General features: G+C 37.2%; 2 protein-coding genes, 2 long non-coding RNA genes and 3 pseudogenes across 16 annotated transcripts; 5 read left to right on the top strand and 2 right to left on the bottom strand.

Moving 5' to 3' along the window:
- The first annotated feature begins 3,274 nt into the window (after positions 1-3,274).
- LOC145089533 (IN2-2 protein pseudogene) lies at positions 3,275-3,805 on the top strand (annotated as a pseudogene).
- A 24,911-nt stretch (positions 3,806-28,716) lies between these two features.
- Positions 28,717-30,399, top strand: LOC145086710 (putative aldo-keto reductase 4). The gene is made up of 5 exons (XM_079024538.1): positions 28,717-28,995; positions 29,128-29,328; positions 29,409-29,581; positions 29,705-29,807; positions 29,914-30,399. Exons 1-5 carry the CDS (start codon positions 28,783-28,785, stop codon positions 30,247-30,249), a joined length of 1,026 nt encoding a protein of 341 aa, XP_078880664.1. The 5' UTR covers positions 28,717-28,782; the 3' UTR covers positions 30,250-30,399.
- A 15,709-nt stretch (positions 30,400-46,108) lies between these two features.
- Positions 46,109-50,335, top strand: LOC145089532 (IN2-2 protein-like; annotated as a pseudogene).
- Positions 50,336-56,413: 6,078 nt separating this feature from the next.
- LOC145086709 (uncharacterized) lies at positions 56,414-57,019 on the bottom strand. The gene is made up of 3 exons (XR_013700577.1): positions 56,955-57,019; positions 56,703-56,796; positions 56,414-56,609 (listed from the first exon to the last, which is right to left on the bottom strand). It is a non-coding gene; the product is annotated as an uncharacterized LOC145086709 (long non-coding RNA).
- A 3,114-nt stretch (positions 57,020-60,133) lies between these two features.
- Positions 60,134-74,116, top strand: LOC145089531 (putative aldo-keto reductase 4; annotated as a pseudogene).
- Positions 74,117-82,112: 7,996 nt separating this feature from the next.
- On the bottom strand, positions 82,113-89,282 carry LOC145086708 (uncharacterized). 13 transcript variants are annotated; one of them, XR_013700572.1, is made up of 14 exons: positions 88,386-89,282; positions 88,038-88,200; positions 87,578-87,900; positions 87,274-87,504; positions 86,996-87,155; positions 86,847-86,923; positions 86,636-86,720; positions 83,782-83,935; positions 83,643-83,709; positions 83,375-83,523; positions 83,245-83,306; positions 82,926-82,967; positions 82,582-82,831; positions 82,113-82,413 (listed from the first exon to the last, which is right to left on the bottom strand). It is a non-coding gene; the product is annotated as an uncharacterized LOC145086708 (long non-coding RNA). The 13 variants fall into 13 exon arrangements; XR_013700573.1 differs by lacking the exon at positions 86,636-86,720 and adding an exon at positions 84,569-85,139; XR_013700569.1 differs by lacking the exon at positions 86,636-86,720 and adding an exon at positions 84,082-84,258.
- A 42,085-nt stretch (positions 89,283-131,367) lies between these two features.
- LOC145086707 (putative aldo-keto reductase 4) lies at positions 131,368-132,912 on the top strand. Its single transcript, XM_079024537.1, has 4 exons — positions 131,368-131,688; positions 131,782-131,982; positions 132,078-132,353; positions 132,456-132,912. The coding sequence occupies exons 1-4, from the start codon at positions 131,416-131,418 to the stop codon at positions 132,789-132,791; spliced, it is 1,086 nt and encodes a 361-aa protein (XP_078880663.1). The 5' UTR covers positions 131,368-131,415; the 3' UTR covers positions 132,792-132,912.
- Positions 132,913-144,179: the final 11,267 nt, after the last annotated feature.

The following is a 144,179-nucleotide window of genomic DNA, read 5'->3' as shown; positions in this document are numbered from 1 at the left end:
AACGAATTCCAGTGTCACCCTGACCTCCTCTGTTGTGAGCTAGAAAGCATGACCTCAAGCCCTCATGGGCTCCGCCCTACCCTAACGTCCATCCATGATCATCAAAGTAGCTGGGGCTAGAGCCTGCATCGGCCTGGAAACAAGCAAAGGACACTAGGCCTTCACATGGCCCACCTAATCATAATGGTAACAAATCTTGGTGCTCGGTATCCGGTCCTACTGTCGACAATCCCTTGCATAGTGAAACTCATTGCCACATTTGTGGCATCCATAAGAAGATCGACAAACACCATCATGAGCCTTGTCGAACATGCCATAAGTGCAGACCGTCTGACCTCATGATCATGAATCAATAGGCTTGAACCGCTTTGTTGCAGGTTTGGATTGAACCAGAGCCTGACGCTGCTCCTTCGTATGGGGCTCTATCTTAATCTCTCGCTGCCATGCGGCATCCTAAAGCTTGACAAAGGTACTATTGTTGGATTAGTGTCTAAGTCCATAACTATAATTGGTATGTACTTGACCCGACTCAGCATGGTCCATTTGGGTTGAATGGCATCGGAACATTTGTATAGATCGTTTGTGAGAAAAGGGCATTTGTGACATATTAATATATTATCAGTTCTAATATATTAATATGAAATCATGTTACTTAATTAGTAGTGATCAATAATTAATTTGGACTTAATTTAGTGATCAAAAGAGACTAATTAAATATATATGGATTGATTGCGTAAATCATTCATTCTTATATATGTAGACTTATGATCCAAGATTCCTTATGTTGGGTTTAACCCATGTAGCGACCCATGGATACTCCATGGAAGTTAAAACCCATGGAGCATAAGGAATGGGTAAAGTCAAGGGTTACATGGTGTAACCCTAATATGCACACTATATAAGGACCCCTTTAGCTTAAGAAATTGGCACTAGTGATACATATGTGAGGGCTAGCCGATTTGAGCATGAAGTGTCTTCTTCTCATGGTTATTCCATGTGTTGATGATATTTTGTAAACCATTTGAAGTGTCACTCTTGGGGCACTAGGCTCTCGAGCATCATGGAGTCAAGCTACATCAAGATGTATGTATTCTAACTTGTTATATTACCCAAGTATCAAAAGATTGTATGCTAGATAGGGTAATACCTTAGAATATTCATATTTGCATGTATAATAGAGCAAACATAGATCCAAGGTATTTAGGGTTGTATGTACACTTAGTAGTGTTAGAATGCTCAAAATCTAACAGTGGTATCAGAGCCTAGGCTTGTTTTCTCTTATACGTGATGCAGACTTGTTTTTTCAAAGCTGAAATTGTACAGACCATAAAACTCGACGAGTTTATGCAAAAAACTCGACGAGTTCATCATTTTGGGCATGAAATCGATGAGTTACTCAAGGAACTCGACGAGTTTTGGGTGCTGACAACTTGCTGTTTGAAGCTTTTGGCTGGAATTGGACTAGGAACATTACCCTAAGTTGTTTTTGAACTTGTAAACCTTTTTTTGATGTGGAAATGTTCATGCTAATCCAATTTCAAAGATAATTGTCAATATATTCATGTTTTGTATTAGTTTAAGGATTAGGCTAATTACATGAAAAAAGTTTGATTGAATTATCTTGTTCTTATGAGTTGCTTAGATTAATAGAAAAGTTATGTGAAATTGTTGTTTTCAATCCAAATTAATCTATGAGTTGATTCTAGAATGTGTTTTTGTAACTTGTCCTCGAGTTATATGAAAAGTCACATTTAAGATTCATAAAACTCATAAATATTTCCGTCGGTTATAAATAAAGAAAAGTCACGTTCTTTTAATAGTTTAAAGTCTTCCATAACTTGTCTTCAAGTTATGGAACTTGAAGAGTTTTTGGATTAAAACTACTTTAAACACATAAGTTATGGAATTGAATAATTTTGAATAGTTTCAAAACTTGCCCTCAAGTTTTGGATTTTCAAAAGGTTTCCCTTATGAATACTTTAATTCCAAGTTAAGCCCTTAGAATTTTAAAAGTTAAAATTTAACCCTTATACTTTATAATATTACAAGTTAATAATATTTATATATATGTATAAGAGCAAGTCGTCTTACCATTAATAGGCCTCATTCATGAAGCCAGTCTATAAAGGGGTATAAGGTTACTGCCTATAAAATGGCAGTTTAATGGGTGTCCACTCTCACCCACCGCTTCCTTGACTAGTGGAGGGTCGTTAGCTGAACAGGTAGGACAAGGACTATAATTCTCCCTTCATTAAAAATATTAATGATAAATATATCTTTTATAATTCCCAATCTTAGTTACTTTAGGAAAATGTGAAGAAGGTGCTAATCCATGAAATTACACTTTGCAATTTGTTTAATTCGGTTAGTGGAGCGTGTGTGGTTAACCGGCACACTAGATCGATTAAACAAGGTAGGCAAAGGGTAACTTAATATTTATCATAGTATCGGTGGAGCGCGTGTGGTTAACCGGCACATCGATTAAGGGGTAAATATTAAGGATACCAAGTGATTTGCATGATTACTTCACACCTTGTTTTGTGATCCTCGACATCCCAGTCACAAAACCTGAAGGGCACACTTGAGATTGAAACATGCCATTGACAGTTCAATGAATCTCAAAAGATCTAGGAGTTTCAAATCCAAGTAAAACCTAATTAAATTATTTCGTTTTCATGGTGGAAATTGGTGAATCGTCATTTGCATACCTTCAAATATTTTATAGCTTGGATTACGACATCCCTCTTCCAAGTTATAAAAGTATTGTGTTGGGTCCTAGCCTTAATATTTCATATTGTGTGTTATATTAAGGACTTTAAATCAACTATCTTGAATATCTCCCAAAAGATGTCTAGTTCAGACATCTATGATCTTCCCAAATCTCTTGGAACTTAACTTCTTCCACCTCCTCCAATTATTCTTCCTAACCCACAAGTTTAAGGTCACTCAAGCCCTAATGGAAAGCAAGGTCTATGTGTGCTCACATCTTGGAGATGAAGTCACATATTGACAAGCCGGGAGAGTTGGGTGTCAATGTCTTAAGAAAGTTGGATGTTCAATCACTTTCTAAGCCACATAGTGAGTTCCTTTAGGACTACTATGAAATAGACTATGACACGACCCTTAATGATCTTATCTATTTGCTTGGTGTTGTTGAATCAGAAATGATTTGAGAACTAGAAAAGCAAATTTGATTAGAAGATCAACTTTCCAAACCTTCAATGGACATTGACAGGGTCTTGAAGTATCAGCATAGGGTTTGGGTTGCATGGGCATGTCTGCTTTCTATAGAGCCTCCAAACCTAAACCGTACATGATCAAGCTCATCCACCACACCATTATCGCCGTGATTACCCTCCTCGACACCTCCGACATCTACGAACCGCAAACCAACGAGATCCTTATCGGCAAGGTGACATTCTTCTACTACTTCGAGCTTAACAATTACATTTTACCTTGATCAATCGTCGCTGCCACATGGTTCATTTCATGGTTTGATTCAGTCAACTTGCTGTTCAAGTATTTTGTTTCTTGTTAACTACAGACTTTGATGGGAGGAGTGAGAGAGAAAGTGGATTTGGCGACTAAATTCGGTGTCAAATACGATAGTGAAGCTATGGAAGTCTCCGGAGATCCGGCCTATGTAAAGTATGCTTGTGAAGCTAGCTTGAAGAGACTCGGTGTTGACTGCATTGATCTGTATTATGTACACAAAATCGACAATCGTGTGCCTATTGAAATTACGGTTAGTATCATATTCTTTACACAATGCATATCTGTAACACCTGTCAAAATAGGTCAATAACAATCACATGAGATTATGCCAATCATGTAATGTGATTTTGTTAAACTAGTAATTTGATAAACCTACTATGTAATTCATGTTAAAGTATGAACTTTCGTACATATTTTATGATACAACTCAAAGTATACATCCATATGATTCTAAAGTTATAGAGAATGTCTAAATCTGACTTCGCGTGAAGAAGTTATGATAAACCCTAACACTATAAATCTCTATAATAAGAGGAATTTAAAATAGACTTATAATTAGCTATTGGAATCTAAAAGAAATTCGTAGTACTCAGAATTACCTACGCATGGATATAAAGAATGTTAAAAACGGAGTTCGTATGCAAACATTAGGACCTTCCGAAGTTATAGCTATCTTAGAGCACGACACGTGTCAGAAACCCTAATCTGACTGGACTCACCACGTGAGCCTAAAAACTCACGACGTGAGGAGCCAAAATGCCACATTTCGAAGCTAGAAGTCTACGGAACGATAACCCAAAAGATCACGACTTGAGCAAGGTTTTCTCACGTCGTGAGGACGCTGCAGGACACTATCCGAGGCTAGAAAACACGCGTTAAAGCTACGGGATGACTCTTGCCATAGCTCACGACGTGAATCTATCATTCTCACGTTGTGAGAGGCCAAAAATCAGCCTATAAATAGCCATTTTGACCCCAAGGCTCATTACACCATTTCTACTTTCTTTCTCTCTTGTTTGCTGAAGCTGTTTCGCTTCCCGAGCCCCGACGACCTCATACCGCTGACCGTTTCTGCTTAGATTACATAAAATCACGATACTAAGGTGAGTTTTACGGCCCCACTTTCTAATATTTTTCGGGGGAAAACGCATGCTAAATATTGTATATACGTTAATATTATGTCTATATGGTAGTATATTAGTATCAGCGTAGATAGTTATATTAACTGGGATATAGTTGTTTAAATATAATATTTTAAATATATAAAACTACTAGTTTATAACCCGTGGTAACCACGGTTACAAAATTAATTAAACTTTCTAAGTAAAAGCTCAAAACTATTAATTAATAATTTTAAATAACTTATTAAATAAAATATATTTTTTTAGTTATATATAAAATTATAATCGTTGATTCATATAAATACGTAAAATATATCATATTATAATTTGTATAAGTTTTATTTTATTATAATTGGTATAAATTTTATTTTATTTTAATTCTAATATTATTAATTTAATGTAATTAAAATGTGATTTAGATTTTGAAATTTGAAATTTAAAATGAAGAATTAATAGATTGACAAGTGTTATGATATTAATTACAAGTGTCAATAGATTGACAAGTGTCATGATATTAATTACAATGTCTAACATGGTGACACATGGCAAAAGAGCTACTCTTTTATTAGAATAAAGATTATCAACTTTTTAACATGTTATTATACTAATGTAGACCTTGAGTTATACTCGGAAGTTCTATATATACTATGTGTGATATAGCTTCGATGCTATACTCGAGAGTTATATATATTGATTTCTAAGTATGTTATTATTGTTGGTTTTATGTCAAGATAAAACTAGGAATGTTATATGTTGTGATTGGTTTTATGTCAAGATAAAACCTGGTTTTACCTTAAGTTATAGCTGTTATACTGCCTAAATGTTATGAAGTTAGGAGTAATGTTTAAAAGCATAGAGTAGTAACTTACGGTTCTAGACACGAAAATGCTTTTGTTGTTAGAACTATAGAACACCGTCAAAGTTTACATGAGCTATTGTATTCATTATCTAAGATTGGGGATCTTAGTGGAAGTCCTCTGACTTGTATTCATTAATCCCGTGTGAGCGTGACAACCCCACCAGTGGTTGTTAGCTACAACCAATAGTTTGCGGGTGATGAAATTGCCTAATTTACTACCTTCCGACGTTGATAAAGCATATGGAAACTACCGCAAGGTGTGATCCTTGTACTACCACAGGGTGTGATCCTTGTACTACCGCAAGGTGTGATCCTTGTACTACCGCATGGTGTGATCCTTGTACTACCGCAAGGTGTGATCCTTGTACTACCGCAATTTGTGATCCTTGTAACTACCACAATGTGTGATCCTTGTCACTACCACAAGGTGTTAACCTTCTAATAATAACCAGAGGTATAAAACTAAGTCGTACAGTCGTAGCTACAGACTCATGGTAACATAACTTTAGAAGCATTATACTTTGTCGATATACAAGTATGAATATTAAGTATAAGCTTCCCAAAGACTTATACTCTATGTATAAGAATCTAGTAGGTATATTACTTGTGTAGTAAGTAGACCACTATACCTATCCTACTTACTCGTATAGAATTGAAATAGATTTATACGTAGCGGTTTTACTCGTATAAAATTGAAATAAGATTTATGCGTAGTAACTTAGTTTGTATGGAATTACAAACATTTATACTTATACTTTAGGTTCAAAGAACGTTTAGGTATAACACTTATTTGTTAAGTAAACCATTATACCTAGGATATATACCAAAAGTTTGAGAGTCAAAATGATACTTTCAAAACTATACTTTTGAACTTGGAAAATGTGTTATTTTTAGATGGAGTCAAAACCTGTGGACTCACCAACTTTATGTTGACGTATTTTAAATTACATGTGTTTTCAGGAAGTTGATAACTATGATACGAGAAATGATGTTACACTGCCCGGTGTTTCCGCCGACAGCCGGGGTGTGACAGCTTGGTATCAGAGCTATTAACTATAGTGAATTAGTACTTTCTTAGGAAAGCACGACTATAGTTTAGGGCTTACTCTGTTAGGTTTAGGTATATCCCTTAACCTACAAATAAAAGTATTATTAAATTATACTACTGAAGGACTACTTACGGGACCGGTGACAGGATAGACACGTTGCTTGGGTTGCTGGATTTCAGAACGGCTATATGCTAAAATGATCCTGCCCACCGACTGTCCTGACTGGCCGGTGCCTTATCAGCTAGATCTGAAGTAACAAACAATAATTAATAATACCCGTGAATACAACAAAAACAAAGATATAGAGTTATGTATGAACTCAGTCCCATGATGAGAACACATGTATAAACAAAAAATACAGAAAACCCAAACCCTCGATACCAATACAACTCAAGATTTTAGGTCAAACTACTTAGTCAAGTTTTGTTGTACATGGTACGAACCACAACTAAACGTAGACTGATCACCTATGTTTAATTATGGTCAGGCCGATGCACAACTAAACTTGGATACGGTGGTTGATTGACTAAAACACCTGAAGATTCTAGAAGATTGAAGATAGATCTCAGATCAGGATACCATCAACTCGGAGTACAAGAAGACTATGTTCTGAAGACAACATTTAGGACTCGGTATGGTCAATCTAAGTTCCTAGTTAAGTCTTTGGATTGACCAGCGCTTCAACAATGTTCTAGGACCTCATGAATAGTGTTTGTAAACCATACTTGGATAAATTTATGATAGTAGTTATCGATGATATATTGATATATTCACGAACAAAGGAAGAACACGGTCAACACTTGTAAATAATCTTGGATTAGAGAAGTACAAAATTTTAGAACATGTAGTTAGTAACAAAGGGATTCATGTCGAACCCTCCATGATTGAAGCAATTAAGAATTGGGAAGCACCAAAGACACCAACAAAAGTGCGTTAATTCTTAGGACTTGCTGGCTAATATCGTAGATTCATAGAGAATTTGTCCAAGGTAGCCAAGCCGCTTGCAACGCTAATCCAGAAGGATATGAAGATCAACTGGGAAGTTAAACAAGAAACTGCTTTTTAGAAAATAAAGCAAATGTTGTGTAGTGCACCAATCCTATCCCTCCCAGATGGGACAGAATATTTAGTCATATACTGCGACACATCAAATCAAGGATTGGGATGTGTGTTGATGCAAAGAGGAAAAGTTATCGCCTACACATCACGACAACTTAAGGTGCATGAGAATAATTACACTATCCATGCCCTAGAATTAGGAGATGTAGTTTTTGCACTAAGAAGTCGGAGACACACAATTGGCCAGAGAACATATAGGTGATACCTTATGTGCCGAGTGATAAATAACCCACGAGACAACTCAAAAGATCGTGCATATAAAGGATTGATTAAAGGCAGTACGTGATTGTCAAAAGTGTTATGCTAACGTAAGACGTAAGCCTTTGGAATTCCAAGTTCGAGATGGAGTAATGTTAAAGGTCTCTCCTTGGAAAGGCATGATTCGATTCAAGAAACAAGGCAAGCTAAACCCGCAATATATAGAAACTTTTAAAATTCTAGCAAGAATTGGTTATGTCGCATATCAACTTAAGTTACATCAAGAGCTAAGCAATATCGACAATGTTTTCCCCAATTATTTAACAAAACCCTATCTATAAAATAAAATTCGGGACAAAATTTCTTTAACGGGGGGAGAATGTAACACCCGTCAAAATAGGTCAATAACAATCACATGTGATTATGCCAATCATGTAATGTGATTTTGTTAAACTAGTATTTTGATAAAATTACTATCTAATTAATGTTAAAGTATGAAATTTCATACATATTTTATGATACAACTCAAAGTATACATCCATACGATTCCAAAGTTATAGAGAACGTCTAAATCTGACTTCGCGTGAAGAAGTTATGATAAACCCTAACACTATAAATCTCTATAATAAGAGGAATTTAAAATAGACTTATAATTAGCTATTGGAATTTAAAAGAAAGTTGTATTACTCAGAATTACCTACGCGTGGATATAAAGAACGTTAAAAACAGAGTTCGTATGCAAACGTTACGACCTTCCCAAGTTAAGGCTATCTTAGAGCACGACACGTGTCAGAAACACTAATCTGACTGGACTCACGACGTGAGCCTAAAAACACACGACGTGAGGAGTCAAAACGCCACATTTCGAAGCTAGAAGTCTATGGAACGATAACCCAAAAAATCACGACGTGAGCAAGGTTTTCTCACGACGTGAGGACGCTGCAGGACACTATTCGAGGCTAGAAAACACGCGTTAAAGCTACGGGATGACTCTTGCCATAGCTCACGACGTGAATCTATCATTCTCACGTCGTGAGAGGCTAAAAATCAGCCTATAAATATCCATTTTGACCCCAAGGCTCATTACACCATTTCTACTTTCTTTCTCTCTCGTTTGCTGAAGCCGTTTCGCTTCCCGAGCCCCGACGACCTCATACCGCTGACCGTTTCTGCTTAGATTACATAAAATCACGATACTAAGGTGAGTTTCATGGCCCCACTTTCTAATATTTTCGGGGGAAAACACATGATAAATATTGTATATACGTTAATATTATGTCTATATGATAGTATGTTAATATCAACGTGGACAGTTATATTAACCGGGATACAGTTGTTTAAATATGATATTTTAAATATATACAACTATTATCAACTTGTTAACATGTTATTATACTAATGTAGACCTTGAGTTATACTCCGGAGTTCTATATATACTATGTGTGATATAGCTTCGATGCTATACTCGAGAGTTATATATATTGATTTCTAAGTATGTTATTATTGTTGGTTTTATGTCAAGATAAAACTAGGAACGTTATATGTTGTTACTGGTTTTATGTCAAGATAAAACCTGGTTTTACCTCAAGTTATAGCTTTTATACTGCCTAAATTTTATGAAGTTAGGAGTAATGTTTAAAAGCATAGTCTAGTAACTTAGGGTTCTAGACACGAAAATGCTTTTGTTGTTAGAACTATAGAACACCGTCAAAGTTTACATGAGCTACTGTATTCATCATCTAAGATTGGGGATCTTAGTGGAAATCCTCTGACTTGTATTCGTTAATCCCGTGTGAGCGTGACAACCCCACCCGTGGTTGTTAGTTACAACCAATAATTTGCGAGTGATGAACTTACCTAATTTACTACCTTCCGACGTCGATAAAGCATATGGAAACTACCGCAAGGTGTGATCCTTGTACTACCACAGGGTGTGATCCTTGTACTACCGCTAGGTGTGATTCTTGTACTACCACAAGGTGTGATCCTTGTACTACCACAATGTGTGATCCTTGTAACTACCACAAGGTGTAATCCTTCTAATAATAACCAGAGGTATAAAACTAAGTCGTACAGTTGTAGCTACAGACTCATGGTAACATAACTTTAGAAGCATTATACTTTGTTGATATACAAGTATGAATGTTATGTATAAGTTTCCCAAAGACTTATACTCTATATATAAGAATCTAGTAGGTATATTACTTGTGTATTAAGTAGACCACTATACCTATCCTACTTACTCGTATAGAATTGAAATAGATTTATACGTAGCGGTTTTACTCGTATAAAATTGAAATAAGATTTATGCGTAGTAACTTAGTTTGTATGGAATTACAAACATTTATACTTATACTTTAGGTTCAAAGAACGTTTAGGTATAACACTTATTTGTTAAGTAAACCATTATACCTAGGATATATATACTAAATGTTTGAGAGTCAAAATGATACTTTCAAAACTATACTTTTGAACTTGGAAAATGTATTATTTTTATATGGAGTCAAAACCTGTGGACCTACCAACTTTATGTTGACGTATTTTAAATTGCATGTGTTTTCAGGAAGTTGATAACTATGATACGAGAAATGACGTTACACTGCCCAGTGTTTCCGTCGACGGCTGGGGTGTAACAATATCCTTTCATCATCCATTGAAATCTCTCTTAAATCTTTTATATTTCTTGATTGTTAGATCGGAGCAATGAAGGAACTAAGGCCAATTGTGTGAAGTGTTTGTCTTGATAAAGAATCTGCACTATCTCTTGAATATTTGGCAAGATAGTCTTATATGTCAAGAGGACAGTGGGAGTCTTAACGGTCCTGAAAGAATTTCAAGATCTAATCAAGAATAAAAACCTGTAGTTTAACTCTAGCACATGACGTGAGGTTTATAACCTATCGTGTTAACATACTTCTATTTCTATGCCCATTCCAGTTAAATTTGGCTTTGCATATGAGTTCTGAGAGTTCTCAATTGGTTGCATAAAAACTTGGAAGCAATGGCAGGCCCTTGAGCTGCCAGGTGGAAAGAAATTCAGATTGAGTTCAATCCATATGAGCTTGGATTTGTCATTATCCTTCTCTTGTGATTATGGTTTTGACAAATCCACATGGATAAGAACACATAAACCATTAAATCTAAATGTCATATGGTTTCTCTCCGATTCATGAAAATGATGGTGAGGAAACACTTTCACTAAGTAGATTTTAACTAGATAGCAATTGTGATATTTGCATTCTCAAAGTCGTTAGTAGAACATGTGTGGTTAACCGACACACTAACAAGGACTTGTGAGAAATGACAAAGGTCTAAACAATTAAGACTATGATTACCACATCCCTTTTCGTAGTTCTGAAATTGTTTAGACACACATGTGTGCAATTTAAGGAAAGGTGTATGATTTTGATAAAGTTTGTCAAAGCATTTCGTATCAGAATTCTGAACTTTGGTAAGAAAGTCAATAAATATTGATTTATAGAAGTCCAGCTGATTTCTGAGTACATGTCAAATATAGTAGGAGCATAAGTGTTATGCTAATAATCATCATGTTAGTGGAAGCATGATAATTATTATTAGACAATAATGTTAATTATAGAAAACAAAAGTCTCAATTCGTGTAGTTGCAGGGGTTGGAAAGTTGTCTTGCTATAATTAAGGGAGAGGAAATTATACTTAATTTCAATTCTAAAATCTTAGATTGAGGTTTTAATCATCTTTAGTCAAGGATATATATGAATTTTGAGTTGGAATGGCTCAACATAAGGAAATTCTATATATGGGTCTATTATTTGCGTTCTAAAATTCGATTATGATTACGGCATCCCTTTTCATAATCTGAATTATGAGAACATGGAAAATAGAAATATTATAGCAAAAAACTAGTCTAGAATCATGTCTTTATGTGAGACATCATGAATCGTGTCCCATATGCTTCGGATATAGGATCGATTACATATGCTATAATATTCATCCTTTCTAAAAATTTTCCAAATGTATGGGGCATTAAAGAAGGGAAAATGTCTAGAATTGGATATGACTAAAATGATTAAGCAATTGTCGAGGACAATCTAAGGTTTAGCAAAGATTGGATGCTCAGGGATAGTTGGAAGTATGGTGTTAATTTTTGGAAGGACCATATTGACATGTTCTGAAAAGAGGCAACTCTTATTCAGAAGTCATAGTCAAAATGGGAATATGGGAAGGTGGAAGTTGTTTAATAAATCTGTGTAAGATGAGGAAACTTAATGCAAGAATGATGTTTCCAAGGATTTCAACTTCTTTGGAATGCTCTGCAATGTTTGTTGTCAAGTCTTTGTGACTTTGTGCATAATCATTACAAGAGGATCAATGCATATAAGTTTAGAATCTAACAGATTTCGGTAAATAACATGAATTTGGAATTCCTGCATTTGCGGTAAGGATTTGGGACTGTGATATGAGAATCATTGGAGCTATGTGCAATCGATCTATTTCACAAGGTAAAGATCATAGAAAAACTTAATATGCATACTTGGTGTATGGCATGACTAGTGTTTAGAAAAACATAGTGTACATGCTTGTAACATGGGACAACTATTGTTTTAATTCAAATATAAAGTTGATAGTTTGAAACAGTATGAAATGAATGATGGGTAATCAATATGGTGACAAATAAAAAGATGTTTTATTTATATTCATAAGTTCTGAGACCATATTGGATTCGATTATTCTTGTGTTTCACTTTTCATGTTTTGACTTCCAGAATAACTAGGTCGTTCTTCCTAAATGACTAAGTTATTCAAACCATCCACATTCGGTCATATGTTGGAAGTAGATATGAATCAAGACTGTCATGGGTTGGCATGTTTTTGACATATGTTTGGATACCCTCAGGATACATAGCAGAATGTCAAAGCTTCGTCTGCAACATAACTCTCTACTATTGAACCTTCTGGTTTGGCTTTGTTTCTGACATAATTTTTAAGTTTTTTCATATATATTCCAAAAGGATACATCCATCTCATATGTACAGGCCCTCTAAGAACGGCTTCATCAGGTAAATGAAGAATAAGGTGAATCATTATGTCGAAAAATGTTGGAGGATATAACAACTCAAGATTCCATAAGATCTGCACCACTTCTGTTCTGACATTTCTCATGTCGTTAACATCCAATGACCGTGCACAAATATTTTTAAAAGAATGCACCCATGTCAATGATTGTTCTTGAAACATTTGGTGGGAGACATGCTCGAACCCTATAGGTAGCAATCGTTGCATGAGGACGTGATGATCGTGAGACTTCAACCCAACCAAATTTGATTCAGTATCATTAACCTTCTTCTTAAAGTTCGATCCAAAACTATCAGGTAGTCTCACTCCTTTAATGAATTGACATAAATGTTATCGATCAATTGGTTTGAAAGAGTAAGAAGCATGTGTGGGTATTTCTTTCTTCTTGTTTTCTTCCATGTTGTGTTTCTTCATTTTCTTGACTTTCTCTTTTGGCCATTGATCTGGTCTAATGCTTATATTTTTCAAGTCAATTCTTGCTTCTTTTTTGTCTTTGCTTTTATCGTTCATCAATGCAATATTCTATACACCGTCATTCACATCCTTTGAAACGTGCGTAACATCAAAATTGTGTTTTAGGTCGACGGAAGACCAATACTCAAGCTCAAAGAAGATACTTTGTTTCGTCCAATTTAACTCTCGTTTTTCTTTCAGCGTCGCACTTTCTTTTCTTGCCCCCGTAATCAGGATGTTTCCCTAGAATTCGATCGGAGAGCCAATTTACTTGCTTTAATATAGTTGCATTACTGAATCTTCTAAGACGCTGGCTTGTCTTAGGTTGACCATCAAACAATACACTCTCCCTCAAACTATGGTTTATATTCAAGAATCGTCTGTGACTAGCATAACACATCTTGTTGGTCACATAAACGGAAGATGCATCTTCATTACAAGTAAGGCATGCTAAATAACCTTAACCACTCCAATCCGATAGTCTGCTACGTGATGGGAAATCATTGATAGTCCATAACAACATCGCACGCATATTCAATATAGTGTTGGTTGATGCATCTCTCTTTTGGACACCTTCGGCCCACAACATTTTCAACTCATCCAACAAAGGCCTCAAGTAAACATCAATATCCTTTGCGGGTGATCTAGGGCTAGGAATCAACAAAGTTAGCATGAAAGAAGACTCTTTCATACATATCCATGGTGGTGTATGGTAGGTAGTCAATATAACCGGCCAAATACTATAATTGTGGTACTCGCTTCCCCTTTGTGGTTGTGTCCACCCATCTACTCTCGTTACAAATCGAGCAATTTTGCATGGAATCATTCTCCTTCCGAAACAAAGCACAATTATATTTGCAAGCATGGATCGACTCATATCCTAACCGTATCTTTCTCAACTTTTTCTTAGCTTCATAGTGTGAAGTTAGAATCTTGCTCTTAGGGAAAGCAAATCTTAGCAACTCAACAAGTTTGTCAAATGAACTATTTGTCCATTTATTGATCACTTTAATATGCAACAACTTCGCCAAAAGTTTAAAGAAGACATCTCACAATCAGGGTATAACTCAGTATTGAGCTCCTCAAACAAAGCATCAAATTATGGGTCCATGCCTCGTCCTTCATCATCTGTATTCTGGGTCTAAATACTATAATTGTTAAAGTTGCCGAATGGATTAAAGCTATCAGCAACTAAACCTAGACGAACTTATCTAGGTTCTTTAGCAAACTCTAGATATCTCTTATCAAATTCTTGCCATGACTTCCCATATACCGGATGATACATCATACCATCCGTTGATGTTCCAGTATTATGCCAAACCATATCTTTAGCTGTGAATTTGGAACTATACATCCGTCGAAGTCTTGAAGTCAAAGGAAAGTACCGCAACACTTTTTGTGGTACTTGCTTCCCCTTTGTGGTTCTGTCCACCCGTCTACTCTCGTTACAAATCGAACAATTTTGTAAGGAATCATTCTCCTTCCGAAACAAAGCACTATCATATTTGCAAGCATGGATGGACTCATATCCTAACCCTATCTTTCTCAACCTTTTCTTAGCTTCATAGTGTGAAGTTAGAATCTTGCTCTTCGGGAAAGCAACTCTTAGCAACTCTACAAGTTGGTCAAATGAACTATTTGTCCATTTATTGATCACTTTAATATGCAACAACTTCACCAAAAGTTTAAAGAAGACATCTCACAATCATGGTATAACTCGGTATTGAGCTCCTCAAACAAAGCATCAAATTTTGGGTCCATGCTGATGGGTTTTGAGCATTCTAACACTTCCTAAGTGTACATGCAACCCTAATAAACCTTGGATCTATGTTTGTCTAAGATACATGCAAATAATTATTTTTCCAAGGTTCATATCCTATCTAGCATGGCATGGGGAACTTGAATCAAATAAAGCTAGTAGAATTACTTACCTTGTAGTTGTAGTTGATGGCTTGGAGTTTTAGAGCCTAGCACCAATAGTGTGGATGCGTCAAATGGAAATCACAAATCAGCACAAACTTGGAACTTTGAGAGAATAGTCACAACTATCTTGAAATCGGCCCTCTTACTTTACTCACCTCAACTAGTGTGATTTCAAGAACCAAAGCCTCCTTTATATAGTGTGGTGGATTAGGGTTACATCCATGTAAACCCTAATACCCATGTCTCTTCATTTCCATGAGATCCATGGGTTAAAGCTCCATGGAGTATCCATGGACTTTCCATGCAAGCCTAGCCCATTCCAAATAAGCATTAGCCCACACTATATAAATATAAGAACCCATATTTAATTAGTAATACTTTTGATCTCTAAATTAATCCTAGATTAATTATAGATCAATACTAATTAAATAACATGATCTTATATTAATATATTAGAACTTATAATATATTAATAAATCATAACTTATACTATTCTCAAAAGATTATCCATAAATTGTTCGGGTGAAGTGCAACCCAAATGGACCATGCCGGGTCGGGTCAAGTACATACCAAATATAGTTATGGACTTAGACACTATACCCAACAGTCTCCCACTTGGATAAGTCAAATAACTATAGTTGAAAGTATGAATTCAGGAACCGATCAGCAATCGTAGCTCTTTAAACTCTGTTGAACTAGAACGCGCCATTTTAGATAGGTGATCATATAATCCTCTGTTCTAGATATCATCCAGACAAATACATGGAACATGGTCTTACTTATTGTCCAACATTTGTTTCCCGATTTCCGATTTGTTTGACATAGAACTTATCTAAACACATCAATTTAGTTCTGACCGGGCCCGGTACATAGGTCAAAACAAAATCATCAAGGTGCCCAGATATCAGCTTCTAATCCAAGAAGGAACAAATAAACTTCGACTCATATGTTTGTTCTACCACTCATTGAATTATTCACAAAAGCACGTTTTATAACATCGAGTTACCAATGCGTTTTCGTACAATCAATGCATAACCAACTCGTAAGTAACAAATCATATCTCTAGGTTTGAAGACTTATATGATATTACCGTCTCACGATCACTCGAGATAAATTCCATGAAGTGATTCCAGTGAGCGTGGGTTGAGTCCAATGCTAAGAACTTATGAGCACTCATCATTGTTGTAGCCATGTCCAACACCTTAGACCTCTGCAACCAATCATGATAGTCTTGATTCATACCCACTTCCGATGTATGACCAACTGTGGAGATTCGAACAATATGATATACCAAACATAATTATTCTAGAAGTCAAAACATGCAAAAGAAATATAGTAAACGATTGACAAGTGATAGAAACACTTTACTAATAAATAACAGCTTTTATTTATCATCAAATGTCAATTACATTTTACAAATTTCGAGATTATCTAACTATTAAAACTAATATCATCCTTCAGCCCTATGCTCCGAGCATGCTGGAGATGCTTAGCCCGAGTCAGTCCCTTCGTGAGGGGATCTGTTGGGTTCTCATTTGATGATACCCTCTTTGCCACGAGGATTCCTTATTCTATTCGATGTCTAATGAAGTGATATTTTTTTGTCAATGTGTCTGGATCTCCCATGATCTCTTGGTTCCTTGGCTAAGGCAATCGCACTATTGTTGTCACAGAAAATCTCCATTGGCTCTTTTATAGCTGGTACAACTCCAAGGTTTCTGATGAAGTTCGTTAGCGATATAGCCTCCTTTGCAGCCTCGCTTGCTGCTATATACTCTGATTCACAAGTGGAATCAGCCACTGTCTCCTGCTTGGAACTTTTCCAAGTAATTGCCCCTCCGTTTAGGGTAAAGACGCAGCCCGACTGAGAGCGGAAATTATCCCTGTCAGTCTGAAATCTTGCATCACTGTACCCTACAACTCTCAAGTCATCACTCCCACCAAGGGTAAGGACCCAGTCCTTAGTCCTTCGCAGGTACTTGAGGATATTCTTTACCGCAGTCCAGTGTGCCTTGCCAGGGTTCCCCTGATACCTGCTAACCATGCTCAAAGCAAAGGCTACATCAGGTCGAGTACACGTCATAGCATACATGATCGATCCTATAGCTGAAGCATAAGGTAGTCGACTCATTTCTGCTATCTCAGCCTCTGTACTAGGGCTTTGTGTCTTACTCAATCTGGCGTTACTCTGAATGGGTAACTCACCTTTCTTTGAGTTATGCATGTTGAATCTTTTCAACACATTGTCCACATAGGTGCTTTGACTAAGTCCAATTAGTCTTTTACTCTTATTTCTCAAAATCCTTATCCCTAGGATATAGGCAGATTCACCAAGGTCCTTCATAGCGAAACACTTCCCAAGCCAGGACTTTACTTTCTGCAGGGTTGGGATGTCATTTCCTATGAGTAGTATGTCATCCACGTACAGTACCAAAAAGCTAACTATGGTCCCACTAGCCTTGATATATCTTCACTCCTTGAAAAGCCAAATTCTTTGACTTTCTCATCAAAGAAAAGATTCCATCTGCGAGGTGCCTTTTTCAATCCATAAATGGATTTCTCGAGTTTACACACTCTATTGGAGTACTTTGTACTGACAAAACCCTCTGGCTAAACCATGTAAACATCTTCAGCCAACTTTCCATTAAGGAAAGCGGTTTTGACATCTATTTGCCATATTTCATAGTCATGAAATGCAACAATGGCTAACATAATCCTAATATACTTTATCTTGGCCACTGGTGAAAAGGTCTCATCATAATCAACTCCCGGAATTTGAGAATAACCCTTTGCAACCAGTCGTGCTTTATAAGTGTGCACATTACCATCCATGTCGGTCTTCTTCTTGAAGATCCATTTGCACCCGACTATCTTACGATCAGGTACATTGTCAACCAAGTTCCAAACTTGATTGTCATACATGGACTGTATCTCGCTATCCATAGCCTCTTTCCATTTAGCAGCCTCAAGGCCTGCCATGGCTTCCACGTAGCTGTTAGGCTCATCTAGATTTACCAGTGTGTTATCACTGATAAGTGTCTCACCTTCTGCACTAATATGGAAACCATAATAATGCTCAGGTGCCTTCCTAACTCAGGTGGAACGCCTCGGAGGTATAGATTCTTCAGTCGGCTCAACAAGAGTTTCCTCCTCAGGTTGAGGGCTAGGGTTTGAGGTTTCTTCATCACTTGACTCTTGAAGTTCCTCAAGGTCAATTTGCCTCCCACTGTCTCCTTGACTCATGAATTCTCTCTCTCGAAAGAATCCTCTTCTTGCTACAAAGACAAAATTATCACTGGGTCTATAGAAGATGTAGCCAAAGGATTTTTGTGGATATCCGATGAAAATACACCTTTCGCTTTGGGGTTCGAGCTTATTGTGAGTCTCGCGTCTCACGAAAGCCTCACAACCCCAAATCTTGATGTGGTCTAGATTGGGAACTTTTCCAGTCCACATCTCGTGAGGTGTTTTGGCAACCTTCTTTCTAGGCTCTAGATTAAGGATATGGGCGGCAGTCTCTAAGGCATACCCCCAAAATGAGATTGGTAGCGAAGCTTGACTCATCATGGAACGAACGATGTCCAACAAGGTCCGATTGCGCCTCTCAGCTACACCATTCAACTGTGATGTCCTAGGAGGTGTCAATTGTGAGATAATCCCGCATTCCTTAAGATAGTCAAGGAACTCAGTACTAAGATACTCACCACCACGATCAGATTGAAGCATCTTAATGTTCCTGCCCAACTGATTCTCCACTTCTTGCTTGAACTCTTTGAATTTCTCAAAGGTTTTTGACTTATGCTTGATTAAGTAGACATATCCATATCTACTAAAATCATCAGTAAAAGTCACATAAAACCGATTAGCATCTCTTGTGGCGGTTCTGAAGGGTCCACACACATCCGTGCATATGAGGTCCAACAAACCTTCACCCGTAGCACAAGTGCCTGTAAAAGGTGACTTTGTCATTTTACCACGAAACAAGATTCACAACTATCATTTGACTTTAGGTCAAATGACTCCAAGACTCTATCCTTTTGGAGTTGGCCTATGCGTTTCTTGCTTACATGTCCAAGACGACAATGCCATAAAGATGCTTTATCTAAGCTAGTGGAAGAGTCAATATACAATACATTATTTCCTAGATTATCTACAACAGATACACACCATCACAAGGTAATGCTTTAAAATAATGAACATTATTAAAGAAAGCGTCAATACTACCATTATTATTATTAAAATAAAAGGTAAAACCTTGTTTGCCATTTTTGGCGAATAATAAAATTTATTCAAATCTTATGTAAACCCACTATTTAGCACTAAGGAATAAACTCCTATCTTGGTGACAGGTGGAGCTTTCCTGTTTCCCATGATCAAGTTTATCTTTCCCTGCTCCACATTCTCACTTCTTCTTAGTCCCTGCAAGTCACAACATATGTGGATACCACAACCTGTGTCAAGGACCCAAGACTTAGAATGAGGTGAGTTATTAGACAATATAGTGTATATACCTCCATGGTTGGGTTTTACTTTCCCATCCTTCACATCTTGCTGGTACTTTGGGCAGTTTCGCTTCCAGTGCGACTTTTCATGACAATAGAAGCATTCAGCCTCATTAAAGTTAGCAGAAGGAGTGACAAAACCTTTCTTGGTTTTGCTTGAAGAGGAGCCTTCAAGGGTCTTACCCTTGGTACCCTTAGAAGGGTTCTTTCTCTTCTTCCCTTTGCCATGCCCGATTGCCAAGACATTGGCCGCAGTAGGAGTAGGAATAGGAGTAGTAACAACCAACTTACCCTTTAGACCACTCTCTGTGGTCTTCAAGAGTCCCTGAAGTTTACTGAGGGTGACTTCTTCCTTGTTCATGTGATATGTCATGCAGAATTGATCATAACATGATGGTAAGGAGTGCAAAATGATGCCTATTGCTAACTCCTCGGGGAATTTCACATTCAGCTTCAGTAAACGGTCCACATACCTTTGCGTTTTCTGCATGTGGCCCGTGATGTGTTCACCATCCTTCATTCGGGTTGTTATCATGGAGGAGATTATTTCATATCGCTCTTGACGAGCACTTTGATGGTAACGGTCCATCAAATCCTGGTGCATCTCAAAAGGATAATAGTCCTCATAGGAATTTTGGAGCTCGGCTGTCATGGTGGCCATCATGATGCATGCTACTTTTGTAGCATCCCTTTCATGTACCTCATATTCAGCAAGCTCTTCAGGAGTAGCAGTTGGCTCGGGTACCTTTAGCTCCTTGTCGAGAACATATTCTTTGTTCTCATACCGAGTGACCATCCTGATGTTCCTGATCTAATCAGTAATGTTGGATCCATCGAAGATGACTCTCCCACAAAGATTCATGAGAGAGAAAGAGCTAGTAGGGTTAGAGCCAAAAGCATTGTTATTGGAAGGCATCTGAAAGGAAGAGGGAATAGATTAGATTAGATTTAGAGATAGTCCTTAATAAAACACCCAAATGTAGTATTAAGGCTAGGACCCAACAAAATATTTTATAACTTAGAAGAGGGATGTCGTAATTTAAGCTATAAGATATTTGAAGGTAGGTGAATGACGATTCACCAATTTCCACCATGAAAAACGAAATTTTAATTTGGTTTTAATTGGTTTAGAAACTCCTAGATTCTTTGAGATTCATTGAACTTTCTTCAATGGCATGTTTCAATCTCGAGTGTGCCCTTCAAGTTTTGTGACTGGGATGTCGAGGATCACAAAACAAGGTGTGAAGTAACCATGCAAATTACTTGGTACCCTTAATGTATTACCCCTCAATCGATGTGCCGGTTAACCACACACGCTCCATCGATACTATGATAAACATTAAGTCACCCTTTACCTACCTTGTTAAGTTCAAGTTAGTGTGCCGGTTAACCACACACGCTCCACTAACGACTTAAAGAAAGTGTAAAGTGTAATTTCATGGATTAGCACCTTATTCACATTTTCCTAAAATAACTAAGATTGGGAATTCAATAAAGTTTAGTTACTTTAGTATTATCATTATACTTTTAATGAGAATTTATAAGTCCTTGTCCTACCCGTTCGGCTAACGACCCTCAACCAGTCAAGCAAGTGGTGGGTGAGAGTGGACACCCATTAAGTTGCCATTTTATAGGCAACAACCTTATACCCACCTTATAGACTAGCTTCGTGAATGAGGCGTACTAGCGGTAAGACGACTTTGATCTTATACATATATATATTATTATTAACTTATAATATTATAAGTATAAGAGTTGAATTTTAACTTTTAAAATTCTAAGGGTTGGAACTAAAGTTTTTAATATGACTTTACTTGTTCCAAAACTTGAGGGCAAGTTTTGTAAACTTTCAAAACTTTTCATTTCTTATAACTTATGAAGTTAATTGAGTATTAAAATGAAGACTTTTCATTTTTCTAACTCTTGTGTTCTTTTAATGGTTTTAATTCAAGTGTGACTCTTGGTTTTCCATAACTTGAGGACAAGTTATGGACTCCATTAAAACACATTATGATCAAGAATTAAACTACCAAGTAGGTTACAAACAATTCTTATGATCATCTAATCTTTATAAGTTCAAGAACATTAATATGAACATTTCAAGAATCATAAATTACTCATAAATCTTGTAATTTTTAATTATAGCCATTGTAAATGGATTAGCATAAACATTACACCAACTAAAACAAGTTTTATGCCACCAAAACAGTTTACGGTAATGTTTCTAGTCCATTTCCAGCAGCAAAAGTCGAAAATCTGCATTTTGAGGCTCCTACTCGTCGAGTGCACGAACCTACTCGGCGAGTAGGATGAAGATACACATGAACTCGGCGAGTCCCCCCATGGACTCGGCGAGTTCATCAGGCAGACAGCAAGATTTTGACTTTTTTCCAATATTTTGCATTAAGTATCAAACAAACAAGCCTAGTCTCTGATACCACTGATGGGTTTTGAGCATTCTAACACTTGCTAAGTGTACATGCAACCCTAATAAACCTTGGATCTATGTTTGTCTAAGATACATGCAAATAATTATTTTTCCAAGGTTCATATCCTATCTAGCATGGCATGGGGAACTTGAATCAAATAAAGCTAGTAGAATTACTTACCTTTGTAGTTGTAGTTGATTGCTTGGAGTTTTAGAGCCTAGCACCAATAGTGTGGATGCCTAAAATGGAAATCACAAATCACCACAAACTTGGAACTTTGAGAGAATAGTCACAACTATCTTGAAATCGGCCCTCTTACTTTACTCACCTCAACTAGTGTGATTTCAAGAACTAAAGCCTCCTTTATATAGTGTGGTGGATTAGGGTTACATCCATGTAAACCCTAATACCCATGTCTCTTCATTTCCATGAGATCCATGGGTTAAAGCTCCATGGATTATCCATGGACTTTCCATGCAAGCCTAGCCCATTCCAAATAAGCATTAGCCCACACTATATAAGTATAAGAGCCCATATTTAATTAGTAATACTTTTGATCTCTAAATTAATCCTAGATTAATTATAGATCAATACTAATTAAATAACATGATCTTATATTAGTATATTAGAAGTTATAATATATTAATAAATCATAACTTATACTATTCTCAAAAGATTATCCATAAATTGTTCGGGTGAAGTGCAACCCAAATGGACCATGCCGGGTCAGGTCAAATACATACCAAATATAATTATGGACTTAGACACTATATCCAACACATGCCTCGTCCTTCATCATCTGTATTTTCTTCATTTAGATTTTGTTCCGACGTAACATCATTAATTACATCAAACATCTCATTAGTTGTTCGAATGTTTATGTGAGTGGAGTTGTAGCCCAAATCCAAAACAGGACACTTGTCACCATGATAAATATAATATACGATTTTAGAAACCCACAATCATGCATGTGGGCATAAACCGTACTCAACAACTGTCGATACATATTCACACACTTTACGCACGGACATCGCACTTTGTCTTCAAAATCAACATGTTTCCTAGCAATCTCCATAAAGTTTTTAAGATCTTACAAGAATTTTGGGGACGTTCGGTTTTCACGAATCCAACTCTTATCGATCGTCATTACTATTTCATTATTAAAAATTACATTGTTTACATAGTAAAATTCTATTTTAGCTATATGTGAATGTGTATTGCATAACTTTTTGTTTAAGAAAAAAACGGACGGAATGGATAGAGTATTCACAAGTATGTAAAGAAATATATAACCTAGAAGTAGAAATCGGACAGAATTGATAGAGCATCCATTTCGGTAGGCTTCAAAACCCACAATGAGTCAATGTAATTTTATAGCAATGTACTTTTATTAGCTTGTTTAATGTGTGTATATATATATATATATATATATATATATATATATCCTTTGCGGGTGATCTAGGGCCAGGAATCAACCAAGTTAGCATGAAAGAAGACTCTTTCATACATATCCATGGTGGTGTATTGTAGGTAGTCAATATAACCGGCCAAATACTATAATTGTGGTACTCGCTTCCCCTTTGTGGTTGTGTCCTCCCGTCTACTCTCGTTACAAATCGGGCAATTTTGCATGGAATCATTCTCCTTCCGAAACAAAACACAATCATATTTGCAAGCATGGATGGACTCATATCCTAACCCTATCTTTCTCAACTTTTTCTTAGCTTCATAGTGTGAAGTTAGAATCTTGCTCTTCGAGAAAGCAACTCTTGGCAACTCTACAAGTTGGTCAAATGAACTATTTGTCCATTTATTGATCACTTTAATATGCAACAAGTTCGCCAAAAGTTTAAAGATGACATCTCACAATCCGGGTATAACTCGGTATTGAGCTCCTCAAACAAAGCATCAAATTATGGGTCCATGCCTCGTCCTTCATCATCTGTATTCTGGGTCCAAATACTATAATTGTTATTAAAGTTGCCGAATGGATTAAAGCTATCAGCAGCTAAACCTAGACAAACTTTTCTAGGTTTTTTTTAGCAAACTCTGGATATCTCTTATCAAATTCTTGCCATGACTTCCCATATACCGGATGATACATCATACCATCCGTTGATGTTCCAGTATTATGCCAAACCATATCTTTAGCTGTGAATTTCGAACTATACATCCGTCGAAGTCTTGAAGTTAAAGGAAAGTACTGTAACACTTTTTGTGGTACTCGCTTCCCCTTTATGGTTGTGTCCACTCGTCTACTCTCGTTACAAATCGGGCAATTTTGTATGGAATCATTCTCCTTCCGAAACAAAGCATAATCATATTTGCAAGCATGGATGGAATCATATCCTAACCCTATCTTTCTCAACTTTTTCTTAGCTTCATAGTGTGAAGTTAGAATCTTGCTCTTCGGGAAAGCAACTCTTAGCAACTCTACAAGCAGGTCAAATGAACTATTTGTCCATTTATTGATCACTTTAATATGCAACAACTTCGCCAAAAGTTTAAAGAAGACATCTCACAATCAGGTTATAACTCGGTATTGAGCTCCTCAAACAAATCATCAAATTCTGGGTCCATGCCTCGTCCTTCATCATCTGTATTTTCATCATTTAGATTTTGTTCCGATGTAACATCATTAATTACATCAAACATCTCATTAGTTGTTCAAATGTTTATGGGAGGGGAATTGTAGCCCAAATCCGAAACAGGACGCTTGTCACCGTGATAAATCCATATAATATACGATTTTAGAAACCCACAATCATCCATGTGGGCATAAACCGTACTCAACAACTGTCTATACATATTCACACACTTTACGCACGAACATCTCACTTTGTCTTCAGAGTCAACATGTTTCCTAGAAATCTCCATAAAGTTTTTAAGATCTTACAAGAATTTTGGGGACGTTCGGTTTTCATGAATCCAACTCTTATCGATCGTCATTACTATTTCATTATTAAAAATCACATTGTATACACAGTAAAATTGTATTTAGCTATATGTGAATGTGTATTGCATAACTTTTTGTTTAAGAAAAAAAACCGACGGAATGGATAGAGTATTCACAAGTATATAAAGAAATATATAACCTAGAAGTAGAAATCGGACAGAATTGATAGAGCATTCATTTCGGTAGGCTTCAAAACCCACAATGAGTCAATGTAATTTTATAGCAATGTACTTTTATTAGTTTGTTTAATGTGTGTGTGTGTGTATATATATATATATATATATATATATATATATATAACTTTTGTTTTTTTCAATTACAACATTGTAGTTTTAATATTATTTTGTTTTTTTCTTTTTGTTTTATGATAGCATCGTACTTTTAATAGCAATGCAGTTTTATTATTTTGTTTTAGGTTATAACTATCAAATAGAAATGAAAATAAAATACTTCAATAAAAAAGCCAAAAAAAAAGTATGTTGCTATTAATAACCTTTGCAGTTTAAATATTTTTTACTTAGTAAACTTTATTCTCAATAAACATACTTTTATTTGTTTAAATATATTTATATTTTGTTTTATGTTGCTATTAGTAACGTTTGTTCTTAATGACAAACATTTTAACTTAAAAATTAAACACTTTATCAATTCATTCACCCAAGCTAATAAACTAAACAAGTAGCACAACCATACATATTTTACATTTTATACATAAAATTTCATATCAACTAAAACAAAGAGCACAATCATAAATATTTCACAATCATACAAAATTTCGATTTCATATAAACCTAAACAAGTAAAATAACATTGTATACATACAATTTCAATTTCATATGTACCTAAACAAATTTGAATTTCAGATAATATTTTAACCACTATTTCAATTTGATACAACATTAACCAACTAAATTAACATTTTATACATACAACTTCAATTTCATATAAACCTAAACAAACAAACAACATACATATACCAAACAAACAACACAATCATACACATACAAAACAAACAACACAATTCTATAATCATAGGAGGATTCATTTCAATTTCAATTTCATATAAACTTATACATATATACAATTTCATTTCCAATAAAAATTATAAAAAAAATACTAACATTTTTCGTTTTTCTTGTTGTGATAGCAGGAATTTGATTGTCAAAATTGATAATGATCCTCCAATGGTGGCTGGTGGTCACCCGAAGAACACAAAATCAGAAAAAAACACACACACACACACAAAAACCCACCATATTACTTACTTTCCTATTGTGGTAGTGAAGGAGAAGCTAGAAAGAGGTTGGATTCCTCGGTGGGAGGTTGAGGGTGGTGGAAGACGGTGGTGAAGCAAAACCTCTTCACCACCAGTGGACAGCTATAACACCCAAAAAAAACCCTAAATTGAGGGTAAAAATCTTTACAACACAACAATAAACAACAAATTATGAGTAGAAAACATGTTACCTGGAGCAAATCGTCGATTGTGGAAGGCAAAATATGATTTTCGTCGGAAAGAAGAGACTGAATGCGTATGTGTGCGAATGAATGGACTGAGTGCGTATCTCTTAGGGTAAACTCCTACGCCGACGACTTGTCGTCAGGATAGGGTCCACACAAAGGATGTCGTTTCGTTTATGCTAAAACAAAAAAAATAATAAAAAATTAAAACCCTGTGCAGACGACTTGTCGTTGGAATAAGGTTTCACGCGGATCGCCACGTGGCTTGCCGACGACATGTCTTCGACATAGCTTACTTAAAACGACGGTGTACTGTATTTCTGGAACATGTATTTGAAATAAACAGTAAATCTATTTTTCGCTACCTATCCCGATGACAAGTCGTCGGTATAGAATTTCAAAGTACCGCGAAAAATTTATGTCGTTCCTGCAAAACCTGTAGCGACAACTTGTCGTCGGCACATATGTCTTGGTCAAAGAAATTTAGTCAAAGTTTGCAAAGGGTGTGCCGACGACAAGTCGTCTGCATTGGAGTTCTTTTAGCAACGACAACCGTCATCGACATAGGTGTCGTCGGCGTAGATTTGTATTCTTGTACTGTAAAAAAAGAAAAACATCTTAGTTTAAATTTGAGTTTCTTTAATGTTGTTGAAACTAATTTTTTAGTAAAATCATTTTTTGATTTGAGTTTGTCAGAGTTTGACAAGTTTCATGGGTTATTCATATATTGTGGACATAAACTCGACCCAAAACGAATCCGTTTTCCACATCTATGTTCTTATATTTGATTTGAATTTTTTTTTTTGGTGCCACTATTGCTAGATATTCATACGTCCACTTCTAATTAACACAAAAATTATATATTTATAAAATTTGGCAACCGGTCTTTTTCTTTAGACAACTATTAATTAGACCGATCTTGTGTGGGTTCCGAGGGTCTCTAAAGGATCCGGTCATTTTCGGATCGGTCCCGGACGATCTCGGGCCGTTTTTTTTCTGTCCGGTGTCGTTTTAGATTGATTTGGTCTTGTTCTTTTATTGGGCCTCGATCTTTTTTTGGGTTTGGTCCAATACCTGGCGGGTCATATAATTCTAAAAAACATTCCCTAATTTTCTGAAGAATTGGGTTTTATATGGTATGCTTTTTGTGGTAATGAAATATAATCAGGGAAATTCTAAACATACCCTCAATTGTTTTGTGTATCATTTATATGAGTGTAATAAGGCTTGTAGCTCCTAGTGTAACGATTTATGTAAGTTACATATAGTAACACTTTATAATATATATTGAAAAATTTGTTCGGAAAAGTTGATGAATGGATGTTTGAACTTTGATGTATGACATCCTTCCTAATAATTAAATAATTTTTTTTGTCACATCTCATTTTTTCTTCATTTATATTCATCATGACATTTTTAGACTTTTGAATTTTCTATTTTCAACTTGTCATTTTATTGTGTTTTTTATTTTATTAAATTAAAATTTCATATTTAATATGTATGTTAATATATATGTAAGTTATTTATTAAAAATTGTTTATATATATAATGTATTCAATACATTAAACTATCATTAATTTTAATAATTCATAATTTTTCTCATTTTTATTTTAAATCCAATTTTTTTAAATCGCTAAAATTTAATATTTAATTTTTTTTAAAGAAATCCATATAATATATTATATATGAGCAGGAAACAAATGGATTACATTATATTTAAGATATTTAAGGTGTAACCGTGGCAATCCACAGGGTGTGAATGGGGATTTTATAAGGTGGGAACAGCATATCACATATCATGGGCAGGTAAAGTTCGACTATATTTATGGTGAAACACTTTTATATTTGTTTTATTTGATCTTTTTTGGAATAAAATCACCGTATAGGTGAAAGCTTTTATATATTATTCTTTTTTTAATTTCTCATTTTCAAGGTCAAACGTTGAATGCTCGGTACTTACGTCAGCTACCTTTCGTCAATGGCCATCCAGATTGACCATCAAGAAGCTGTACGTCATGAAATTACAACCAATTCCCCACTTCTCAACCCCTATATAAAGTAATCCACCAGGCTATCTTTCTTCAATCAATTAGTAGAAGAAGAAGTAATCTGCTAGATATTGCTTTCAAAAATCAATCCGTAACCGAAGATCGAAGTACGAAAATGGCAGGAGTTAGAAGAGTCAAACTGGGTTCACAGGGTCTTGAAGTATCAGCACAGGGTTTGGGTTGCATGGGCATGTCCGCTTTCTATGGAGCCCCCAAACCTGAACCTGACATGATCAAGCTCATCCACCACGCCATTAACGCCGGCATTACCCTCCTCGACACCTCCGACATCTACGGACCACAAACCAACGAGATCCTTATCGGCAAGGTGACATTCTTCTACTACTTTGATCTTAACAATTACATTTTACTTTGATCAATCGTCGCTGCCACATGGTTCGTTTCATGGTTTGATTCAGTCAACTTACTGTTCAAGTATTTTGTTTCTTGTTAACTACAGGCTTTGAAGGGAGGAGTGAGAGAGAAAGTAGATTTGGCGACTAAATTCGGTGTCAAATACGACAGCGAAGCTATGGAAGTCTCCGGAGATCCGGCCTATGTAAAATATGCTTGCGAAGCTAGCTTGAATAGACTCGGTGTCGACTGCATTGATCTGTATTATGTGCACAGAATCGACAATCGTGTGCCTATTGAAATTACGGTTAGTATCATTTTCTTTACAAAATCCATATCCTTTCATCATCCATTGAAATCTCTCTTAAATCTTTTCTTGATTGTTAGATGGGAGCAATGAAGGAACTGGTAGAAGAAGGAAAGATTAAATACGTTGGATTATCTGAAGCATCGGCATCAACTATCAGAAGAGCTCATGCTGTGCACCCAATTACAGCCGTACAGCTAGAATGGTCCTTGTGGTCAAGAGACGTTGAAGAAGAAATCGTCCCTACTTGCAGGTTGGTTACCATCTATTCTTCTTGTTTTCTTTCTTTCTTTCTTTTTTCTTCAATATTTAGCAAGTGACGAAGTATTAAAAAATTCAAAGCTCTTACTTCTTTATATCATCCTTTGTATTTCAGAGAACTTGGGATTGGGATTGTTACATACAGTCCTCTAGGACGGGGGTTCTTCTCGTCTGGTCCAAAGGTGCTCGAGAATTTGGAAGATGGGGACTTCCGTAAGGTCTGTTGATTGTTACACTTTTTCGTTATATTTTCAATTCATGTACATATCTAGCAACAAATAGGCAATTGATATCAATCTGGTTTTCAAATTTATTATTTTGTAGTATCTACCGAGGTTCCAAGCTGAAAATATTGAGCATAACACGATCATGTTCAAGAAGGTTAGTGACATGGCCGCAAAGAAAGGGTGCACGCCATCGCAGCTATCGTTGGCTTGGGTTCACCACCAAGGAAATGACGTGGTTCCCATTCCTGGAACGACGAAGATTGAGAATCTTGAACAGAACATTGGAGCTTTATCTGTGAAGCTAACACCAGAAGACATGGCTGAACTAGAAGCCATTGCTTCTGCTGATTCAGTTAAGGGTGGTAGATATGGTGATGGTATTTCAACATTTAAGGACACCGAGACTCCTCCATTGTCATCCTGGAAAGCTTGATTCATGCTGCGAGCATATTGTTTGTTGCGTAGTGCTATACATTATTTGTTTAATTTGTGCTATGCTATATATCTTTGGTTGATATGTAATTTGTTTTCTTGTACCATGCTTTTCGCTGTCAAATAAAAGTGATACACAATTTTAGGGTTATGTCTTTAAGGACATAAATGAGTAATTTCATATATATCCGATAACGACTTGATAAGATCGACCCGACATGCCCCCAAAATCTTTGGGTTTTGGTGTTTTTTGTCATCCCTATTTTGGAGTTAATAATCAGTTCGAATCTTTCGTCAAGTTTCTCTAACAACAAATTCATAGAAGATCATTCTTCCCGATCATCATGCATGCATTTGTTGGATTTAGTCTAACATATCAGAACATGCAAGATCATGTGCTTCTGGAAGAATGTAAAGGAGAGTATCTTTACACCACTGAACGGTTATCAGCGGATCAGTTTATACCTCTGTGGATCAGCGTATAAATTGTCATATTGGTTATATATATTGTATCAACTCACCTCGGTATTGAAAAATTTAGAAATGGCCGTGAATGCACCAACTTCTACGAATGCAACATCGTCGTCCGATACTCCACGTCCATGGACGACAAGAGAGGTGATGGTTGAACATTTTTGAAGGTATAACAACAATGGTTACCCCTGATTACCCTGGAGGTGATGAATGACACTTCATTTTGTCTTTTCCTTGAACAGTTTCCATCACATTGGCTTTCTCTACGACCTCTATTAGTTTTTCCTAGATTAAACTGGTTGTTAACCATTGTTTGTTCTTCAGCTTCTTCACCTACCACCGTTAAATACAAATGCACTATTTTCTTTGATTCAAACATTACATGTCTCAATTGAAATACATCAGTTTCATCTCCGCAGAGGTGTACACTGATCCACAGAAAACAGTTCTATAACTTATCTTCAGAGGTGTACACTGATCCGTAGAGGTGTACACTAATCCTTAGATGTGTATACATATCCACAAAGGTGTACACTGATCCGTAGAGGTGTACACTGTTGTTGCGGTGTACATTGATCCTTATCTAGCTAAGTGATGTTTAAAAAACCCCTTACCTAGACTTCCAACGTTGCACCTGACGTGTTATCTTCCCAATTATGCTATTAATTAAAACCCCGATTTGGACCTCATTCATTTGTTTCTTACCCCTTCGTGAAAAGTCGAAGCAAGCACCTTCCTTTATATAATCAACTTGTTCGATTCTTCAACACAATTTCTGTAAGCTCGTCCAATGTAAGAAATCGCCTCCATGTTGCTCGTGTGTTTATTAAAGACGATGTTAACAAATGTGACTGCGATGTCATTCCAGGTAAGGAACAGACATGTTGGAAGCTCACTAACCCCGGCGGACATTTTTGGTATTGCAACAACAGCTTGCTAAGCTTCGATCTAGTTTGATTTGTTAATGCAAGATTTTTTAGGGCTTCACTATTAAAAACCCATTACATTACAAAAAAAACCCTAAAAGTAATTTTCATTTTCTTGGGTTGTTGTCGTGATTTCGTTTCTAAAAATATATGTACGATCGCGATTGTTTAAATGGTGTTGTAGTGTTAATCATTTTTTATTTCGTGGTTTCCTAAATTGCATTTGGTGATTAGTGATTATGTTTTGATGTTTTATTCATGTGGGTTTGATAGAGACAAGATTGAGGAAATGTGATTACTCTGAATGAAAAGATGTTGCACTGGAAGATGGTTACTACAAAAAACTCATCTATTCCATGAAGCAGCAGTTGGATTCCAAAGAGGATCTTGGTGTCATAGAAAACTTGAGGACTAAGAATGCCGAGTTGGAGTTTCTCCTGAGTAAGGAGAAGAGTCTAGTGGCAAGCATGGAGAAGGGGATGTGTGATTCCAAGGAGAAGAGTCTAGCGGTAGCATTTAGGGATTAGTGAGTAATTATGTTTGGATGTTTTATCCATGTGGATTTGATACAGACAAGACTGAGGAAATGTGATTACTTTGAATGGGAAGATGTTGCACTGGAAGATAGTTACTACAAAAACCTCATCTATTCCATGAAGCAGCAGTTGGATTCCAAATAGGATCTTGGTGTCATAAAAAACTTAAGGACTAAGAATGTTGAGTTGGAATTTCTCCTCAGTAAGGAGAAGAGTCTAGCGGCAAGCATGGAGAAGGGGATGTGTGATTCCAAGAAAGAGCATACGTATGTACAAGTTGTTGGTAGTTGTTCTAGTTGTTGGGTATGTTTGTTTTGTTTTCTAGTTAGCTAATTAGTGTTAGCATGTAAAGCTTTTGGTCTAGCTGTTAGTGTAAAGTGTGTGTATTGGGATGTGAAGGTTTTTTGTATCTTTTGTATGCATTTCGTATCTTTTGTAAAATCTCAATGACAATTGGTAATTAGCCTTAATGTAAAGTCCCAACGACATATAACTCGATTGGAAAGTTTATGTGGATAGTGGAATGGAATTGTTTATGCTAATGGAAATGTTCTTAAAACAATAATCATAAAACAATCAGTCTACTATTCCAAATAATTTTTGGCATCATATTACGGTAACTAAATCCCGTATCTCTACCAATGGAACACCCAATGCAAGGATTTCCATGAACATGCACACATAAACTCCACAATCTCCTCTTTCTCCTTCTTCTACTTTTTCTTGTTGCGACGCATCTTTAGCTTTAATGAATTCCACCTTAGTAGGTTTCTGTCCATTGGGAAAATGGGCCCAATATGATATGTGGTCTAGTTCACTTAATATACTATCTCTCAATAATTTGAAACTACCGTCACACGCATATCTTCTAAAGAAACCACATCATTCGGCCGAATCATATATGCTCACTTTCCATGTAAGTAGATCCAAATCAGCCAAATACCAATGCAGGTGGGGTATGATGGGAATTAAAACCTTCAAAAAAATGAAAAGTTATTAGATAAATACATATTATATATATATATATATATATATATATATATATATATATATATATATAATATTATATGATATCTATATCATTCCAATGTGGTCCATCAACCATCCCGGCTGCTACACGCCTCAAATAATGTTGTTTCCCAGGTTCCAAAGTCGTGCCTTCAAGATTAATAATCGTCCACCTACCAATCGACGGATTTATTTCCTTGAGCAGTGACGTCCAAATAACCAAATGTTGCTTGTTGGAAAAAAAAATTCATTTTGTAGAATTAATTATCCACCACTTTTTGTAATATAAAACAAAGGATGTGTGTTACCTCAAAGAGCAACCATCCACAGCCAATACCAATTAAACTTGACCAAAATTCATAATCCATCTAAATACCTCTTAAAAGTCTATGCTCCAAAAATACCGCTCCCATGTTCTTTCCCCACAATTTCCAAAATTCATCATCACTATCTGCATAAACGTCCAGTAGTAAAAGTCTTTTTTCTACATTATTGGAATTCTGCGACTTTTTCCATTTTCTGTTCTTCAATGGTTTCGTCGATGGAACCTACAAAATCAATATGTTAATTAATTTGGAATGATTATTTACTATATAAATAGAAATTACTTAATTTTATACCTTTGTGTAAGGCTCCCTACAAAATTTCGATTTCATTTTTACCCCCCTTTTAACTGTGTAACTGTGTTATCCTTAACTACAACAATAGGCGGTGGTGTCTACACATACGTATGGTTTGACTCGGGATCCAAACCATGAAAAAATTCTTCCCCCGCATCCACATTTTCCATATTGTTCACACCAAATTGTTTATCTTTTTCCCAATTATCCATTCTCTTCCCAAAGTGCTCGATTGTGGTTTTCAATTAAGTAACAATGCCTAATAACTTGTCTATTTTACTGTCTTCTGTGTGGTATGTTTCCTGAAAATGAGAGGCTGAGGTGTAATTTGCTCCCCAAAAATGAGAGCCTGAGGTGTAGTGTGCTTCCTGAATCTGAGATGGGTGAGGTGATGGAGACCACTACTTAGGATGACTTTGGCGTTGCAGTGAAACACATAACACAACAACTGTAAGCATAAATGCTTAGTGAGTTCCCCAAAATACAACATACAACACATACGCCACTCGAGGCTACTATACGACCCTCTGGCCGATGTGTCTCAGCAGGACCCTTCGGTCCCGTAGCTCGTTGGACTCTCTGGTCCGATCATAGCTCATTGGGCCCTCCGACCCGGTCTGAATCGTTGGACCCTCCGGTCCGGTCTATACAATTATATATCATACATACATCACATAGCACATAATCTCATACATGGCACACAATCTCATACATAGCACATAAGACCTTCCGATCAACTCATAATACCATTCTTGGTAATCTAGAGTGAGAAGACTCACCCCGTGTAACTCGGTAACTCGGAAATCTCGGTCTCCGTGAAATAGGATCTAGCCTCCGCCTAATCATACGAAAATAAACACTCGACATCAACACAATTCCCAAGGCTAGACCATTCCCTCTCTTAGCACTCTTAGGAGGGTAAAAGACCATTTTACCCCTCTCCAGGCTCAAATACTCTAAAGTTGACCAACCCTAAAAGTCAACAAAAGTCAACGGTCAACCCTTTGACCAAACTCGCCGAGTGCACAATTGTCACTTGGCGAGTTCAGTCATGAACTCACGTCCTTAAAACCTCAAATGACTCACTGAGTCACTTCCCCAACTCAGCAAGTTACCATCTATGTGATTTATGGGGGAAACTCATCCAACTCGCCGAGTTTGTTCTTGGACTCGGCGAGTTCAAGCCATGCTCAACTCAAATGACCATCTGAGGTCAGATCTGCTCCTCTAATCCATAGATCAAACCTCCCCAAGCTCAATGACACTACTTGATGATTTGGTCCCAAATACAACACTCTAAGTTCATCTCTACCATAACCCAACATATAGCAAGATGGATAACCTTCTCTGGACTACTATGGGTCCAGATCTGAAGTCTAAACATGATAAGGGACCTTATTCTCAACAAATCAACCCAATAAAGGGCATAGGAAACCCTAGATCCATGGATGCCTTAACAAAACAGAAAGAGGGTCGATATGCTACCGCAAAGATGATGCCCTCTGCTTGAAATTCACGAATATGCAACTTCCTTTGCCTCCTCTAAGCTGGAATCAACTTCTTCTAGCAAAACAAACCAACAAAGGTCCAATAATGTAACATGCAAAATTTCAAAACAATTAAAACTTTTCAAAATCACCCATTTTATTAACATTGTTGCAAAAAGGTTTTCAATACATTATTAAACAGAGTAATTTCCCAGGTTCATATCATAAAACACCAACGCGTGGAACGGTACGATCACACCTTTGCCTTGCCACGGACTCTTGAGAACCTGAAACATAAAACCACAACTGTAAGCCCGAAAGCTTAGTGAGATACCCCCAGAATACCAACCACATATACGCCTTTCCATGCCCTAACCTTCCGGTCCATGTGTCTCAGGGGACTTCCGTCCCTGCTGGGTAAACCTTCCGGTCCTACCCATGCCGACCTTCCGGTCCATCACACAACATAATCGCCTTCCGGCCCATAACATATCGCCTTCCGGCCCATAACATATTGCCTTCCGGCCCATAAGCATAAAATGCATATATATCATAACAATCAATCATATAACAGTTCATAAACAACAATCGATCACAGATCACATATCATAGCATTACTCTAACAAGATACCGGTCTAGCCGATTACTATTATAACATTACTCTATGAATCAGTCAACGTACTAAATGCATAAATACGCCCTTCCAGGTCATGACCTTCCGGTCCACATAGTAATGCCTTCCGGCCTGTAACATATAATGACAACTACCCGGATTTCTATCCGGTAAAAAGGGTCGGCCTTGGTGCCATAAACCCTAACGATATAGTGAGGATAACTCACCTCGAAACTGCCGACTGAACAGATAGCTCAAGCTGCTCCGATCACTGATACGATCTCCACTCCTGGATAGCCGCCAATGCACTGAATAACGCACTCTCTGTGCCCCCAACCCGCAGAACTCGAATCCCTTGCTGTTCCTTTAGCCAAAACTCTTCTCCTCCTTGCACAACAATTCCTTCAAGGCCCTAATATCCTTCAATCTTGCTCCAGATGCCCACAGCCGTTTAGGGTTCTTCTCAGTCGACTAAAGACGGACAATGACGGCCTATAAGTGCCTCTTATACGTCCCAAACCTGAACGGTTAGGGTTTTCGCCAAACAGCGCAGACTCGCCGAGTCCATATCTGGACTCGTCGAGTCCAGTCGCGAACCCGTGACCCGGTCTGCGATCCTACTCGGCGAGTCTAGGCTCCAACTCGCCGAGTCCCCTCTTAAAACACCCCCAAAATCATAATTATATCAATATTTGAAATTCCGGGCTGTTACAACTCTCCCCCACTAGAACTAGACTTCGCCCTCGAAGTCTCACTCTGAAAATAGCCCCGAATGCTGCTCCCACATATCACGTTCCAGATCACAGTCCATTTCCGATCCCCTCCGGTGCTGCCACTGAACTAACACCCGAGGTATCTCCTTATTCCTCAGAACCTCGATCTTCCGTTCTCTGATGACCACTGGCTTCTCGGCATAATTCAGGCTTGCATCCACCTGAATGTCTTCTAATGGAACCACTGCCGAGTCATCGGCTATATACTTCCTCAATTGCGACATATGAAATATCGTGGATTTGTCTCAAATCCGTGGACAACTTCAACCGGTAGACCCTCAGGCCTACCCCCGCAATCACATGAAAAGGCCCAATATACCGGGGCCCCAACTTGCCCCTCTTCTTGAATCGAATCACTCCTCTCCAAGGGGAGGCCTTCAGAAGTACGAAGTCACCGACCTGAAACTCAAGCTCAGACCGGCGTCTGTCCGCATAACTTTCCTGTTGGCTTTGTCGAATCTGCTCTGTTGACCGAAGCACGATCTATGTACTGCACATCACTCTCTGTAACCCAAGATGCAACTCTGCTCCAAACCTCAACAATCACTCGACCCATAAGGGTTAGGAAACCATGAACCACCGGATCCCCGATCCAAAGCCCACTTTGTCCATTCCGGACCGACTGAGATATCCATTCTCACTCTCAGAGCAACTCTCATAAGTTCTCCTCTTACCATCACATACACATGCTGAACTAACCCCAACACCCGCAGGGTGGAAGACCCGATACACTGATGATATCCTCGAACATCTCCCAAAATGAACCACTACATCCACCCTACACTCTAATCAGAATCACACTGAGAATTTAAGATTCTCTCTCCCCCTGCATCCCTTCTGAGCCTCAACAAACATCCCCAAACCGGATGGGTTCCTACTTCGCTGCCGCGAACACGATGCTCGAAGCCATACTCGAAATACTTTAACCATAACTCTGCTCTGTAGCTTTCATTCTTGTGAACTTGCACTCCCCTTCGGAGTTACACACCTTTCTCTTTTCCTTCCAAGGGACCCTCTTGGCCATAATGCCACTCCCACCAGTGCCACGGTGCTTGCCCCAAGCGACACCACCCTTTTTCGTAACCGTTATTCACATACTCTGGTTATCATTGCAGGGGCTCTCAATCCCATGCACTCTCTCCACTCATCAAAATCACTGCCTCAGCTGAACAAGATTACTAACCCGGGGCCAGACCTTCCAATGCAATCACATTGCAACATACACAATCCACAACCTCAAACTGATCCAGCAATACCAACAGAGTCTCCAGCATGACTGGACCGACTCTCATAACACATACTAGCCACTCGAGGCTATATCTCTGTGGGTCTGTACACCCAAACTCTACGAACCCTCAGGTTCTAACTCTGGGAACCTTCCGGTTCCAGCTCTAGAAACATGCACAACATAATCCCGTGGGATTAATACAGTACAACCCATCACGTTCCTCAAACGTACCAATACTCTGATCGCATAATCCCAATTACTTACTCAAGCTTGATCCCGGCCTCCTCTCAGGCCTCCACAATCAAATGCCCTAGGTCTGTATCCCGCCCCGCATACCCGACACCCGCTCTCGTCGGCCTATACTCTGAGCTGACAAACACTGCTGAATCCCAACAGCTAAGCACCCTCACATACTCATCGATCTCCTGGAGAATTCTCCAATTCTCCCCCACTAAAGCACTGACTAACTGCCACCGATCGTCATTAATGACCTTTCAAAACAATCCTGCATAGAGAGAACATTTACACACTGACTGTTTCCCACCAGCATAAGCAACCCTCAACAAAACACATCTCCTCCCTGATCAGTCCACTCAAAAGAATCCGATCTTTCAATTATCCACTCTACGATTGCAGATGCTACCCGACATTCAACCCAGTGCCGCATCTCCACTAACAACCCTCTCGAACGATAACCAACGGAATTCCCAACAATAACCCGTAACCAAACCCACAACCTGCCAAAGGATGAATACCACATCGAAAACCGCACGAGGCTACCGGCACCAAAACACCAAACTATAACCATACCAACCCATCAGGGAACAACGAATGCCAAAGCGAAAACCTGAAGCACCAATCCATAACCATGCCCAACCCGCGAAATAATGAATACCGCATCGAAATCCACACAAGATACCAGCACGAACAATACACCACAATCAACGCAAGGCAATCCAGACATCAAGAAAGCCTCATACCCGCAGCTGCCTCCGGCACTGCTCCGTCTCCCTCTGCCGCAAGCCGATAAGTACGACCCTAAGCCCTTAGGGCTCCGCTCCGTCCTGTCCTCCTCCTGAACTCCTCGAGGTGGCCGGTGCTAGAGCCTGCACCGGTCCTGCAGAAAGCTGTGGACAGTTGACCCTCAAATGTTCAACCTGCCGACACTGATAACAAATCCTCAAATCCTGAATTGGCACTGACTGCCGACAATCCCCTGCACCGTGCCCCTCCTTTCCGTACTTGCGGTATGCACCACCGGACCAACAAGCTCCGGTGCCATCCCTCCCACACTTCCCACAAGTGTGACCGCTCCGATCCCCCATTCTAACGTCTACGGTCCTGGACCGTTTCGGCGCCGACTGCGACTGCATCGGGGCCTGCCTCAGCTCACGCAACTGCAACTCAACCTCTAACTCACGCCACATGGCGGCCTCCTGCAACTCCAACAAGGTCTCACACTTCTGCGCAGACACGAACTGTCTGATATCCCTCTTGAGCATACTCAGATCTGAGCCCGCTCCGAAGCGAACGCAGGGCAAAACATCGCCCTCTCAATAAACATCCTGGTGATCTCAGTCACCGACTCCGAATCCTGCTTCAGCTCAAGGAACTCCCGAGCAAATCTCTCCCTCTCATCTCACGGAACATAGCGAGTACTGAACATCTCTCTAACTGATCTCCCTGAAACCGCAGCCCTCTGCGCGTCGGAATATGACCCCATGGTCAATCTCAACCAATAGGTCCAGAGCACACCTCGCCCTCTGATCAGCAGGGCATAAACTCATGGAGAAACACCCCTCCACGTCTGATAACCATCTCATAGCAGCAATCGGGTCCTGAACTCCATCGAATGTGGGAGGCTTCGCATAATAGAAGTCCCGATACTGAAAACCCCGACTAGCTCCTCTCTTTGCCGTTGCTACAGCCGTTGTAACTGCCGCGGCAGCCGTCTCTGCGAGAGCCGCATATCGCTCATCAAACTACTCAATCATAGCGGTCCTGATCGACCCAAACAATTCTGGTGACTCAGCCCGCAACAATGCAGCAACCTCATCACGCAGGATCTCGCGAATCCTCGCATCCCGCTCGCTCGTGCTCGTCCGATCGATAACCTCCGACGGCACCGATCCACCCGGAACTCGCTCTCCAGCTCCCGATCCTGATCCGGATCCACTATCGTCATGCCTCGAGATCTCCATAATGAAGACACCCTACCAATCTCAGACACTTCCCAAAATCCTGGGATCCAACTCTCGCAACCCTACCCTAGAGACCATGGTTTCCCTGATACGCGTATGGGTCCTGTGCTTTCAGTAGTACGGGCCCATACTACCTTCCACACCTACCCATATTTGTATGAAGTACTACCACAATACCCTAGGGAACATGCATAACAACTATCAACCCTCACCACTAGAGGAACACTGAGAACATCCCATAAGGGACCCTAGGCTACAGGCATCACATATCAGGCAACATTATCATGAATTCCTGAAGATCCCTAGCCTAACTCTAGCATGCTGTTCTATCAAGCTCAATAAAACAAATATCACGTATGGTATCTTGGGGTTACTTACTGGCTCCGGCTGATCGTACCTCCGCGTCCTCCTTTTACAAAATTTGAAAACCATTTTAATTTCTCTTTTTAAAATCCTCCTCGATTTGAGACTGGAGTCACACGAATGTTTCCCCAATTCACTCAAACCAAGGCTCTGATACCAACTTGTAACATCCAAAATTTCAAAACAATTAAAACTTTTCAAAATCACCCATTTTATTAACATTGTTGCAAAAAGGTTTTCAATACATTATTAAACAGAGTAATTTCCCAGGTTCATATCATAAAACACCAACGCGTGGAACGGTACGATCACGCCTTTGCCTTGCCACAGACTCTTGAGAACTTGAAACATAAAACCACAACTGTAAGCCCGAAAGCTTAGTGAGATACCCCCAGAATACCAACCACATATACGCCTTTCCAGGCCCTAACCTTCCGGTCCATGTGTCTCAGGGGACTTCCGTCCCTGCTGGGTAAACCTTCCGGTCCTACCCACGCCGACCTTCCGCTCCATCACACAACATAATCGCCTTCCGGCCCATAACATATCGCCTTCCGGCCCATAACATATTGCCTTCCGGCCCATAAGCATAAAATGCATATATATCATAACAATCAATCATATAACAGTTCATAAACAACAATCGATCACAGATCACATATCATAGCATTACTCTAACAAGATACAGGTCTAGCCGATTACTATTATAACATTACTCTATGAATCAGTCAACGTACTAAATGCATACATACGCCCTTCCAGGCCATGACCTTCCGGTCCACATAGTAATGCCTTCCGGCCTGTAACATATAATGACAACTACCCGGATTTCTATCCGGTAAAAAGGGTCGGCCTTGGTGCCATAAACCCTAACGATATAGTGAGGATAACTCACCTCGAAACTGCCGACTGAACAGATAGCTCAAGCTGCTCCGATCACTGATACGATCTCCACTCCTGGATAGCCGCCAATGCACTGAATAACGCACTCTCTGTGCCCCCAACCCGCAGAACTCGAATCCCTTGCTGTTCCTTTAGCCAAAACTCTTCTCCTCCTTGCACAACAATTCCTTCAAGGCCCTAATATCCTTCAATCTTGCTCCAGATGCCCACAGCCGTTTAGGGTTCTTCTCAGTCGACTAAAGACGGACAATGACGGCCTATAAGTGCCTCTTATACGTCCCAAACCTGAACGGTTAGGGTTTTCGCCAAACAGCGCAGACTCGCCGAGTCCATATCTGGACTCGTCGAGTCCAGTCGCGAACCCGTGACCCGGTCTGCGATCCTACTCGGCGAGTCTAGGCTCCAACTCGCCGAGTCCCCTCTTAAAACACCCCCAAAATCATAATTATATCAATATTTGAAATTCCGGGCTGTTACAAATAATGGCTTCTTCTCTCTCACAAACGCTGAAGCACAATAAGGGTTTCTCTCAAGGGTCTGGTAGCCGCAAATGGTGGCTATAAGCCCCTTTAAATAGGTCTCAAACCCCGGGGATTAGGGTTTCATTAAACAGCGTGGACTCGCCGAACAAAATGCTGACTTAGGATGGGTACCCTCACCGTACACCGTAAGTACTCCCCCACTAGGGTCTCGAATCGTCACCATTGACGCATGCCATCTATAATAGCTCCAAATTGGTTCAATCAATCCATGCCCACTATGACACATACGTCCCCCATCGCAATCGGGACTAGATCGATCGGGAACCCCACACCGAAGATCTCAAGTCTACATCCTCGTATCACCTCTGTGGCATACACTGCTTGCTCGTTAGCTATAGAAACTCACAGAGGTCGACTCAAGGCCTCTCGATAAATACTGATATGACGACTAAAAGCTAACGACACAAAAGATCGACTCGCTCTTGAGTCAAATAGCACTAAGGCAGGTACAAAATTCACAAGAAAAGTACCTACGCATAACATGATATAAGCATAATATCTCAGACTCAAATAAATAGAGAGAAGAATACATACCAGCCACAACGTCGGGTGCTGCGCGGACCTCCTCTGCTGTCAATTGGAAGGCTCTCCCGCGGGCCTTTGGTGCCTCGGCCTTCACTGGACGAACCTCGGTAGCCCTAGCCGCAGGCGCAGATCCCTGCTGTAGCTGAGGGCACTCGGCCTTCCGATGGCCGGTCTGGTTGCAATGGAAGCAAACAGAGAATCCCTTGGGGCAATCCCTCGCGATATGCCCCTCCTTCCCGCACTTTTAGCATACCCCTGCCCTGCACGACCCCTCGTGACTCTTGCCGCACTTCCCGCAAGTGCGGCCGTTCGCGCTCCCAGATCTCGAATCAGCGGGCTTAGCCCACTGGGCTGCCGGCTGAGACTAAGCCGGTCGCCAGTCCATCATCTGTGACTCGGCCTCCTCTGGCCTAAGTCTCCAACTCAATCTCCCTTTTCTGGGCATTTTCCTGGAGCTTAGCAAATGTCCGGTAAGTCGAGTTCACCACGAACTCTTGAATATCTCTTCTCAGAACACTCAGTACCGGCTCATGTGAGCCTGCTCGTAGACACCTGCTCAGGGGAAAACATCGCCCTCTCATGAAACTTCCTGGTAACAACTGTGACAAAATCAGTACCCTGCTTGAGGGTCAAGAACTCCTGAATCAACCGTTACCTCTCCACCGGGGGAACTTACTCCTCTCTGAACATGGCGGTGAACCTCTCCCAGGTCACCTCAGAAATCTCTGCCAGAGTGAAGCTCTCCGTCACGAACTTCCACCAATCCTTCGCTCCCAAGCAGAGCTGTTTCAGAGCGAACCGTACCCTCAAGTGCTCTGGACAAGAACACGTATAGAAATACCCCTCGATGTCAGAAACCCATCTCATCGCAGCAATTGGGTCCTGCATCCCATCAAACTCTGGTGGCTTCGTGTTGCTGAACTCCCGAAACAACAACGAGTCACCTCCCTAAGGTCCGACAGCAGCAACAGCAGCAGTAGCTACAGCAGCCGCAGCCTCAGTCATTGTTGCATACCGCTCGTCAAAGGTCTCAATCAATGTGGTCTTAATGTCCCCGAACATCTCTGGAATCTCAGCCCGGATGGCAGCAGCCACCTCCTCATGAATCAATCGACGGATCTCCTCGTCGCTGACACCACTGCTCCCCGGTGTGTGTCGTGTCCCAACCATGATGTCTCTGAAATACAACATAAAAATATCAGAGACTCGATCGAGCATACTCGCACTCGATAACGCAACCCTACTCGTCCTCCAATATCCAAAGGATTCTTACTTGGACTGCTCGTTGATCCGGTGTCTTCAGTATTACAGGTCCTATACTACTGACCACACCGCATCAGCATTCACCCCAAATCCTCCTCCTTGGATTTCGGATCACAAGTACTCTACTCTCGCTATGCATTGGCTACCCTCCGATAGATCTCTCATCTGCTACCTACTTACTCTCAAGGCATCTCATAGCAACAGTAATCTCCTAGGCTAAGGCATCACAAATTAGGCCACTCTAGTCCTAATATGAGTACCTAGCCTACTCTGGCATGTATAACATAACATAGCATATTCTTATAACACAGAATGTAAGGGTATTTTGGGGATTCACCGTTCGGGTGCTCGCTGACCGTACACACTGCTCTGCTCTGCTCTTCTCTCTTTTTTTAAACCTCTTACTCTTTTAAAAACTTGTTTTATAAAAAATCTCTCAAATCCTCAGTTTGAGTTCAAATACGCCCGAAGGTGCATCCGAATCCCTCAAACCAAGGCTCTGATACCAACTTGTAACGATGAGATTTCCAAAACAAAATTTTCATTTTTCAACAACCATATTTTAAATATAAAACATCCTCAAAAAGTGTTTCACAATAGTTATTAATCAAACATGTCCCCAAGATCATAACTCAAATCTCCTCTCGGTGTGTACGGTTCATGTCGGCGCCTTCCCACGGTCCTCACTAGTACCTGAAACACATAACACAACAACTGTAAGCATAAATGCTTTGTGAGTTCCCCAAAATACCACATACAACACATACACCACTCGAGTCTACTGTACAACCCTCTGACCGATGTGTCTCAGCGGGACCCTCCAGTCCCGTAGCTCGTTGGACCCTCTGGTCCGGTCATAGCTTGTTGGGCCCTCCGAACCGGTCTGAATCGTTGGAGCCTCCGGTCCGGTCTATACAATTATATATCATACATACATCACATAGCGCATAATCTCATACATGGCACAGAATCTCATACATAGCACATAAGACCTTTCGGTCAACTCATAATACCACTCTAGGTAATGTATAGTGAGAAGACTCACCTCGTGTAACTCGGTCACTCGAAAATCTCGGTCTCCGTGAAATAGGATTTAGCCTCCGCCTAATCATACGAAAATAAACACTCGACATCAACACAATTCCCAAAGCAAGACCATTCCTTCTCTTAGCACTCTTAGGATGCTAAAAGACCATTTTACCCCTCTCAACTCCCAAATACTCTAAAGTTAACCAGCCCTAAAAGTCAACAAAAGTCAACGAACAACCCTTTGACCAAACTCGCCAAGTGCACAATTATGACTCAGCGAGTTCAGTCATGAACTCACGTCCTCAAAACCCCCAAATGACTCACTGAGTCACTTCCCCAACTCAGCGAGTTACCATCTGCGTGATTTATGGGGGAAACTCATCCTACTCGCCGAGTCTGTTCTTGAGCTCGGCGAGTTCAAGCCATGCTCAAACTCAAATGACCATCTGAGGTCAGATCTGCTCCTCTAATCCATAGATCTAACCTCCCCAAGCTCAATAAACACGTAAAGGTTCAAACTTGATACACATGCAACATCCAAATGACACTACTTGATGATTTGGTCCCAAATACAACACTCTAAGTTCATCTCTACCATAACCCAACATAAAGCAAGATGGATAACCTTCTATGGACCACTATGGGTCCAGATCTGAAGTCTAAACATGATAAGGGACCTTATTCTCAACAAATCAACACAATAAAGGGCATAGGAAACCCTAGATCCATGGATACCTTAACAAAACAGAAAGAGGGTCGATATGCTACCGCAAAGATGATGCCCTCTGCTTGAAATCCACGAATATGCAACTTCCTTGGCCTCCTCCAAGCTGGAATTAACTTCTTCTAGCAAAACAAACCCAGAAAGGTCCAATAATGGCTTCTTCTCTCTCACAAACGTTCAAGCACAATAAGGGTTTCTCTCAAGGGTCTGGTAGCCGCAAATGGTGGCTATAATCCCCTTTAAATAGGTCTCAAACCCCGGGGATTAGGGATTCATTAAACAGCATGGACTCGCCGAGTGCACCATTAAATCAGTCTGACCATCCGCGCTCCTACTACGCGAGTCTGAGCGCCTACTCGCCGAGTCTCTCTCCAAAAAGTCAATATTAAAGCATAAATAAGATACCTGGGAGTCCGGATGTTACAATTCTCCCCCACTAGAATCAGACTTCGTTCTCGAAGTCTAATTACGCAAATAACTCTGGATGCTGCTCACGCATCTTGCGCTCCGGTTCCCAAGTCAGCTCGGACCCCCTCCAATGTTGCCACTGGACCGGCACCAGGGGCACTTCCTTGTTCCTTAAAACCTTGACCTTCCGATCCATAATCGCAACTGGTCAGCCTCTCCGCGGAAGAGCTTTCACTGATGGCAAGGAAGAGCTGCCGTATTTGCTCTGTCGTCTGAAGCACTATCTCTGTACTACCCATCACACGTTGCCCTATCTCACCTCAGCAAATGGGGGTACGACACCTCCTTCCATACAACAGCTTAAAGGGTGGCATAACAATGCTTGAGTGATTGCTGTTGTAATAGGAAAACTCAGCCAAGGGAAAATACGTGTCCCAACTCCTGCCGAAATCCAGTACACATGCCCGAAGCATGTCCTCGAGCGTCTGAATCGTCCGCTCGCTCTGCCCGTCGGTCTGTGGGTAGTATGTGATACTTAAATGCAGCCTCGTACCCAATTCCTCATGAAATTTCTTTCAGAATCTAGAAGTGAAACGCACATCTCGATCTGAGACGATCGAGATCGGTACTCCATGCCGCGATATCACCTCCCTAATGTACAACTCTGCCAACCTCTCCGCGGAAGAGCTCTCACTGATGGCAAGGAAGTGAGCGCTCTTCGTCAACCTGTCCACAATTACCCAAATTGCATCGACACCCCTGGCAGTTCTCGGCAATTTGGTGATAAAATCCATGGTGATCTGTTCCCACTTCCACTCGAGAATCTCTAACGGCTGCAACTTACCATGTGGATGCTGGTGCTCGGCCTTAACCTTGCGACAGGTCAAGCACCTTTCTACGAACCATGCAACATCCCTCTTCATACAGGGCCACCAATACTCCTTCTTCAAGTCCAAATACATCTTAGTGGCCCAAGGGTGGATCGAGAACTTCGATCTATGCGCCTCCTCCATCAAGACGGTACGCGTTCCGCCCACAAACGGTACCCAAACCCAACCCTGAAAGCTCATAAGTCCTCGACTATCGGTAACAAACTCCGATACCTGCCCGTTCACTCGCTCCCTCTAGCGGTTTTCCGGTCTCACGGCCTCCGCCTGGGCCCCTCGAATGGTGTCCCATACCGGAGTCATCACTGTCAATCTCATTCATCAATATATATAATACATAGAGTAACATATTTATATAAAGGACCCCTAAACTATATAATTGTATAGATCTGTACTAAACATACAAATATACAATTAACATTGGATTTAATCTAACATATCAGAAGTTGCAAGATCATGTGCATCGGGAAGAATGCAAAGGAGAGTTTCTTTACACAACAAACACATTAATTCTTTTATTAAGTCAACAGAAGATTACATAAATTTGATACATATATAGGCACTAGTACCAAAACGATACAACCCTTCTAACCACTACATCTTTTCCTAAATACCTAACTTCCAAATTTAACTGCCATATTTGACAGTTAAGGTAACTAAATTAACCATCCATTTTAACTGCCTAACATTAATTCACACTAACTATAGTTTATAAAACAAGTCTACATTATAATTCTAACACCCTACCGGTAGGCTGCAGCAGCAACGTACAAAGTTGATTACAGGGCCATAACAATAAAAAGACACATGAATGCTACGCTTAATTTGTGTATTCTCCTTTGTTTGCAGGCCACGTCATTTAAAAACACACATAAATTGATACAGCCAAATTATGGATGGCAAGTCCCCTGTAGAAATAGATATAGGAGATAGAAGATACTAGCTAAATAAACAACTAAACAACTGATAATTGAGACAATTTTCTGCTATATTCTCCAATGCAAATTACAAGGTATTTAAAGAAAAGATTGCAACTAACTAGGAATTGAAGACGTGCAAAGTTACTGAAAGGAAATAGCTAGCATGGCATTCCTAAAAAAAGGGAAACGTGGCAACATGCATAATGGAAAAAGAAATCATGAGAATTAGTCTACTGTCCAGATCGTGTATCACTTCATGGGTTTGTATCATAAATGCTAAGTTTTGTGTGCGCATGTACATGTTCTCTTTTAACTCGTCTCTTTCATTGATTAACTACCCAAAACAATCAAATACAAGATTTTCAATTCGGGTATTATGAATTGGAAAAAGAAAAAGTTGATTAAAAACAGTAACTGAGAAATTACCCAAGTTGATCATAATATTATTATGATATCAGATCAAGAGATGATTGTAAGGGGTGTATAATATAAAACTATTATTATTATTAGTATGGGGCCATTAATGAAAATCAATTATAATAATAAAAAAAATTCTATATAAAATTTAGGTAAAAAAGCATGTAAACTGGGGTGTATGCATACCTATGATTAAATCATGTACTGTGTACCAAAAACTAGATAACCTATGTCGACTTCTCATTTATAATTAGTCGAACACTTGGTTAAATTAAAAACGCTATGTACATTTGTAAGTAAGTGTTATATATTCTTCTTCATTTCTAACGTTAAAAAGTCAATTACTTTGGTACCTACGCCTTCCAAACTCTCCGCTTCTCGTTCCCTATATAAGTAAGCTGTCAGGCGTTGCTTTCGTCAATTTATAAAAGAACAACAAAGTTCGAAAATGGCAGGAGTTCGTAAAGTCAAACTAGGTTCACAGGGTCTAGAGGTATCGGCTTAGGGTTTAGGTTGTATGGGAATGTCTTATTTATATGGAAATTAAAACCCAAACCTGAACCTGACATGATCAAGCTCATCCAGCACGCCATTAACGCCGGCATTACCTTTCTAGTCACCTCCGACATCTACGGCCCTCAAACCAACGAAGTTCTTATCAGCAAGGTAACATTCTTCTACTATTACAAGCTTCATAACTAAATATTACATTGATCAAATGTCGCTCCCAATTAGTTTTAAGATCGTAGAGCACATGGGTTTTTTCATGTTTTGATTCAGTCAACTTACGGTTTAAGTATCGTTTCTTGTGTAGACTGATTAGCAAACATTTTTTTTTGTAAAACAGGCTTTGACTGGAGAGGGGAGGGAAAAAGTGCAGCTGGGTACCAAATTCGGGTTCAAATACGAGAGCAGTAATCACATGGACGTCTCCGGAGACCCGGCCTATGTAAAGTATGCTTGTGAAGCTAGCTTGAAGAGATTAGGCGTCGATTGTATTGATCTATATTATCAGCACAGGATTGACAACCGTGTGCCTATTGAAATCACTGTTAATTTCCTCCTCTTTACATGTCGTTCTGTTGCAGTCCTGCTTAAATTCATTATCCATTTATATCGATCTCCTAAGATCTTTTATCTTTCTTGTTCCATGGGAGCACTAAAGGAGCTTGTGGAAGAAGGAAAGATCAAATATGTTGGATTATCGGAGGCGTCAACATCAACCATCAGAAGAGCTCATGCTGTGCACCCATTAACAGCTATACAACTCGAATGGTCCTTGTGGACAAGAGATGCAGAAGAAGAAATCATTCCTACATGCAGGTTGGCTGTCTTTTCTTTCCTGTTTTTCTTTTTCTAATTTTCTCAATAAACATGTATCAAAAAATCTGAAGTTCAATTCTTATGTATATATATCATACGTTATCAGAGAACTTGGGATCGGGATTGTTACATACAGTCCTCTAGGACGGGGTTTCTTCTCATCTGGTCCAAGGATTGTTGAGAAGTTGGAAGATGGCGACTTACGTAAGGTTTGTTGGTTAACTTTTCTCAATATATTTTCCATTCAGCTCACCTCCATTCCAATTTGTTAGAGTTAAGCTAGATACTTTGTAAATATTATCTAATTATAGTCAGTTAGTTGGTGTTTATAGTAAAAGTCGTTATCAGTGATGTAACCGTCCTAATGAATGGACGTGATGGTTAGGGACGTTAGGGACATATAAATATATAAACTCTGTGAATTAATAAAGCAGTTGACATTTACGTATGATAAATCATCTTCTTCTTGTTTATCCATAATTTCTTCCAACAAATTGGTATCAGAGCCAATCTTCATGGCATCAACTTCTGGGAACGGATTACAATCTCAACCGCAGTTACCAAAACTAAATGGAAAGAATTACTTTCACTGGAATATCCAAATGAAAGTGTTGTTTGAATCTCAGGATCTTTGGGATGTTGTTGAACACGGAATCGATGAACCCACAGAACCCACCATATTGACTGCGCTTGAGATATTAGAGTTGAATGATTTGAGGAAGAAAGATAGAAGGACCTTATTTCTAATATACCAAGCAGTCAATGAAAAAATATTTGAAAGAATTTCATCCTCTGACACTTCAAAGGAGGCCTGTGATATTTTGCACAAATCATACAGAGGAGAAGAAAAGGTTAAGATTGTTAGATTGCAGACGCTTCGTTGTGAGTTCGATGGATTAAGAATGAAAGAAACTTAATCCATAGAAGACTTTTACAATCGGGTAATAATCCTTATAAATCAAATGCGCGTAAATGGAGAAATCCTTGAAGATAGGAGGGTTGTTGAGAAAATCTTGCGAAGCCTCACAAAAAAATTCGAATACGTCGTTGTGGCTATAGAGGAGTCGAAAAAATTGGAGGATTTTTCATTAGAAAATCTTTTGGGTACGCTTCAATCCCATGAACTTACGATGAAGCAGTTTGAATCCCCTATACTGGAACACGCCTTTCAGGCTATAGATAATCAACCCGGAAACACCAACAAAGGCAAGAATCAAAGAAAACCACAAATACAGTGCCATTATTGCCATAAGTTCGGTCATGTCAAGAAAGCCTGCAGAAAAAGAATTGCAGATGAAGGAACGGAGTCTAGTTTCATTCACAACGAAGAAAGCAATGATGATGACACGATGTTCATGATGCTTAGTGTTCAAGATTCAGTGCAAGATACCTTGTGGTATCTAGATAGTGGTTACAGTAACCATATGATAGGGAATAAAGACCTGTTTGTTAGTCTAGAAGACTCAAAGAAAAGGGAAGTCCGAACTGGGGACGATAACAAGCTTAGTGTGGCAGGGAATGGAGTGATATCCATTAAGATTAGAGATAATGAAAAGAATATCTCTAATGTGTTCTACGTACCAGGTTTGAGACATAACCTATTGAGTGTGGGACAACTTATTATGAAAGGGTATGATTTACGGTTTAAAAATGGATTCTGTGAGATAAAAGACAGGAATAATAATTTGATCGGGAGAGTAAAGATGACTGTGAACAAGATGTTTCCTATCAAGTTTGATGGGGACAATCTTTTCTCTCTCTACACAAACACAAAAGATGTGTCACGTCTGTGGCATCACAGGTTTGGCCATGCAAACTTTGGTGCTCTCACATACAAGCATAAACACCAACTAGTACATGGGTTACCCTCTATCGTCGTTGCAAATGATGTATGTGAAGCATGTGCGTTGGGTAAACATTCAAAGAAGTCATTTCCTCAAGACAAGGCATGGAGGGCATCAAAGCCTCTCGAATTGGTCCACTCGGACATTTGGGGTCCTATGAAAACACTGTCAATCGGAGGAAGTAGGTATGTATTAACCTTCATAGATGATTTTAGCAGGAAAATATGGATTTACTTTCTTAAAGAAAAATCGGAGACCTACAATTACTTTGTGATCTTTAAAGCTTGGGTTGAAAATCAAAGTGAACACAAAATCAAATGTTTAAGGTCTGATCGTGGTGGGGAATACACTGCTTTTTGTCTTCAATCTTTCTTGAAAGAGAATGTCATACATCATCAACTAACTGCAAGTTACACACCCCAGCAAAACGGGGTTGCTGAAAGAAAAAACAGGACTCTTGGAGAGATGGCAAGGTGCATGTTACAGGGAAAGAGATTACCAGAGGAATTTTGGGCTGAAGCAATAGCATGTGCAGCATATCTGATCAACAGAACATCAACAAAAAGTGTAAACAACATGACACCACAGGAAGCTTGGAGTGGTCTTAAATCGGGTGTAGGACATTTAAAGGTTTTTGGGTGCATTGCCTATGCACATGTTCCTGACCAAAGAAGGAGAAAACTCGATCAGAAATCCGAAAAAACAGTGTTTGTGGGTTACAGCAAAAACACAAAAGCATACCAGCTCTATAATCCTGTAACAAAAAAGGTAATCATAAGCAAAGATGTTATTTTTGATGAAGCAAAAGCTTGGAATGAACCTTTAAGAAGTGAAGAGAACAGTGCACACATCCCGGTGAGCATTTGTTCAGGAAAAGAAAGCAATGAGGAGGGAAATGAGATGGATACACACACACACACCTGTTAATGACAACTCAGTACAATCCATCGATGAATCTTCAAGTTCATCTGAAGAACCACCTCGTGTTAGAAGGATCAAGAAAAAACGAAGCTTGGCAGACCTATATGAAAACACTCAAAGATTGGACTTTGAAGACATGGCTGACTATGCTCTTTTTGTTGATGCTGATCCTGTTACTTTTGAAGATGCAATTCAAGATAAGAAATGGAGAGATGCAATGGATGCAGAAATAAGGTCAATTCTGAAGAATGATACATGGGAACTAGTTGATCCACCCAAAGATCATAAATCTATTGGTGTCAAATGGGTATATAAAACCAAACTTAATGAAAGAGGAGAGGTTGAAAAATATAAGGCAAGTTTAGTCGCCAAGGGATACAAACAAAAGTTGGGAATTGATTACCAGGAGGTATTTGCTCCGGTAATCAGACTAGAAACAATTTGTTTGGTTCTTTCTTTAGCAGCACAAAATGAATGGGATGTGCATCAGATGGATGTGAAATCGGCCTTCCTAAATGGCACACTTGAAGAAAACGTGTACATTGATCAACCAACTGGATATGTGAAGAAGGGGGAAGAGTATAAAGTTTGTCACTTGAAAAAGGCCTTGTATGGTTTAAGGCAGGCACCTCGTGCCTGGTACAGTAGAATTGAAAAGTACTTCCTGGAAAATGGCTTCAAGAAATGCCCCTTCGAGCATACCCTCTTTGTCAAAGAGGCTACTAAAAAAATCTTAATTATTTGTTTGTATGTTGATGATTTGGTTTTTACAGGAAACTTAGAGGAAATGGTTCGTGAATTTAAGGAATCTATGAAAATAGAATTTGAAATGACTGACATGGGACTATTGCATTACTTCTTGGGAATAGAGGTAAAGTAGGAGCAAAAGATGATCTCAATTTCCCAACACAGGTATGCTAAGGAACTGCTTAAACGCTTCAACATGGTGGGTTCTTCACCTGTCTTTACACCAATGGAGTTTGGATCAAAATTCTCAAAAAATACATCCGAAGATGATGTGAATCCTAGTCTATATAGGAGTATGGTAGGCAGCCTTATGTATTTAACTGCAACAAGACCCGACATCATGTTTTCTGTAAGTGTTATTAGTTGCTTCATGGAGAATCCCAAGAAAAGTCATTGGGAAGCTGGTAAGCATATATTGCGTTACATAAATGGTACTCTCAATCACGGGCTTATCTATACTAGAACTGAGGATGCAAGTTTGAGAGGTTTTAGCGATAGTGATTGTCACACCCCGAAAACCGAAGGCGGAAACATTTCCGGGGCGGACTCCTCGTTGAGTATCAAATCCAATGCACATAGTAAGCAAAGTAGACAACCGTTACATTACATATATAATAGTTTACATTTGTTTCAAAAGTAAAGTTATACATGTGATACATAGTATATATAAACAAAATGAGACGAGTCTTCTACGCACTCCGTCTTTGCCAAAAGAGATCGTCGGGTACCTGTCTAATAGGGACCTGAGAATACAAGCAGTTTGAAAATCAGCATAAAGCTGGTGAGTTCATAAGCGGTTTTGTTTTGTGAAAAATGTAAGAGTTCCTTTGGTTTCCTGAAAAAGTGGTTATCCAAGAAAATCCCATATTTTCTTAAAAGTTGGTTACCAAATCCAAAATGTAATGAAAAAGATGTATTCTGAAAACATAATTATTCTTGTGAATTGTAAAGTTTAGTTATCCAACTTGTTACAATTTTCTGGTTACGTACTACTGTTACTCAGGAAAATCCTATATTTTCCTACATGTGTGTGTGTGTGAACTGTTACCAATTCTGATTATGTTTAATGTTATCCCCCAGGAAAATCCCATATTTTCCTGAACGTGTGTGTGTGCGAATTCTCCTGAAAGTCTGATTATCCTTAATTGTACATTAGTTTTATTACGTACATAAAACTAATAATTAACTGTGAAGTGTTCATAATCTTGATTGCGAGTTCCATAACCATACTTCAGACCAGATATGACTCGAGTCGTGGCCAGTATCCTTTTTATGACTTCGTCACCCATGAACCTTTCGGTTCGGCTGTAGCTAGCAGCTAGGTGCGGGATTGTCAGTCCCGTATAGATCTATACACTCAAGTCACGCTCCCTATCTAAGAGATTCTGGTTATAGGTGCGGTCCTCCACTCGCGTATCTCTGTGGAGTGTTCACCGTGGACGTGTCTCCAATCTTTAAGATTACTCTTTACTCTCGTGCCTAGGGAAGTAGTATCTATGACTAACTAAGTTCTAATGGTGCATGTCCTTTACACTCGATCCTAGGTGTTTTATTAAGTACATTACAAATGTTTTATGTTTTCTAATGGTGTCTATCCTTTACACTCGAGCCTAGGGTGTTTTATTACAGACATTACAAATGTTTTATGTTTTGTAATGGTGTCTATCCTTTACACTCGAGCCTAGGGTGTTTTATTACAGACATTGTGAATATAATACGCACATAGAGGGCGTATTAGTAGACGGGTGTATTAGATTACATGCATAATAGAGTACGGCTATTTGACCGTATTATATTATCCTATCTATTTTACACATACAATCATCTAATACGCCATATATACACATCTAATACACCAATAAACAACCGTACTTGATGTCTCACATCCCCTTTGCATTCCAGAGCCTTATTAAACTGACAATTCCACTCCAATTCCACTCCAGCCTTATTAAACAGTCAATTCCAGTCCATGGATGCTCTGGAACACATGGATCACCATTCCAATTGAAACAAACTTTTCAATTTCTGCAAAGCTACTATATGATTACCATGGATCAATCTCTACAAAATACAAACCTACTATATGATTCCATTCCAACCATAAGAAGTGGGACATCACTGATCATGTTTTCATTTTCAGAAATAGAAAAAAAAATTACAATGAACTAAGTTCATTAAACAGAAAAAAATTTGTGAATGTCACATCTCTAACCTCTCTTTCCCCTTTGTCACCTCTAACCTCTCTTTCCCCTTTATGGTTGATTCATTGTATGCCTACAAAAATTAACAAGAAAACTTAGGATTCAAAATCTCAAATAACTTTTAATGATGAAAACTCAAATTATAAGACCTTGGCCATTAACAACTTCATCTATAGCAATGCAAGGGTGAAAAATTCTCCAGAACATAAAAAATATGAGCAAATACAACATGAAATACAATTTGTGTACCTTACAAAAAGGCTTCACTTTATCACCAAAAGTTCTCATCCATGTTTTAACACGTTCCTCCAATTCCTCACTAGAAAATGGTTTTTTGTCCTTCAAAATGTTCTACAAACAAATTAAGATAAAAATTTGTTATTTAACAAAGGTGAGCCTTTATTACAATAAACAAAAATGAAAAAAAAAATATCTAACAATATACTTACTTTCGGAAATCCATGTTGTCGAAAAATTACAAACCCATGCATCCAGTTCATAACGTAGTAACCACACTCCCAATCGGACAATTGTTGATTACACTAAAACAATTATATATGTATGAGAGTTTTCTTTTCGAATATATATATATATATATATATATATATATATATATATATATATATATATATATATATATATATTAGTTAATAAGATTAATTAATCCAAGTCATTGGACACAAACGTGATTTGTTGGTTTTTGTTTTTTTAAACCTTGTAACAGCCCTAAAACAAAAATAAACAACAATGATTTGTTAAAATTTATAAAAAGATATATCATTTCGAATACTAAAATAATAAATTTCTTACTTATTCACATTTTCAACTATTGTGTAGTCTTTCAATGTCTTTGTCCCTCTGGCAGAATCCAAAATGTAGCTTTTATATTGATGAGGACAAATCACTATCAACATCCAATGTTTCCTAATAAAGATTAAACAAATTAAACATAAACAACTTTTAATTAAAAATATCATAACAGTAAAGACATTTAGAATATCATACCTTTCCCAATATGGTGCAACAAAAAATTGTTTTTCCTCATGAAAATTCATCATATCAACAAGATCATTGATGACATAATCTATTTCATCCCTATCATCGTATTCACATCTCGTAAATGTGATACATTGTGGGTTTATAAAACCACATTTGTTATCCATTCTTGATACAAGCATGAGTGAATGTAGCATTCTGAAAACACAATATATATTATAATGGTAAAATAATATGAAACATTAATACCGTAAATGTTAAAGTACTTACATTTGATACCAGAGAATACAACTAATATCAAGTTGTTCTTTTTTCAACATCTCCATAATGGCCACTGAGCTAATCACGGTTTCAACACTCGTAGCGTTGAAGATCCCGGGTTCAGACACAATAGGAAACGACTCCGGAATGTTGTGGCTCTTAAACAGTTTATTTGGCATCATGGGTTCTTGCATCGTTTTGTATAACTTTTCCTTTTGTACCTACATTAAGAAACCAAATGATTATCATGAAAATTGTATTGCTATGAAAATAATAACAATGAGAGAGAGAGAGAGAGAGAGAGAGAGAGAGACGTAGGTTTGTGCCATATACCCTATTTTCTGCTTCATCCCCCATCATCTCTTTAGATGCTTCCAGTTTCCTTCTTTTCTTTCTAGGAAGATTTTTCTGCCACCAAAAAATAGTAAAAAATATAGTATATTTCTGTGGGCTAACTGCTAAAATAGCATCCAACTTTCATATATTTTCATTGTAACTTTTTATCTTATTAAGGCATGTTAATATATAATATATTTCAAAGAAATCAAAAGAAGAAAATTATGCACCTCATACTCTTGCTTTTTCTTTGCTTTCTTCTTATGCTCTTTAGCTTCTTCAACATTCACGTTTTCTTTCTCTTTTCCCTGAAGTCCAAATTAAAAGATTATATTTTAATATATGTAGTTTTTTTTATGGGAAATTAACTATAAATGAAAACAATACCTTTCCAAAATTGTAAGTTAGAGTGACTACCTGGTCATGAAGAATAGGAGCAACTTGGGTCGACATTGATAATGGTTCAATGAGAGGTCTTTTATCTTTCTGCATAATTGAAATCGAGTTTAGTAAATAGTCAATGATGCATGTGATTAGATATTAAGGTAAGTTTATGCTCTTTTCAAAACAAATTCAATGTTTTATGTACTCTTGATTCATATATTAACTCAAATAATGTTTGTTAATATGTATACCTTGCTTCAAGATGTTTCGTTTTGGGTTTATCAACACTTCTTTTTCTGGTTTTTCTTTCTACCATACGGATCCTCCTGCTCTTGGTTGTTTGCACTAGTACCTCATCCATATGTGATGGTAAATTTCCAATGTATAACTTCAGACCTGTTGATAAGAAAATGAGCATAAAAATGATCATAGAAAATAATGAGGGTAAAGATATATTAAAGATTATGACTTAATCTAACTAATGAGAAGATGATGAAATAATAATCGATACCCCACAGCTAAAGGCACTTGAAGTGAAATTGAATCAGTCACATATGCAAAACTTGCTACACAATTATCTTTAGAACACACACACACATACATTTGAAACATGATACATTTAAAGATGCCACATGGGTTTAGAGCCAATTGGGTGTTATCTTACTTGAAGTTTGCTGTGATGATGAAGTATCAGAAACCTTAGCTAATGAGCGATATTGGACTTTATAATAACACGATCAACAACAGAAAATGGGAATTGAAGACCTTTGCCTCGTGGTGTCTCCATGAACATTGAATCACCATAATTAACCCTATCCTGAATCCATACAATACAGGTTACTACTATTATGTTTGAAACTAAATTACCAAATTACCTCTATAACATGGAGTTCCACAAAGAAAAATGGACAAACCTGATCTGATCTCTCTCTTCTTCTTTTAGATGAATGGTGAACTTGTGATTCTTCTTCCCTACGAAATGTTGATACTGCAGCTCTCACAGCTATAAGCATATATCTTGGTCAACATTTGATGAAAAATCTTGCTTTTCTAAATATTGGTTTCTATATAATTAAGCAATAAATGTGAACTTTAACAAAATTATAATGTGAAATCGAATACTTATAGAGGAGGATGTGTGATCATTGAGTGGTTTTGAAATATTCTTAATATGAAATCTGCACTCAATGGATGCCTGATTATAGGAACATTAGATGGGGCTAATGTTGAAATCATGAAGGAAGTTGGAGAGGACAATTTTTTCTTTTTGGAGCAACAGCAGATGAAGTTCAAAACAGAGTCGATGATACTTTCTAGGGTTATCAACCAGAAATATGAAGTAATATTTCGTACATAGAGAAGACATTGTCATAAACACAACATTAATCAACGAATAAATCAACTACACCCAAAGTCCGAGCGTACCTGTAAACAACGTGAAAGAAGGAGGCAGAAGTGGCTGTAGGCCGGAGTAGGAGACTTCGTCAGTCTCGTCGACTGGAGACCGGAGGCGGAGGCGTCGTCAACCGGAGGCGGAGGCGTCGTTGGCCAGAGGCGGAGGCGTCGTCGACCGAAGGCTAAGGTTTCGTATAAACAACTCTAAGTAATAGAGCGAAAATGGCGATGAATTTGTTTGGTCATATGCCGGAAGCGTCTCAAAGGGAGAAAGCATCTCAAAGAATGAATTCTGCTGCGGGGCTTAATCAAATGAACTTATTTAATTTTTTATTTCAAGTATTTTTACTCATAAAAATATCCTATTGAATTTAATTGCCTCATGGTATTTTCTTCCCTTGTACTCGACATGGAATAAAAGTTCATTAATTGTATTTAAAAATAATCTATAGAGTACACTGGAAAATATAAACTACAAAAGATTCATCCTTTTTACAATAATAATCTAAAATTTCTTATTCTAATTAAATTGGAAAAGTTATTTTGTTTATGACCTTTGGTTATAACAAGCTTTCATTATGTTTAATACAGAAAATAAAACAAAAAGTTTTAAAGAAAAATCATTTGAATGTAATCTGTTCATTCCATTTGACCATTTTTATGGTCCAAACTTTGCATGTAATCTATTGAAACTTGAACCTCATCTGGTTATTGGTTTTTGATGTTTGGTAATTTTTTAAAATAAACCGATAACAAACCTAAAATAATAAAAAATAAAAATAAAAAAAGTCACTTGTGTTACCCCACAATTCTTCTTACAAAAAATGATGAAAATACAAAAAATAAAAACAATAAAATACAGAAAATAGTCAAGTGGCTGAATCAATAAATTGAACAAGAACTGGTACAATTATTATTATTAAAAATTGAGGGGTAATATTGACCTTTTGGCACAGTTAGTCTACAAAACTGCAGCTTTCTGAAGGATGAGGGCAAAATGGGAATTTGATTATTGCATGAACTGCTTGCCCAAACCTTGGGTCATTCCTAAGCTCTGTCCAAGATCGCCCATTTGTGCTTTCATGGCCTATAAAGGGGCAAAATGGTCAAATTAAAAATATATTACCCCAAGGGTAAAATTGTACTTTTATATCATCATACAAACCTGTACACTTTTTTGATGCACATCTCTATATGCTTCTGTTATGTACCTCTCTTTTCTTTTCTATGACAAGAATGGAATCAGTCATTCCATTCCCCTATCAATTCCATTCCTTTGAGAATAATGGTTTTATATCATCATACAAACCTGTACACTTGATTCAGTAATTGTAGTTTTTCCACTTAATCTGTCTTTAAGGAGTGTCTTCACTTGTTTGAGTGCAAATTCTGTGATTGGTTTTGCTTCTCTAGCTCCTTGGTAGTCAATAGGAGGTTTTCCAGGGACAAATACTTTAATAGTTGAAAACAGGATCAAAGTTGTAGCAGCAAGGATAAAGGCATTAAAGTTGGATTTCTAACTAAAGAGGATGTTGATCATGTTTATGTATTAGTCGTACTTAATCAAAATGGGGGCGTATTTTTTTAGTTATTTGATTTTGTTTCTAGTACATCTCATTGAACGTATTGGATGCTGCAATTGTGTGTATTATATTTATTTATCCCTTTATAATACGGGTTTTTTTACAACCGTATTAGATGGGGGTGTACTCTATTACCAATTTTCCAGTAGTGTCAGGGTTTAGGTTGTATGGGAATGTCTTATTTATATGGAAATTAAAACCCAAACCTGAACCTGACATGATCAAGCTCATCCAGCACGCCATTAACGCCGTCATTACCTTTCTAGTCACCTCCGACATCTACGGCCCTCAAACCAACGAAGTTCTTATCAGCAAGGTAACATTCTTCTACTAGTACAAGCTTCATAACTAAATATTACATTGATCAAATGTCGCTCCCAATTAGTTTTAAGATCGTAGAGCACATGGGTTTTTGCATGTTTTGATTCAGTCAACTTACGGTTTAAGTATCGTTTCTTGTGTAGACTGATTAGCAAACATATTTTTTTGTATTACAGGCTTTGACTGGAGAGGGGAGGGAAAAAGTGCAGCTGGGTACCAAATTTGGGTTCAAATAGGAGAGCAGTAATCACATGGACGTCTCCGGAGACCCGGCCTATATAAAGTATGCTTGTGAAGCTAGCTTGAAGAGATTAGGCGTCTGATTGTATTGATTTATATTATCAGCACAGGATTGACAACCGTGTCCCTATTGAAATCACTGTTAATTTCCTCCTCTTTACACGTCGTTCTGTTGCAGTCGTGCTTAAATTCATTATCCATTCATATCGATCTCCTAAAATCTTTTATCTTTTTCGTTAGATGGGAGCACTAAAGGAGCTGGTGGAAGAAGGAAAGATCCAATATGTTGGATTATCGGAGGCGTCAGCATCAACCATCAGAAGAGCTCATGCTGTGCACCCATTAACAGCTATACAACTCGAATGGTCCTAGTGGACAAGAGATGCAGAAGAAGAAATCATTCCTACATGCAGGTTGGCTGTCTTTTCTTTCCTGTTTTTCTTTTTCTAATTTTCTCAATAAACATGTATCAAAAAATCTGAAGTTCAATTCTTATGTATATATATCATACGTTATCAGAGAACTTGGGATCGAGATTGTTACATACAGTCCTCTAGGACGGGGTTTCTTCTCATCTGGTCCAAGGATTGTTGAGAAGTTGGAAGATGGCGACTTACGTAAGGTTTGTTGGTTAACTTTTCTCAATATATTTTCCATTCAGCTCACCTCCATTCCAATTTGTTAGAGTTAAGCTAGATACTTTGTAAATATTATCTAATTATAGTCAGTTAGTTGGTGTTTATAGTAAAAGTCGTTATCAGTGATGTAACCGTCCTAATGAATAGACGTGATGGTTAGGGACGTTAGGGACATATAAATATGTAAACTCTGTGAATTAATAAAGCAGTTGACATTTACGTATGATAAATCATCTTCTTCTTGTTTATCCATAATTTCTTCCAACAAATTGGTATCAGAGCCAATCTTCATGGCATCAACTTCTGGGAACGGAGTACAATCTCAACCGCAGTTACCAAAACTAAATGGAAAGAATTACTTTCACTGGAATATCCAAATGAAACTGTTGTTTGAATCTCAGGATCTTTGGGATGTTGTTGAACACGGAATCGATGAACCTACAGAACCCACCATATTGACTGCGCTTGAGGCATTAGAGTTGAATTATTTGAGGAAGAAAGATAGAAGGGCCTTATTTCTAATATACCAAGCAGTCAATGAAAACATATTTGAAAGAATTTCATCCTCTGACACTTCAAAGGAGGCCTGGGATATTTTGCACAAATCATACAGAGGAGAAGAGAAGGTTAAGATTGTTAGATTACAGACGCTTCGTTGTGAGTTCGATGGATTAAGAATGAAAGAAACTTAATCCATAGAAGACTTTTACAATCGGGTAATAATATCCATTAAGATTAGAGATAATGAAAAGAAGATCTCTAATGTGTTCTACGTACCAGGTTTGAGACATAACCTATTGAGTGTGGGACAAGTTATTATGAAAGGGTATGATTTACGGTTTAAAAAAGGATTCTGTGAGATAAAAGACAGGAATAATAATTTGATCGGGAGAGTAAAGATGACTGTGAACAAGATGTTTCCTATCAAGTTTGATGGGGACAATCTTTTCTCTCTCTACACAAACACAAAAGATGTGTCACGTCTCTGGCATCACAGGTTTGGCCATGCAAACTTTGGTGCTCTCACTTACAAGCATAAACACCAACTAGTACATGGGTTACCCTCTATCGTCGTTGCAAATGATGTATGTGAAGCATGTGCGTTGGGTAAACATTCAAAGAAGTCATTTCCTCAAGACAAGGCATGGAGGGCATCAAAGCCTCTCGAATTGGTCCACTCGGACATTTGGGGTCCTATGAAAACACTGTCAATCGGAGGAAGTAGGTATGTATTAACCTTCATAGATGATTTTAGCAGGAAAACATGGATTTACTTTCTTAAAGAAAAATCGGAGACCTACAATTACTTTGTGATCTTTAAAGCTTGGGTTGAAAATCAAAGTGAACACAAAATCAAATGTTTAAGGTATGATCGTGGTGGGGAATACACTGCTTTTTGTCTTCAATCTTTCTTGAAAGAGAATGTCATACATCATCAACTAACTGCAAGTTACACACCCCAGCAAAACAGGGTTGCTGAAAGAAAAAACAGGACTCTTGGAGAGATGGCAAGGTGCATGTTACAGGGAAAGAGATTACCAGAGGAATTTTGGGCTGAAGCAATAGCATGTGCAGCATATCTGATCAACAGAACATCAACACAAAGTGTAAACAACATGACACCACAGGAAGCTTGGAGTGGTCTTAAATCGGGTGTAGGACATTTAAAGGTTTTTGGGTGCATTGCCTATGCACATGTTCCTGACCAAAGAAGGAGAAAACTCGATCAGAAATCCGAAAAAACAGTGTTTGTGGGTTACAGCAAAAACACAAAAGCATACAAGCTCTATAATCCTGTAACAAAAAAGGTACTCATAAGCAAAGATGTTATTTTTGATGAAGCAAAAGCTTGGAATGAACCTTTAAGAAGTGAAGAGAACAGTGCACACATCCCGGTGAGCATTTGTTCAGGAAAAGAAAGCAATGAGGAGGGAAATGAGATGAATACACACACACACACACACACACCTGTCAATGACAACTCAGTACAATCCATCGATGAATCTTCAAGTTCATCTGAAGAACCACCTCGTGTTAGAAGGATCAAGAAAAAACGAAGCATGACAGACCTATATGAAAACACTCAAAGATTGGACTTTGAAGACATGGCTGACTATGCTCTTTTTGTTGATGCTGATCCTATTACTTTTGAAGATACAATTCAAGATAAGAAATGGAGAGATGCAATGGATGCAGAAATAAGGTCAATTCTGAAGAATGATACATGGGAACTAGTTGATCCACCCAAAGATCATAAATCTATTGGTGTCAAATGGGTATATAAAATCAAACTTAATGAAAGAGGAAAGGTTGAAAAATATAAGGCAAGTTTAGTCGCCTAGGGATACAAACAAAAGTTGGGAATTGATTACCAGGAGGTATTTGCTCCGGTAATCAGACTAGAAACAATTCGTTTGGTTCTTTCTTTAGCAGCACAAAATGAATGGGATGTGCATCAGATGGATGTGAAATCGGCCTTCCTAAATGGCACACTTGAAGAAAACGTGTACATTGATCAACCAACTGGATATGTGAAGAAGGGGGAAGAGAATAAAGTTTGTCACTTGAAAAAGGCCTTGTATGGTTTAAGGCAGGCACCCCGTGCCTGGTACAGTAGAATTGAAAAGTACTTCCTGGATAATGGCTTCAAGAAATGCCCCTTCGAGCATACCCTCTTTGTCAAAGAGGCTACTAAAAAAATCTTAATTATTTGTTTGTATGTTGATGATTTGGTTTTTACAGGAAACTTAGAGGAAATGGTTCGTGAATTTAAGGAATCTATGAAAACAGAATTTGAAATGACTGACATGGGACTATTGCATTACTTCTTGGGAATAGAGGTAAAGTAGGAGCAAAAGAGGATCTCAATTTCCCAACACATGTATGCTAAGGAACTGCTTAAACGCTTCAACATGGTGGGTTCTTCACCTGTCTTTACACCAATGGAGTTTGGATCAAAATTCTCAAAAAATACATCCGAAGATGATGTGAATCCTAGTCTATATAGGAGTATGGTAGGCAGCCTTATGTATTTAACTGCAACAAGACCCGATATCATGTTTTCTGTAAGTGTTATTAGTTGCTTCATGGAGAATCCCAAGAAAAGTCATTGGGAAGCTGGTAAGCATATATTGCGTTTCATAAATGGTACTCTCAATCACGGGCTTATCTATACTAGAACTGAGGATGCAAGTTTGAGAGGTTTTAGCGACAGTGATTGTCACACCCCAAAAACCGAAGGCAGAAACATTTCCGGGGCGGACTCCTCGTTGAGTATCAAATCCAATGCACATAGTAAGCAAAGTAGACAACCGTTACATTACATATATAATAGTTTACATTTGTTTCAAAAGTAAAGTTATACATGTGATACATAGTATATATAAACAAAATAAGACAAGTCTTCTACGCACTCCGTCTTCGCCAAAAGAGATCGTCAGGTACCTGTCTAATACGGACCTGAGAATACAAGCAGTTTGAAAATCAACATAAAGCTGGTGAGTTCATAAGCGGTTTTGTTTTGTGAAAAATGTACGAGTTCCTTTGGTTTCCTGAAAAAGTGGTTATCCAAGAAAATCCCATATTTTCTTAAAAGTTGGTTACCAAATCCAAAATGTTATGAAAAAGATGTATTCTGAAAACATAATTATTCTTGTGAATTGTAAAGTTTAGTTATCCAACTTGTTACAATTTTCTGGTTACGTACTACTGTTACTCAGGAAAATCCTATATTTTCCTACATGTGTGTGTGTGTGAACTGTTACCAATTCTGATTATGTTTAATGTTATCCCCCAGGAAAATCCCATATTTTCCTGAACGTGTGTGTGTGCGAATTCTCCTGAAAGTCTGATTATCCTTAATTGTACATTAGTTTTATTACGTACATAAAACTAATAATTAATTGTGAAGTGTTCATAATCTTGATTGTGAGTTCCATAACCATACTTCAGACCAGATATGACTCGAGTCGTGGCCAGTATCCTTTTTATGACTTCGTCACCCTTGAACCTTTCGGTTCGGCTGTAGCTAGCAGCCAGGTGCAGGATTGTCAGTCCCGTATAGATCTATACACTCAAGTCACGCTCCCTATCTAAGAGATTCTGGTTACAGGTGCGGTCCTCCACTCGCGTATCTCTGTGGAGTGTTCACCGAGGACGTGTCTCCAATCTTTAAGATTACTCTTTACTCTCGTGCCTAGGGAAGTAGTATCTATGACTAACTAAGTTCTAATGGTGTCTGTCCTTTACACTCGAGCCTAGGTGTTTTATTAAGGACATTACAAATGTTTTATGTTTTCTAATGGTGTCTATCCTTTACACTCGAGCCTAGGGTGTTTTATTACAGACATTACAAATGTTTTATGTTTTGTAATCGTGTCTATCCTTTACACTCGAGCCTAGGGTGTTTTATTACAGACATTACAAAGGTTTTAAGATCTCTATCAATATAAGTGTGAACAATAAATTGTGAAACATAACAGTATATAATAAGAATTGAAATCGTTTAAACAAACAACTCTGCAAGTTAAAACAGTTTGTTAGTAGGTTTTCAATTCTTAAAAGTGTGCGAATTTTGAAACCATTTAAGTATAATAATGAATTTAAGTACATGATATACTTGTACTTTTGCTTGTATTCCCCCCTGAAAACATTTAAAAACCATTGTAAAAAAAAGTAGGGGTATGAACTCACCGGACGCGGAATGTGACGACTAGGATGCTAAACGTCGAATCGAGGCTTGAATACGAGCGAGGTTCCTATGTAATATGAAATGGTATACAAATATATCTAATTAGATTTATAAACTCTAATTAGATATGATATTACACTCCAATGAGCGAAAACACTTCAAAACGAGTGTTTGGAGTGACCCGGGTGACATCTACGGACGTGTATTGATGCGAGGGACTTGGGATTTGAGTTTACTCTTCAAGAGTAAACTCCCTAATGAATTTTCATCCATATACACCACTCACACATGAGTTCATGGCCGTGAACTCATGTTGGCAAGATTTATGGTGCTTAATGGGTCAATAACACTTGGGAAGGGTTGGAACAATTTTATCTAAGGCATGGAATGAATTTAAATCACCAATAAGAACACTTAAGGGAGTTTACGGCCCTAGCATGGAGCTTACAGCCATAAACTCCTAAACTCTCCTTGAATGAGTGAGTTAAAGGCCTTAGATTAATCACATGTGATTCCAATAATTTTTACAAGCCTTGGTATGAATTTAGGGCATCAAATAACACATTTTTAGGAGTTTACGGCCCTGGAGCACATGCTATGGCCGTAAACTCTCAAATGAAGAGTTTTGATATGTTTAAGGTCTCTAAACTATTTTTGCTTGGTTCTATGATTTATTCCAAGGCTTTTGGTGGTGATGGGTGGCTTTCTAACATGTTTGAAATGTGTTTACTCCCATGTTTGAGGGGTTTACGGCTCAAGCATATGTCTTGACCGTAAACTCATTCAAATCCCTCAAAATCCATGTCTAAAGTGTTCTAAGTCCATTCCATGAAGTCGTTTAGCCATATCTAAAGTCTAGTTGTGGTTTGGAAGGGTTTTGTTGCTCAAACCCCCCCCCCCCCCCCATTTTCATGTGTTTACGGCCTAAGGCTATTCCAGGGCCGTAAACACATGTTTATGGTCCTATTCCATGATTTAGACACGAAAATGAAGGCTATGGATGCTATACTAAGGGCTAAGATGATTATCTTGGTGATTTGAAGCCTAAATTTGATGTTTTGGACCTTGAATCTAGCTTGAGGAGAGAGGTTAGAGAGAGATGGTTGTGAAATGAAGCAAAAGCTTCAAATGAAAGCTTGGATCTCTTTAAATAGTGTCTAAGTTCGGGACACGGTGGAATTCTACCCGATACCAGCGTGAGACGGGGCTTTTGGTCGCACCCGGCCAAATTGCCGTAACCCGATATGGCTGATTCTAGAAATGTTCCGATCACTAATACGAGGTGTTAGAATGAGTTCTAAGGGTATTAAGACACTCATTAAGTCATAAAATAATATCCACATTAATGACTTAATTAAATGTCGGAATTGGAAACGAAATTGGAAACGGCGATTGGATGATCGAAATGAGTCGCGACAAGGGGTACAAGCAGTGATACGAATTTCGGGTTGTTACATTATCCCCACGTTAGAGGGAATTTCGTCCCGAAATTCAAAGATTCGAACACAGATCACGAAGTGAAAAGAGATGTGAGGATGAATCTACTGCTTCGGGTCTTGATGCTCCAAAGTGGAATCGGGTCTCCGCTTGACATTTCAGCGAACCCTCACTGTCAGGATGTGGCTTTGTTACGCAAGACTAACCTCTCGATCCATGATCTCAATTGATTCATCCATGAAGGTTCAGACTTCCGTTGGTTTTGATCTCATCAAGGGAGTTCTAGGGTTTCGTCAGGTCGGCAATCCTTACTATCAAAGATGTGGAATGCCAGATGGTTGCTGCTGAGTTCTAAAGATAGCTCGGAGAGGGCTATGGAATCGATTCCTAACGAGGATCTCGAAGGGTCTAATGTTCCATGAGTTAAGTTTTCCGCACTTCCCAAGGCATACTATGTCTTTCCAGAGTAAAACTTCCAACAAGTGGGTACATATTCATGTGGCAGAGTAGCTAAGGGTCCGATGGTTCTAAAGGAAACTTCTATGTGAGTCTACGATCATAGCCGACGGGATCCAAGAATTGACGGGTTTCTATGGGTATCCCCAGTTCCGACTGATTCTTTATTGCCTTAGCTTTTGGAGAGGTTCACAAATATGACTGCTTTGCTTGTCTACTTGACCAGGAAAATGGTTTGATCGAAGGGTACCACTACTACCTCGTAGCGATCATATCAAGCCCTGGTTGCTCTCTTGGACACATCGTGCTCACTAAGGTTTTTGGACTATGAGGTAATTCCAGGGACTTGGTCGATGCGAGACTGGACTACGCGTTAGGAAAGAATTCTCAAGAATCCTTCGGAAACAGTATCGGGGAAAGAATTGCAAACTTCTCGTTTCTCGATGATCACATGAACGAGGAATACATGGGAAAAACTTTTTAAGCTTTGATGCACGAAGATCATGAGAGTCGGGTCGGAGGAAGGTTAAGACGTATGGCTTTCTCGAAACCAAGAATAACAGCATGAATGAGGCTCGGTCATTACATGCCAAAGATGGCATCAAAGCATTTCATGAAAAGGTTGCCATTAGATCGAACAGAAAAGAATAATTGTTCGGATTAAGGATACAATCTACGGATATGACGTTAGCGTCCTCATTCTCACTTGATAACCATCTCGACGGTATACATTTTCGATTACTCACAAACGAAAGGGTTTTAAAGATGTTCAAATGGATGGTTAGCGAATTTCTTTCAGCAATAAAATCGAAAAGAATCACAGGCATAACATTCAACAGGAAATATACCTGTGGCAATGGTGGGATCGGTAGCTGTCTCCTCTTGTCCTATCGCTAGAACTCTTCCGGCGTTGCCAGGTGTTACTGCCTTGGGGCAGTTTCTCTTGAGATGTCCAACTTCTCCACAACCATAGCAGGCCTGACCAATGCCCGCTCCGGAAGTTTGACTTGTTGATTGAGTTGGTGTCTTACAGTTTTTCGCCATGTGACCCTTTATGCCACATTTGTTGCAAAATACCTCTATACATGAACCGGAAGGAAAGTGATGATAGTTGCACTTGTCACAACTAGGAAGGCTTCCAGCATACCTACTGGCAGGTTTTCGAGTTGAGGATCCAACAACAGAGACAGCTGCAGGGGAAGTGGCAGCGTGAACTGCTACTATTTGCTGTCTCTTCGAAGATTCATGTGATGTCTGACTTTTCTCCTTCTTCCCGATTTTTCTTTTCTCACCACTCCTCTTTGTCGGCTCAGGAGTGGTAGCGGCCTCCTCAAGGTCGTCACTATGATCGATTAGGATTTGTGCTAAGTGTTTGGCGCTGTCGTATGTATCCGGCCTTGCAGCTATGACATTTCCTTTCGTTGGTTGGGTCAGCTCCCAGATGAATCTCTCTATCTTCTTACTCTCTGGGGTAACCATTCCCGGGCAGAGTAATGCCAAGTCGTCGAACCTGGAAGTGTAAGCAGTGATGTCGGAACCTTTCATCTTCAGGTTCCAGAGTTCGTGTTCTAACTTTTGCATTTTGCCCCGAGGGCAGTACTCAGCCAACAGAAGTTTCTTCATGGCTTCCCAACCCATGGTGTTGGCTACAGGTAAGGTTAGGGATTTGACTCGGCCATTCCACCACGTCAGGGCTTTGTCGATAAAGGTGCAGGCGGCAAACTTCACTTTGTCATATTTTGAGCAGGCGCAAATTTCAAAGATGGATTCGATCTTCTCGAACCATCGGGTGAGGGAAATGACACCTCCAGTGCCATCAAAGGACGTGGGTTTTGCGTTCATGAAATCCTTATATGAACCTTCTTTTCGGTGTCCTTGACTGCTTTCTTGGTTTTGGGTTTGGGTACCACCTCCCGAACCACCAGAACCGCCAGAGTTTCGTTGAGATATGGCAGTTGCCACTGCGGCTGTAACAGCTGCCTGGAATACTACAGGATCAATTTGGGGAGGAGGTGGTGGCGAAGGGTTATTGGTCTTGGAGCTGGGTCTCTTTCTTGGAGGCATCTTGATCTAATAAGATCAAGAAAGAGAGGATGATAAGTCCTCTGAATTGAATCAAGAGATATAACGAATATATGATGAATAAGCGATAAAGCAGGAAAGAGCTATCTAAGCGGGAAAAGTATCGCTAAGGGAATGATTAAAGAACAATGCGTGAACAAGGATTTCTACCAAGGATTGGCTCGAGAAATACTCCCATAGTATTTCATGATTTGTTACGACGCTGGTTCGATGTTTGTGGTATTAGGGTAAGTTTTAGGCATGCCGCATACTACAGTCACTCCCAAGCACATGTTGGCCGTGTCTCGAATGAATATAGTTGGCCAGGCTATATTGATCCTAGACACGACTACATAACTGCCCAGGTTTAACGCAGTACACAATACCCATTTACTTATGTTTTGTTCTACTTGTAGTTACGGATCTCGACGGTTCGGTATACTTATATACTTTTGAAAATACTTCTATTTTGAAGGATACTTTTAGTTCAGAGCACTTAGGCCCCTTAATGTTTATAGTTTTATACCATGTAAGGTTTGGTATACTTTATTCACTATAAACAAGGGCTCTGATACCAATCTGTCACACCCCGAAAACCGAAGACGGAAACATTTCCGGGGCGGACTCCTCGTTGAGTATCAAATCCAATGCACATAGTAAGCAAAGTAGACAACCATTACATTACATATATAATAGTTTACATTTGTTTCAAAAGTAAAGTTATACATGTGATACATAGTATATATAAACAAAATAAGACGAGTCTTCTACGCACTCCGTCTTCGCCAAAAGAGATCGTCAGGTACCTGTCTAATACGAACCTGAGAATACAAGCAGTTTGAAAATCAGCATAAAGCTGGTGACTTCATAAGCGGTTTTGTTTTGTGAAAAAATGTACAAGTTCCTTTGGTTTCCTGAAAAAGTGGTTATCCAAGAAAATCCCATATTTTCTTAAAAGTTGGTTACCAAATCCAAAATGTAATGAAAAAGATGTATTCTGAAAACATAATTGTTTTTGTGAATTGCAAATTTTAGTTATCCAACTTGTTACAATTTTCTGGTTACGTACTACTGTTACTCAGGAAAATCCTATATTTTCCTACATGTGTGTGTGTGTGAACTGTTACCAATTCTGATTATGTTTAATGTTATCCCCCAGGAAAATCCCATATTTTCCTGAACGTGTGTGTGTGCGAATTCTCCTGAAAGTCTGATTATCCTTAATTGTACATTAGTTTTATTACGTACATAAAACTAATAATTAACTGTGAAGTGTTCATAATCTTGATTGCGAGTTCCATAACCATACTTCAGACCAGATATGACTCGGGTCATGGCAAGTATCCTTTTTATGACTTTCGTCACCCTTGAACCTTTTCGGTTCGGTTGTAGCTAGCAGCTAGGTGCGGGATTGTCAGTCCCGTATAGATCTATACACTCAAGTCACGCTCCCTATGTAAGAGATTCTGGTTATAGGTGCGGTCCTCCACTCGCGTATCTCTGTGGAGTGTTCACCGAGGACGTGTCTCCAATCTTTAAGATTACTCTTTACTCTCGTGCCTAGGGAAGTAGTATCTATGACTAACTAAGTTCTAATGGTGCCTGTCCTTTACACTCGAGCCTAGGTGTTTTATTAAGGACATTACAAATGTTTTATGTTTTCTAATGGTGTCTATCCTTTACACTCGAGCCTAGGGTGTTTTATTACAGACATTACAAATGTTTTATGTTTTGTAATGGTGTCTATCCTTTACACTCGAGCCTATGGTATTTTATTACAGACATTACAAAGGTTTTAAGATCTCTATCAATATAATTGTGAACAATCAATTGTGAAACATAACAGTATATAATAAGAATTGAAATCGTTTAAACAAACAACTCTGCAAGTTAAAACAAGAGTAAACTCCCTAATAAGTTTTCGGCCATATACACCACTCACACATGAGTTCACGGCCGTGAACTCATGTTGGCAAGATTTATGGTGCTTAATGGGTCAATAACACTTGGGAAGGGTTGGAACAATTTTATCTAAGGCATGGAATGAATTTAAATCACCAATAACAACACTTAAGGGAGTTTACGGCCCTAGCATGGAGCTTACGGCCGTAAACTCCTAAACTCTCCTTGATTGAGTGATTTAAAGGCCTTAGATTAATCACATGTGATTCCAATAATTTTTACAAGCCTTGGTATGAATTTAGGGCATCAAATAACACATTTTTAGGAGTTTACGACCCTAGAGCACATGCTATGGCCATAAACTCTCAAATGAAGAGTTTTGATATGTTTAAGGTCCCTAAACTATTTTTGGTTGGTTCTATGATTTATTCCAAGGCTTTTGGTGGTGATGGATGGCTTTCTAACATGTTTGAAATGTGTTTACTCCCATCTTTGAGGGGTTTACGGCCCAAGCATATGTCTTGGCCATAAACTCATTCAAATCCCTCAAAATCCATGTCTAAAGTGCTCTAAGTCCATTCCTTGAAGTCATTTAGCCATATCTAAAGTCTAGTTGTGGTTTGGAAGGGTTTTGTTGCTCAAAAACCCCCCCTTTTCATGTGTTTACGGCCTAAGGTTGTTCCGGGGCTGTAAACACATGTTTATGGTCCTATTCCATGATTTAGACATGAAAATGAAGGCTAAGGATACTATACTAAGGGCTAAGATGATTACCTTGGTGATTTGAAGCCTAAATTTGATGTTTTGGACCTTGAATCTAGCTTGAGGAGAGAGGTTAGAGAGAGATGGTTGTGAAATGAAGCAAAAGCTTCAAATGAAAGCTTGGATCTCTTTAAATAGTGTCCAAGTTCGGGACACGGTGGAATTCTACCCGATACCAGCGTTAGACGGGGCTTTTGGTCGCACCCGGCCAAATTGCCGTAACCCGATATGGCTGATTCTAGAAATGTTCCGATCACTAATACGAGGTGTTAGAATGAGTTCTAAGGGTATTAATACACTCATTAAGTCATAAAATAATATCAACATTAATGACTTAATTAAATGTCGGAATTGGAAACGAAATTGGAAACGGCGATTGGATGATCGAAATAAGTCACGAAAAGGGGTACAAGCAGTTATACGAATTTCGGGTTGTTACAGTGATTATGGTGGGTGTATAGATGATAGTAAAAGCACCACATGCTATATTTTTAACCTTGGCTCTGGAGCCATATCATGGCAAACGAAAATGCAAAATGTAGTCGCCATATCTTCTGCTGAGGTGGAGTACATTTCACTTTCAATGGCTGGCTGCCAAGCTTTGTGGCTTAGGGGTATTTTGGTCACACTAGGAAAATACCAAATCAATGCAACAAAGCTTTTCTGTGATAACAAATCTGCCATAGCTCTGTCAAAAAACCCTATATTCCATGGAAAAGTAAGCATATTCGAATTAAATATCACTTCATCCGTGAACTTGTTGCAAACAAAGATGTGGAAGTTTGTTTTTTGTGGAACAAAGGATCAGTTAGCAGATGTATTTACCAAGGCTTTGCAAGTGGGTAACTTCAATCGTTTGAAGAAGAATCTTGGAGTATCTGAAATCTAGCTTAAGAGGGGAATGTTAGAGTTAAGCTAGATACTTTGTAAATATTATCTAATTATAATCAGTTAGTTGGTGTTTATAGTAAAAGTCGTTATCAGTTATGTAACCGTCCTAATGAATGGACGTGATGGTTAGGGATGTTAGGGATATATAAATATGTAAACTCTGTTAATTAATAAAGCAGTTGACATTTACGTATGATAAATCATCTTCTTCTTCTTGTTTATCCATAATTTCTTCCAACACAATTGACAAACGAATAGGTCGTTCATATCGGGTACAAGATTTTCTAATTGTAGTTATTGCCGAGGTTCCAACCTGAAAATATTGAGCATAACAAGATCATGTATAAGAAGGTGAATAAGATGGCGGCGAAGAAGGGGTGCACCCCATCCCAACTATCATTGGCTTGGGTTCACCACCAGGGGAATGATGTGGTGCCAATTCCAGGAACCACAAAGATTGAGAATCTTGAACAGAACATTGGAGCTTTATCTGTGAGACTAACATCAGAAAAGACATGGCTGAACTTGAAGCCATTGCTTCATCTGATTCAGTTAAAGGTGGTCGATATTGGGATGGTATTCCAACATTTAAGGACACCGAGACTCCTCCATTGTCATCTTGGAAATCTTGATCAGCACGTTGTTTCTTGTGTGTTGCTATATATAGACACATAAGATATGTTTTTACTATAAGAATGTTTCATTTGTAAACTAATAAAAAAAATAAAGGGAAGACAGCAAGGGCGTAGCTACTTTGAAGGTAGCTAGGACCTACCTATTTTTCTTAATATTAGTAATATTAATATAAAATATATATGAAAAAATTGGTGAATATCTCATTAGTGTTATAGTACCTATGTAATTTTTGGAAAAATAAAAATAAAAATACATCAACCTAAATTTTATATAAAATAATCCGTTTAAAATAGTCCACCACCCAGGGGCGGACCTTAGTGGAGCCTAGGGGGTCCCGGGTTACTACTCAATTTCCGGCACATACGTAGTGTAAAAAAATATCTTTTCTATTAGGTACACCGGCTTGAAGTACGAGTGACGTCCCTACGAAAACATTATGTGTCCGTCACTGCCACTACGTAAATTCATTTAAAATTTATTCATTACGCAATAGATCAATCCATTTAAAATAATAACAGAAAACTTTACCAAATGTGATCACTAATTGTGATCTCCTAACGCTTGACGCCTCATAAGGTTCTTGCATGTCTGATCGATAGATCCACTGTCCGTCATCCGTCGTCTGGCGAGGCCACCAACAATCATTATCCTTCCACCGGGTGCCACTTCTTCCTGCTTATATTTATATATTTCAATTTTTGGATGATAGTTTAATATCATTAATTAAAAAAAGTGTTTTAGAAAGTATCGATAACGATATAATTATTAATATATATATTTCAAGATATAAGACGTTAGAGTTTAAATGTAAAATTATTATAAATAGTGGAGTTATGTTTAATTATTTTAAGGTATACAACCCGACCCAATACAATTCGTAATTTTTACTCTTTTGTTTTTTTAGTTTGAGTAAATTACATGAATGGTCCCTATGGTTTGGGGTAATTTACAAGTTTAGTCTGTAGCTTATTTTTTTAACTCAGAAGGTCCTTGCTATTTATTTTTGTTATGTGTTTGGTCCCTACTGTTTGTTTTTGTTACACGTTTGGTCTCTATCTTACTTAAAAATACTATTATTTAAATAGAGAAAAATGATGGATTAGGTAATTAAGATGAGGGGTAGGGGTGGGGGTGTGTTAATTTAAAAAAAAAATCAAAAAATCAAGGGAAACATAGTCTTTTTAGGTAAGAAATGGACCAAGTGCGTAACAAAACAAACAGTAGAGACCTTCCGAGTTAAAACAATAAGTTAGAGACCAAACGTGCAAATAACCATAAACCATAGAGACCATTCGTGTACTTTACTCTTTTAGTTTCATTTACATAAAGAACTACATGGTTTTTGGTTCTAGATTCGCCACTAGGGTTTATTATGAGTAAATCTATATGTACCATTCTAAATTCCATCGTGTAACCCGTGTAAGTGGAATAGCGTGTAGCTCCATAATTTGACAATTTATATGAGTACCAGGTAGTGTAGTAGCACCATTTATTATTCAAGCAAAAAGTGGAATACAATGATGGGAAAGATAACTATAAATATCATCGTATTACAACAATTCCGTTATCATTAGTTTGTACTTCAAACCTTGATGAGTTTCACAATCCCTTGATAATTCCATTTCTTCCATTTGTTTTCCCTTTTTCATTATCCTTAATTTTTATATATCCGTAATCATGAAATCACTTTTTTTTTTCCTTTTGCAACTTCATTGAATGACTTAAACATATATATATCATATTGTTTTTAGCATGCATATATCCACCCCACCAAGAAGAAGAATCAAAATGTTATTAATTTTATACATAATTAAGGGTATTTTCATAATTTATGCCTAGTTTGTTACAAGTTCGTTATTAATAGTTAGTTAAAAGATTTTTGTATATATTCGTTGTACTTTTCTGATTTCATAATCTATGAGAATATTTTCTCCATTTCATTCTCTCTCTCTCTCTCTCTCTCTCTCTCTCTCTCTTATGGTATCAGCTTAACTCGATTCATGTTTCAATTCTCTCTCTCTCTCTCTCTCTCTCTCTCTCTCTCTCTCTCTCTCTCTCTCTCTTGGTATCAGATTAACTCGATTCATGTTTCAATTTTCGCAATCTCGGTTCACATTCGTTTTCTTTTAAGCTTCATCAACGGTTGAATCATGATCAATTCCTTCTACTAACACCACTGAATATCCAATTTTGTTTGATTCTCTACATGAAAGTGGTGTTACTATGTTGTTTTCACTTTCAAAAGCAAACTATTTTTTTATGGCTCTATTTCACTACCAGCAAGTGATTCTTCCACCTATTCCATTTGGTTTGGTGTGAAATACTTTTTTAATCCTGTTTTGTTTTTACAAACTGCATGACATATATAGAATGAACTTCATCAAAGGTATGAATAATCCTATGGTGCTTTAATCTATCAAATCCAACAACAATTGTATTCAATTTCACAAAAACACTACTGATTTCTCCACTTACTTCACAAAACTAACTAAAATTTAGGAGGAATTGAAAAATTGTTCATGATATTCCAAATTATACTTGTGGTGCGACTGCTAAACTTCACAAATATCTTGAAGATCAACAATTAATCCAATTTCTGATAGGATTAAAAGAATCTTACTAGATTATTTGAGGCCAGATCTTAATGGTGCAGCCTTTTCGTACTGTCTATAAGCAAAAAACACCTAAAAACAACATTAAATAATTATATATGACGAACAAAACATCAAGAAAACATTAAAAAGTATATTGAAATAAAACGTCAAAAATATAAAAAGATTTTTAAACCACAAAAACAAAGATAAACAAATAAAATAAATAATAAATAATAATAATAATAATATGATTTTATATAATTTAGATAATTGATTTAAAAAATAAAAATAATTTTATAAATAATCTATTTTAATTCTATTAAAATATAAATAAAAAAGAATTATATATATATATATATATACACACACACACACACACAAACACACATACACACACACACACACACACACACATATATATATATATATATATATATATATATGATAAATTGTTAAAAGAAAAAGAAAAAAGAAGGAAAGTGTAATTTGGTCTTTTTATATGGACCAATGACCAACAGTGTAATTTTCACAAACCACATGAATCTAACCTATCAAGTTTTAAACTTAGGGACCAAAACAGAGAATTCAACCAAACTATAAGGACCATTTATGTAACTTGTTGTTAATATTATGATGTAATACTTAGGGTCGACAATTATAATCTATTTTAAAGTAATGAAGAGGTATTGTTTGACTATTATGTGATTTATGTACAATATACGTGCTTATAACGATGTAATAAAATAATAATAAAATCATGCATCAAAAATAAATTAATAGATACACTCAATATCTATGAAGAATGTTAAAGTAGTTGTAACATGGATTTCGGTGATATAAGAAACGCTAAAATCTGACATATAACGAAGAAGTTATGACTTGTCGAAGTTTTGTAACAAAACCGGCACGACGTTGTGTATCTTAAAAAGTCAGTTTGCGATAAAATACTTTTTAGCCTTAACTATCTAAACAAAAGTCATAGTATACGTTAAACCAAGAGCGTGCATATAAATAAAGTCAAAATCTGACATCCTTATAGGAAGTTATGATTTTTGTAAGATTTGACATAGTAGTTTGTAGCCCAGTAATCGAATTTTAGAACGATCGATTTTTAGCCGACACATTCTAAACGAGAATCGAATATCTCATTAATAGGAGCTCAATGATATAAAGAAAGATGAAAACAAACGTCGGGATGACAAAGTTATGAATTTTTAACGGACTTTAACTATCTAAGTCTGTTAAAATATAACTTTAAAAATAAAGTCAAAAGTAGCAGACGGAGTTAAAATGAAAGTTGTAGATTGCGTCACTACCTATGCGTGGATATAAAGAACGTCAAAAACGGAGCTAGTATGCGAAATTTACGGATTTTAGAAATTAATTAATTTTGGGTTAACCTCGGAGTGCCACCTGACACCATCTCAGTCCTACATTTCTCCCCACGGCTTTGCATATGATCTCGAAACATGACCTGTTTATGCCCCACATAAGGCTTGGTATGCCCTGCATACTTCTTAATTACGCCTCGCGTACTCCAATTTCCCAGCATATAAATAGAGACGCAAATCTCTCATTTTGGTCACACTATTATTATCCCACTCTCTCCCAATACCCCCAAACCCTCTCTTTGATTCCCTAGCACTTCCTAAGTGATAGAGGCGAGTCCTGGAGCGCCAGAAGGCCCCGAGAAGAAGATTTTTCGGCTCAAAAGTTCTGCCCGCGCAGGACCCGGCTCCTCGCTAATCCCCCTTGTAAGTGAGTTATGCTTACCCTACTTTAAGTATAACTTATGTTTAAGTTCACTATCGTTATTATGAACCTATAAACAAGATTTATCAGTGATTCAAAGTCATTATACTGATTGATCTACTTACGGGAGATGGGTCTAGATTGGTCACGTCTGCTTGGTGTTTTGGATTTCAAAAAAGCTATATGTCGAAATGGTCCTGCCTCCCAACTGTCCTACCTGGTTGATTCTTACTTGATAGATCATGAAAGTAGAATCTGAGTTAATGATAAATCTAGACTAATAATTAGTTGCAATAAATATTAGACTAAAATCTAGTAATTATAGTAGTAGGTTTCGTCGAAGGAAAAGAAAATTGTTAGAAGCGAAGTGCTGCCCGAATTTCGAGTCATCACTTTAACAAGTGAGTGCATAGTTACTTTCATCTTACACATAGATATGAAGTATTTAATATAAATTAAGTGCTATGTGTTCATATTATATGTGTTCATGATATCTATGATGGATGAACAAATTATAGATGTTTTATTCGATTTAAACTGTATACGTATTTTATACCTATAATTATGATGGTTAAAGATGGGTAGATGATATAGATGATGAAATAAATGATGAGAGACCTCGATGTTTAAGCTGATTCAGTCATCTAGCGAAGCATAGATGACAGCCACGGGCTATTCTAGACAGTCCTGTGGAATGCTAACAGACTCGCAATCTATAGGTGTTTTTGAACTATGTATTCTCCAGGTGTACTCCATCCCCCCAAGGTTGCCTTTTGACATATATTGTTGACGAATCCCCTAAGCAGTGTTGTCCATCCCGATGATAATTGTTAGGCTAGGTCCCCTAAATTAGATGCTTTAGAGACAAAAATTAAGGATAACATGAATGGGTAATCGGGTTGAATGATATGATGTAAATTAATGAACTTAATTATTGTGGGTTGAAAACCTTATGTGTTCACCAGGATACCAAGTCTGACCCAATCAATTTTTTGTATTACATATAGTGGCAATAGAGAACAAGAGTGATGCTCTAATGAGAGATCAATGGATTCTACGCCATTAGAATAATAGATGTTGTAAGGCTTGTACTATTTCTGTTTATGCTTATGTACTGTATTGACAATGACATCCTAACGTTTTTATTTTAATTAAAATACATTTCTTCGGAAATGCTTTGATAATATCTTTATCATATATTTTTTGGAACAAATTTTGCAACATATTTCTTCAAAAGGATACTCTGATTTTCAAATAAAGCATAAACAAATTGATCTTTTCTGGCCGTGAAATTGGGGATGTCACACATTGTTTCTCTGAGTCTTCTCCTGTTGAATGTCATAACTTCAAGGTTAGAAAGATTAGAACCGTTTAACTCATTGGTTACAAAGACTGTACTACTTCAGATCTCTTCTTATTAGGATAAATACGAAGCTTGGAATCCATCAGAATAATCTCATATTTGAAGGATAAGAACATCTCTTTCTCTATATTGGTGCTTAAATCTCTATATTTTTATGTCTTTTGGGGTGTAAAATGAGTGCTAATTTGTCTTTCTTCTTTAGACAAAATATGGTGTGGCAAGTTTCTTGAAAAATGAAGTACTTTATGAATATTCATTTGAAAAGACACACCATATCGGGTCTTTTTGATTGTTTCTTTGTGTTTTTACTAATTTTCTTAATTCCATCTTGTACCATATCAAAAAGAGTTGATGGTGAAGCATTGAATCTATGTTGAAACTATAAACATAACTCTATAATGATAGGAGTTGAACCACTCTCAGTTAATGACTCACAAATTGTCTATGATTCTCACTGATTACACCTCAGTGTGACTGAGATATCCTTTTCTCTCACAATAAGTCTTTTATCATAAAACTTGATGATTCACTGTACGATACCATACACAGATAAAATTTTGAAATTTTGTGTCTATGGTTAAGTTATGTACCATAGTTTATCACGCGTACCAACCCCTTCTTACCTTATCTTTCTTCTTTAAAGCATTATCATTCAGAGTATGATACCAAAGGTTGATGAGGACATGAAAAATCTGTGTCAATGGGTATATCATGTACCATGATATATTACACGTACCACCAATTTATTGTCCTATTTTTCTTCTTTAAATATTTATGATTCCTCACATGATACCAAAAGCTGATGATAATATATCATGTATTGTGATATATTAGACACACCTACCCACTCTATCCTTACAAATCTTGTAAGAAAAAAATTATGACAATATATAAGAGATACACTAATAAAAAAATTAATATTCTATGTTATTGGGTGCATTTCATACTGAAATGTATTACACACATCATCCAATTCTCTCCCAAATTATTCTTCTAATAAAAGTGGAAAATAATTTAGCGTATATAACCATGAACTGATGATACCTCGCAACACTATGTAAGTTATCTATTATTGCAACTATACAATACTATGATACACCAAAATCCCTTATATCCTTTTGTTGCATGTCTCATACATTAATGTTGACTCTATTGCGTTGTCGTTGCAAATTGTTGCTCACCAAATGCTACTCTAGGGTCAATTTACCGTCTTATGATAAGCTTTTTCTAAATGGTAACTTTTTAAATTTGGGGATGTGCATCATTCCTTGATAATTGTGAGATTTGGGGTGAATTCTTCTCTTTCTTGTGATTACTTCTCAACGGTAGGGTTGGCAACCCGCGACACGACCTTCGACACGACACAAAATAAATGGGTTTGGGTTGAGTTTTTCAACCCACCAACCGTCCAACTCGCCAACATACCAACCCATTTATAAAACAGGTCATATATGGGTTCCTCAAAAAATAAACGGGTTGACCCGCCAACCCGCTTATATTTTTAATATATATATATATATATATATATATATATATATATATATATATATATATATATATATATATATATATATATATATTTAAATGTATTTGTGTATCAAGTATTAATATTTAATAAGTATTATCTATGTTTGTATTAATGTTTAGTTTGAACATGTTTCTATGAATGTTTTTAATTTTCATTTGGTTGTTTAAAACTTAAGTAGTTAAGTGTCTAAAATTTTGATATGTTTGCATCAACCATCAAGAATTTATTCATGTTTAATTGTCAATTTTTTTATGGTCTGACCCACGAACCCAAATCTGACTCACGAACCCGCCAACCTGTGAACCCGTATAAATAAATGGGTTGACGGGTCATATACACTACTAGAAAAACAGCCTTTTACGTCGCTCATTGCACGTCGTAAAACGCTCAGACGATGCGCAAATGCGCGTCAAGGAAGGCCCTGTCATAAAGAGAGACGACGCACTTTTGCACGTCGTCTATAGACGACGCGCATTTACGATGCACAATTATGACACACAATGCATATCAAGGAAGGCCCTGTCATAAAAGAAGACGACGCGCATTTGTGTGTCGTAACCTTACGACGCTCGTGTTTATAACGCACATTGCGTATCATTAAAGCCTCTGTCAAGAAAGGTCATGTCATAAATGAAGATGACACACATTTTTGCGTAGCGTAATTTTAAATGTTTAAAAAAATATTATTTATAGATTTACTAATTTTCAAATTAAATTTGCATTTAATGTCTCATAATAAAAGATAAAATACCATATATAAAAAATACAATCCATTGCATAAACTTTAATGTCATACAAATAATCGTTCCATGGAAAGAAAAAAAACAAATCAATAGACGTTGTAACAAATTTACAAACTAATTAGATACAAGAAATATGAAAAACTTGAAATCCCAAAGATTAATAGTTCTAACAAAAGCTTCACGTGAGATACATACAGTTAGGCCAGTAAGCAAGGATGTTCCCGAATCCAAAATAGCAGCACATGAACACGTACATGATATCTTTTGCTAGAAGGTGTCGATCCAAAACTGTTGTTGAAGGTTTCCACGATAGCTGTTAAGATTTAAGCACAACAATAAACCAATCAGTTTTGGGAACCCAAAATTTACCGCCACCATTATCATGTATACTCTGGACAAAAAATAAACATAAAATGAAAATGAGTCCAAACTTTAAGTGTTTGGGCTATTTTTGTCTTTTTTTTTTACAATTTAATCTCACCTTGACGGCATTCTTAATTTCTGCAAGAACTAATGGTATTCTTTTTACAACTTGGGCATATGAATACTTCTAGGCAAATGCATCAGCAATTTCATTTTGCCAAATGACTTTTTATGGTACGAAGGGCATAACTGTCATTCGGACATTCCTATGATAAACCTAGAAAGTTCACATGAAAATGCTCTCTCAAGGTTATGGGCAGGTTTAGTTCAGGCTCAGAAGTAGGAATATCCAAATTTGGAATATCCCACTGTCAAATCCAAGAAAAAAGAAAATTAATTATTGAAAATTTTAAAGTCATATTTCACAAGGAGTGTTAATACTTAAAGAACACAAAAGGGTACCTTGGGAGCAAAATCTTTGGAAACTAATCTTGCACGAATTCCCTAAAATGAATGAGAGAAATATTAAGAAATTATCACATAATGAGCTGAATTTCTCTATTAAGTTGTCATTTGTACATTAAGTCAAAAAGCGTAGGGGGATTAAGCCATGCATAACTCTATCAAAAGGTAAAAGTTTCAAGTGTAAGTGTCATACATGAAACAAAACAGATAAAGGAATGTGTGTGTTTGTGTGTGTGTGTGTGTGTATATATATATATATATATATATATATATATATATATATATATATATATATAACATGGCTTTCAAAACTCACTTGATATTTATTCGCTTCAAGATCTACAAACACTTGACTTGTTACCTCAGCAAGGAAAAGAACTAAAAAAGTAGAAACCATAAGTTTTATTATATAATTTCTTTAGACCCCATTAATATGTGAAACGTACCCGGAATTAGATTATCCTGTTTCAAGAAAATCTCCCGAAGCCTACTCTGACCACATGAGTTGTATTTCAGATTGAATTTATCAAAATGATGGAATGTGCTCTTGTCTGCATGCACATCTAATAGATCAACATTCAGGTCCAGGCCATACCTGCATTGAATACTTATGATCATTAAAAAGCAACCACACAAGAATATAAAATTGTTCTACAAATACACAAAAAACAACTATCATCACTAGAAACTAGTTGAAATGATTAGTGAAGCTACCTGGTTAATACAAGCTCTCAAAAACCTCCTTTAAGGTTAGATATGTCCCATCACGAAATATTAAAACCTGAAATAGGAAGAAAAAAAATTTGATTCATGCAAAAAAGAAACACATATTCTAATGATTAGAAACAAATACCTCATCTGGTTCCTCTCTTTTGCTGAAAAGGAAAACAATTACACTAAAAAGTCAAAACTAAAGACAAAAGCACCACCACCATGAAGAATCATGATATCTTACAATCTTTATCTGCATAAACATGAACCACGCCATCTTCCTTTAGAAAATAATGCTGCAATAAATTAAATATCAAGTCAAGTTTCAAGAAAATAAATTGAATATCAAGTCAAAAAAAAATTTTATAACATCATGTTTCACACTTTATATAAAAGTAAATTTAAGTACAATGGTTATAGATGTTCATTGTTTTGCAAGTACATGGCATTATTTTTGATGCTTTTTCAACCTATGAAGGTAGTTTTGATATGAAGTGTAAAGCACAAGGGTCAGAAAGGTAATTTTCTCATGGAGATCTGAATTCGAGTCTTTTAGCTTCTGTGTTTCGCTTCTTAATTGAGTCACCATTTGCACAACATCAACCAAAATAGCATCCTACTGAATGAAATAGAAAACATAACGAATTAAGGGATAATATAAATAAGGGCAAGTTTGGTTAGCTGATTGTGTTTAATAAATTCAGTATACACCTTTTGCAATTTTCGTGTAATAATCATTATGAGGGGTAAAATTGTCTTAATGCCACTAGTAGTGAATTAAACTATTCTTCCTTTACCCTCTAATGTTGGAAAAAAAAAGAATCTTATAAGTAACTTACTAGACTTAGACCACAGTACAATGAAACATGGTGCTCCATCACATCTATTCTTCCTAGAGCCATATACAAAGGAAAAGATGGGGTAGATACCCTGTTTTAGATAGAAGATAAGCAAAACACATCTGATGTTGATCATGCTGCATTTAAGCCGGTTGATTCAAAAGAAAAGATAATAAAAAAGGGGTTGTTAAAACTCTTTCTTGGATTTCTTGCTGATCCTAAACTTAAAATGGAGCCAGATAAGAGACATGAAGCTGTTAGCTATTTAATAGCAACCGAAGTTTTTGAGACATTGAAAAAGATGAACATCTGTTACAGACTTTGTTTATCATCTGGAGATGTGTTGGATGTGGAATCAAGGCGAATGGTACGTTGGGACAAACAACACTTCAAATTATATATGCAGAAGATGGAGAGATCTTCCGGTCATAAAATGTTATGGAATATGCGTTTCATTTCGGTGAAGAAATAGCAGAAGGGGTGTTGTGGGAGAATGAAGAGCTTGTTCCAAATCTTTGTGAACTGATCTGATTGGGTTATATGGTGGAGTTTGAAGATGAAGAAAATGATTTCCTGATGAAGATGAAGAATCTCCAAATCTTTGTGGAGGATCAACGCTACCTTTCTTCCACATTCTCCTCTCCCAAGGTATGTGTTTCACCTGTTTGCTTAGTAATAATGATTTAGAAAAGTAGATTAGATTTTTTGTTTAAAAAACAATGAAAAAGAAAACTATTTAAATTTTATTTCATATACATGTAGGGAAATTTACAAGAAATAGCAAGCCCCAGAGGCAGGAAAAGGCGGAGGCAGAATTCTGTGGAGCATAAATACCAACAATGAGGGTCCTTAGTCTTCAGGTCAATGAATCTTACAAATCAGTTCATAGCAAAACAAAACCTACTATAGGCCAATTACCAGAATCCATAATTGTCCTCTTCTACAACCAAAAGTCTTGGCCATAACTAACTCATATTACATACAAAGAATTATAAGACATCACAACAACTGTTTTTTTATGAAAACGACCTCTTATAAAGCTTCACACTATTTTTGTGAAATTCTAAGAAAAGGGGCTCAACATCAACCTAATTCTAAAAAATATTATCAGGAAAGTAAATATAAAAAAAAGATAGTACAAGTAGAACCAATGTCTTGGTTTTTATTTCCCTTGGACAATTAACCATCCTGTTGATGCCTGTGTTCAATTTTGCAAAGTGATCCAATTGGAGTTATACCACTAAACTTTGAAAAAACATGATCTTTGAGTGATTAAATACCAAGAACCTTTTCTCATGATATAAATTACAATTTTCTGCCAATATTCAATGAAATATCCGTTAGACAGGCTGGTATTGGTTCGTTGGTCAACACCAGTAAACTTAACGACTTTGTAATCATCGGTTTTTGGATCAAAGCCAAACCGGATATGACATATGGTGGAATAATTATAACTATGGAAAGGAATAGAAAGTGGGGGGATATTTAGCATGGTGTTGAGAGAAAGTTAAAAGATAGTGAGAAATGCCCACAACTCCATTTTAGTAAAAACATACTTAAAAGTGACCATAGCCCCCTTTTGCCAAATACAGTAATACTCTAAAATGATGTAAAATAAAAGTCAATCTTCATTAATTAGGCACCATGCCATATGTGCTTATGTGGTGCAGAAACTGATAAGCTGTACCATATTAAACATGGCTAATATATTTCAAACTGAAAGGGGAGTTTTTAAAATATAAGTTTTTATCACTAAAGCAAGCGTTTAACCAAGATCAATAGATTCACATTAAACTCGTCAGTAAACTGTAGTAAAAAACCATGTAGATGGTTCATAATGGATCTACCTCCAAAGAAAGAAATTAGAACTCAAGTCAATAAAATTTCATCTTTCCAATACTAATTCCATCTGTTAAGATCTGAGATAGTTGATATTAACCAAATTTTTGTATCCTAAATTCATTAATCGTTATCTAGTTATTCAATTTCAAACAACAAAGCTCAAACACTATCCCAACTTTATTATAGTCGATTATGACTATAATCATATAATTACTCTCATTTGTATTAATTTTTACATAGAAAGCGGCATCTAAGGGGGTTAAATTTGTCGATGATTATGGCTGGAAGAGAAGCTATAAGCAAACAACATGTTACCTATATTCATTTCATTGAGAGCTTTTAGACAATCTAGGGTGATAAAAGCAATTACGTTTGGTAACACGTTCCCATTGACAAAGCCCTAGAAAATATAGGATTCGAACACAAAAATTTGAAGATCAAAATAGATTTTCATTTAGGGATGGTAAAAGAGCGAGCAAAATTATAGAAAAAGAAAGAACCAAATTTTTGTTCCTGATGTGGTTACCTTTCACTCCGCATTGATGCTCGTGCACCTTTATTTGTTCATGTTCCTTTCATCTGACTATGTTGGCTACCATCGACCTGGGTAACACTCAATGAGCCCCAAAGCATATCGAAAAAAGATAAAATATAAATATGGGAGTTTTAGACAACCTTAAGAAATGAAAAAGAAATCATCAGTCCCTATTAAAGATTATTCTTTCCAAAACCAAAAATAGAAAAGAAATTAGGGCTCAGATCAAGGAATTGATCAACATCTTGAGTTTTAGACAACCTCTGGAACTGTCTTCCGCAGCATGAGGTATATCACAACCTATAACATAGCAGAGCATATATAATAGTTACCCAAAATGCCCTTTCTCCAATTGATCTTACAATAAATGATAATACATATATTTAATGAAAAAAACACCTAACTTTATAGAACATACCTTGCTGAATTAACCAGCCAACAAAGCACTATGGGAACAGGTTGGCTCCAGGAATGAGAAAAGTAGATCGATTAGCTGAAAGTTTTGTGTTTGAAGAAGGAAATCATGTGAGAGATCATAATAAAGAATGTATTTATGTAAAGATAGGGAAGAGTGCTCAGATCGCCAATTGCTCATTCTCTTCCATCTAGCCCTAACTCTTTAAATCTCTTGTGAAACGGTCTCCATTCTCTGCAGACAATAACAATTCAAATTTGAAACATGAATATTTCTTCACAGATAGAACACATAACTAATAACTTACATGTAAGAATTGAAAGCAAGAGAAAATATTAATGTACGGTGGAAGTGTTGTTGATTGAAGATCCATCGACGATTATGGACCTTAAAGGATCGACTGCCTTGGGCTTCGGTTCAGTTCCAACAACACGAGTTACATTATTACATCGCTTAACCCTAACAATGCTCGAAATGGAATGGCGACCGGCGGTGAATCTGGTACTGCAATCGATAGAAGCTAACGAGCGAGAGGCTGCTTCCATGGCGGAATTTGAGTATGAAAATACCCACTTTTCTATCATGCTTCACCGGATTGTTTTTATCTAGTATTGTAGTTGCAGAATGGACCTGCAAGAAACAGTAAATAGCAGTATTTTTAGACAGTATTGTTGCAGAATAAATATTTATGTGGCGTAAAAAAACATACCAGATCAACTCTCCCAACAAAAGCATTACATTGAATTTTTGGGATATAAAGATGATACCTGAAAATAAATATTTCTCCTCCCATTTGTTCCTTTCAATCTCTGCCTCTCCTATATCTCTTTCCACTAATTTTAACTCTCTCTTCATCCTCTCTGCATCTCTCATATTCATAGCCTGTTCTTCCACTTTCTTCTTCAACTCTTCATTCTCCTCACATGTTATCTGTATCCGTATCCAAAACGATTATTAGAATCACCCCATGTAAAACTATGAATCTATGAAATGGAAATATACTGACACAGACCTGAAACTAGCCAAAATAAATATGTTATCTATATCTAAAACGATAAAGGGTTCTCTAAAACCAAAGCAAAGACAAAAAAAATAGCCAAAATAAACACACAAACCTGTCAAATGAAGTCATGCCATTGTCAGTTTGATAGGAGTCGGAATTGCAGGCATCGTGACGTCATCGATTGGCGGTGCTCATGGATGGTCTGGTGGTCGAACGGAGAGAATAGAGATGAAGGAGGGTAGGAAGCAAGATCTAGGGTTCGATTGTGAGAGAGAACCGTTATTGCATCGCCGATGATTAGATTTCATTAGAAGCACTCCAAACTCAACCTGAAATCGGATCCTTCGATGGCACTAGTGGGAGGTACATGTTTGCCCTAGATCCTGAACTCCCACCGGATTTCTTCCCGGACTTCATGCTCTTCCATGGGTCGACTTTCTTCCATTTGCCACTCTGATTATGCAGATGTAACTGCGAGAGTCGGTCCTCAAAAGTTTCAGTCTCGAGTGATTCGGAGGTGGGACCACCGGTAGAGGAAGAATCATCGAGTGTTTCTTTCGTTTTGAAGGAGAAGGTTAGGGGCAGCGGTGCGTGGGATCTGAGTGGGGAAAGAGGGATTGGCGTTCCGATCTTGAACCGGTATCTTGAGATGGTGGAAGTGTGTGCTTAGGTTTCTAGATGCACTCCAAACTCTTAAAGCTTATCGGGTTCGATGTTGGTGGTGGCAGCTTAGGGCTTAGAGAGAGAGAGAGAGAGAGAGGGAGAGAGAGAGAGAGAGAGTACAGAGGTAAAGGAAGACGAGCCGATTCAAAAGGATATGCTGATTCAAAAGGATTATTAGGGTTATATTGTAGGATTCTAGTGTGGATTGAGTTTTGAAGGCTCAATGGCGGTGGCAGTGGCGATAGCTTAGGGTTTACAGAGAGAAGGAAGGAGTGAATGAAAAGGGAGATAATGAGGAGTGTAGAAGCGGGGTTCTTCAAAATTTTAGGATTTCAGAAGATTTCGTTTTCCCCCTTTACAATAGCGCATTTAGGCAAAAAAAAATATATAAAGCGACACATTTGGAGGACGCACACTTTATGAAAGGCACCCTCTGCATTTCTTTTTTTTTTCTTTTCTTACACTAATTTTATGGCACGCACAAATTCATGTCCACTATCCTTCAAATTTTGCGAAATTGACATTATTTTTTAGGGTACACACCAATGCGCGTCCTCTATCAGCGAGTGTCATTGTTTGCGCGTCATTAAAGGGTTGTTTTCTAGTAGTGATATGAGTTTATGTTCCAAATTCGCCAACCCGTGACCTTATATTTTTAAATGGGTTGTGTTTGGGTTGGCATATTTTGACCCGCCAACCCGTGACATGCCAACCCGAACACGACACGATTGTCAGGCCTACTCAACGGTTCTCTATGAGTTATAAAATGTTGGGTTTTACTTCAAAATTAGTTTCATAAGCTAGTAAAATGGCAAATGGAAACTTATGATTTTCAAAAATAACATAACAAATTACACCAAGCAAGGATCATCCTCCAGGTTGTAGAAAGATTAAATCACCAACCAAAGAAGGGATGAAGAAATAACAACCTTTGTAGTTATTTGGGTCCTTTTAGGTGGCTTCAAATTTGATGGGGAATGAGGAACTTTAGAGACGCCAAAAATAACTCAACTTAATGTCATGTTAGTTACAACTCTTGCGCTTTAAGCCAATACCAAAGTTTTATTTAAAGCAAGGATGCAAGTAACTTAAACTTTATCATCTTTTCTTAGAAGAATAATGAGAGAAAGGGGAGGACATATTAAGGTTTCGGTTTCCAACAAATGAAGGCTTACAAGCTTTCATAAAGGAAGGTTATTACTCATAAGTTCTTAACCAAGTAAGCACTTATGTACCTAGATCATGTTCTCCGCCATTCTTGGAAGACATGACCTTAACTTCAATTTAACTAATCAAAAGTCCCATGCCCTATCCTCTTCCTCTAGTTTTAGCTTTAAAATCAATTTCTAATAAATAATCAATTGTATCAAGCTGTTAGTGTGACCCATTATTATCATATGTTAATTAGCAATATCACTTTAATATGATTCTTGAGCATACTAGATCTTTCATAAAAGTGGACTTATATCATCATCATCACATTACGCTTTCAATTGTGATCAAAAGCCCTTATATGTCTTCAATCGCAATGGTGCCTCCATCTGTTCTCTTATGCTCCCATGTCGTGACCACTAGCTGAGAAACATCCTTATGGATTGAGTCCTTCATCCATTAAGCCTTCACTTTTTATTTTCCAGAAAGCTTTTCAGGGCTCTATAGGGTCATAAAATGTCAACTTTATGGACATGCATGACCCATTCATGTGCTTTACCTAAACTAGGTCAAGAAGCAAGAATATAACGTAGACTCATGCAAAGCTCCCAAAACTCAACCAAACTCTAGATATGAAAGATATAAGCCTCAAGGGACCTTGATGAGCCATAAAGTTGCAGACTTTATCTCATTCCAACATACAAACTTCTATAATGGAGTAAAACATACAAGACATTAATCATAAAGGTAAAAGCTCTAAGTCTTACAAACTGTCTAAAGAATGATTTTGAGGGTGGAGTAGAGTGGCTTGCTTGATCCTTGCTCCAAAATGAACCAAAACTCTCAAAGGGAGGTTATGGTTTAGTGATAGAGGATTACAGGCTAAAAAGGATAACCTAATCCTTGGGAGAAGATGCTTAAATACAAGAAAAACCCTACAATTATAGTCTAAGGTCTGAACAGCCATTGTCACATCGTGACTACATTATTGTCACGTTGTGACAATCTTGTGGATATACGTTCTCATATTGGATCGTCACATCGTGACCACCCTATTGTTATGACGTGACACATGATTTTTCCCCAAAAAAACACGCCTTTAAATCCTTTATGCTCTACACAAATCCAATCTAGAAAATGTGTGTTACAACTCTCCCCCACTTAAATTAGATTTCGTCCTCGAAATCTTTCCTTACAACTTACTCTTCAACACGATTCGACTTCGTCTGAACGACCATATTCCAAATGCAGTACAGAAAAAACCATCTCACACATACGAACACCTTATGCTACTAGTACTGAATCATATCTTAGTGGAAATCGCATGCCCTGACAAAGAAACGAACCTTAACATGTCACCCTTAACCAACAAAAAGAAAATCTAAATACTTTTCTCAAAATCTGATAACCTTATACCACGGTTGGCTTCAAGACAGACAAAACCATTCAAATCATATCCATAATGACTCTAAACCACAACCCATTCGACCAAAACCCCTCAAACCCTGCATTATCTCGCCAATAATTGGGAAACAGGATCCTGACCATTCGTCGATACAGGTAACCCTACACTCGAATACAAAGGTGATTCCCAACACAAGCCTCTACAACTGTTGATGTACCAACATATATACATCACATCATTTTGACCAAAAATTCGTAGGCCCGATCTAACCGAGATCTTCCTGGTTCCACATTATGCTACTAAAAGACGGAAATGCATAAATCCTGACCGATAGTTGCAGTTGACACCCTCACACACGGTTGCCCACGAGACTCTAATCAAGAGTATAACTGAAAAAGACTATCCTCGTCTTACCATCATCATGACACTAACAATATACTCCGCAACCCGGGCACCTATCATTCTAACTATGGAAACCATGCCCTACAACCGAGGATCGTCCTCTTGTTATACTTAACCCTAGTCCCTTACTAGGATCACCGCCAACACACACATAATAGATTCTCAGAACATCCTGATCATGGATTCCAATATATTTCATTATAGAATTCCTGCCTAAAAGACTGCGTATATGTACTTGACTTTATGCAAAGACATCATTAGCCCACTATGCTCACTAATGTAATAGTGGCCAGTCCATGTATCTCACATTGCATCCAAAAATACCGTGTCATCCCAGGTGTTCCACCACCAAAAAAAATCCTTTAGGACATTTAGATCGAACTTCCCGATCCAAAGTTTCAAGATCAATACCCAACATTGGTAACCAAACTTCTACCATGCAACCCTCAAGCAGTTGGGGAGTTGTCCACAAAGATAATTATTTGACAAGATACCTCTGCTACCAAACTAAGGCTTCTATGAAAAACAAAAATTTCTAACCCCATGACCTAACCAGTTGGTCACTGAGCCTTCCGACCCCCAAAATGACTAACACCCAACCATGCCAAATACTAATGATATGAGGCCAAAGAGTCTCAAGCATATGACGACTGGCTCCCACCTATATTAGTCATACACTCATCGGTTCATGATACAATGTAACACCGTCTAATCCACTAGAACGCTAAGATCACAAAACACACAGATCTTGCCATCATTCCATCACTGGACTGGAGACTCATGACCAAAACCACATACCATGAGCATATCGTCGAATGTCTAAATAGTCTGGTCACCCAAGATAACATAACCAAATGGGCCTCAACACGGGTCTCAACCAAGCTACATAACCAAACGGGCCTCACCCACAATCGAGAGATATACAAGCCTAACCATCACTACAAATCTAACAATCATCATTCCCTAACACGGAGAGACTACACAACAATAACGAGTCTGACTCAACCCAATCGAATGTTGTGATCCTCCCACATTTTTACAATCACCACCGTAATGGCCTACATTAGCAAAATAAATGCTACATGCCAGAACATAAACTAACAACATCCTGTAGATTTCCATGGGCTCCCCTACCCTGCTAGACATTGTTAGGTGTTCATGTCGTACTTCAAACCCCAAAGACTTCATCAGATAAGAACAGGCAGAGAGGCCCTCACACCACCCATGACCTGAACCTATACATGAACCCAAAATGAGCCATTGTCGATGCTTCTCATCTTCGGACAAGATAACTTTGATCCCTCAACATCTGTTTCCCAAATTACGATTGACTATTGAGTATTATTACTTGCCTAAGCTTCGATTCAACCCACAACCAGAACTGGCTGTCCTCTTGCCCTTGAATATGAAACTCCTGGTTCACTTGCACTTGGAAATATTCCCAATAATACCAAGCGATTCACCACCACTTGGCCTCAGCTACACCTTGACAACTTAATAACCATTCAAATTACCTAAACAACTAATGATCCTCCAATCATAACACCCAGTTCTCCCCTACTTAGGGATTACTCAATCATTGGCCGATGTCCCCAATGTCGAAGCCTAGAACCAGCTCGACCAAATACCCTCTAAACATCGCTCTCAGTATGCAAATGACATTGATATGGGGTAGAAGAGACGAAGGTTGTACCTTAAACATAATGGAGAAAGTTTGGTTGATGGAGGAGCTTTCATGTTTGATGTCTGATAGACATTAACCATGATAACAATAAATCTTAAGCAAATAACAAAGTTAATTAGGCTTATAACATGTCTCAAACTAATTATATTATCGTGGTGAACTGGTACTCTCGAATTCTTTTTACTTAATGTAGAAAGAAGTTGAGAATGACTTTAAAGGATAAGCCAGATAATTAAAAATTTTGCACTCATTTTGTAACGTCCCGATTTTTCAACTCGAAATTTTCATTTTTATTTATCCAGTATTCAATTACATCAGAGTGTAATGAGGAAACATGATTGCGAATGTAAATCAGTACAATCAAACCTTGTATTTCTTATGAAGTACCTAAAAACATTTATAACAACTAGGTAAGCACTAGGCTTAGTGAATTCCCCCAAATCATCGTATCCTACAATATATTTACAACGTATACACATAATGGCCTTCATCATAAATCTGGACCGCCCTTGGCCTTCAACATGTAGCTAGTCCACCCTTTTTTCCTTCAGCATATAGCCGATTTGCACTTTGGCCTTTATCATAATGCTAGTTTACCAGAGTCTATTGGCCTTCAGCACAAGGCTAGTCCGCCCTCAACTCCATATATACATATCAACATATAGCAACAATCTACATAACATGAAACTAACTATCCAAGTCTAATTGCCTAAGTGCATACTACAAGGTCACTATATCCTAACATACAGATGATACATATTGGAGTATATACTATAGTGAGAAGAACTCACCTGGACAATTACTCCGACGATTAACAGATATTCCTCTGGCTTAACAGGTAACGCGTCAAATAAGTACTAACCTATAATACTTTAACCTATTAATTTCTATCATGAACTGGTAATGAAAATTAGATCCCTCAATAATCCCAATGAACACAACAAGTTTTATCAAATAAGGATCAGTCAGGACGGATAGGGAGGGGGCATGGTGATTTCAGCATATAGCCTTTCTAAAATCCAACAACCAAGCCAACATGACAATCTTAGACACCTATCCTGTAAGTAGATCAACCAACATTATAATTGGAATTATTGATAAATCTTATCTATATATTCATGACAACGACTATGAATATAAATATAAGCATAATAAGTACAACCTAAGAGCTTACCTAGTATTCAATTACATCAGAGTGTAATGAGGAAACATGATTGCGAATGTAAATCAGTACAGTCAAACCTTGTATTTCTTATGAAGTACCTAAAAAAATTTATAACAACTGGGTAAGCTCTTAGGCCATCAGTCTATCTGGATTTCTCTCCATGCCTTCTGCACGTCTTGACCGCCTCTCAAGGCTTTCAGCCAATCTGGGCCGCTCGTCGGGCCTTCGGCCTGACTATATGCCCTCTCGGGTTTGCAGTCTATCCGGTCATCCCTGAGTATCTTGGCCTACAACACAAAGCAGGACCTGCTTCAACCCAATCCCCTAAACCAACAAACATGTGCACATACATATAAACAAATAGTCATACAGATCTAACAGATCATGAATCATGGCAACCATCCTATAACAAGGATACCCATCTAACCGATCACTAACATAGAAACCATCCTATAACCAGGATACTGATCTAACCGATCTTTAGCATAGCAACCATCCTATAACCAGGATACTGATCTAACCGATCTCTAGCATAGCAACCATCTTATAACAAGGATACTAATATAATCGATACTAACATAGCAGCCATCCTATAACCAGGATACAAATCATAAAGCATATCATGCAATAAACCCGGGTACAAACCCAAAAAGGGTCGTCATTGGTGCCTTCGACCTTGTTAGTATAGAGAGGACCACTCACCTCTCATGTTGCTCTGAATGATAGTATCAATCTCCTCCAAATACAGCTCACCCACCAATGATCCAATTCCATATGTTCCCTAATTACCAAAATACACCCAGAAGTCAATTGGCTGACCATTGGTCAATGGTCAAAGTAACAATCCATGTTAGGTCGACTCGTCGAGTGCAGCTAGAAACTCGTTGAGTTCCTTAAGAACTCATAAATCACCCGAAACCCTAATTGACTCGCTGAGTTTCCAACCAACTCGTCGAGTCCATGTGTGTCTAGATGTTAGGGAAAACCCTAACTGACTCGTCGAGTCTGCTTACCGAGTCGCCGAGTTCAAGCAGAATCAAATACAGGTAACCTTCACCCGAATCATTGAGTTCATGAAGTCCATCACTCATACAAATGTTTTTAAGCCACCCCAAAGCTCCATATTGCAGATCCAATCTCCTAGGGCATGGTTTTCACGTAAAGTTGCAAACTTTACGTGCATACATGGTCCTGAATGTCAAAACTAGACTAAGGGAAAGATTAACTCAAAAGAAAAGGCCCAAGCTTGCCAAATCTCATAAATTTATAGTTATAGGGACCAAGGGGAGTCCAGATCTGATGTTACAACTTTATATCTTGTCCTAATACTCGAAATGACTTCCAAATGAGCTAAAGATGGCCCTAAGCCCAAACATGAGGAGATTTAGCTAAAGATAAGCCCAGGTAATGTCTTGTTACCTCCAAAATGATGCCAAGATGAAGTAGATTTAGATTCTCAAGCTCCTTTTTTCTCCAAGCTTCTTATACTGCACACCTCCTTTCAAAAAATGCACCAAAATCACTCATTAGACTTCACAAACACTCAAGAAAAAGGAAATATTGATTAGGGTTTCTTCTAGCCGTCAAGAGGGTGGTAAAGGATTGGAGGAAGGGACTTAAGGTCCTTTAAATAGGGCTCAAACCCTAAAAATTAGGGTTTCATCTCTCAGCTCCTACTCGTCGATTCCGGGTCCTCCGACTCATCGAGTAGATCTATTGATCCACGCGGGCTAACCCGCCTCTACACTACGAGTTAGGGGCAACCAACTCGTCGAGTAGGCCCATTAATATGTAGATAATGCTTTTAAACTTGTACCTAGGATTCGGGGTGTTACAATTCTCTCCAACTTGAACTACACTTCGTCGTCGAAGAATGCTGCGGCGAACAAGTATGGGAAGTGCTCCCGCATCTCTGCCTCCAACTCCCACGTCCCCTCAGATCCCCTCATATGTTCCCACTGTACCTTTACCAAAGGTACTTCCTTGTTCTATAAAACTTTCACCTTCCTCTCAAGAACAGCCACCGACCTCTCCACGTAATTCAGGTGCTCATTGACCTGAATATCATCTAATGACACTACTGTCGCCTCGTCCGGAATACGCTTTCATAGCTGTGAAACATGGAAAGTGATGTGGATCTGACGATACTCCTTAGGGAGATCTAATCTATAAGCCACCTCGCCAACTATGGCAATAATCCTGAATGGCCCAATGTATCAAGGAGCCAACTTCCCCTTTTGCCTGAAGTGAATCACAACCTTCTAGGATGAGACCTTCTGGAATATAATGTCACCCACCTAGATCTCCAGCTCAAATCGGCATCTGCTAGCGTAACTCTTCTGCCGACTCTGAGCGGTCTTCAGCCGTTGTCTGATCTGTTGAATCCTCTCGGTAGTCTGCAGAACTACTTCTCTCTGTCACATCACCATGTGACCGATCTCACCCAAACAGACTGGGGTGCGACATCTCCACCCACAACAGCTCATATGGTGGGGCGCTAATACTGGAATGAAAGATGTTGTTGTAGGAGAATTCTGCAAGAGGTAGGTAGGAGTCCCAACTCCCACCGAAGTCAATTACATAGGTTCTCATCATATCCTCGAGAGTCTATATGGTGTGCTCACTCTAGTTGTTTGTCTGTGGATGATAATCTATATTGAACTGCATTCGCATGCCTAGTTGCTCGTGGAACTTTTGCCAGAAATAAGAGGTGAACCGAACATCACAATCTGAGACAACAGAGACCGGAACCCCATGGCGAGCAATGATCTCGCAGATATACAAGTAGGCCAACTTCTCGGCCGATGAACTCTCCCGTATAGCAAAGAAGTGGCCGTTCTTGGTCAATCGATCCACAATGACCCAAATAGCATTGAAACCCTTCGTCGTCCTCGGCATCTTGGTGATAAAATTATTGGGTTTTATGTACTCTAACATTCCTATGGTGCACATATAACCCTAATTCTTTCGATCTAATTTTTCTCTAATTACACATGCAATAAACATTTTCCAAAGCACGAAGCTTAAACTAGCATGCAAGGTGATATTTGAATCATAAAAACTAGTTAGAATATTACCTTGTGTAGTAGCATGAATAACTTGGCCTCAAGAAAGCTTAGTGCCACAAGTGTGATGCCTCAAATGCAATAAAAAAACACCAAGAACAATTAGGATGAATATGGAGAGGTTATGGAGACTCTAAAATAGGTTCTTACTCTTCACAGTACAATTGGTATGTGTAACCGGTTTTGGCTTATGAATACATACACACACACACACACACACATATATATATATATATATATATATATATATATATATATATATATAGATTATCAAGTGTCATGTGTAACCCTAATCCATACCCATAAGCTTATGATCCACCCATTTGATTTAGATAACCACTTCATGGACTAACCCATAAGCCCATCACAAATCAATCATGGATCATTAGCCCAATCCATATGAATCATTTTAATTAGTCTCTTTTGGTCATTAAATTAATTCTTAAATTAATTATTGATCAATACTAATTAAATAATATGATTCCTCAATTAATATATCATACTTATAATATATTAATAAATTATAATTAACCTCTTACTCAGATATCCTTCCTAACATATTGCTTTGATGAATGCAACCCAAATAGACCATGCTACTATCGTCTCAAGTACATACCAATTATAGATATGGGCTTACACACCTTTTCCAATAGTCTCCTACTTGGATAAGTCTAATAACTGTAATTGCCAATGTAACTTAAAATCCGATTAGCTATCGTAGCTCTCAAAAAAGACACTGTCGAACTCTGACACGTCCATTAGATAAATGATCATATAATCATCTGTTCTACAAGATATCGCGTGGACAAATACATGGAATTAAAGTCATACTCACTATCCAACATTTTAATTCCCAGTTTCTGATTTGTTCGACATAGAACTTAATTGAACACATCAATAAACTTCTGCCTGGGCTCGACACATAAGTCAAAACAAAATCATCGAGGGGCCCAAGATATCGCTTTTAATCCTCTTAGCATAAAAGGAACAGATTAACTTCGACTTATATGCTTATGCTAACTTTTCACTGAATCATACATAATAGCACGTTTTATAACATCGAGTTACTGATGCGTTTTTGAACTATCTTAAATATTACTAAAAGAGAAACCTTATGATATCATCTTAAATAATCTGGAGCATTGATTGTATTTCAATCTTATTTTTTCCACTCTTAGATCAAATTGATGACATCATCTTCCCCATATGGAATATATTTAATTCCAATAAATGTTTTCCAATCATCAATCAATAACTTACATTCGTTGAAATGGAATGTATTTAATTCCAATAAAAGGTTTCCATATTTTACATCTTCAATTATCAGTTATGAAGATTTTAATATGGTCAATTTTAAAAACATATTACTAACAAATCATTTCAATCAAGGCCTTAATATCAACCATTAATATAAATCTGTTTATATTAGTAAACCATTAATATACAATCTTTTTTTATTAGGAAATCATTAATACCGAAAAATCATATTCAAATTATCACATAAATATACGATTCATCATTGAATCTGCGACTCACATTTATTTTCAATCGTTTCTTTTCTTCAAACCTTCTCCTACAACATCGTTAATATTGCTTATAACTTCCATCATCATTCTCTGCTATAAACATTCGCTCTTGTGTGCTAGAAGGTCAGTACCTTCTTTCGCTTTTTATATTTTTTTCGATTATTTTTTGTTCCTATATCAAATGTATGTATTCATATATTTCGATTTTCTTTGTCACAAATTACATGAAATCAGTTAACTACTTTTCTGAAACTTTTCAAATAAACATGAAAAGATATTAGGTACCTTTAACAAAACAAAAATTAACTATCTTGGGAACTAACATTAATTACGAAAATGTTACTTTTATATATTAGAGATGATTATGATTTTTTTTTTAATTTTTATGTCATAAGAATCCGGTTAATTTTGGCATGATTTTAAAATATCATTGAAATTATTATGTTTTTGTATATCATATCAACCTACTTTTTTTATCTTTGTATAGTAACAATAAAAATTATTAATTTACACAACAAATATAGATATTTCAAATTTTGTAATATTATTATACCTTACAAAATACAACTCCCTCCAAAATAAATTTTCGCCAGTAATTTCATCCATAATTTCAACAAATTTAAATTTGTATTTTCTTTATATAAATTTTTTTAATGATCCTGATTTTTTTTCTCCAAAAGTATATCAAACATTTACGTCTTAGATAATGTTGTCCTATTATAATTATTATTTTCCAAAAGTATATCCGTTTAATGAGGAATTTGATATAATAAAGGAAGTGAATGTTAATTAAAATGAGATATATATTCCATAATTATTACATGAGTTTATTAAAAAAATTAATATCAAGGTGTAAACATTAAGCATTTTTAAAGTGAAATTTCAGAATACATACAAACGATGATGTTGTACAATGAAATATAAAATTGAATAAACTGAGAAAAAAACACTATTAAAGCAGTCAATCTTGAAAATAACATAGTTATGAAAAATTATAAAGTAAGATAAAAATTATAAGATATTATGAGATTTGTAAAAAATACATTTAGTAAAAGCGTTACGGTTATTAGAAAAAATAAGACTGTTAAGATTAGTGAAAATACAATATGTAAACTAAATTATCACAATAGTAATGAAATGTCATTATTTGATATTTCATATAATTGAAAGATATATCAAATTACATTGATAATATACTAAAATTATTCAAAGTTACGCCAAAACTAATACAAAGTTCTTGCGAACACCAAATAAATAAGAACAAACATAAAAGCTAACATTTATATTTATAATCAATTTAAAATAAACCAATCGTGATTTAGAAAAGAATCTCCATTGATGATATATTAAAATTAAATCTCTATAACATTTAACATTTTATAAATTATATTACATAATTTTAGTTGAATAAATGAAATAGTTGTCAATATTTAATGCCATAGAAAAAACGGTATATTGGTTGTCAATATATGTTTAAATTAGGTAACATTATTATGCAAGGAACGTCTAATTAAAATGTTTATAAATATATAAATATCATAACTATATGAGACGAGGAAAGTCGTTCAACTAATAAAACAAGAAAATGATGTCTACAAAGAGATCTTTCAATGATTATATATATTTATCGTTTTCAATGTATTTTCTACACATTTCAATAATATCAATAACCATATATTTTATATAATCATTATACAATATCTATAAAACGATTATATGTTTTTTATGCGTTTCCCGCGTTTAACGCGGGCTATAATCTAGTTAATTTACAATCAACAAATAATCGCCAAAATCATATATCTTGGTTTGAAGATTATATGATATTATTGTCTCACAAGCACCCATGATAAATTCCATGAAGTGATATATGAGCGTGGGCTTAGTCCAATACTCAAATCTTATTTCAAGAACACTCATGAATGTTTGTAGCAATCTTTTGCTACATCTAACACCTTAGATAATCATACAAAAACCCATCATGACAGTTTTCTTTCATTACCTACTTCCAAAGTCTGATCGACTGTGGATAGTTTGAATAATCTTATTATTCTTGAAGTCAAAACATGCAAAATGAAACGATAATAAATAATTGAACAAGACAGTAACTTTACTTTTAAATAAAAACACCTTTTATTCAATAATCAAATGTCAATTATAGTTTAATTATTACAAATTACTAAATGTCTATCTAATCACTAAAACTAATATCGTCCTTCAGCCCGATACTACTAGCGCACTGCAAGTACTTAACCATACTCAGTCCCTTCGTAAGGGGATCTGTTGGATTTTCTTCTGATGATACCCTCTTAACCATGAGGACTCCCTCTTCTACTTGATGTCTTATGCAATGATACTTTCTGTTGATGTGTCTTGATTTGCAATGATCTCTTGGTTCCTTGGATAAGGAAACCGCACTGTTGTTATCACACAAAATCTCCATGGGCTCCTTTATAGCTGGTACAACTCCAAGGTCTCCGATGAAGTTCTTCAGCCATATTGCCTCCTTCAACGCTCCACTCACTGCTATATACTCTGATTTGCACGTTGAATCAGCTATAGTCTCCTATTTGGAACTTTTCCATGTTATTGCTCCTCTATTTAGGGTAAATATCTAGCCTGACTGAGGGCGGAAATTATCTCTATCGGTCTGAAAGCCGGCATCACTATACCCTACCACTCTTAAGTCATCACTCCCACCAAGGGTAAGGATCCAGTCCTTAGTCCTTCAAAGGTACTTAAGAATGTTCTTTACCGTAGTCCAGTGAGCTTTACCAGTATTCCCTTGATATCTGCTAACCATGCTCCATGCAAAAGCTACATGAGGTCGAGTATAGGTTATAGCATACATGATCGAACCAACTACAGAAGCATATGGTATTCGACTCATTTCTACTATTTCAGCATCGGTACTTGCACTTTGAGTCTTACTCAGTATGGCATTGCTTTGGATAGGTAATTCTCCTCTCGAGGAATCCTGCATGTTGAAACGTTGCAACGCCTTGTCTAAGTAGCTAATTTGAGTAATTCTTATTAGTCTTTTACTCCTGTCTCTCAATATCCTTATCCCTAGAATATAGGCAGCTTCTCCGAGGTCTTTCATCGCGAAACACTTCCCAAGCCAAGACTTAACCTCCTGCAAGGCTGGGATGTCATTTCCTATGAGTAGTATGTCATCCATATACAACACAAGAAAGCTAACTATACTCCCACTAGCTTTGACATACACACATGACTCATCCTTGCTTCTTGAGAAACCAAACTCTTTGACTTTCTCATCAAAACAAAGATTCCATCTACGAGATGCTTGTTTCAATCCATAAATGGATTTCTCAAGCTTACACACTCTATTAGGGTACATTGCCTTGACAAAACCCTCTGGCTGATTCATGTAAACATCCTCAACCAACTTCCCATTAAGGAAAGCGGTTTTGACATCCATTTTCCATATTTCATAATCATGAAATGCAGCAATGGCTAGCATAACCCTTATAGATTTAATCTTCGCTACTGGTGAGAAGGTCTCGTCATAGTCAACTCCAGGAGTTTGAGTAAAGCCCTTCGCAACCAATCAAGCCTTATAAGTGTGTACTTTCCCATCTATGTCGGTCTTCTTCTTAAAGATCCATTTGCACCCGACTATCTTACGGCCTGGTACATTGTCAACGAAGTTCCAAACTTGATTGTTATACATGAACATAATCTCACTGTCCATCGCCTCTTTCCATTTAGCAGACTCGGGGCCTACCATGGATTCCTTGTAATTGTTAGGTTCATCCAAATTTACCAGTGTACTATCACTGATAAATGTATCACCTTTAGAAGTGTGACAACTCGAAATTTCTATCTTCCACAGCCATTCAATTCAATCAAAGTTAGACTTGTTTTTGTTATCTTTTAGCCTTACTAAGGGTCTATTTGAGTGTTTCAAGCCTAGTACCCTCAAGGATAGAGTGTTAGGAAGTATATTTTAGAGTTCGGTGTGTAGCATACAAGCCAGAAAACTCCGAGTATTGGAGTTTACGGCCGTAAACTAGGATTTACGATCGTAAACCCTTGGTTGGCCGTGAACTCCTCCCTTATATATGATATTCCTTCATTTTTCATCACTTTTTCCCACTTCCAACTCAAGAAACTCAATTCTCTCTCAACTATCATCAAGCTTTTCACCTTGATCTTCAAAACTGTAAGTATTCCTTCCATTTATTTGTTGATACATTGCTTATCTAGTGAAGATCCATGATTTCATCCATGAAATTATCTCTTTTCTTAGATCTTCAAATCTTCTTCACTTTCCCTAAGAACACCAACAACACCTTCTAGTTCATGGATTGTGAGCTCCCAAGGAACCTTCAAAAGTGTAAGTACCTCTTCTATCTTCTAGTTAGGCTTGATAAACACTTGATTCCTAGCCTTGAAACATCATAAAGTACATGAACATCAAGAGTTTATGGCCTTAAACCCTTGCATGGCAGTAAAACCTTGTGTTGGTGCATGTTTTGGCCTCAAACTAGTCTTTATGTCCCAACTTGGGATCGTAAGCACTTAATGCATGCTAGATAGGGCCGTAAACAACCCTTTTTGCATGTTTCTTCTATGAGTGTACGGCCATACACTCCATGATCGTACACTCAATGGCCGTAGACCACTTTGGCCGTACACACCTTAGTGTGGCCGTAAACCCCTTTGATGCAATCACATGTGATTATAATACTTCATTCTAAGTGTTTTTCCTAGTCCCTAAGGTGGTTTCCTTGCATGATTAGTTATACATACACTAATTATATCCATATATGTGTCATTATATGCTTAATAGGATCCGTTTGTGCTCAAGGCTTCACATGACACTTAGCATCCTACAATCGATCTTACATTTGAATCACTCACTGCATGTGAGTTCATACCCCTAACTTACCTTTTAAATGATTTTAAATGCTTTTATGGGGGGATACAAGTAGAAACATTATAGTTATTATATCAATCACATGTGATTAATAACTATCAAACAAGTGGATTTCTTATACATCAAAACTGTGTTATCAAACAAACTATTTCAAAACCCTTTTGTCAAACTCTTTTGTATGCTACACACTTTATCAAAATCTATTAAACTTATATATTGTCAAAATCATGTCTATTCAGATATAGTTATATAAATAAGATTGAAAAGGCTTAGGACTGATAACTCACTTTATTTCGTGTTCCTTGTTTGGTTGTGGACTTAGGGTATCGGTTGTTTGTCCGAATGTCATTTGGATCTTAGTTATATATTATGTATATTTGTATAGATATAAAAGTTTCATACATCAGTTTAACGCTTTTGAGTATCAAAGGTGTACAGCATACTCAGTTATTCAAACAACATCACTAGTAAACTATAATAGGTATAGTTTAGGAGATTACTATTCACTATTTCTAGTACAATGAAACATACAAGAGTCAGTTCATACATGAGTCAGTTCAAACATACTATAACGAGAAATAGAAAGAATATACTATAATGAGAAACATAAAGAACATACTATAATGAGAAACAAGGACCAACATACTATACACTATACAAAGGAACATACTATACATTATAGAAAGAGAACATACAATACACTAGAACAGACAGAGCATACTATACAAATACAAGAATACTATAACATTAATGTGAGCCACTAATTCATGGCATGGCATCATACTGCTATGTCACGTTTTGTAACCAGAGTCTCCTGGAGGGAGAGCGTGAACTTGTGTATAGATCTATACTGGATTGACCATCCTACACCATGCTGCTAGCTACAGTGGGACCTGCAGGTCTACGGGTGACGAATGTCATAACATTTCAACGTCTTCGAGCATCGTGTTGTCTACAAGTCTATCAAGTATGGTTACAATCATATCACATTATACCTTAATTAACAATTGGTTTAAGGTAGTTAGTACAACAATAGTTACTATATACAATACTACAATACATTATTATTTTATTTATTTCATTCACTTTGTGATCTTCTCACATAAACGGAAACGTAAAACTATATTTTGGTAATGATAGTCATACTTAGGAAAAACCAAGGTTCTAAAAGGCGTGAGGCGTGGCGTGGCGGCAAGGCCAAGCCTCAAGCTTAACGAGTTATGGCGAGCGATGACGTTTTTCAAGGCGTGATGTAAGGCGGCGATCTTGTATTAATTTATAATTATATTACCGCATAAATATAAATTTATATCAAATATATCTAGTTTTTAGAAGTGTTATATCAACAACTAATAACAGAAAGTTAATAAAAAAAAATACTTGTATGTCCGATTAGAAAAGGTATAAAAAAGTGCAAAAAAACGTGTCTCAAACGAAAAAACACGCGCCATAACACGCCATAACGCGCCATGTCACGCCATATCACACCTTGCCACACGCCACGCCTAACAGCAACGTTATGAAGCTTTTCGTAACGGTGACGTCGCGCCTCACGCCATGGTGCGCCTTGGCGCCCGCCATGGAGCGCCTTTTAGAACACTGGGAAAAACACACACTTTTACAAACAAACAGCATTCAGAACATTTGGGTCTTGGTAGATGGCTACATTTATAGTAGAAAATATTGGATTTTCTAGGAAATACAAACATTTACAACAAACTTTCACTACAAACATTTACAAAAACTTTTACAACAAACATTTTCTTATACAAACATTTTACACTAAAATACTTATGAACTCACCAACTTAAATGTTGATCCTCTCTTTCAAAATAACTTGTATTCTCAGGTCACCAATAGACAGGTACAAGTGACAGGTTTTGAGAAGACGGAGCACATTCATACTCGCCTTATATATATATATATATATATATATATATATAAGTATTTACATTCAGAACACACATGTATAAATTATTCTATTAATGCAATGGATGATGTTGTTGCTTGTTTATTATTATGCATTGTTATGATACTGTACGTGACGTCCTCCGCCCCCGAATGTTTCCGCCAATTCGGTTTGGGGATGTGACAAGAAGTAATATGGAAACCATAAAACTCAGATGCCTGTCTAACTTTACCAGAACGCCTTAGAGTTAAGGACTCGTTAATTGGTTCAATAGGAGTTTCCTCCTCGAGTTGAGCATTAGTGTTTGAGGTTCCTTAATCACTTAACTCTTGAAGCTCTTCAAGGTCAATTTTCCTCCCACTGTCCATCTGGCATATGAGTTCCCTCTCACGGAAAACTCTTATCCTTGCAACGAACACAACATTGTCACTTGGTCTATAGAACATATATCCAAAGGATTTCTATGGGTAGCCAATGAAAATACATCGCTCACTACGAGTTTCAAGATTGTCGTGAGTCTCTCGTCTTATGAAAGCCTCGCAACCCCAAACCTTGATATGTGCTAATCAGGGAACCTTCCCTGTCCACATTTTGTGAGGTGTTTTGGAAACCTTTTTAGTTGAGACTAGATTAAGGATATGGGTTGCAGTTTGTAAGGCATACCCTTAGAATGAGATAGGTAACGAAGCTCGACTCATCATGGAATGAACCATGTCTAGCAAGGTTCGATTGTTCCTCTCAGCTACATGTCAAACCCCGAACCAGACGGCGGAAACGTCCGAGGGCTCTTGTGACTTAAATTGAATATCATCACAATGATTATACATGAATCATAACATCATTCACCACCATGCATTTAAATAATACAACTGATATTGTTTACATCTATTACATTGTTTTAGTCATTAAAATTTCATAACATAAGCCGTTCGATAGGTAATCTAAGCAAAACACCATGACATAACTTGGTACTTATTCTTCGGCTTACCTGTTACCTGAGAATACAAGTTATGTTGAAAAACGTCAACATATGAAATGTTGGTGAGTTCATAAGTAATGTTGTAGCAAAATAGTTTGGTGTAGTTTGTAAAACCCAGAAAATCCGATATTTTCTGAAAAGAGTATTTGTTTATAAAAAGTGTGAAGATCCGTAAATATGCTTGTAGGTTTTTAAAACATGTATAATTGTGGAACTTTGTATACAACACATAGGTGAAAATGTTGAACTTCCCGGGAAAACCCAATTTTTTCCCAATACGTAAATTACATGACTTGTTTATTGTTATACCGATACGACGATTGTTTTTTATTACCCAGGTGACATTGGATTAATTAAGGTTTATGAGTTGTTACAATCACGCATTAATGAAAATGACTAGTTTGTAACTACAGGTTACGAACGATCCTTAAGGCGTCGTTTGTACTACTCACCTAATCCAACCACCCTGACTTCTCTTGATTAACGCCACGAATCTGATTACTCGAATTCTCATAGGCCGGTCAACCGAGGAGAAAGGAGGGTACGAAGCCCTCTCTTGCTTCCATGAGTTATTCCGGGCTATCGGGAATGCGAAAGACACTTGGTCCAGCTCGCATTTGACTTCTCGGCCTCACTAGCAGTACTAATGGACCACTAGGGCCCAATAGCACAATAGAGCTATTGAAAGTCCTTTTACATGGAATTGGGTCATAGGAGGCCCATTAACACGTAAGCGCATTCCCTTCGGGCCCAAAGATCATGTTATTGGGCTAGCAAGGCCCAACAAGCACGATTTGAAACTTTTGAAGCCCAAAGTTTGTATGTTGACTCATCATAGTTATCGCGTGTTTAACGAATTACTTGGGTTATTGATTTTTGTTTTATTATTGATTCGAGACCGAATCAATTCGTTTTGTAACGATATTTGTTGTTGAGAGTGTATTTGTTTTTTAGTTTCGTCGGTAGTCGTGGATCTTGTATTTTGTCTTAATGAATTAATTTGTTTAAAAGTAAGATTTTTACCTTTTCACAACCTTTCTTTTATAAAAATAACAATTTTAGTCCTTTATATAAAAGACTTTCATTTTTAGTCCTTAGAACATTTTTTTTGACACTTTTGTATCATAAACTTGTTGAAAAGACATTTTTAACCCAAAATTTATTTTGTAAACAGCTTTAGCCCTTCCAGAATGATGTTTTCTCGGTTAAAACCCCCAATTTCGCAACTTTTACAGTTTTGGCCCAAAATAGAAAAATTTTACATTTTTTATCCTTTTTGAATTTGAAAAGCATTTTTGACATTTGAAATAGTTTTATTACACTTCAAATCCCCTGTTTTACAGAGAGTTACACTTCCAGCCCCTCAAACTTGTAAATTTCGCAATTTGAGGCTTGTTGGGCCGAAAAGACCAAATCTAGCCCATTAAGTTCAAAATTTACATTTTAAGTCCCTCAAAAATGTTGTTGTTCAGAAAAATTATTATAGACACTTTTTGGACCCTTTTGACCTTCCAGAAACTATAATGTGTCGGTTTGGACCCTAAGTTTTGTATTTTTGACAATTTAAGCCCAAAAATGGGTTTTTTGTTCAAGTATGTTCATCCTAACCATATAAACTATTTTTCTTGACTTGATTAGTGTAAAATGGTTTAAGTTATGTTTATTTCCTTCCTCATGTTTTAGATCTCGGTTTTTACACACTTTTTGGATAACATATTCATCACAAAACACATGATATCACACACATACATGCATCAAATCACACATAGCATACATTTACACATAGATCTACACATTTACTTGTATTCTCCCCCATAAAACTCATAAAAACCGAAAAGAAGGGGGTATAAAACTCACCTTGAGTTGTGATTTCGGTTTTGAAGAAGATTGGAAGAAGTTTGATGTTACTTTTGGCCCTAGCAAGCCCTCCTTTGTTGATCTCAGACTTAGAGGGTTTCTAAGATGCAAGATCATGAATTTGAATGGATTAAGAGGTGATTTTTGATGAAAAGAAGTGAGTTAGATCATAGATTTAAGCTCCAACTTACCTTGAATAATGATTTTTGTGGAAGAAACTCCTTGAAAAGCTCTAGATCTCAAAATTTTGAAGAATGAGTGCAAGTGTTCTTGAGGGAATTTGGAAAGAGTTGGAATGAATTTTGTGAGTGTGTGTGTGTGTCTCCTCTCGGTCGAGAATCAAGAAGAAGAAGAGAGAGAGTTGAGGTGACTATCTTAGATGCATGTTGGTCCTTGCATGGAAGTATGTGGTGTATTAATGAGGTGGCAACCTTAAAAGTCAACTCTTCCTCTCTATTTTGTGTAATTGGGCCGAGAAAAGGAGGAAGGAAGAAAGAAAATTGGTCCTTGAGTGCTTAAGCCCACATTATGGTTCAATTAGATAGCTTTTGGCCCAAAGTAAATCAAGAAATGATTTTTATGGCTTATTAGGGCTAATTAGGTTAGTTATGGCCCAATAAGGTCCATTTAGGTATTTTATTTCATTCTAGGCCCAATATGGACCAAACTATTTAAAATATATGGAAGTGGTTCCAATTAGAGCCCATTTAAGAGTTCTAAGCCCAAGATAGTCAAATTGGAAGCTTATTGGCTGATTGGGCCCAATAAGGAAATCCTAGTCCATAATGGACTTAAACCGGGATTTCAAGGGTTTCCAATTCTTTGGTGACTATCTGCAGTGCTTGTATGAAGTGTTTGATTGAAATTCTATTGTTATTGAATAAGCATCCTACATGCTTCCACATTGTTGGTTCACATTTTTTTATCATTGTTCAATGTTTACAAGGCATCAAAATTCCTAGTTGTGACATCATCCCCCCGTTAGAGGGAATTTCGTCCCAAAATTCTTTTGAAAGCTAGATTTGAGAATGTTAGAATAGATGAGGGTACTTTTGCTTCATTTGGTCTTCGCATTCCCACGTGAATTCTGGCCCACGCTTCGCGTTCCACCATACTTTCACGATCAGGATGCGACTTTGCTTAGTATGCTTCACCTCCCTGTCCATGATTTCGACCGGTTCTTCGATGAACAGGAGATTCTCGTTGATTTCAATTTCGTCAAGGGTAATGACAAGAGTTTCATTGGGTAGGCACTTCTTTAGATTGGAAACATGGAACACAAGGTGGACACTGCTGAGCTCCGTGGGTAGCTGCAGTCTGTACGCCACTGGACCAATTCGGGCAAGAATCTCGAAAGGTCCAATGTATCGTGGGTTGAGTTTTCCCCGTTTTCCAAAACGAATGTCCCCTTTCCAGGGAGAAACTTTTAACAGCACTCGATCCCCGACCTAAAACTCTAAGGGCTTTCGCCGTTTATCAGCATATCTCTTTTGTCGGTCGCTTGATGCTTGTAGTCGAGCTCTGCTTTGAACTATCTTTTCCGTGGTTTCCCGTATGATCTCCGGTCCCGTTAATGTCTTGTCTGATGCTAGTCCCCTCGCTAGCTGGGTGTCGCCCACCTCAGCCCAACACAACGGTGATCTACACTTACGTCCATATAGCGCTTCGAAAGGAGTGACTTTGTTGCTCGAATGGTAACTGTTGTTATACGAGAATTCAACTAAGGGTAAGTGGGTATCCCAGGACTTCCCAAAGTCTATCACACATGCATGAAGCATGTCTTCAAGCGTTTGAATGGTTCATTCACTTTGACCATCCGTTTGTTGGTGATAAGCAGTGCTCATGTCGAGATGGGTTCCCAGTACTTTCTGAAGTGATTGCCAAAAACGTGAAGTGAACCTACTATCTCTATCCGAGATAATAGACACTGGAACTCCATGAAGCCTCATAATTTCTCGAATGTATATTCTTGTCAGTCTCTCCATCTTGTAGAATTCTTTTATTGGCAGGAAATGAGCGGATTTCGTCAGTCGGTCAACTATTACCCATATAGTGTCCAATCCATCTGATGTCTTGGGTAGCTTGGTCACAAAGTCCATAGAAATCCCTTCCCATTTCCACTCGGGAATTACTGGTTGCTGTAATAATCCTGAGGGCTTATGGTATGCCACCTTCACTTTGGCGCAAGTAAGGCATTTGCTGACATAGGTGGCAATCTCTGCCTTCATGTTAGGCCACCAATAATGTTGTTTAATATCCAAGTACATTTTGTCCGAACCTGGATGTATGGAGTATCGCGTCTTGTGAGCTTCATTCATGACTATCTCCCTAAATCCTCCAAGTTTAGGGACCCAAATACGGTTCATGAAATAGTATACTCCATCCTCTTTCACCTCGAGATTCTTCTCCATCCCGCATAATGCTTCGCTTGTTTTGTTTTCCGCCTTCATGGCATCTGACTGGGCTGCCCTAATCTGAGTGGTTAGGCGAGATTGGATGGTTACTGAGAGAGTTTTCACACAATGATTAGAGTACTCTTTCCGGCTCAAGGCATCAGCTATAACATTAGCCTTGCATGGGTGGTACTTGATTTCACACTCATAATCGTTTAATAGTTCAACCCATCTTCCTTGCCTCATATTCAGCTCTTTTTGATTCAGGATGTGTTGGAGACTCTTGTGGTCCGTGAAGATGGTGCACTTCGTACCATAGAGGTAATGCCTCCAAATCTTCATAGCGAAGACCACTGCTCCCAATTCTAGATCGTGGGTTGTATAATTCACTTCGTGTGTCTTTAGTTGGCAGGATGCGTAAGCTATCAATTTTCCACGCTGCATGAGAACGCAACCTAAACCCTGATTTGACGCGTCACAGTACACCACGAAATCTTCCATTCCCTCTGGTAGAGATAGTACCGGGGCGCTGCAGAGTGCTCACTTCAGAGTTCAGAATGCAACTTCTTGCTTGTCCGTCCATTTGAAGGGTACGCCCTTTTGTGTATGCGAGGTAAATGGCTTGGCGATCTTAGAGAAGTTCTGAATGAACCTCCTATAGTAACCTGCTAGGCCTAAGAATTGGCGAATTTATGTGGGTGTTGTCGGGACTGCCCATCCTTCGATGGATTTGACATTTGAAGGATCCACATGTATTCCTTCCTGACTAATAACATGACCCAAAAAGTTCACGCAACGGAGCCAGAACTCACACTTGGAGAGTTTTGCGTATAGCTTCTCAGTTCACAGGGTTTCCAGGATTTCTCGGAGATGTTGGCCATACTCTTCTTCACTTTGGGAATAGACTAGAATGTCGTCAATGAAAACAATAACATAGTTGTCGAGGAATGGTTGGCAGATTCAATTCATTAGGTCCATGAATGCGGCAGGGGCATTCGTTAGACCGAAGGGAATTACGACAAATTCATAATGTCCGTAACGAGTTTCGAAAGCGGTTTTGGGAATATCCTCTTCCCGGACCTTGAGTTGATGGTACCCGGATCGTAGATCTATCTTAGAGAAGTATCTAGCTCCTTGGAGCTGGTCAAATAGATCGTCGATTCATGGGAGTGGATATCGATTTTTGAAAGTGAGCTTGTTTAGTTCCCTGTAATCGATGCACATCCTAAAAGATCCGTCCATTTTCTTGACAAAGAGGACTGGAGCTCCCCATGGCGAGAAGCTGGGTCGGACGAATCCCTTGCCCAGGAGTTCACTGAGTTGACTGGACAATTCCTGCATCTCAATAGGAGCTAATCGGTAAGGCGATTTAGCGATGGGAGTAGCTCCTGGAACAAGATCAATTCGGAATTCAACTTGTCTCTCTGGGGGTACTCCAGGAAGATCTTCGGGAAATATTTCAGGGAATTCACATGCTACTGGAATGTCTCGAACGTTAACCTCTTCCTTGGTTTTATCCACTATGTGCGCCAGGAACATCAACTCATTCTTTCACAGATGCTTCTGAGCCTGGACGCACGAGATGATACGAAGGTTCGTGCTAGGTTTGTCTCCGTATATAACTTGGGTTTCGTGGTCAGGGAGGTGAAGGCGAACGACCTTCTCGTGACACATAATTTCAGCATGGTGGGGGCTTAACCAGTCCATGCCAATAATCACATCAAAACTCCTAATGGAAATAGGCATTAAGTCTATTCGGAAGACGTGTTGATTTAGAGTTAGGGTACATCCGATGTAGACTTCCCCAGTGGATTCGGTTTTCCCATTGGCCATTTCCACCGTAAAGGTTTCATTGAGCTTCTGGGTTGTTGTTTAAACAAATGTTTAAACTTATTGCTCACAAAACTTCACTCCACTCCGGTATCAAATAGGATGCATGCATAAGTGTGGTTTAGGAGAAACGTACCGGTAACAACAGCGGGATCCTGAATCGCTTCTCCCTAACCCATGGTCAGCACCCTTCCTGTTCCTCCATTTCTGGGATTGTTGTTGTTGGGGCAGTTTCAACGGAAATACCCAGTCCTTCCGCATCCATAGCAGGTGTGGCTAGGTCCTGCATTGTTGCCGCCATTGTTGGTGTTGTTGGTGTTGCGGTTATTGTTGTTATTGTTTCCCTGTTGTTGGTTCTAAGGAGGGTAAGTCCTGCAGTACTTTGCCATGTGCCCCTTCCAATTGCAACTGGTGCACTGCATCTCTCTGCATTCTCCATTGTGATGGAGACCACACTTGTTGCACTTGGGAAGATTACCGGAATAAGGTCTAGGAGCACTTGGAGCAGCTGAGGCTGGAGCATGTGGTGTGGATGGAACTTGAGTGGTCGCAGCATTAACTGCCACTGTTTGCTGCTTCTTGGATGATTCGGAGCCTTGACGTCCCTTTCTCTTGTTGTTCTTCCCCTTCTTGCTATCATTTTCCTTCTTAACTTCAGTCTCCACTGGCTTCTCACCCTTCTTGTTGTTGTGGTCATACAACTTCTTGGCCAATCTCTTGGCACTGTCAAAAGTTTCGGGATTTGCAGCTATCACATTTCCTTGGATCGGGGAGGTTAGTCCCCAGATGAATCGCTCGACCTTCTTACCTTCTGAGGTAATCATGCCAGGGCACAGCAGAGACAGTTCGCTAAACCTTGATATGTAGGCATCTATATCAGCGTTCCGGACAGTGAGATTCCACAGCTCTTGTTCCATTTTCTGAATTTCACCATGAGGGCAATACTCGGCCAGCAACATTTCTTTCATCTCTGTCCATGGCATGGAATTGGCTACGGGGAGTGTCATGGCTTCCACGTGTCCGTTCCACCAAGTGAGCGCTTGGTCAACAAAAGTGCATGCGGGAAACTTCACCTTCATCTCCTCAGGACAATCGCATGTCTCGAATACCGATTCCACCTTCTCGATCCAGCGTTTCAGGGTGATCGTCCCTCTAGTGTTGTTAAAGGTTCGTGGTTTGGCGTTGGTGAAGTCTTTGTAGGAACATGTTTTGGTGGGTCCTTGATTCATCCCGTTGTTCGAACTTCCGGCCCCTTTTCCGTTGACTCCTCCATTGTTCCCTTGGTGAATTTGTGCCATTGCTGAGGTGACTGCAGCAGATACAGCTGCTTGGAATGCAGCTGAGTCGACTTCGGGTGGGGTTGGCCCATGGTTTCCACGAGTGGGTCGTTGACGCATCTTTATGTCATGGAACGAAAAGATGTTGAGTGTCTGTGGTTTTTGTGAGGTTGTGATCCTAATAACATAGTAAGGTAAGTCTATCCCTGATACTCTATGGAGTGTCCTAAGATAGTGGCGAGATCATATGCCGAAGTGTTGAGCCAACAACTGAGCCATCTCAGTCATGTCCCCAATGACCTCATCCCTCTCATGCTCAGCTCGCACTGCACGTGCTTCCATGGAGAACAGCTGTTGCCGTAGGGCGGCAATCTTAACTTCGGGGGAGCGATTCTCCCTTTTGGGATTCACTGGTGGGGCAGGGTGGTCCTGTTGCACCTCGCTGATAGAGGACGTGGTGTGATCTTTGCCCGAGTCTTGTTCTTTCTCCATGTCATCATCGGCCTCCTCGAACTCGTAGTCGGTGTCCGTGTACTCGTCAGGCCCGACGTTGTGTGCTTCCCCTTGATTCCCTTCAGGTTCATCTTCAAGCATCCCATGAGCCACTAAGACTTGATGAAACTGAATGCCATGCGGCTCTCCTTCCATGAAGACTGGGAGGAGGTATACGAATAAACTATCATTACTCCTATGACTCTACAACTATTGCATAGATTGAACGGATGTTCTCTTTTTGGTGATAAAGGGGTATGTTTTTAGATTCCCTAGTCATCACGATTTCCTCAGGACATGTGATAGTTGTACCTTGGAGGGAATGTAGTTGATCAGGCTACATCCACTCCTTGATACGACTAAGAACAGTCACGGCTTAACCGAGATACTAGCATTATCTTGTTTGGTTCGGTATTATGTTCTTTTTCCTAATACAAGTAAGGGTGTTTTTATTGTTATGTTTTACTTGTTTTGTTCAGAGTTGTGTTAGTCCCTCTTTTTGGTTTATAGTTGCATATCAATGTGTGGTTAGATATGCTAGTTCACTATAAACAGAGCTCTGATACCAACCTGTCACACCCCCGAACCAGACGGCGGAAACGTCTGAGGGCTCTTGTGACTTAAATTGAATACCATCACAATGATTATACATGAATCATAACATCATTCATCACCATGCATTGAAATAATACAACTAATATTGTTTACATCTATTACATTGTTTTAGTCATTACAATTTCATAACATAAACCGTTCGATAGGTAATCTAAGCAAAACACCATGACATAACTTGGTACTTATTCTTCGGCTAACCTATTACCTGAGAATACAAGTTATTTTGAAAAAATCAACATATGAAATGTTGGTGAGTTCATAAGTAATGTTGTAGCAAAATAGTTTGGTGTAGTTTGTAAAACCCAGAAAATCCGATATTTTCTGAAAAGAGTATTTGTTTATAAAAAGTGTGAAGATCCATAAATATGCTTGTAGGTTTTTAAAACATGTATAATTGTGGAACATTGTATACAACACATAGGTGAAAATGTTGAACTTCCCGGGAAAACCCAATGTTTTCCCAATACGTAAATTACATGACTTGTTTATTGTTATACCGATACGATGATTGTTTTTTATTACCTAGGTGACATTGGATTAATTAAGGTTTGTGAGTTGTTACAATCACGCATTAATGAAAATGACTAGTTTGTAACTACAGGTTACGAACGATCCTTAAGGCGTCGTTTGTACTACTCACCTAATCCAACCACCCTGACTTCTCTTGATTAATGCCACGAATCTGATTACTCGAATTCTCATAGGCCGGTCAACCGAGGAGAAAGGAGGGTACGAAGCCCTCTCTTGCTTCCATGAGTTATTCCGGGCTATCGGGAATGCGAAAGACACTTGGTCCAGCTCGCATTTGACTTCTCGGCCTCACTAGCAGTACTAATGGACCACTAGGGCCCAATAGCACAATAGAGCTATTGAAAGTCCTTTTACATGGAATTGGGTCATAGGAGGCCCATTAACACGTAAGCGCATTCCCTTCGGGCCCAAAGATCATGTTATTGGGCTAGCAAGGCCCAACAAGCACGATTTGAAACTTTCAAGCCCAAAGTTTGTATGTTGACTCATCATAGTTATCGCGTGTTTAACGAATTACTTGGGTTATTGATTTTTGTTTTATTATTGATTCGAGACTGAATCAATTCATTTTGTAACAATATTTGTTGTTGAGAGTGTATTTGTTTTTCGGTTTCGTCGGTAGTCATGGATCTTGTATTTTGTCTTAATGAATTAATTTGTTTAAAAGTAAGATTTTTACCTTTTCACAACCTTTCTTTTATAAAAATAGCACTTTTAGTCCTTTGTATAAAAGAATTTCATTTTTAGTCCTTAGAACATTTTTTTGACACTTTTGTATCATAAACTTGTTGAAAAGACATTTTTAACCCAAAATTTATTTTGTAAACAGCTTTAGCCTTTCCAGAATGATGTTTTCTCAGTTAAAACCCCCAATTTCGCAACTTTTACAGTTTTGAATTTTTGACAATTTAAGCCCAAAAATGGGTTTTATGTTCAAGTATGTCATCCTAACCATTTAAACTATTTTTCTTGACTTGATTAGTGTAAAATAGTTTAAGTTATGTTTATTTCCTTCCTCATGTTTTAGATCTTGGTTTTTACACACTTTTTGGATAACATATTCATCACAAAACACATGATACCACACACATACATGCATCAAATCACACATAGCATACATTTGCACATAGATCTACACATTTACTTGTATTCTCCCCCATAAAACTCATAAAAACCGAAAAGAAGGGGGTATGAAACTCACCTTGAGTTGTGATTTCGTTTTTGAAGAAGATTGGAAGAAGTTTGATGTTACTTTTGGCCCTAGCAAGCCCTCCTTTATTGATCTCGAACTTAGAGGGTTTCTAAGATGCAAGATCATGAATTTGAAAGGATTAAGAGGTGATTTTTGATGAAAAGAAGTGAGTTACATCATAGATTTAAGCTCCAACTTACCTTGAATGATGATTTTTGTGGAAGAAACTCCTTGAATAGCTCTAGATCTCGAAATTTTGAAGAATGAGTGCAAGTGTTCTTGAGGGAATTTGGAAAGAGTTGGAATGAATTTTGTGAGAGTGTGTGTGTGTGTGTGTCTCCTCTCAGTCGAGAATCAAGAAGAAGAAGAGAAAGAGAGAGTTGAGGTGACTATCTTAGATGCATGTTGGTCCTTGCATGGAAGTATGCGGTGTATTAATGAGGTGGCAACCTTAAAAGTCAACTCTTCCTCTCCATTTTGTGTAGTTGGGCCGAGAGAAGGAGGAAGGAAGAAAGAAAATTAGGCCTTGAGTGCTTAAGCCCACATTATAGTTCAATTAGATAGCTTTTGGCCCAAAGTAAATCAAGAAATGATTTTTATGGCTTATTAGGGCTAATTAGGTTAGTTATGGCCCAATAAGGTCCATTTAGGTATTTTATTTCATTCTAGGCCCAATATGGCCCAAAATATTTAAAATATATGGAAGTGGGTCCAATTAGAGCCCATTTAAGAGTTATAAGCCCAAGATAGTCAAATTGGAAGCCTACTGGCCCATTGGCCCAATAAGGAAATCCTAGTCCAGAATGGACTTAAACCGGGATTTCTAGGGTTTCCGATTCTTTGGTGACTATCTGCAGTGCTTGTATGAAGTGTTTGATTGAAATTCTGTTGTTATTGAATAAGCATCCTACATGCTTCCACATTGTTGGTTCACATTCGTTATCATTGTTCAATGTTTACAAGGCATCAACATTCCTAGTTGTGACACTACACCATTAAGATTTGGTGTCCTAGGTGGCGTCAATTGTGAGACAATTCTACATTCCTTAAGATAGTCGTGGAGCTCAATACTAAGATACTCTCTTCCACAATGAAATCGAAAAATCTGTATCTTCCTACCCAATTGATTCTCCACTTCTTGCTTAAACAATTTTTACTTTTCAAAGTTTCTAACTTATGCTTGATTAAGTAGACATTTTCATATATGTTTTAATCATCAGTAAAAGTCACATAGAAGCCGTTAGCATCCCTTGTGCCGACTCTAAAGGATCTACACACATCAGTATGTATGAGGTCCAACAAACCTTCACCCCTTACACAAGAACCAGTGAAGGGTGACTTAGTCATCTTTCCAAGTAAACAATATGCACAAGTGTCATCTGACTTTAAGTCAAATGATTCCAACACTCCGTCCTTTTGGAGTTGGGCTATGCACTTCTTGTTGACATGTCCAAGATGACAATGCCATAAGCATGCTTTATCCAAATCATTGGATGAATCAATATGCAACACATTATTTCCTAAGTTATCTACGACTATCACAGTTTCATATATGCCATTACAAGGTAATTCTTCAAAATAAAATACACCATTAAAATAATCATTTATTGAACCAATTTCATTATTAAAAGAAAAGGTAAAACCTTGTTCATACAAACTGTTAAAGGAAATAATATTTCTCGCCATATCAGACGTGTTGCAACAATTATTCAAATCTAATTTTAACCCACTACTAATCAATAAAGAATAAACTTCAATCTTGGTGACAAGCGAATTTTTCCTATTCCCCATGATTAAGTTCATCTTCCCGTGCTCCACATCCCTACTTCTTTTTAGACTCTGCAAATCAGAACAAATATGAAAACCACATCCTATATCAAGGACCCAAGAATTAGCATGTGATGAGTTATTAGATAGAATAGTATAAATACCTGGAAAGGAGGGTTTGATCTTCCCATCCTTTATGTCCTGCAAGTATTTGGGTCAGCTTCGTCTCTAGCGCCCTTTTTCATGGAAATAAAAGCACTCGGCTTCCTTTGGATTGGAAGAGGGTGTGACAGAACCAACTTTGGTTACACTAGAAGAGGATCCAGCGTGGGACTTTCCCTTATGACTATTGGAAGGAGTCTTCTTCTTCTTTCCCTTTCTATGTTCAATTGCCAGGACAGGGGAATTTGCAGTAGGAGTAGGTACAACAGATTTACCTTTCAAACTACTTTCAGCAGTTCTCAAGAGAACTTGAATCTTGCTTGGAGTGACCTCCACCTTGTTCATATGATAAGTTATACGAAACTAATCATAACAAGGTGGTAAAGAGTGTAGAATAATATATATAGCTAACTCTTCATTAAAGTTGACATTCAACTTCAGCAAGCGGTCCACAAAACTTTGCATCTTTTGCAAGTAGGTCGTGATGGATTCTCTATCCTTCATTTTGGTCGTGATCATGGAAGCAATGATCTCATACCTCTCCTATCGAGCACCTTGATGGTACCTTTCCATCAAATCCTGGTGCATTTCATAAGGCCAAAAGTCCTCATAGGACTTCTGAAGCTCAGTAGTCATGGTAGCGATCATTATACACGACACTTTGGTCGCGTCCCTTTCATGAGTTTTGTACTAAGCAATATGTTTGGGTGTAGCAGTTGATTCATAAATTTCCTTAAGCTCTTTATCAAGGATATATTCTTTCTCCTCATAACGAATATCCATGTGGATATTTCGAATCCAATCATTGAAATTTGATCCATCGAAGATGACCCTCCCACATAAGTTCATACGGGAGAAAGAGCCGAAAGGGATTGGGCAGGAAGCATTGTTTGAAGTAGACAGCTAAAAAGAAATACAAAGTTTAGATTAGATAAGGATCCTTTATATAACACCCAAAATGGAATATTAAGGCTAGAACCCAACACAATATTCTACAATTCGAAAGAGGGATGTCGTAATCCCATTGTAAAATATTTGAAGATAAGTAAATGACAATTTACCAATTTCCACCATGAAAAACAAAATCAAAGATTAGGTTTTAAATTAATTGAAATTCCTAGATTCTTTTGAGATTCATTGAACTCTTCAATGGCATGTTTAAATCTCGATTATGCCCTTCAAGTTTGTAACTGGGATACCAAGGATCACAAACATGGTGTGAATAACCATGGAAATTAGCTTGGTACTCTCGATGTTACAAATCGCCTAATCAATGTGCCGGTTAACCACACGCTCCATTGATCCATGATTATCAATAAGCTACCCTTTGACACACATTGTTAGTCCCAAACTAGTGTGTTGGTTAACAACACATGCTCTACTAACGACTTAACAAGGTGCAAAATGCAATTTCATGGAATAGCACGATTTTCACATTTTTTCTTAAAGTAACTAAGATTGGGAATTTGTAAAAGTTCAGTTATTTTAATAACTTTCACTATAATTATTAATGATAATTAGTGTCCTATTCTATCCGTTCGGCTAACGACCCTCCACCAGTCATGGAAGCGGTGGGTGATAGTGGACACCCATTAAACCACCATTTTATAAGCAGTAACCTTATACCCCCCCCCCCCTTATAGACCAGCTTCGTGAATGAGGCCTACCAATGATAAGACTGACTTGCCTTATATATATATATATATATATATATATATATATAAGTATTAAACTTTAATATATTAATAGTATAAGGGTTGAATATTTAACATTTAAAACTCTAGGGTTTGGAATTAATGTTTCATTAATGTAACTTTTCAAGTTCCAAAACTTGAGGGAAAGTTTTGTAACTTGTCAAAAACTTTTGACATACATGACGTATGAACTTTTATGTTCCATGAATGAGACCTTTCCAATTCCAAACTTGTGTACAAGTTACAAAATCTTTCAAGACTCTTAGAATTATATAACTTATATTAGTTAATGGTTTCATAAATAAAGACTTTTCATATTACATAACTTTTGGACAAGCTATGGAACTTCTTCAAGAACACACATAAACCAAATTAACTAATACAGTTATGATATGAAGATCATTTACCAATTTGACCTAATATGACTCATAGTACATGATAACTTCAAAATTTACAAATAACCAGTAAATCACAAAAACAGGTAGTTATCTTAGAATTTGATAAACATCATGTTATTGGATGGGAAGAGACATTACCATATCATTAAAATCAAATTTTATGAACCAAAAAAGTTTGTGGTAATGTTCCTAATCCAAAAAAGGCCAAAAACTCGAAGATTTTGCCTATTGATTGTCCAACTCGTTGAGTGAACTTATGAGCTCAATCATTTCATCATCATAAGGCACCTACTTGTCGAGTTTATACATGGACTCGTCGAGTAAGCCCTGGCAGAATTCAAAATTGTCATTTTTCAGCGTTTGAAAATCACACAATTGCATCAATATAATAGAAAACACTCATGACTCAGATACCACTGTTGGGTTTTATGTACTCTAACATTCCTATGATGCATATACGACCCTAATGCTTTTGATCTAGCTTTTCTCTAATTATACATGAAATAAACATATTCGCAAGCATGAAGCCTAAACTAGCATTCAAGGTGATATTTGAATCATAAAAACTAGTTAGAATATTACCTTGTGTAGTAGCTTGAATAACTTAGCCTCAAGAAAGCTTAGCACCCTAAGTGTGCTGCCTTAAATGGAATCACAAAACCACAAGAACAATTAGTATGAATATGTAGAGGTTATGGAGACTCTAAAATCAGTTCTTACTCCTCAAAATACAATTGGTATCTGTAACCGATTTTAGCTTATGAATATATATATATATATATATATATATATATATATATATATATATATGTGTGTGTGTGTGTGTGTGTGTGTGCGTGTGTGTGTGTATAGAATATCAAGGGTCATATGTAACCTTAATCCATACCCATAAGCTTATGATCCACCCATTTGATTTGAATGACCACTTCATGGACTAACCCATAAGCCCATCACAAATCAATCATGCATCATTAGCCCAATCCATATGTATCAATTTAATTAGACTCTTTTGATCACTAAATTAATTCTTAAATTAATTCTTGATCAATACTAATTAAATAATATAATTCCTCGAGTAATATATTATACTTATAATATATTAATAAATCATAATTAACCTCTTACTCAAATATCCTTCCTAACATATTGCTTTGATGAATGCAACCCAAATGGACCATGCTACTATCGTATCAAGTACATACTAATTATAGTTATGGGTTTAGACACCGTTTCCAACAAAAATCCATCATGACTTGTTCCCACTTCTACATATGAATCTCCAGAAGTTGTAGATGGCAATGTGGCCTCTAGTGCTTGGCCTTGACCATCTTGTAGGTCAAGCATCTCTCCACGTACCAAGCGATTTCTCGCTTCATGCACGGCCACCAGTAATTTAGTCGCAAATCTTGGTATATCTTGGTATCCCCCGGGTGAATAGAGAAGCGAGACTTATGAGCCTCCTCCAAAATAGTTTGTCTGACCCCACCAGACATCGGAACCCAGACCTAACCGCAACGGGTCAATAATCCCCGGTGATCCTACACAAACCGAGTGTTCTCAACCCTAATCCTCTAAAGTTTCTAGTTCTCCCGACGCATACCCTCTACCTGAGCTTCCCTGATCAAGCTCACAAGTGGAGAATCGATTGAAATCCTCATACATGCCACTGGGGTAGTAGATCCAGCTGACTTGTGGCTCAGAGCATCCACATCCATGTTCGCTTTACCTGGGTGGTAAAGGATCTTACAGTCATAGTCCTTGACTACATCCAGCCACGTGCGCTGTCTCATGTTCAGGTTTGGCTGATCTATGATGTACCTCAATCTCTTGAGGTCCATGTATATGGTACAACGAACCCCATAAAGGTAATGTCTCAAAATCTTGAGAGTGAATACCACTACTCCCAGCTCCAAACCATGAGTAGGGTATCTCGTCTCATGCAGCTTCAGCTGCCACGATACGTAGGCTATCACTCGTCCCCTCTACATGAGGACCTCAGCTGGTTCAGGCCATATCTGACCTTCTAGTCAGTAGGACATGAACACGTGAAGAAACACCTCTCCTCCTCATATAACCACCTCATGGCATTGATGGGGTCCAAAGTCCTATCAAAAGTAGGGGTTTTGTGTTGTCGAAGTCCCGATACTGAAAAGCCTGACTGGGTCCTACCCCTACCGCTGTTATAACCGTTTTGGCTACTACGGCAGCCGCCTCAGTGAGGGATGCATAACGATCATCGAAATATTACAACATAGCGGTCTTGATAGACCTAAACATCTCCAGTAAGTGACACCGGAACATCGCATCCACTTCATCATGCAGGATCTCCTGGATCATGGTGTCCATCTTGTCTGGCCCCATCTGGCCGATAGTCTCGGGCACTAAGGAAGCCTCCTGTCCGTCGTCTCCTGATCCTGACCCAAATCTAGTCACAAATCACCGAGTAACTACAATGCTGAAAAAACATACCAGGAAGATATTAGATATTCAATAAAACAATCCAGGAACCAACCCCCAACAAAACCCTAGGGGTTGTGACCTCCTTGCTATGTGTATGGGTCCTGCTCTTTCAGTAGTACGGGCCGATACTACCTTCCACACCTACCCATATTTGTCTCAAGTATCATCACAATGCCCTAAATCTATACGCAAGCATGGCATGCACTCAATCCTCACTCTTAGAGGAAGGCTAAATATCTCATAATCGGCGGACTCATTCCAACAACCCATCACCAACCCTGCAACACTTGTGTATGCGAACCATACATAATGTTGTACCCTATAGACTTTCGAATGTATGATCCTACCCTAAGCCCTTCATTAAACAAGAACATGAAGTAAGGCCAAACCAAACATTCTCAGGCTATAAGATCTTAATTATGTATGACCGTGATGCATACACTAAAAAACTACAGTAATTATGTCAATTTCATATATTGAAAAACCCTAGGCTATTAGACATCATATAATCAGGGAATTCTACCATGCAATTCCTGAAGATCCCTAGCCTAGTAATAGCATGATGTTCTAACATATAACATAAATCAAATAATCTGTAAGGTGTTTTGGGGTCTATCCGTGAGCTCCGACTGATCATACACTTACATCCTCCTTTATTATTTTGAAAACATTTAAAGAAAATCGTTTTAATAATCTTGTCCTCAGTTTGAGACTGGAGACACACAAGTTTTTCCTCCAATTCACTCAAACCAAGGCTTTGATACCAACTTGTAACATCCATAAAAATCAGGCTAATTTAAAACTTCTTAAAACATTTAGAAACCATCATTTATTACAAATTTGTTTTCAAAATAGTTCTACATCAGAGTATCCCATAAACAAAGTCATAAAATGTAAGGAGCTGTACGATCACGCCTTCGCCTTCCCGCGGTCATCCAAGGTACCTGAAACCAAAATTGAAATTGTATGCCCGAAGCTTAGTGATTTCCCCCAAAATACCAACACCATATAGATATAACCATATCATATAAACAAATACAACATGCATATGAGCCATCAGTCTAAATGGACTGCGTCACAGGCCATCAGTTTATCTGCACCGCTCTCTAAGCCTTCGGCACGTCTGGACCACCTCTTAAGGCCTTCAGCATATCTGGGCCTCTCGTCGGGCCTTTGGCTTGACTATATGCCCTCCCGGGTCTGTAGTCTATCCGGTCCGCCCTGGGTATCTTGGTCTACAACACAAAGCTGGACCTGCCTCAACCTAATCCCCCAAACCAACAAACATGTGCACACATATAAACAAATAGTCATACATATCTAACAGATCCCTAATCATGGTAACCATCCTATAACCAGGATATCAATCTAACCGATCTCTAACATAGCAACCATCTTATAGCCAGGATATTGATCTAACCGATCTCTACCATAGCAACCATCCTATAACCAGGATACTGATCTAACCGATCTTTAGCATAGCAACCATCCTACAACCAGGATACTGATCTAACGGATACTAACATAGTAACCATCCTATAACTAGGATACAAATCATAAAGCATATCATGCAATAAACCTGAGTACAAACCCGAAAAGGGTCGGCATTGGTGCCTTCGACCCTGTTAGTATAGTGAGAACAACTCACCTCTCAAGTACCTCTGAATGATAGTATCAATCTCCTCCAAACACAGCTCCAACACCAACCCCTATATCCACCAATGATCTAATTCCATAAGTTCCCAAATTACCAAAATACCCCTAGAAGTTAATTGGTCAACCCCTGGTCAAAGTCAAAGTCAACGGTCAAAGTCAACCGTCCATGTTGACTCGACTCGTCGAGTGCAGCTAGCAACTCGTCAAGTTCCTTAAGAACTTAGAAGTCACCCAAAACCCTAATTGACTCATTGAGTTTCCAACCAACTCGTCAAGTCCATACGTGTCCAGATGTCGGGGAAAACCCTAACTTACTCGTCGAGTCCACTCACTAACTCGCCGAGTTCAAGCAGAATCAAATACGAGCAACCTTCATCCGACGCACCGAGTCGACTAAGAGACTCATCGAGTTCATGTAGTCCATCACTCATACATATGTTTTAAGCCACCCTAAAGCTCCATATTGTAGATCCAATCTCCTAGGGCATGGTTTTCACATAAAGTTGCAAACTTTATGTGCATGCATGATCCTAAATGCCAAAACTAGACTAAGGGAAAGATTAACTCAAAAGGAAAGGCCCAAGCTTGCCAAATCTCATAACTTTATAGCTATAGGGACCAATAGGAGTCCAAATCTGAAATTACAACTTCAGATATTGTCCCAATACTCGAAATGACTTCCAAATGAGATAAAGATGGCCCTAAACCCAAACATGAAGAGATTTAGCTAAAGATAAGCTAAGGTAACGACTTGTTACCTCCAAAATGATGCCAAGATGAAGCAGAGTTAGATTTTCAAGCTCGTTTTTGCTCTAAGCTTCTTATACTTCACACCTTCTTCACAAAATGCACCAAAATCACTCCTTAGACCTCACAAACACTCAAGAACAAGATAATATCGATTAGGGTTTCTTCTGGCCGTCAAGAGAGTGTTAAAGGACTGGAGGAAGGGAGTTAAGGTCCTTTAAATGGTGTGCAAACCCTTAGAATTAGGGTTTCATCTCCCATCTCCTACTCGTCGAGTCCGGGTCCTCCGACTTGTCGAGTAGATCCATTAATCCACGCGGGCTAACCCACCTCTACATGAAGAGTTGGGGGCAAGCAACTCGTTGAGTAGGCCCATTAATATGTAAATAAGGCTTTTAAACTTGTACTTGGGAGTCGGGGTGTTACAATAGGCTAATTTTGAATTTATTTTTAAAGTTATATTTTTAACAGGCTTAGACTGTTAAAGCTCGTATAAAAATTCTAAAATGAATTCCGTTCTCGATTGTCTTTATGTCAACAGAATCATATGGATGAGATCTTCAACTATCATTTAGATTTTTTCCTAACACTTCTTCGATCTCTATTCAGTTTCTGTGTCGTACACTGCTATGCTGAAACTTCTAAAAATCATAACTTCCTCTTATAAAGTCAGATTCAGACGTTTTCTCTACGAATTCTCTCATTTTTGTGATTACTATTAGTTTTGTCAAGACTATTTATCCTAGATAGTCTTTTATCAAAGACGTCTACTTACATGACTGACCATTTATACTATAAAACGAAAATAGGGTGTTACAACTCTCCCCCACTTATAGAAATTTTGTCCCCGAAATCCTACTCTTAATACACTTTAGGAAAAAGCCTACACTATCCTATTGGGTCTTCACAGGATCAACCTAATATCTAGCAGGTGTTGTTGCATCAAATTCGCCCCTTCATACTTAATCAGTCGTAGAACTTCATATTCTACCAAACACGTACTCCTAGAATCATTGTGAAGTCTTCCAAAAACATGAATTTTTCGGTTTGGACTACGATTGATGACCACCTTCAGAAGTAAAATGTCCACACAGTCAACTTGATTAATTATGAAAATTTATCTACGATATCCTAACAAAATCCACTTCTCGAAATATGCCTCTAAAAGGCACACGAATCTAGATTACAAACGGTATTTCAACCTAGTTATGGTGTTCCAACATCCTAAATTTTAACCAAAACTACTATAATGGGTTTACTAGCTTGACAACACTGGAACCAATACTCTACTATTGGTGACAGATTTATTTTATGGCTTACTTATCTTTTAACCTACTAAATTATAATGAACATTAGGTCGCCTAATAGCCCTCTTACAAGGATCTAACTACATTACATATATCAATGGTATAACTAGTGTTCGAGCAATTCGTTCATGGTACGTTCGTATACTTATACAACTACTAGGATTTCAATAGCAGATCACTATTGTCGTCATCCCCCCCTCGGGCTTGAAGACTCATGATCAATATTTCGATGGTTGTAAAGAATCACAACCATTATCTGACTTTCCTAAAGGAACTTAATCACCCTCCTTTATTGATATCTTACTTATCACAATAGATCTTTTCTTTTTAAATGTTTGAGGCTACAATTATTTAGAGGTCCTTAATCCACATTGTATATATGCTAAAGTCTAAATGTTGTCCTATGTCAACTTATAAATGTTAAAATTTTATCCTAGTTTTATATTGATTCGTATGCTTATTGACAAAAGGAATAACTAAACTAAACACGTATTCTACCCTGAATCCTAATATAACATTGAAGTATTACCATTTGCGTAATGGCATTGTCCTTTTTAAATGGTCTCCTCCTATGGATCTGTAGTTTTACTATAATCCTTTGAAATGGGTTGAGTAAATTCTTACTATATTTGAAATCAACACTCTAGGTCTGGTGTGTGTCTTGAGTACTCGACGCTCTGTATGCAAAACTCCACCGCCTATTGAATTCATGAACCTTTGCTGCGAGAATATATTCTTCATTTGTGATGGAATGGACATAGATGGTTCTCTTGGCTATCTGATCCGCACTTGGGAATTTTGCTAGTTCCTAGATCCTATTAGTCACTTTGGAGGAAAGACCAACCTTTCTTTAAGAAGCAAGAAACTCATAGCATATGGGTAATCTAATAGGACACTTCATTCTTTTATTAACCAAAACAAAACTAATTGTCTCCTCCTACTCGTGCTGCTACTCTCCTAGGCCTTTATGTCAAAATTGAAAGTTGAACTTCCCTTCGTAATTTCTTCTTAAGGGTTTGTCCCCCCCCCCCTCGATATTGGTTCGACCCATCATCTGCTACTACTTGTAACTTAAGCTAGCTCAGCCTATGTCATCTGTGTTTCCCTTTGACTTTGAAGAAACTTGTGGTTGGCATCTCCAATGACTTTCGACATTCTCATCGTAGCATTACTGATCGTGCCCACTGTAAGTGGTTTTCTTGCATGGCACGACCAAAACAGGATAAGGTCGTGATAGACACAACGTTGCCTAGTAATGTACTAATGCATACGAGTGAGGATATTATTGTAATAACATTTTACAAGCAATAACGGTGATTATTGTGTTACATATTAACATATGTACGGAAAAATAGACATAACAACATACTATCAAACATTTCTACTGGTGTCACTTATTCTTTTTGATGGGATACATCACCACTCCCTTATTGGATGTGGGTTCATTTTCCAACATATGTAGAACTTCTTCCTCTTCTTGGGGAACCACAAGTGTTGGGGTTTGAATCATTCTTATTGCTAACTGTGTGCAACCAGTTGGTTCTAGTGTTTGGCATAGTACCATCAAGCTTCTTGGTTATTGTTGGCCAAGTTGGGTCTTGCTCCTATTTTCTCTTTCCTAGTTTAGTTCCTAGACCAATCTCTTCTTCATAGGTGGTCCTAACAACTTAATTAATAGTTTGAATGGTCGTGATCTGTTCCTTGAACCTGAAGACCAACCTGTCAGTGATCCATCCCACGACACTAATTAATTCTTCTAGTAAGGTATGTAAAACTTCAACAACAATCCAATCGTGTAGTGATGCCTTGTCTGACACAATCTTAGGGTCCTCTGCTTCGTGGTGCGTAGTTGACATTCTGTTAATATAAACAAAACCTGTCACCACCTATTCTAATAAGTTTTGCTACAAATGGTTCCTAAAGAACTAACAACTACGACATCTCTCTTCTATCTTATCATTCTCATACTAATAGTTTCATTCTTCCTCCTGGGAGTTTGACAAATGACCATGCTACAACAACTAACTGAACGGTCAATTTGTAATGACCTCTAACTGTATGACATAAAGGATTTATAATAAAATAGACTCTTGTCCCTATGAGTCAACTATTTAACATAAAAGTCACCTTCCTTCATGTTCTAAAGTGGTACAACCACATCATGGTAAGTAACAATTATGGTTGCTAGTCGTTTAGCTCTAACGAAGACTGTAATCCTTCTGTCGATCATCTTGATCACTTCCTTCTTAATTCTTAATGGCTAAAGTCGGTATTATAATGGAAGAGGCTCTCCGAACCAATTCTCTTATGCAAATTTTATTTTATTTGGACTCGATCTTTTATTGCCATTTGAGCCAGAACTTAGAGTTCTTTTTATTTACGTTTTGCCAAAACTGTAATAAAATATCATATAATTAAGCAAATGAAATCAAAGTTAGAATAAAATACAAAATCATTGAAATTAAGAAAGACATAAATAAAATCTTGGAGACTTTAGAGGAAGTTAACGATGCAGAGAGAAGTGCTTGAAACGTGGAAGAAAAAACGAGATGTACTTGCGGTAGAGACGAGGCTCAAAAATTGTTGTTTGAATTAAATAGAACAAAAAGGAGAATAGATACTTACCACTAATAAGGAGGAGGCCAAACGAGATAGGAAAAAATAGCAGGGGAAATTAGGACAAGTCGTGAACCACAGACGAAGTAAAAATGTGCGATTTTATCAAAAACTCTCTGAATCGATGAACTTTGGAAGGGAATGAGCGGGATTTCTAATTTTTTATAGATTAGTTTCGTGTTCCTTCTGACAATGAAATATGGAAGGGGGGGGGGGGGGGGGGGGGGTTGTTATAGAAATTGGTATAATTAGTATAATCAAAATTTTTATTGAAAATTTAAATTAAACATAACAAAATAAAGTATAATACATTTTTTTGGTATTTTTTACTTATTAATGCTATTAAAAATATAATAATTAGTGTCATAAAATGGTTAATGCCACTAAATCTAATAATTTTTATAGTAGCATTAAATTGTCACTAAAAGTTGTAAAGTGGCACAAATTAAATGTCATTTAATTTGTAATCGTATTTAATAAAAAGGATATCATATATAATATTGTAAAAACCTTGTATTTATAAAAAAAAAATATAGTTTTTAAAAGAAAAAAAATATTTATATGGTTTCAATGGTAAAAAGTATTTATAGAGTTTGAAATGTAATATGGCCAACATTGAATAAAATTAGAAAAAATTGAAATTAGATTCAGATCAAAAAATTAAAACTTTTTGTCAAAGAAAATGAAAACTTAATTTTTTTATGTAATATTTTTTTTCAATTTTGATATAAAATGTCATTCTGCCATGTAACGTCAGCAAGCAACCAGATTGACCGATCAAATAGTCAGAAACGATCAGATTGAACGGTCAAATAGTCAAAATTATTACAAAATAGAAACACAGTGTTTAATTTAAAATAAAAAATAACGCATTGCAAAAGACCAATTTATATATAAAATGAATGACTTTAATGTTATTACCTTAAAAAAAAAGAACTTAATAAGGACGAAACGATGCTTCCACAATGAAAGATCAAAGCTCTATTTTCATCGAGAATCTTCCACCATCTGTCCATCCATCCGTTCTACTCACATGTGAAAGTCGTCGTATAGGTTATAAAGTCACCATATGCATGCGCATCGACATCAAAGCAATCTCTATATTTTTTTTTTTATCTTTTCGGGAAGAACATCAACATTTAGTTAACTTAAAACGTTAAATGCATTGATAGTTTATAATTATATATTATATACTGTTCTTTAATTTTAAAATTAAAAATATATTACTTCGCTACTTTACATGTCCTGAATTTCCTCGCCATGGAGATCCTACCAACTACCAACTTCTCAGTCCCTATATGAGATCTGCGAGGGTTGCTTTCATCAATCACTCTGTAGAACAAGATCAAAGCTCGAAAATGACAGGAGTTCGAAAAGTCAAACTGGGTTCACAGGGTTTAGAGGTATCGGCTCTTGGTTTGGGTTGTATGGGCATGTCAGCTTTCTATGGAACCCCCAAACCAGAACCTGACATGATCAAGCTCATCCAGCACGCCATTAACGCCGGCGTTACCTTTCTCGACACCTCCGACATCTACGGCCCTCAAACCAACGAGATCCTTATCGGCAAGGTAACTTTCTTCTAATCTTTCGGTTTATGGTACTGCAACTATAGGTTCGATCTTGTGTGGTTCATATAAAGCAATCTTTTTCTTTAAGCGCAGGCTTTGAAGGGAGGGCTGAGGGAGAAAGTGGAGCTCGCAACCAAATTTGGGATCAAATACGATAGTGATGCGATGGAGGTCTGCGGAGATCCGGCATATGTAAAGTATGCTTGTGAAGCTAGCTTGAAGAGACTCGGTGTCGACTGCATTGATCTGTATTATGTACACAGAATTGACAATCGCGTGCCTATCGAAATCACAGTTGGTTTCCTCCTCTTCACACTATCCTTCTGTTTCAGTCGTTAAATCCATCATCCATTCATATTCATCTCCTCAAATCTTTATATTTTTCTTAGATGGGAGCAATAAAGGAGCTGGTGGAAGAAGGAAAGATTAAATACGTTGGATTATCAGAGGCTTCAGCATCAACCATTAGAAGAGCTCATGTTGTGCACCCAATAACAGCCATACAACTAGAATGGTCCTTGTGGACAAGAGATGTTGAAGAAGATATCATTCCTACTTGCAGAGAACTTGGGATTGGGATTGTTGCATACAGTCCTTTAGGAAAGGGTTTTTTCTCCTCTGGTCCAAAGATGCTCGAGAAGTTGGAAGATGGTGACTTCCGTAGGGTATGTTGGTTACCCTATACTCCTTTCCAATTCAATAATTTTAACTTCAAATTTACCACTGAAGAGGCCGTTATATGATGTTTTGTTTTTATTTTTTTGTAGTATATGCCGAGGTTCCAAGCTGAAAATCTTGAACATAACAAGATCATGTATGAGAGGGTGAATGAGATGGCAGCAAAGAAGGGATGTACCCCGTCACAGCTAGCATTGGCTTGGGTTCACCACCAGGGGAATGATGTGGTGCCAATTCCAGGAACTACAAAGATTGAGAATCTTGAACAGAACATTGGAGCTTTATCTGTGAAGTTAACACCAGAAGACATGGCTGAACTTGAAGCTATTGCTTCAGCTGATTCAGTGAAGGGGGACAGATATGGTGCTGGAATTGCAACATATAAGGATGCCGATACTCCTCCATTGTCATCTTGGAAAGCTTAATCAATGATGTGAATCTGTTGTTTGGTGTAAGCATGCTTAATCAATACTGGGAGAGTACTCACTTTTGTTTCCCATGTGCTTGTATATGCATGTCTGGAATAAAAAGGTTATTGTTTTTTTATTAAGTCTTAGTAGTACGTTAATCAAGGTATTGTACAGGGAAGGGGTCTAATACAATATTTTCAACCAAAGGTGGTCTAGGTTTCATGGTAGACAAAAGATATAGAATTAAGAGTAAGTTATAAAAAGTTAAAAATAAGAAGAATACAATATTTTCTAAGTTTAGATGCAATTTCCCATTTATGAAGTTTAACTATATAAGCCCGATACATGTGGAATAAACCTAAGTATAAGGTCCTTTTATCTCTTCTATATATTAAACACTAAATATAACATTAAGTTTGCTCCAACCCAATTTGACATCACATTAACGTTTAAGGAAATCTCATAAATCTTTATATTCGATTAAGTATTAATATTCTTTTTATTAGCAATTAAGGTCAAAAAAACTTGTAGATATTTATGAATTTTAGGTATATTCACTTTATATATATATATATATATATATATATATATATATATATATATATATATATATATATATATATATATATATATTGCTTTTTAAAATTTAATTTTATTATCTTATTATAATCTTAATGCAATATCTTTTCATGTGACACAAATTATTATCTTGTTATAGTTTCCTGTTTAACATATGATATTATCTTATAATATTTTTTTAAATAAACGAATAATAATTTAAAAGTTAAAAAAAATAGAAATTTTATTTAGAGAAATACAAATTATTATTCTATTATATCTTATTGTATTTCTTTGACGGAATTGTATTATCTTAATATAATCTTATGGTATTCTTTTTGTCTATCAGAGAATATCTATTATCAAAATAGTTTATTTTCTTATAAAAACTAATTGTTTTTTACAATTTTCTGAAAAATGATATCATTCAAGATTTAAGTTTGTCAAGATTGAGATGTTATATAAGATTACTTTTTAGTATTGCATAATTCTGATATTAAGATCATTTCGGGGTTATAAGATAGTTTTGGGGTCATCAGATCAATCTAGGGTCATAAGACCCTACCAAAACATGAAAAATACATGTACAATATATCATTTAATAATAATAAATATTCAAAAGGTTTTTCTAGGCTCATATTCTATGCACTTAGTTAGTCCAAGACAAAATATTACACACTTCAAAAAAAATAGTAATGATTTTACGATGAATCATATGATCTTACGATCTGATCCTCCAATGATACCCTGATTTTGCCCAAAAACAACGCAAGTACAATCATGATCATTTTATTAAGGTGGGATCGTATAATCATACAACAAGAATAACAATTTTAACAAACTTAATTTTATTTGCTTGACAAAGGTTTTTTTTTTCTAAAGATAATTTCTTTTAAAATTTTGGATTATTATTTTTACTTTAAAAAATAAATGGTAAGATTATACTATCTGATATTTTAAAATGATTCAAATAGTATTAGAACAAATAAGAAGAATCTAATAGGCACAGAGATAAAAGTTTTTCCAATCTAAAAGGAATGGGGGTATTTTATGATCATCTTAGTGATTATGGATTTATATCACCATTGATCCTCGAAGAACAACTTAGTGCAATTGTATGACTAAGAAGAGGAATCAGATATTGTTGGAAATAATTCGATCAAGAGATGAGTCATACTTCATTCCAAGCCATGCTCTAGTAACTATGAATCATATCTTGAAGCTCATTTCAAACTAATAAGGTTGAAAACACCTCAAAATATGTGGAGTAAAAATGTTTTCTTACTCTAGCACATATAGAATGGAAGTTGTGATGTTTTCGTTAATCGTGAAACAAAATATAAACTGAGACCTATTCTATGAAGTGCTTTCTTGTCGAGAATCCATACGAACTTTTGAATATTAGTTTTACCTCGTCAAGGAATGTTCCTTGAGAGAAAACTCATATGTCAAGAAGTCAGTGAGAGTCGTATTGATCTTGAGAGTTTCAAGAGTCAACCGATAATAAACCCTTTAGTTATGACTAGCACGTGACCTGAGGTTGATAACATATCATGTTTGATTGACACATTCTTATTTCTGTGCACTTCTAGCTGATTTGGCAATGCATATAAGTTTTATATTTTCATTTAACTGTAAAAGAAAAAGCGTGTTGGTTAGTGAAAGTACATTGATCAATATGGGTGAACTGCTAACAACATGCAAGCATTGGTAGGCCCTTGTGCTACCAGAGGGTATGAAATTCGGAATAGTAAAGTTCAATCGACGAAGGAATGCTAAATTTGAATTTGGTTTTGTCCTAAACCTTGTCTTATGATTATAGTTAGAAAATGATGGAATCACATGGATGGGAACGTATGCTCCATAAGATCTAAGTGGTAAAGATTTCGCTCTAATTCTTGGAAATGGTTATGAGGAAACACTTTCGCTGGTAGATTTTAAAGATCTGATAAGGATCGATATGGGTATTGGTTGTGTTAATTACATTCTTAGATTCATAATATGATTATGGCATCCCTCTTTATATTTCGAATTGTAAGGAATGGAAAGGAATTGGTTGAACTTTCAAGAAATATATCTAAAAGTTATGAAATGGTCTAAACACACACATATGGTATCCAATTAAAGTGTATAAGCTTAAGAAGTTTACTTGGAGACTTATCGAAGCATCGCATAACAGAAATCTGTACTTCTGTAAGACATTTAAAGAGTATGATTTGTAGAAGTATAGTTGATTTCTAGGTACATGTCAAAGCTAGTGGGAGCATTATTGTTATACTAGTATTGCATGTTGACAATACAATTTGTAAGGAACAAAGTTTTCAATTTGCAAATTGCAAAGTTTGGGAATTGTTTCACTATAGTACACTTATGGAGGAGGTCACTCATACTTTGTTTCGATTCTAAAGGTTTATATCATATAGTTTAATAGAACTTAGTCATATATATATATATATATATATATATATATATATATATCATGTTGAAATGGTTCAACATAAGAAATTCAATATATGAAAATATTATAGCAAGAGACTGAACAAATATCAAATCCTTATGTGAGACATAATGAATCGAGTCTCATATGCTTCGGATATAGGATCGATTATATATGCTATAATATTCACTTTTTCTAATTTTTCAAATCTCATAGTATAGTGAGAAAAATGGACTAGAATTTTGTATGACTAAAGTTGTTAAACAATTATCAAGAACACTCTAAGTTTATACCAATGTAACAGCCCAAAAATTCATAAAAATATTTCATTTAATAATTAGAAATTCAACCATATTTTTTTTTACAAAATCCCATTACATAATTTCATTTTCCAAAAGATTAGAGTATCTAAAAGAATAAGTGCGGAAATACTGGAGAGTGCATGTTGTGTCGTCAAGCCAGACCCTTTCCCTTAGAACCAGAAGTACCTGAAACACCAAAAAAAACTGTAAGAACACGCTTAGTGAGTTTCCCAAAATATACAAAACATATAACTACATAATGTCATGCACATATACACGTAAGTTTGCCATGCAATCCCTCAATGGTCTTCAACTGGAATGTCATGGGCTACACCCATGGTCTTACATCTAAGAGCCATGGGCTCCCCCTCATGGTCTTGCCAAGTGCCATGGGCTCCCCCATGGTCTTCACGTAATTCAATACATACCAAATAAAAAACCAATGTATATTCAACTATAGAAATCTCATATTAAATAATGGGTCGGCATTGGTGCCGTCGACACATTGGTATAGTGAGAAAACTCACCTCAATCTGCTAGAAACAATAGTTGCTCGACTACCAGTCCAAAATCTCACACTAAAAAAATATACAAATAACCCTAATTAGGATTATAACTTAACCTAGTCAAAGAGTCCAAAATCCTAAGTCCAAGCCCCTCAATGATAGCCCAAAAATCATTCCTTCACTAATGAGCCTAAGATCAAAGTTTAAAACTATAATGGGCCATATGTACCAATAAGGCCCAAACATGACATCAATAACCCATAACTATTTCCCAAGACCCAACTACTCCAATCAGTCTACGCACAAGGCTATGTGGAGTTCAATTGGCCTAAAATCCCACCGAAAGCCTAACACCTTCAGAAGAGCATACGTACAGCCTACCTCAAATGTACGTTTAGCGTACTGGGTTCCTCGGTCGTACGCACAACGTACAGGTCAGTACGCCAAACGTACAGACGGGTAAATCACATCATCCATTAAGTTCTTAATACACAAAGACTTCATGTTCCAAATCCAGATATGGGTCGTTTTTAAGGTCCTAGGGCATAAAGTTGGAAACTTTATGCCATTGCATGCCATGAGAGAACCCAGTAACTTATTTAATCCATTAAGTCTCATTTTAAACTCTTAAGCTCATACAAGAAGTCACCAAAACCATCAAGCTATCATTTTTATGCTTCAAACCAGACAAGGGGACCTAGATCTAACACTCCTAACCTCTGGAGTTGTCCAAACTCACAAAAGAAGATTCATGGACCAAGAAAGGACTCAAAACCAAACCCTAACTCAACTAATCATAAACAAGAGCAAGGTGAAAACTTTTTACCTCCACAAGCTTCCCAAGATGGACCAAATGCAAGATCCAAAAGCTTTTCCCACGAACAAGGCTTGCTTCCACTTCCTGCTCCTTGCTAGATCACCAAAAAAGAGGTATTTGAGGCACTTACAAGCTCAAGAGGCACACACAAAGGTTTTAGGGTTTTAGGGACGTTTGAGAGTAATGGAGGCTGGTTAGGGTGATGTCCAAATGACTTAAGAACGTTCAAATAGGTCACAAGTCCAACTATTAGGGTTTTAGCCCTTGGCATCGTACGCCCTGCGTACAAGCTTGTACTTCGTGCATATGAGCCTAAGTCACTCAATGCATCCGCTCGTGTACACTAAGCGTACTCATATGTACGCCCAACGTACGAAGGGTCCTCAAAGCCAGAATTGAAATACTTCAAAGGGGTTAAAAGGAATACCTGGATTTTGAATGTTACAACTCCCCCCTCCCACTTGATTTAGACTTTGTCATCGAAGTCTGCATATGCAAATAAATCTGGGTAATTCTTTCTCATCTCGTCCTCCGGCTCCCAGGTCCATTCGGAGCCTCTCAAGTGCTACCATTGCATGTTCACTAGACAAACCTCTTTATTAGAGCTTAGTTTTTCAATCTGGAACTGCAATGGGTTTCTCAACATATTTTAGGCTCTCATTCACCTTAATATCATCCAATGAAATGACTGCAGCCTCATCTGATACACCTTTCCGAAGCTGGGACACATGAAAGGTGTTATGGAGCAGACTAAGCTCATTAGGGAGATCTAATCGATACGCAACCTTGCCAACTCGGGCAGTGATCCTGAATGGACCAATAAATTGGGGTCCCAACTTGCCCCTCTTTCGAAAGCATATGACACCCTTCCAGGGTAATACCTTCAACAACAAAAAATCCCCCACCTGAAACTCAATATCCGAACGTCATCGGTCAACATAGCATTTCTAATGACTCTACGTGACTCACAGCCTATCATGCACCTGCTAAATCAACTCAGTAGTCTTAAGCACCACTTCAGTGCTTCTCATGACTCGTTGGCCAACCTGCCCCCTACAAACTTGAGTCCTACACCTCCGACCATACAACATCTCAAACGAAGGTCGGTCAATACTAGCATGATAAATGTTGTTGTATGAGAACTCTACTAGTGGAAGGTAAGTATCCCAAATCCATCCAAAGTCTAACAGGCATGCTCGAAGCATATCCTCGAGCGTCTGGACTGTCCGTTCGCTCTGACCATCAGTCTGGGTGGTAAGCAGCGCTGAAATGCAACCGAGTACCTAAATCCTCATGAAACTTCCTCCAAAATCTAGAGGTGAATCGTACATTACGGTCCAAGACCACCGATACTGGCACTCCATGCCTGACTACCACTTCCCTCACAAGCTGAAAATCTTGAACATAGCAAGATTATGTATGAGAGGGTGAATGAGATGGCAGCAAAGAAGGGATGTACCCCGTCATAGCTAGCATTGGCTTGGGTTCACCACGAGGGAAACGATGTGGTGCCAATTCCAGGAACTACAAAGATTGAGAATCTTGAACAGAACATTGGAGCTTTATCTATGAAGCTAACACCAGAAGATATGGCTGAACTTGAAGCTATTGCTTCAGCTGATTCAGTGAAGGGGGACAAATATGGCTGGAATTGCAACATATAAGGATGCCGATACTCCTCCATTGTCGTCTTGGAAAGCTTAATCAATGATGTGAATCTGTTGTTTGGTGTAAGCATGCTTAATCAACACTGGGAGAGTATTCTCTTTTGTTTCCCATGTGCTTGTATATGCATGTCTGGAATCAAAGGGTTATTGTTTTTTATTAACTCTTAGTAGTACATTAATCAAAGGTATTCTACAGGGAAGGGGTCGAATACAATATTTTCAACCGAAGGGTCAGTGGTATTGGAAAGGTGCCTCTCCCTTGAGAAAGTGGTCGAGGTTTCATGGTAGACAAAAGATATAGAATTAAGAGTAAGTTATAAAAAGTTAAAAATAAGAAGAATACAATATTTTCTAAGTTTAGATGCAATTTCCCATTTATGAAGTTTAACAATATAAGCCCGATACATGTTGTGGAATAAACCTTAAGTGTGAAGTATAAGGTCCTTTTATCTCTTCTATATATTAAAACCTAAATATAACATTAAGGTTGCTCCAACCCAATTTGACATCACATTAACGTTTAAGGAAATCTCATAAATCTTTATATTCGATTAAGTATTTAAATATTCTTTTTATTAGCAATTAAGGTCAAAAAAAAAACTTGTAATTATTTATGAATTTTAGCTTTTATCCGTTAAACTGATTGAGGATAAAATATGAGGGTTTTTTCATAAATATTATCAAATTTTGAAGGTTGTTTTTAATATATATATATATATATATATATATATATATATATATATATATATATATATATATATATATATATATATATATATATATAATGCAATATCTATTCATGTGACACAAATTATTATCTTGTTATATTTTCCTTGACGTATGATATTATCTTATAATATTTTTTAATATAAACGAATAATAATTTAAAAGTTAAAAAAAATTAGAAATTTTATTTAGAAAAATATAAATTATTATTGTATTATATCTTATTGTATTTCTCTGACGGAATTTTATTATCTTAATCTAATCTTATGGTATTCTTTTTGTCTAACAGAGATTATCTATTATCAAAATAGTTTATTTTCTTTTAAAAACTAATTGTTTTTATAATTTTCTGAAAAATGATACCATTCAAGATTCAAGATTTTCAAGATTGAGATCTTATATAAAATTATTGTTTGTATTGCATAATTCTGATGTGAAGATCATTTTAGGGTCACAAGATAGTTTTGGGGTCATCAGATCGATTTGGGGCCGTAAGACCTTACCAAAAACATGAAAAATACTTGTACAATATATCATTTAATAATAAAAAAAATTCAAAAGGTTTTTCTATGTTCATATTATATGCACTTAGTTAGTTCAAGACAAAATATTAAACACTTCAAAAAAAATAGTAATGATTTTACGATCAATCATATGATCTTACGATCTAATCCTCCGATGATACCCTAATTTTGCCAAAAAACAACACAAGTATGATATGATCATTTTATTAAGGTGGGATCGTATGATCATACAACTAGAATAACAATTTTAACAAACTTAATTTTATTTGCTTGACAAAGGTTTTTTTTCTAAAGATAATTTCTTTTAAATTTTTGGATTATTATTTTTACTTTAAAAAAATAAATGGTAAGATTATACTATTTGATATTTTAAAAAGATTTAAAGAGTATTAGAACAAATAAAAAGAATCTATTAGAAACAAAGATAAAAGTTTCTCTAATCTAAAACCAGATGGGAGTATTTTATGATCATCTTAGTGATTATGGATTTACATTACCAATGATCCTCGATGAACAACTTAGTGCAATTGTATGACTAAGAAGAGGAATCAGATATTGTTGGAAATAATTCGATCAAGAGATGAGTTATACTTCATTCCAAGCCATGCTCTAGTAACTATGAATCATATCTTGAAGCTCATTTCAAACTAAGAAGGTTGAAAACATCTTGAAATATGTGAAATAAAAATGTTTTCTTACTCTAGCACATATAGATTTGAAGTTGTGATATTTTCGTTAATCGAGAAACAAAGGATAAACTGAGACATATTCTATGTAGGGCCGGCCTTATTGTTTTATGTGTTAAGATAGGGCTTAGGGACCCCAATTGATAGGGGGCCCCCTTTAATTTCAATCCAATGTCCGAGTATCTAAAAAAAAGCTATATCGATTCTTCAAGAAATCAAGATCGACTCATTACACACGGGCACACGACGATTAAAATTCCTTCTTTTTCTCCCTTCTCCAATCGATTCACGGCTTCAAGGCTTCAAGCAATCAAGCGATCGCTGCTGTCTTCAGTTCTTCTTGGCTTCTTGCTTCTAAATTCTCACCTTCTCCAATCGACTCAGGGACTCATGATAATATGCATCATCAATTTTCAGTTTTGATTTTTGGATTATCTCTGAATTCTGAATTCTGATCATCTAATTACGAAGCGGATTTTGTAATTTGGGTATATGGCCATTGCTTAGTATGTGTTTTTCACTTTTTTGTGTTGACGGGTACCATGAGACAAAACAATGATCAAAACAATATTAACTTAAACATCTCGGTATCACACATCCATACGTGTCTCCAATTGAGTTTGGAAGATGTTGTTTTACATTGATTGTGACCTTTCAGGGGCTTCTCATGAGTTACAAGAATGGGCCATCGATAACTGATTAGAATTGTTTTGCAAAATGAATAATTTAAATGTTATTTAGGTAAAACATCACATTTTAATATTTTATCATGTTTTGCAAAATGAATACTTTAAATGTTATTTAGGTACCATTGGGTATTTGGGTTTTATGCCTGTTTGTGGTTCGATTTTTGGATCATCACTTTTCAGTTTTGATTTTTGGATTATCTCTGTTAAAATTGATTGCAGTCAGGAAATGTTGACAACTTGACATTGGCAGACTACATATGAATGTTTTTTTGCATAATAAATCAACCTTATTTGCAATCTAATGAATGGTTTTTTTTTCATAATATGTGATAGTATTGGACAATGTTTGGTTCCTATTTATTGACAGAATCATGTGGAATTGTATGTAAGATTTCAATTACATTTGTATATAATTGATGTCATTAGATTTGTATTTTAATTGTTTTTGGTTTTATCCAAATGGCATGAATGATCAAAGTTTTTAATCTTTTCAATTTTCTGATTTTTTATTCCAGATTGGAATATTCCATTGTTCACTGATTTCAGATTGGCTGATTCCATCGTTCACTGATTCCAGATTGACATATTTCATCGTTTTTGAGCTTTCCATTATTTCAGGAGCGGTATAATCCTAATCCATATCTTATAAACTTATAGTCATTATTAATCAAATAATTAATAATCATGTCAAAGAGAAAATACGAATCTGGTGCTTCAAAAAGGAAACGAAAAATACAAGAAGAAGCTTTTATAGATAAACAAAAAGGGTCGTTTTTAAAATATTTAACTACAAACAAAAACATTGATAATGAACAACAGCAAACTAATGTTGATAATGAACAAGAACAAGCTAATGTTAATAATAATGATCATGAACCAAGTAATATTGAAAATGATGATGAACCAACTAATATTGAAAACGATAATGAACCAACTAATACTGAAAATGATAATGAACAAACTAATAGTCAAAATAATAACGAACAAACTAATATTGAATTTGATAACGAACAAACTAATAGTGAAAATGATAATGAACAAAGTAATATTGAAATTGATAACGAACAAACTAATAATGAAGATGATAACACGCCTTTAAACATATATGATCCAAGTAGATGGAATAATATTAGTACTAACTTAAGAGATTTAATCGTAGAAAAAGGTCCTATTAAGATTTATGATTTTAAATTTCCAAAAGATCAACATTTAAGAAGCTTTAGTACATCTCTTTATATGCAAAAAATACCAAATGGAGAAAAATATGAACAAACATGGTTGGTTTATTCCATATATGTAGATAGAGTTTTTTGTTTTTGTTGTAAATTATTTAATGTGAATACATCTACATGTTCGTTAGCACATAAAGGTAATAATGATTGGAACAATATTTCTAGTATATTAAAAAAGACATGAAGCAAGTAACGGACACATTCTTAATATGAGGTCATGGATTGACTTAGAAACTAGATTAGCAAATAATAAAACAATTGACAAGCAAATCCAAGAACAAATAAATAAAGAAAAAAAACATTGGAAAAATGTGTTAATAAGAATCATTGTTGTAGTAAAAACTTTAGGAAAAAATAATTTAGCATTTCATGGAACAAATGAAAAGATTTATGAATAAAATAATGATAATTTTTTAACTATAATTGAAATGATTGTAGAATTTGATCTTATTATGCAAGAACATATTAGGAGAATTAATGACAATGAAATTCATGATCATTATCTTGGACACAATATGCAAAATGAACTTATTAGTTTATTAGGAGAAGAAGTTAAAAGTAAATTTATTAAAAAAGTAAAAGAGGCTAAATACTTTTCAATAATACTTGATTGTACTCCCGATACAAGTCATAAGGAACAAATGTCAATTATCTTACGCTGTTTAGATCTTTCAACAACTCCAGTTGAAGTTAAGGAGTACTTTCTAGGATTTTTAATTGTAGATAATACAACCGGTAAAGGCTTATATGATGCTATAGTTAATGAAATTAAAAATATAGGACTAGATATAAATAATGTTAGGGGTCAAGGTTATGACAATGGATCAAATATGAAAGAAAAACATCAAGGTGTATAGAAACGATTATTAGATATTAACCCTAGAGCATTCTACACTCCGTGTGGTTGTCATAGTTTAAATTTAGTAATTTGTGATATGGCTAATTCGTGTGATAAAACTAGTGAATTTTTTGGAGTTATACAACGTATATATTCGATATTTGCTTCATCAACTCAAAGGTGGAAAATATTACAACATAATATATATATCAAACCTAACACTTAAATCATTATCGCAAACTCGTTGGGAAAGTAGGGTAGAAAGTGTAAAAGCAATTAGATTTCAAGCACCACAATTAAGAAAAGAACTTTTACAATTATCCAAAAGTTGTGGAGATCCAAAAATTAAAAGTGAAGCTAAATGTTTAGCCACATATGAACTCCAAAACTATGAATTTTTATTAGGAATGATTATTTTGTA

The sequence above is a fragment of the Lactuca serriola genome, chromosome 2 (assembly GCF_051521515.1).
Source record: "Lactuca serriola cultivar US96UC23 chromosome 2, Lser_US96UC23_V15, whole genome shotgun sequence".
NCBI classification, from domain to species: Eukaryota; Viridiplantae; Streptophyta; class Magnoliopsida; order Asterales; family Asteraceae; genus Lactuca; species Lactuca serriola.
This window is presented reverse-complemented; position numbering and strand designations above follow the sequence as displayed.

Coding starts and splice junctions, on each gene's coding strand:
- LOC145086707 (XM_079024537.1), top strand. CDS start 131,416: ATGAGATCTGCGAGGGTTGCTTTCATCAATCACTCTGTAGAACAAGAT. Junction 131,689..131,781: donor ACGAGATCCTTATCGGCAAG/GTAACTTTCTTC, acceptor CTTTAAGCGCAG/GCTTTGAAGGGAGGGCTGAG. Junction 131,983..132,077: donor GCGTGCCTATCGAAATCACA/GTTGGTTTCCTC, acceptor TATTTTTCTTAG/ATGGGAGCAATAAAGGAGCT.
- LOC145086710 (XM_079024538.1), top strand. CDS start 28,783: ATGGCAGGAGTTAGAAGAGTCAAACTGGGTTCACAGGGTCTTGAAGTA. Junction 28,996..29,127: donor ACGAGATCCTTATCGGCAAG/GTGACATTCTTC, acceptor TGTTAACTACAG/GCTTTGAAGGGAGGAGTGAG. Junction 29,329..29,408: donor GTGTGCCTATTGAAATTACG/GTTAGTATCATT, acceptor CTTGATTGTTAG/ATGGGAGCAATGAAGGAACT.